Raw genomic sequence first — 144,179 nt, forward strand, 5'->3', positions numbered from 1 at the left:
AGTTGGCAAAGACTCAGGTGTTCTTAATTGATAAAAATAAAAATTGCTCGAGCAGTGACTACCAAAATTCAAAATGTGTAAACCCATTCACCAGGGTCAGTGTCAATATGTAGACATGATCATGTGTGTGCACAAAAAGTTATAAGTTCAAGGATGTTCACTGCAGCATTGTTTTTAAAAAATAAACTATTGTAAACAGCATAACACTGTGATTCCATGCATCATGCAAATCCAAACCCAATAGCCAATTTGAAAAGATAAGATGCTCTTTTATTTGCTAAAAAAGAAAAACATATCTAATGTATTAAGCAGATCACACACACACATACACACACACACAAATAAATAATATAATTGTACTTACTGGTTTTAGGGGGAAAATCCATAAATGTATAACTTCTCAGTTATATTTCAAGTAAAGAAAAACAATGTCATTCTTTATTGATAATGATCACACAAAAAGCCAGAAGATGGTACAAAACATTAATTTTCCCACCACATGGCCCTTTGGTGCCCACAGAGTCGGCCTTGGATGGGCGGCCAGGGCTTTCCCTTCAGTTCTCTCCTTCCCCAGGTCGACTGCTCTGCTCTCACCTGCTGCTCCCCTCGCAGTGGCCCGGCCGTCTTGGATGCAGAGAGGTCATGGGGCACCAGAGCTCCCAATGGGCAGATATGGTTCCAGCTGTTCTCCGAAGGAGGAATTGTAGGTTGTTGCTCGGAGCAGTGAATCTCAAACACTAACAGGCATCCCTGGTGCTCAAGTGGACAGCCTTGCATAGCGGGTCTGAAGGAGTGCACCACCAAGGTCTCTGTCGAAAATCTTTCCCAACACAGATGAGGAAAAAAAGAACTGTGAGGGTGAGAGAATATTTCATTCAGCTATATATCTATGTTTGTGTGTGTGCTTATTTGTACACATAACACATGTATGTGTGTACATATATACACATGTGTATATATACATAAGCACATATGCATGTATAGACACACATGTGTAGGTGTATAAACATATGTGTGTCTATATGCATACACATGCATACACATACACGTATACCTTTGTCTATTATAGGAATGTTTAGAAAAAGATCTGAAAAGATACACTCAAAACTGCTACAGAAGTCGGGGTAGGGAACAGTGATGAACAAGAACTTTTTTATAACTATGCATTGTTTTATATTTCCTTTAAGTAAAAATGCATTCTTAAACTGTATCTAATTGATACTAGAATGATTATTTCGAAAGACAAAGTTTTTTTCAACGTCTTTTTTTTTATTCCACTGGAACTGCCTCCTTGGAACCTCCACCAATAGGTTCTCTTCCTCCCTTCAGGCCTGCTTCACCTGTGGGCCAGCCCCTCAAACATCTGAGACCATGAACAGGCTCGCCCCCATAATGCCTCCACTTCTCCTACACAGTCACACACATCACACATAGTTTCTTCCCTCAGCCATCCTGGTTGCTCACGTGAAGGTGAGCATCCACTCAGCAAACTGAGCATTCGGTGGGAGGCCTGGGCTAGGTGCCGGTACACAGAAGTGAATTCATGCTGAGGGGAACTCAAACCTGTGAACAGTCATATTCAAGTGTAAGGCGTGTATGGGATAGAGGCCACACAAGGGCATCACTGAGCCTGCCCGGACAGTGAGAGGAGGCCTTCTTTAATGGGGTGACCCTTGGACTCAGCCCGGTAAGATGAGCAGGCATTTGGGCAACCTGGGAAAAACAAATAGCACTTGCAGAGACTCAAAGGTATGAAAAACCATAGCACATTCGGCGTGTGGCAAATAGTTCAAAGTAGCCAGAGAGCAGGGTGTACGTGAGAGATTAGTAGAAGCACTATCTTGGGGACAATGCAAGAGACAATGTAGGAAGGTTTTCACCAAGTGGGACTTAATCTGTAGGCCACGGAGGGCCAAGGAAATGTTTAGCTGGGGACAGATGCAATCAGATTGGTGTAGGGCAGTGGTTCTCAACCAGGAGTAATTTTGCCCCACTCACAGGGAACATTTGGCAATGTCTGGAGACATTTTTGGTTATCGGAACTTGGAAAATGCAAGCAGCATCTTGTGAGTACAGGCCAGAAATGCTGCTGAACATCCTCAGCACACAGGACAGCCCCTCACAAAAAAGAATCATCGCAGCTGAGATGTCAATAGTACCGAGGTTGAGAAACACTGGTATAGAGGACGGATATTTGTGACAGCATTACAGAGGATGGGTTGGGGAGGGGGGAGGGGCAAGGAAGTGATGGGCACAGGAAAACCTGATAAAAAAGTTTTAGCAGTAGCTCAGATGGAAGATGATAAAAGCCTGAGGTAAGGCAGGGCAGTGAGAATGTAGAGAAGGGACTAAATTAGGAGGTGATGTAAGTAGCGAAACAGTGGATAATACAGTGGGGCTGTTACAATATGGGAAAGGCCGTCACGAGGAGTGAGCCAGAAACAGCAAGAGCTTAATCAAGGTGGATGTTTATTTCCCATCTGGGGCTGGAATGGTGGCTTGACTCTATCAGGGACCGACGCCTCATCTATTTAATCGCTCTGCCACCTTCAATTCGTGGTTGCCATCTCGTGCCCACAATGGCTGCTCCAGCTTTTGCCTTCACATTCATCTTCCGGCCACAGGAAAAGCAGGAAAGAGGAAATGAAGGGCTCAATTCTTTCTCTTAAAGGCATGACATCACCTCTGCTCACATTCCTTTGCCCAAAATTTAGAAAAACCTACCTGCAAGAGAAATGTAGTCTTGAGCTGAGCTCCATGTACAAAATTAAAACACTTATAACTATGGAAGTAGGGGCGAGCGGCCATTGGGAGATATTAGCAATCCATGCCATCAGTGACGAAAGAGAATAATTCATGAAGGGAAATGGAAGTTTTCAGCATGGGTGACTGAGTGGATGGTGTACGCCATTAAGAGAACTAAAGAACGAGGGAGGAGGGCGGGGAAGGTGGCAGGCTCATTTTGATCAGGCTGTGTTTGAACCCTGTGGGACCACAGTGTAGATTTCCAGCTGAGTCTGAAATCAGGTCAGAGCTCAAGGAGAGGTTCTGGCTGGGGATAGAGGTCTAACAATCCAGAGACGCGGGGCAATTGCAGAAACGGTGCTTAATCTCGAGTCCACAAACTCCAGCCATTAAAGCAGGCTCTCTACACCTAAAGGACTAACAGGTAGATGCAGCCGCTGAATTTCCCGAGACTGTATGTATGTCAAGGTATGTAGAAATGTGCTGTGTATGTGCCCTTTTTTGGGGAGACAGCTCATGACTTTTATCAGATTCTCAAGGGGTGTGGGTGTAGTAGAGCGAGATAAGAAGAGGGTTCAGAAGGGCAGCCTGGAGCCCCCTGATATTACTGAGGCAGACAGAGGATGAGGAGCCAACCAAAAGCACCAAGAAAGAGCAGTGGTGCGGGGGGGGGGGGGGGGCGGGGGTATAGGAGCAGCAGACAGGGTGTTTGTAGAATTGGGAGGCAGAGATTTAAGAAGAATGTGGTGGCTCACGAATGAGGTCCATAGGGCATCAGGAAGCCTGTGGCAAGGGCACAGTCGGTGGTGTGTATGTGGGGGTTGGGGGTGGGGGGTAGAAGGAGCAGGTGCAGGAGGAATCCCGGAGCAGACACAGAGCTTTTTAGGATGACAGAGGATTAAGCATGTCTGGAAATTGAGTGAAAATGTCTAGCAGAGGGCGAGGAACTGAGAAGAGCAGAGACAGAGCAAATGATATTTTCTTCTTGAAACAGGCGCTTGACATCCACCTCAGTGCTCAGTGCCCAGCTGTCAAAGAAAGGACACAGGCTTCTGTGGTGGTTTCCCAGGCCCAGCTCTGCCTGTCACTGGCTGGGACCTCAGATAATTAGTTCACCTCTCTGAGCCTCCTTGTCCCTGAGTATGAACTCAGATAACAACCTGCCTCACATGAATGATAAAAGGCTTAGGAGAAAAAGCATGTGTGACAAGTCCAGCTCAGGTCCAGATCACAGGAGATGCTCAGTAAGTGGGTGTGCCCTTCTCTCCTCCCCGCCCTCCCCTTCTTACAGGATGGTTTCTCTTCAGTTTCTCCCAGGAAAAGGGCAGTCTTTGAGGAAATGACTTTATAATCTTCTTATTTGTCCCAAAGGAGCAGAATTTGGTCTATTTTAAGCAGTGCACATCATCCTCACGTGGGAAGAATGAAATCAGAAACACTAAAAATATATAGAATAATAAGAAGACAAACAAGCAGACAGTCACCTTCTTAAAATCCCCAGTGGCAGCTCCCAGACTCATCTCCATTTATACCTGGTTATTAGTGGTGTTTCTCCTGAGACGAGTGTCATGAGCTTGCTCTTTGTCCCCAGCGTTCAGTCCCTGATGATGATGTGTTTAGAGTCATGAGTGTTCCAAGGAGGCTGTTTGGTGGGAGGTTGTCAAGCCTGGGAGCAGTGGGTGGAGGAAAGAGAATTTCACACTTGAAAAAGCAATCTTCAAACAAACAACCCAATTAAAACACAGACAAAATACTTGAGTAGACATTTCTCTAAGGAAGATATACTAATGGTCAATAAGCACACGAAAAGATGCCTAACGTCACTAGTCAGCAGAGAAATGCAAATCAAACTACAATAAGATACCACTTCATACCCATTAAGATGGCTACTATCAAAAAAATAGAAAACGATACGTATTAGAAAGAATGGGGAGACATTAGAACCCCTCGTGCATTGCTGGTGGGAATGTAAAATGGCACAGTTGCTGTGAAAAACAATAGGATGGTTCCTCAAAAAGGAAACATAGAATCACAACATATTCACACAATTCTATTGTGGGTATACACCCAAAAGAATTGAAATCAGGGTCTTGCAGAGATATTTGTACATCCGTACAGAGCAGCATTATTCCCAAAGCCAAAAGCAACCCAAGTTTCTATAGACAGATGAATGGATAAACAAAATATGGTACATACATACAATGGAATATTAGTCAGCCTTTAAAAAAGGAGGAAATTATGACACATGCTACGACATGGATGAACCTTGAGGACAATATGCCAAGTGTAATAATCCAGTCACAAAGGGACAAATATGGTATGGCTCCACTTATCTGAGGAACCTGAAGTATCCAAATTCATAGAGTCAGAGGGTAGAATGGTGGTCGTCAGGGGTTGGGGAAAGGGGGAATGGGGAGTTAATGTTTAATGGGTACAGAGTTTCAGTTTGGGATGATGTAAAAGTTCTGGAGGTGGATCGGGATGGCGATTGCAAAGTAATATAAATATCCTTGGTGCCACTGTACTGTACGCGTAAAAACAGTTCAAAAGATAAATTTTATATTGTGTATATTTTACCACAAAAAAATAAAAGCTATCCTCATAACAAATTATGCTGGAGAAAGTTGAGGGCCATTATTTAACTGGTGAAATGTTTTTCTATGAAATTAGAAATTAGGCCTTTCTGAAAATATTATCAAAATTCTAGAACGCAGACCCACTCCAAGTGAGCCGGTTATCGAACCCCCTTTGCTGCTCTGAACTGAATTCAGCTTTCCTCGCCTGACAGCTGTGTCTGAGCTTTTGAGGAAAGCCGTTCTCTCTGGGCGATGAAAACATAAGCCATTTTTCCCTCTACAATTTTATCTTTTATACAGTTTCCACAGTTTCTGTAATTAACTTGATGATTTTTATAATGAAGAAAACATCCCTTAAATCCTCTATATTTTAAAGACTCTGTCCTCCATGCCAACCCCTGTGAGCAAGGGCTCAGTGTTTCTCAAGAGGGACTTCCACAGCCCAGGGTTAGCCCCTGAGTGAAATCTCTTTTCTCAGGTGAGTCATGCCGGTAGGATCATAGGGACGGGCTAGGTTGGCAGCCTCGGTGAACAAATTGTCCCAGCGAACCCAGCCATTGGCTGGGCTCCAGGTGGGCATTGTGCTAGAGGTTTACAGAGACAAATTGGGGTGAGCTTCAACCCTCACCATCAGGGTTCAGATTCAGGCAGCTGAGATGCACGAACAACAAACTTAAAGTGCCCCATACCAAAACTAGTCCTGACCTCAGGCAAGCAGTGTGTCCTAAAAGGACAGAAGAGGGAAAGGTTTGTCAGGATAGATGGCAGAAAGCTTGGTGGGGTGGATTAAGGGCTTTGAAGGGCGAATGCGATTCTGAAAGCATGTAAAGGGGTGGCCAAGTGTTCCAGGCAAGGGACTCTAGGGTGGGCAAAGTTCAAAGGCAAGAAAGAATGCTTCATTTGAGGGGCGTGAGCTTTTATGGGGAACAGGATTATGAAATCCTTGTATGTGAGGTTTAGCAACTTGGACTTTTTCCATAGGTGACTGGGAATCAGGGAGGGTGGTAGTCATTATTTTTTTTTTTCATTTATTTTATCAAGAGACCCATCTGCCTGGATCTAGAGGCCTCGGAGTCTGCCTTCTTGTCCCATCAGCTTCGAGAACAGTCTGAGACTACCTCAGGTAAGCTTGCCAAATGTCTTTTTAAATAATGTTTTTCAAAGAGCCCATCCATCTCTTTTTCTCAAAGGGATTCAGTGAGTTTGGAAATAGACAGTTAACAGATTGGGGTGGGGAAGGGGACAGAGCTAGTTTCAGGAAGAGGAAGGGAAAAGTTCTCTTTGCCCTACAGCAATTTATTCGAGTTACATTTAATTGTACATTTTAATATGAGACTTCCAAATTTTATGTCACAATAAAACAGAGCAACCTTTGAAATGATTGAACTAGCAACTTAGTAGTCCTCATGGCTGGAGCAGCTTCCAGCGCGTCACCGCACCTAATTAAAGGTCAGAGATGGGTTCTGTAAGAGCTGCTGTGTTTTGCTTAATTATTACATGAATGAACAGGTCTGTTTTGAATGCCCTACATGACTGATACTTACACAGAAACACAAGGGCACGTGGGCTCCATCCAGGAAGCCCATCCTTCCCCTGCTCCCCACTTTGAGAAACCTGTCCGGCTCATCACTCCCTCTACAAATTCCTGTCAGTGCACAACCAAAAAAGGAACAGGAAAATTCTGTTAGCTAGGTGAACAGGTTCAAGAACACGTGAAAGACTCGGAGCCAGAAAATGGAACTTAGGAAGTCATTTCTCCTTGGGCATCAGTTTTTCATCCATAAAGTGGGGACATTACATGAGATATTCATTTATGACAGCTTATTATTCTTTGAAAAAATCATAACTTTGCGTGTTATCTCATCTGATGAAGGAAAAGAAAGGGAAGGAATGAAGGGAGGGAGGGAAGAAAGGAGACAAAATTTGTTCGGGGTTCATATTTGCATACACCTTGACTAATTTCAGCCCCTCTTGACTCCTTGCACTGCCCACCACATGCACGTCAGTGCTCAGACTAAAAAACTCTTTAACGAACGCTAAATGACACCCTCTTTCCAGCCTTCGTCCACTGCGCAGGTTCATAGAGTAAACCAAGATGGCAGCTCCTGTGGATCTGGAGTTAAAGAAAGTAAAAGAGGGTTTGAGCATTTGGAAGCTTCTCTTAAGAAGCAGAAGGGTCTGTGAACAAGAATCTCGAATGAGGCCCAAGTGTTGCAGAAAGAAAGAAACTCCGGGGGCCTGGGAAATGGTTTCGCAGAATCCTAAGAAGTCCTGGTCTTCTCAGGCTGGTATAGGGGTTAGCGGCTGGCTCTTCGGGAAGGAGATGGTTGGGATAGGTTGCATTAAATATGCGGCAACTGATGGCCTGTCCCTTTGTTCTGATCTCTAGAGATGTTTTCATTGAGCTTGGAGGTTTCAGGGACTCAGTTCCACAGTAAGACCTAAAGAGAACGTTTCGAAATGGAGCTGCCTCACGTGGCTTGCCTGAGCCGAGGCATCTGTAATTCTGCCTCCTCATTTTCTTCGGAAACCTCCAAGTCCAACCTGTATTTTTAGGCCATTTATTTTATCTCATACCTTGAAAGGTCATAGTATCTACAGTTCAGAAAGTCAGACATTCTCATAGCAATGTTCATCTCTGGTCTTTGGCCTCGCCCTCTTTTTTGAAGGACTTGTCAATAAATAAATAAATAAATGAACAAATAAATAAATAAATAAATAAATAAATAAAAATTCTAGTAAAGTTTTCTAAATAAAATCAGTATCAGAAGGAATTGGGGTTTTCTCTTTGTTCAAACAAATGTTCGTAAATGTGTCACTACCCCAAAATATTTTTGACACCTAAGGGTGGTTAGGATTCTTACACTACTTCCAACCCCAAACCATATGCTTTTTTGGAAGGGACGGGAAAAGGACAGGAATTGGAAAGGACCCTAGACCTCGTCTAGTATGAAAGGAGACTGAATTTCAGAAAAATCTTAGTCAGCAGTTGGGACTACTTGTCAGTATCTTACCCCACACTTTTTAACTAGTTATGTTCTTTAGAAGAGCAACATATTACTTCTCAAGACTGCCTTATTGTCAAGCTTTGGATGAGAAATAAGACAATTAAAATAGCTGTCGCTCCTAATTAATGAAGCTGTATATTATTGCTCTGAGCGGAAAACGAAACAAAACAAAAAGCTAAATGATAGTAACGTGCCCAGATTCCACTGTCAGAGCCATCACCTAAATCCCTGGAGTGATGGACTGCCCTCTCTGGCACTGGCCATTTTCCTACTGGCAAATTATGGGAAATGACTGAGCCTAGCTTTTGATACCAGAGGACTTCGAAGACAGGAATGCTGTAATGGCGCTTGTCACAACTGGGAATGCAGACTGAAGGCGGGAATGAACAAGTGGTTAACAGTACAGATGCCGACCCAGAGGACAAGTGAGGAAGAGGAGAAAGCAGGTGGCCGAGCCAGATAGGGATGACCGCTGGGCTCTCCCCCTGCTCTGATCCTCCCACCGCGTCCCTTCTGTGAGGTGTTTCCTCATGTCTAGGACAGAGTCGTGTAGTCAGGACTGGTGACTCTGGGTAGGCCAGTTTCCTGGTCATGTCAGAGAACTTTGTATCTATCCATACACCACCAATTGACCTATTTGTGTATTTATTATTACTCCTTGTTCCAGAAGGGATTCAAAGTAGCTCAAAAAAAAAAAAAAGAAAAAGAAAAAAAGTAACAAAATAACATAAGTTAAAAGCAGGAAGGAAAGAAAAAAGAAAAGCCAAAGCGAAGGACTAAAAGGGATCCAGGAGTGAATCCCTCGCAATTCACTTTGTGATGATTCATCCAGCTAGACACATGATTTATGTAGTTTTCTGTTTGGATCTATGAATGGCAATTTAAAAATCCATTTACTTTTAAAGAAGGGGTAGCCTATGCTGGCATTCGGTTTTGTCCTACTCTTCTCCCTTCTTGCCACCTAAAATGCTCACATGAGGCTGCAGCCCTGGGGCCAAACGCCACAGGCCACAGATGGTGGAGTAGAACAAGGGACAGAACCAGAGACACAGATGACGCCGGAGCTGCCGCGCTCCCCCTGTACGGTCCGCCTCTGCCCTCATGGGCACGCAAGGACAGCCAGCTCCAGCGTGGCCAGACCAGAGTCATCAGTGATTCTGTCATATGCATAAACTACAATTCTGATACGGAAGGCAGCTGAAGCCCAGGCCTTCATGACGCTGTCTAGGGAGCAAGTAGAGACCAAGAAGCGAGGAGGGAGAGGGCAGATGCTTCATGGGACTCTCAGCATTTAATGGCTGAGGGAAGGAGGCTGAGCCTGCAGGGGAAACCAAGGGGAGACAACCAGACACGTCGGAAGGGGGACAGGAATCTTTCCAGAGCAGGCCGTACCTTTGCCTCTAAGCTTTCTGGCAGGACATGAGAAAAAGGAAATAGAGTCTATTTATACCACAAGATGCAAAGACCAGTGGCTAAGGAGGAGGTTAGTAACCATGGGACTTAGACCAAATGAGCATTTCCCCCAAGGGTCTTCGCACAGTGGACACTTGGTCACCTAGTCCAAACATCCTCAACATCAAGCGTCCTAACAACAGATGGAGCCATGAGCTCTGAAGGCTTGTTTCTTACCACAGCCCATGTGAGCCAGTGGAATCACCATAAAATTAGGAGCAGATTCTACTGAGTGTTCAGTATGTGTGTTCCAGACCCCAGCTCTCTGTACCTCTGGCTAGTTTGAGGGACATATTTTAGGCTATCGGGAGGAGCGCATGAGCCACATGCCTCTTTTGAGCAACTCTCCCTAAACATTGTTCATCTCACTTGAGCTTTTAAACAACGTTGGTGGCCATGAGGCCAATTCTGCTCTCTTGGCCAAGACTCTCCAGAAAATATAGTCCCAGCCACACTGGAATTGACCTCATATGAAATCAAGTTGCCTAAAACAGGAGAGTCTTTCAATGCCTAACAAAGGAACCACCTGGTAATCTAATCAAAAGCAGGAATTCCTCAAGGAGAAAGGAAGATGCAGGAATTGGTTTTTGACTGGGCATTTAAATAATATCCTATAACTCAATCTATAAACCAAGCCCAAAGGGCTGGGCTCTGTTTAAGAGGCTGACTGCAGGCCTGTCAGGAGGATTACATGCTTGGAAAGCTGTGTCACACACGATGGGGATGGGTCCTTGTGAATCAGTCCCACTTCTACCACACGCACCTTTCTGGGTAAGGGAGGTCCTGGGAGAAAGCAGCCCAAGCCAGGACCTCCACTGCCCCGCTGGCTCCCTTATCTGATCACTGAGCTGCCCAGACCACTCTGATCTCCCCGCTGCCTCACCCTAAGCCACAACTCAATGGCTGTGTGGTCCAGGAATTCCAGGAAGGTGGAGAAAATTTTTGAGTTCACAGAGCCTCGCCCAGACTAGGAGGGTGGGGTGTGAATGTCTGTGACACCGAAAGGAACCTTTTCACTTTACAGTCGAGGGAACTGAATCCACAGAAAAAGAGAACCTGCCCAGGGTCATGCGGTTAGGAGCGCAGCCAAGTTGGGAGTACTGTCTCCCAGCCCCCTCTCCCTCCCTCTCCTGAAGCACCTGACCTTAGCACCTGCTGACCTTATGTGCCTCCCAGATGCTCCAAAGGAGAGACCAGGTCCTTAGAGGACCTGCTGCGCTGAACTATGGGTGCCACGTGGACCTTCTAGATGTAGTAATTCCTTACATAGAGTCTGCAAATCATAGAGCACTTTCTTGCCCATGTCTCACCATGATTGTACCAAGAATGCCCATCTGCAGGGGGTAGAGCAGGGCCACAGTAGCCCAGGAACCTCTTGCCATTGCACCAGGAAAGGTGAGATTCCGTGCTTGGTGCCAGCAGATGAGTCTTCTCCTTGAGGGCAGGGACCGGGCAGTGGGAAGCCACTGCGAAAACACAGGCAGGGTTCCAAGTCATCAAGGAGCCTTGGACCCAGTCACAGCATGGACCGAACCCAGGACTCCGAGGGGACCGCACCATGATTCCTTCCAACCAGGAGCCATGAGAACAACCAGCCAAAATTGTTTCTGCAAAACATGGTGCAAGTAGGAACACTTGTGGAACAGGGACACCAGGGCAGGCGCTTCTCCATCCATTCTGGGAAAGGGCCATTTCTGAGGCTGTGTATCAGGAGGGAGATGAGCAGGGTGAGGAATTCGAGTGCAGCCCAGGAGTAGGGGGAAGGACAAGTGATAGGGATGTGTCTTTGAAAGGACATAGGTCAATGGACAAGGGAGGCAAAGTGATTTGATACTGGACCTAGACTCTGGGCTCCAGTAGCATCAGAGTGGGAAGGACCCCTACTTCACAAATGGGGACACCAAAGCCCAAGGAGGAGAAAGAATTCACTTGAAGTCACCGAGCTAGTCAGTAGCAGAACAAGGATTTGATCCCTGAGTGGGGATCCTGAGTATTTAGAGCAGCGGTCCCCAACCTTTTCAGCACCAGGGACCAGAGTGCTCCTATGAGAATCTAATGTCTGAAGGTCTGAGGTGGAGCTCAGGCGGTGATGCTAGTGCTGGGGAGCAGCTGTAAATACAGACGAACCTTCTTTCGCTTGCCTGCCACTCACCTGCTGCGCATCCTGGTTCCCAGCAAGCCACAGACTGGTCCATGGCCTGGGGGTTGGGGACCTCTGATTTAGAGGAAGGCGCACAAGGAGGTAGGAGAAAATCAGACACACACTCTAGCCAGGAGCCAGCCCTGGAAAGGACTGGGTATGAACCTCAGACTGAGCTTTTCTGAAGCAATCTGGAAATATAAATCTCAAGGAGGTCTCTCCGGGCCAATAGGAGGCCCCCTCCCCGGAAACAGCAAGCTGCAAAATGCCTGCTATTGGGACGGCTGGTTTTACATATGCTTGTTTGAGGATGTATACTGACCCCGGGCAGTAAGTACCCACGCCAACACAACATCTGCAAATTGCTCTTCCACTCAACTCAGGTCAGCTCAACAAGGTCATGGCCAGTGTCTGTAGGGGCCAGTGCTGGGCAGCTAGTTACACCCATATCCACCAGTTGAACCCAGGGCAGGGTCAATTAATCACAGACCGTGTGAGAGAAGGGATCTTTAAAAAGCATTTAAAAGCCTCACACCTGACGCCATCAGAAACTGAAATTATTCCCATTTGGTGGCTACCTGGTCACAGCCTGAGCTCAGGAGACAGCTCACAGCCCCGCATGGCTGGCCACTCCAACCCTGAGTGGCACTGACCCAGTTCTTCCTTGGACTGAGCCAAAATCTTCCCTGCTCACCCTGCGTTTCCTACCAACTGGTCCTCCTTCTATCCCTTGAAACCACATGGAATAAATCCCTTCCTCTTCCCCATCCCAGCCATGGTTAAATACAGTGACTGGCATCCTCAAATCCTCTCTTTTCCAGGCTGAGCACCCTTGATTTTCAACCAGTTTCCATATGATTGGGTTCCAGTCCTTCATCTTTCTCTCCACTTGATTAATTATGGCTCTCCAGGATGGAACGTAACGTTCAAGCTGAAGATCAACATTTCAAATCATCCTCCTTCCAAAGACCTATGAAGGTCTCTAGACCTTCTCATGCCCTTTCTCTTCTCTGTCATCTTGTGTTTGGACTCTCCGATCTAAGCTTCACAGACTTGGAAGGGAAGGCCACACCTGCTCAGAGAGAGCAACGTTAATGGGCACTGTGCTTGTAATTAAATATATGTGGTAAATCCTGATTTTCCAAAACCTTAATAAGGAAGAACAATTAATGCTCTAAAGGGTGGTGGGGTCAAGGGTGAAATTCCCCAACAGCACAGTGTGTGTTGAAGCTAACCTCTGTCAGGTCTGATTCTGGGGGCCAGCTCATGGATAACATACTCATTCAGGTGAGCACTAACTCTGAGCGCCTACTGTGCCCTGCAGCACCATGCTAGGAAGACTGCTTAACATATAGCTTTTACCCCGAGGAGTCCAGTTAAGGAGACCAACACATGTAGAATGACAGTACAATGTGCCAGATGCTGTAACTGAGACATGAAGATGGAAAGTTTTCTGTTGCTGCTATAATGAATTAACCACAAACTCAGAACGGGTCTTGCTGGGCTAAAATCAAGGTGTCAGCAGGGCTGGGTTCCTTCTGGGGGCTCTGGGAGATAATCCGTTTCTTTGCCTTTTCTGGCTTTTAGAGGTTGCCCACGTTCCTTGGCTCATGGTCCCCTTTCTCCATCTTCAAAGCCCATGTTGTCACATCTTCAAATCCTAACTTCTTGCCTCCTTCTCTTAGTTAAGAGGACTCTTGTGATTATATCGGGTTTGCCTGGATAATCTTCCCATCTCAAGGTTCTTAATCACTTCTGCAAGGTCTCTTTTGCGGAGGAAGATGAAATATTTACATATTCATAGGTTCTGGGGATTAGGACTTGGACGTTTTTGTCAGCTATTATTCTGCTTACCACAGGGAACCACTCAGTGTGCTTGTGAAGAGAGGCATTACATTCGAATGGATCCTTTAAGGCTTTGCGGGAGTTTTATGCAGGGGCACCCTGGCATGAAAGGGAAAAGAGATTTATAAGAATGTGCTTGTGCAAGGCAATGAGACAAGAAAGCATGGCTAGTTCTTGTTCTTTATTATTATTATTATTATTTCCTTCCTTTTTTTCTTTTCCAGGAAAAACCAGGCTCTAGGGTTGTGAGGCTCACTACGTTTCAAGGCAGCTCCTTTCTTCCTATTGACAGATCCAAACAGAGAAGAACTTTCCTCAGATTGAACCCTGATGTTTTCGTCATCACTGGAAATGTTACAGATCTTACAGTGCTCAGGAGCTTCCTTCGTTGGCCTAGAAAGGGGTACTGGGAGGGTCGTGCACGCAGAGGCCTGATATACCCAGGAGGTTCTCTGAGGTTCAACATCAGATAGACTGCTTTCCATCTGAATGTCTCTGGGCAGGTCTCCAGGCCAAAACTTAATGGAGGAATACTATTCCCAAAGCTGGATCACAGAATTTCACTGATGCCATTTCCTCTACTGCTGTCTTACAAACAAACTGAAAGGAATTTGAAGAGGCTGAATTTGAACTTGCTCTTCAAGGGGCAAAACTCAGAAACACTGACATTTTTTTTTGTTTTTCTTTTGGTGTCACCAAAAGAGGTTTGGAGCCAGGGAGGGGTTTGGAGTTAGGAGGCCCAACTCTCTGCCTTCTGCACGAGGCAAGCTGGGGTCTGGCGGGGCTCAGTTGGATGGTCCCTGCCATGGCAGTCAAGAGCTGGGGATGGGGGCTTTGGGCTGTGGGGCTGGTGCAGGGAGGATAGTGCCACAGCGGAGCCTTGCTGAGAAGACACCTCCTGCATCCCTGTTATCTGTCTGCACCCTCTGTTGACCTCCTTCATTCCTGGGTCTCCTTCCTCTGTGCCAGGCGGCACTGTACTCAGTTACGCTCCGGAGTGTGGCGGCTGTGGAGCGGACACCGCCTTGACCTCGTGGTGTGCCAGCAACACGGGGACGCTTATTGCTGAACAGAGCTTCAGTTTATAGCACACTTTTACATGCGTTACTATCTTGGGCTCTTAAAAACACCCCAGTGAGGATGGGGAAACTGAGACAGTAGCAGAGCTGAGATTGGCATCTGAGGCCAACTCAATCCTTACCACATTAGGACACCTGTGGGTTCTGAGTCACTCCTTTTGGGTCAGGGCCAGGCCTGCACCCAGAGTTCTAGCTCCTTTCTCTCATTCCTGTCCCTCTCAATTACTTCTCCCTCCATTCTTTTTTTCTTCCGTATTCCGCTCTCTCAGTCTCCTCCGTTGTTGTTCTCACCAGCAAAGATGCCCACAAGCAGCACTCAGCTCTCTGGGAGCCTCCACTAGGCTTGGAGGACAGAACCCCTTGGTCAGGATGTCCACAGACATGCGCGTCCTCCTGGGGCTTGCATCGACCCGATCCGCAGGTCCCGGTTTGGGCACTGACCCCATCCCTATCAGGGGAAGCAGTGGGGGAAGGAGCTTGGAACAGCTCTAGGCCAGAAGGTAGGAGACAGTTCCCAGACGGCTTCACCAATCCTAAGTTAGGTGTGTTACTGCCCCACTCTGGACCTCAGTTTTCTCATCGATAAAGTGGGATAATGATAAATACTTCACAGGGCAGTTATGAAGGTTAAGAAAATTGATTTCATGGTGCCAGCTACAACCAGATGTTTAATAAAAGTTGGTTGAATGTGGTAGCAGCTGGAACACAGAACCCTCTCAAGGGTTGGACGTGGAAATATTAGTGTCTGTGCTGGGATAATAAAAGCCAGGAAGCACCTGAAGCATGGACAGAGAGGCAGAAGGGGATGGAGGAAGGGCGTCGCTGCGCAGAGGCTATTTGCTGTTTTTGCCCCTGGGCATCACAGGCTCCGGTACTGTGGATCTGGCCACTAAGCTCAAGTAATGATTGTCTCTTTATGATGTTGATGAAATCATCTTGTAACATTCCAGATGCCTAATGAGGGTGTGTGCAGAAAATAAGCAATGAATCTCCCTGCCCTTGGCACGCCCTGGGAGTAATGGTGATTTTTAAAAGCTAGGAAGCCCAGAGTGACTTCTCCCCAAAACAGTCTTGGTCAGTCCCAGCGTCAGCAGAGAGTCGGAGCCCAACCTGCCGTGGTTCCAGAAAAAAAAAGTGATGGGTGGTTGGTGGGGAGCCCCAAAGTGCAAGAGGAACCAGATGGATCCAATTTTGCCCAGAGGAAGTCAGAGAAACTCCTAGAGCTGGAAACTTGGAGGTTAGAAATGAATGGACTTTTGGTTTAACATGCATACAGTTTGTGCCCAGTTGTCACCGCTCTATTCCTGAACCCCGCTTCAATGATAGTAAAGAAATTGAAATGGCGTAAACCTGCAACATCACACGAAATGGGAGAGGATTATGGATGGACTGGAGATTCCCACAATTTTATGGAACAGAACAGTAGAAGGTGGGTGAGGAGGAGGAAGCCTTACAGGCAGCGTGAGGAGAGAGGTCCTGTTTTCTTAACAGAGCCCCAAAGAAGCTTGAAAATTGTTTATACCAGGTACAATGCAGAACAAGTCTGAGATCTAGGAATAAAACCAGGAAGTTATATAAAAGCTAGAGTATGGAACAGTTGCCTTTGCTTTGTTTCCCTAGGAAAAGAAACAAACAAACAAGTTATTTTAAGAAATTACAAGGTCCTAGAAAAAACAACCCTCTACAAACATTCTGGCGTGTAGAGGTTCCCAGTAAACACTCAGCTTGCTACTCCAGAACCCTAAAATGAAGCTTGCCAGTCAACAGCTCTTGTCTATGTGCACAAAGCTAATTAGTTTTATTGCCTCACTTTTAAAAGATGAACCAACAACCAAGGATTTAAGGAAAGCAAGCAAGCGATAAAAACAACAACAAAAATCCCAGAGAAAATAGATATAGTTCAGAAAGTAAAAAGGAACTTTAAAAAGCACAAAATTTTAAATGCTAGCATCCTAAAAAAAAAAAAAAAAAGAAAGAAATCCAAAAGAGACTGCATCTATAAACAAAAATAAGTCTATAGAAAAAGAACAATTAAGGAACAGGGATCACAGAATTTTAAAATACAACTGCAGAAATTAAATTTTTAAATAACTTGTTGGAAGGTAGAGTTGAGAAGACTTCAGAAAGGAGAAAAGAGATTAAAAAGACAAGAGAAGATAAAAAAGATTAAAGGAAAGGATAAAAAAATTATCAAGGAAATTGTACAAGGAAATTTCACACAACTTAAGGATACAAGTTTCCACAGGGCCCTAGATGTCTCTAGCAGTGTTAATAAAATAAAAGAGCAATACATGGCACACCATGTTGAAACCAGAATGCAAAGGACATAGAAAAACCCAAAAGGTTTCCAAAAAAAAAAAAAAAAAAAAAGGCAACTAGAAGTAATAACAAATTAACAAATTCTCACCAGTAATCTTGGTGCAAAAAGATAATTTGGAATTTATTCCCACTAAACTAGCAATCAAGTATGAGAAGAGAATAAAAAATAAAGAAAATTTCAGGCAAAGACTCAAGAAAAGAGGGTAGCCTCTGTATCCCTTCTAAGAAATTATAAAATGAGAGTGTAAACTAGGAATTTAGGAAACAGTGGAAGAAACAAGGAAAAACCATGAAGAGATCAGCTCCAGGAAACAGCTAGGTAGCTGCTGGCCCAGAATAATTTCTAAAAATTTTAGAAAAGTGAAAAAAGTGCTTGAAAGGAAGTGTAATTACAATGTACTACTTGACACTATAGTAAATTATATTTACAAAAGAACAATAACATCAACTACTTTTTATTCAGTTTCAAAACTTTCAACAGATACCAAAATTTTAATTATGATAAAAGAATATAAAAGTCATCAATCTTGACAGATTTTTGGAGGTGGAAGGGAAATGGAGAGCCTGGGACTATTAGGAGTAATGATGTCAATTTACAGAGCAAGACATTAATAGAGACCATCTGTAGTTGATGGAATAAGACATAAATATGAAATTTAAAGTTATAAATATTACTATTAATAGAACTACATATAGTGCTAGATCTTTAAAGGTGAATCACATGAAACTCGGTTTTTTTAGGCCAAAAATCATTGAATATCAGAAACTTCATATGATTCAACCTAATATACATGAGCAGAAATATACAATATATCAGTAAGTGAAATTTAATTATTAAAAAATTTAAAAATCTAATTTAAAAAGTCAAACCAAAAGTTAGACAAGTACTGAGGATGGCTGGTTGTTTGTGTTTACTGGGCAGTTAAGACAGTAAAATCCATGCCATGTTTAGAAATAGAAAAGAAAGATTAAATACTTTAAAAGTGGTAAGGAAAAAATTATAATTAAGTATGCATGTTTTAAAAAGATAACCACTGAAAGAATAACAAGTAAAACATATATATATATATATATATATAAGAGAGAGTAATGTAAACTTATCAGTCCCCCAGACGTCATGAAAAAAGAAGGGGGGGGAGCAAAGTAAAAACATAGGAAATATAAAACAAAAAATCACGTTGTAGTAACAACACACCAGTAACCAGCTAAAATAAATATAAGCACATTAGTTTCAGTTATTAACAGAAAGATGTTATCTAAATAAAATTTAGTAAATCTCAACTATATGCTGCCTACAAAAGAAACACCTAAAGTAAAACTAAAGAAAGACAAAAATAAAGATTGGAAAAATATATCCTGCAGAGACAATAACCAAAAGAAAGCTGTTGTGTTTACAAAACAAAACAACAACAACAATACAAAAAAACCCACGTAAAATAGACTTTAAAAGAGACTTTAAAAACAAAACATTATAGGGATAAAGACTGACACTAGGTAATACAACTTTAAAAACCTACATAACCTTAAAACCTTCAAAAAAAACTTAAATAACCTTATAAAAATTAAATTAATCAGGAATTTTAAATTTCTATGTGACTAATTTGATATACACATATTATATATAATACATAAATATATAAATAAATATAAAATATATATAAATTGAGAGTATAATAGGAACTTAAATTTGTAATTGAATTTTTTTCCTGTGATTAATTAATCAACAAACCAAAACTTAGTAAGTTTATAGATGCCTTGAATAACACAATTAACCAGTTCTATCTAATGGACATATAATATCCTGAACCTAATTTAAAAGGGAATTTTTTTCTCAAGCTCATAGAGAACATTTGCAAAAATTGACTATGTACTAGGCTATGAAACAAGACTCAAAAATGTCCAAAGGATTGGGACCATACAGACCACAAGTGAGTTAGAAATCAATACTAAAAAGGTTTAAAATATGGAATGAAAAGCATATTTCTAAGTAACACAGCTCAAAGAAAAAATTCATAATGAAATGAGAAAACACAGAACTAAACAATAACTCAGAATTAACATTAACAATAATACACAGCTTACAACAGGAACTGCTGCTAAGCAGTATTTAGGGAAAATGTATACTCTGAAAAAGAAGAATGAAAATTAATGGGCTAAGTATCCAACCTAAGAGGTCATGAGGAGAAAACAACTATATAGACTCAAAGAAAATAGAAGGAAATAATAAAGATAAAAGCTGACAATGAATGAAATAGAAAACAATGATACAATAGAGAGGTGTAACGAAGCCCAAAGTTTGTTCTTAGTAAAAGCTAATAAAATAGAAAACAATATCGCAAGATTGATCAAGAAAAAGGAGAGATGAATATAAACAGTACTAGGGATGAAAATGGGGAAAACTACAGATACAGCAGAGATTTTTAAAGCAAAATATAAATAAAATTATTGTGAAAAATTTGAAAACTTAAAATAAAATAACAACTTCCTAAAATGAACAACTTCCTAAAATATATGTAATGTAACAAAAGTGAGGAAATATAAAATTGAAGAGATCTATAACCACTAGAAAAAATTAAATCAGTAGTTAAAAATAAACTGCACAACTTATACACAGTGTGGTAGCCAGGCTCCAAAATGGTCCCCAGTTTTCGAGGCCTCCTGGTATTAACACTCTGGTGTAGGGCCCTCTCACAGTGAACAGGGCCGACCTAAGGAACCAGGAGGATACTGTGGAAATAATGAAATGGTGATAACGAGCACCCTTAAAAGCATCTGATTGTACATAAATGCCTCTAATGTTTCATCAATAAATGAGATATTTTTACCTCTGGTTTGCTAAGTATCATCTCTCTCTGAATCCTACCTCTGGGGGAACTGGGGGATGCTAGATACCATGTCATGAGGACCCTTAAGCACCCCTATGAAGAGGTCCATGGGGCAAGGATCTGAGGCCTCCTGTCATTAGCCAGAAAAGAACTGCCAATACCTGTGTAAGATATTTTGGAAGCAGATCCTCCAGCCCCTGTAAAGATGACTATGGTCCTAGCCAATGCTTTGATGAGAACCTCATGAGAGACCCTGACCCAGAACCACCAATTAAGCTGCTCCCAAATTCCTGACCCTCAGAAACTGTGAGATAATAAATGTTATTGTTTTAAGCCACTAAGATTTGGGGTATTTACTACGCAGCAACAAATAATTAGCATACACAATAGAACCAGGCCAAGATAGGTTTAGAAAGGAGTTCTATGATACATTCAAGGAAAGGATAACCCCATTTTTTACAAATTGTTTCAGAGAGACTGTCCCCGCCCACTTTATGAGGCTGTAATATTTGTCTGACATAGTCAAAATCAGTCAAAGATATTATTTTTAAAATCTTATAAGAGAATCTCACTAATGAACACATTATAAAAGTTCTAAACAAAACATTAGCAAACTATATTCAATATGTATTTTTTAAATGCATGACCAGGCTCAGTTTATTTAGGAATGTAAGATGAATTTATCTTTTCAAAATCTATAAATTTTATTTACTTTAACACAATAAAGGAGAAAAACTATATGAGCATATTAATAGATGAAAATATTGATAAAATATAACATCTACTCATAGTTTCAAAAAATACTTAGCAAACTAGAGCTAGAAATGTCACATTTGTTGATGAAACTTTAGAGCCATTCCATTTGCAATCAGATGCTTTTAAGGATGCTCATTCTTACCATTTTTATTCGACATTGTTTTGGAAGTTTTAGCCAGCGCAAATAAGATTGTTCAAAATAAAAAGGTAAATCAATAAAAGGTAGAAGTTTTTAATAGGAAGAAGCAAATTAGAAGTATCTTCAGATATCAGATAATTATTTAAAAATAAATACCATTTATATATAACAGTAATAAACAATTAGAAAATTTAACTTTCAGAAAAAAAGATAACATCTACAATAGCTCAAAAATTTTAAAAAGGGGAGCACATACCGGGGAATAAATCTAACAAAATTGTCCAAGATTTTTATGAAAAGAATTCTGAAACCTCATTGAACAATTAGAAAGGACCTAAATAAATGGAAAGATGAACCATGTTTAAAGACAAGTGCACTAAGTATTGTGAAAGGTGTAAATCCACACTCCCAATCAGTTTCCACATTCACTGCAACTCCATCAGCATCCCAGCATGGAGCTTAACATGCTGGCCTTAAAGGAGGCATAAAGTTGCAAAGGACTCAGAATAGATGAGACTTCTGAAGCAGAACAAGGTGGAGTGGTGACCCCAGGCCAAAAATTATTTAAGCTACAAAAAGAAGACAGTGAGTATAAGACTAGTTAAACAGGTCAATGGTTCAGGCTACAGAACCCAGAAGCCAACCCGTGCATATATAGAAACTTGGTACATGACAGAGGTAGCTTTGCAAATCAGTGAGGGAAGGATGGGCTATGGGATAAATGGTCTGAGACAATCGGATATAATGTACATATGGAAAAAATACAGTTGGTTCCCTACATCACATCATATACAAAAAAATAAATTCCATGTGGATAAAAGACCTAAATGTGAAAAACAAAACTGTAAACTTTCAGAAGAAAAAATAGGAGACTATTTTTATGACTTGAGAGTAGGAAGAATTTCTTAAACAAGATTATTTTAAAAGACCAAACCATAAAGGTATATTGCTTAATTTGACTAAACAAAAATTAAAGTTTCTGTTTCACAAAAGACAATATAAACAAAGTGAAACAAGAAGCCACAAACTGAAAAAGGATAGTTGCAAAGAACATAATTTATAGAGGATTTGTGTTCAGCATATGTAAAGAATTCCTGCAAATTGATAGGACAAAAACAAAATGCCTCAATATAAATTGGTCAACGCATATGCACAGATAATTCTCAGAAGAAGAAATCTAAATGTTCAATAAACATATAAAAATAAGTTTAACTTCACTAGTTATCAGGGAAATAAAAGATAAAACAAAAAATGAGTTAGCACTTCATACCTATCAGATTGACAGAAATTAAAAATTCTGACATTATTAAGAGTTGGGGAATATGTATAGTAATGGAGAATAAAAAAAGATAAAACATTGGAAATAAATGTCCATCAACAAGAGAACAGATATTGTGGTATATTCATTCAACAGACAATTATTCAGCTATTAAAATGAATGAATTAGAGCCAAATGTTTCATACGGATAAACCGCAAAAATATGTAATCCTGGGGGGTAGGGGGGAAGCTAAAGAATGCTATAGCATTATTTACATAAAATTTGAAAACAGGCAAAACATTACTTCAGCTTGTTCAGAGTCATAGACACATGTAGTAAGAACATAAAAGCACCTAGGGATGTGAAATATCAAATTTACTAAGCAGGTTACATCTAACGAGAGAAGAAGAACATGGTGAATAAGGAAGAGATATACACAGGAGCCTTCAACTTTATCTATCATATTTTATTTTGTTAAAAATATATATGTCTGAAGCAAATATAGCAAAGTATAAAGATTTTATAAAGTGGGCTGAAGTGTCCAAACTTGTTCTTACTTTTCTGAATGTTTAAAGATAATGGCCAGGAGTTCAGGAAAAATGTTTTCATTGGAGAGAACACCAAAATGTAAACCCAGTGGAGCATGTACTTTGTTTTATCCACTGCTCTATCCCTTCAGAGGAGGTGCAGAGGAGGTACTCAACAAATATTTGCTGAATAAATGAACATCTACAGAGGCATGGAGCTATGTTAGAACGAGGTGTGTTCAGAAAGAGCTAATTCATAATAATAGCCAACTTCTAGCGAGCCCCAAATGCCCCAGCCACCGGTTTAACTACTTGGCCTGGATTATTCTGCCTCATCCTTACTATGGACCCTTATTATCTTCACTCCAGTGGTGAGGAAAAGGATGATTAGAGTTAGGTAGCTTGCCTGAGAGCACAGTAGTTAGGACCGGAGTCCATATTCCATCAAAAAAAAGTCTGGGTTTTATGCTGTAGGCAGCTGCCAGATTTGGAGCAGTGGAAATAAGTAATACAAGGAGGCACATGAAAATACACACACCCCAGAGTGAACGGTAAGCAGAAGCAGACAGAGTGGGCAGGGTGCTTAGTGCCCAGGTAGCCTGACAGACGAGCCACACAGCAAGGGACACTACAGTCTGCCTGGCAGTCAGGGAAGGCTTTACCAAGAGGAGACATTTAAACTTGGTCTTGAAGGAAAAGTGTACCTAGAAATTCCAGGAACCCAGCAATTCCTGCTCCACATCCAGTTGGTGTTATTCAGAGGTGCTCCATCACTCTGGACTGTGAGCACAAAGCCTGACCTCACGGGTCAGAGCCCACACACACTCGAAGACAAACTGGTTTGAACATAACCTCCAGTGTAAGTTTGCTCTCACCTTTACAGACACAGGGGAAAAAAACAACAACCACCAACCCAGAGCTCTTCTTTAGAAATCATGACAGCAGTAATACAGGTAATTGCTTGCCCTTTAATAAGAGCTAACACTTGAGCATTTAGTGTACTTGCAGGGTGCTGGGCTGTCATCACATGCTTTATTGCCCCTAATTCTCACAACTCTTTATCCCTTTCCAGGGATGAAGAAATCCAGGCTTAGAGAATTTAGCTGTCTTGCCCAAAGTCCTATGCAGTTAGTATGTGGTGAGGCTGGGATCTGAACCATGCCGGGGGGGGGGGGGGTGTGAAGGTGGATGTCAACTTTTCAGCCTATATTTTAACTACTGTTGCTCAGGAGAACATCCAATGAAAGCAACAAAGGTTTTACTGCTTTCAATGGGAAGAATGAGAATGTGATCTGAGCATAATAAACTAGAAACCAATCTTACCAATACATTCATGAACACCTGTCACATGGTAGGTGCTCCATAAATACTTGTGAAATGTGGTAGCATTTAGTTCCAAATGAAGCTGGAAATGAAAACCAACCCAGTGTCAAAATGACATACTTCACTCTCCTAGCAGTTTTAAGCCTTTGCTGGCACACATACTTCAACCTCCTGGTGAGCGTCCACTCCTCTCAAATCTGTTCCACCCACTCTCTCCCCATGGCCCTCCTCCTGCTCCTTGGAACTCAACCCTGACTGTGGCTGTCCTTGCATCTGTCACTGGGTACTGAGCTCCTGGAAGGAAAGTCTTGTGTATTTTTCTTTTATCTTTCAGCTTATCACAGATCAGGCCTACTCTGAAATCATGGCTGAATGGAGTCAAGTATTCTCCCAAATAGTCCACAGGTCTGAGATTCAGAAAGTGAGGGAGGAAAAAAGATGAGAGGAAGAACTGGAATAGTTTTGCTTTTCAAATAAAGTAGATAAAGAGAACAACCAATCCTTTTGCTCAGGAAAAGTCATGATCATTTGGACCACGTGTATTCATTTTATTCATCGATTTCACACTTACCAGACACCTACCCTATGCAGAAGCTCAGGAGTTGGCTGGCTCATTTGCACCCTTCCTCAGGAACCTTTGAAGAGATCCCTCTCTCCACCTGGCACAGTGGGGACAAGGATGGGGCAAACGCGACTCACGCCCCCAGGAGCGCACAGTGGAGGGTGGAGGAACAAAGCAAAGCAGGCAGTCACTACTTACAAACGTAAAGGCTATTCTGCGGAAGAGGGCGGAAGAGGGAGACAGACGGAGAGGTGGGATTCAGGGCAGAGGAGGCGGAGGCTGAAGAGAAAGAAAACACCGTCAGCCTGTCTGGATTTTTCCCAGAACCACTTCTAACAATGCTCTGGTCATGTTTTAATTAATTTCAAGGTTCTCTCGTTGACTCAAACAAAAGCTCTCTTTCTCTGATTAATTTTCGAAAGAGCCGGCCGAGTTTAATCATAGCAATCACAATGACCCCAGTTACTATGGCCTGAGTGGCTAAAAGCAGAAAGTAAAGACCCCAGGACAGGCTATAATCTTGACTCTTGCCCGTGGCCGCCGGCTGGGCCCACCCCCAGGGTTCTGAGCTGTTAGACACCAAGGCATGGGGGCTGCTGGCAGCAGGCAGGGCCGCCTGGGTAAGGGCAGGAGAGTGGGGAGGCGGGCCCTGGGTGCCCGGGCAACCCAGCTCACTGTCCTGCAGGACCGAGAGCAGCCCGCCAGCGTGCTGCCCCGCGCCGCTGCACCGCGGGGGCTCGGCTTCGCCCACGAGGCCTGGGTGCTGCCGCAGCCACGCCAAGAACGGCCGCAGGCTACAGTCGCAGCGCCAGGGATTGTGCCCCAGCAGGACCTCCGCCAGCCGGGGAAGAGCCCCGAATACTTCGCCGGACATGGTCTCCAGCTGGTTGTGGTCGAGTTGGACCTCCTCGAGGCTGCGAAGATCGCGGAAGAGCGCGCGGGGCAGAGTCTGCAGGCCGTTGTGGCGCAGCGACACTCGGCGCAGCCTGTCGAGGCCGCGCAGCAGGCCGTCGGGCAGGGAGGCCAGGCTGTTGGAGTGCAGGGCGAGCACCTGCAGCTCGCCGAGGCCCCGGAAGGCGCCCTCTGGGAGCGCCCTCAGACGCGGGCTATGGGTCACCCCTAATGTCCGCAGGCGGCTCAGGTTGCGGAAGGCGGCCTCGGGCAGGGTGCGCAGCTGGGTACGGTTCAGCCACAGCTCCTGCAGGCCTGCCATCTCCCCAAAGAGCACCTCCGGGAGTTCTTCCAGTGGATTCTCGAACAGAGTCAAGAAATTCAAATTGTGCGTATGAAGAAAGAGTGCAGAGGGCAGGGACTCGAGCTCATTTCTAGAAAGAGTCAAATAGCTCAGGTTGTGGAGCTCGTCGAAGGCCCCAGGGGCGATGGAACGGATGTGGTTTCTGTCCAGATGCAGCTCCACCAGGGCGCGCAGGCTACTCAACAGCCCCGAGTCCAGAGAGACGAGCTGGTTCGAGTGGAGCAGAAGTTTCTTAAGCTTAGCCTGTGCCCTGAGCAGTCCCGTGGGCAGGTGGGTCAAGTTGTTTCCCGATAAATCCAACAATCTCAGGTTCTCCAGATGTGCGAAGAGGTTAGTAGGAAGGAAACGGAGTTGATTGTGGTTCAAAAAGAGCTCCTGCAGGCTAACCAGTTTCTGAAACATGTTTTGGTCAATGCCCTGTAGTTCATTGTGGTCCAGAAACAATTGTTCCAGGAGCACCATGTTATCCAAGAGCGCTCCTGGAAGGTGAGTGATCTTGTTGCGCGACAACCTCAGGGTTTTTAGTTTTATCAGGTCATTAAAGGTGCCGGGGGCGATAGCGGAAATGTGGCTGTCTGACAGCATCAGGCGCTGCAGGACGGTCATGCCACTGAAGCTGTGATTCTGCAAGATGAAGCGGCCCATTCGGAAGAGCAGGATGTGCGTCAGGTTGGTGGGTAGTCCCAGCCCCGGGATGCTTGCCACGTAGCCTCCTGAGCACTGCGCCGCGTCCCGAAAGGCACACTTGCAGGCGGGTGGGCAGGGGAAGGGCTGGGCGCGCAGGAGCCCCAGCACCACGCACAGCAGGGTGCTCCTCAGCATGTCTGAAACCTGTGGGCAACACCCAAGGGCAAACGCTCATATTCGATCTTGTAATCCTGTAAATTTAATTTTGCGGAGGCATGATCCCTTCGCCAGGATTATCACTCACATTGTTATCCAGATACAACTAAGTCTTACTCTTTTCGTAGGAGTGTAGATTTTCCTGGGTGGTGAAAAGACATTCACTTTACACTACGAAGTCTCATTCTTTCGTTTTACTAATTTTCCATTCTCAGTTTAAAACATTGAAATTAAATCATTTTCAAGCTACAGAAAAGCCAATACTTCAAAATCTTTACATAGAGAACTCATTAAATGATCATCCTCATATTCAAGCTCTAGACATTATGAAATTATGAAAATAGTTTGCCAAATTCTTCTGCAGTTAATAAGTGCATTTCAAATCTCCATTATGAAAATAGCTCTGCTCTTGACTTTATAACTTACCCAGGGGTGGCCATAACCAACAGTCATGAAGAGAACAGCAAAGTCTGTTAAAACAACAGCAACTACCACCCGATTTCTTTTATCACAACTATACTGTATTAGCAATACTAACTACCCTACTAAAACAATGCACACCCCAAAACAGTGAACACTCTCAGTCACACTGAGAAGGGCAGGTAATAATACTCATCACTTTATGCCATGCATTGTTCTCAGCATTTTATTTTGATCAATTCATTCATTTAATCCTTACCTAATCCTATGAGGTAGGTACTACTCTATCTCCAGAGGATGAAGGAACTAAGGCACAGAAAGGTTAAGTAACCAGGTCACAGAGTTAGAATTTGAGTAGTATATCTCAATGAGCCATACATAAGGAGATATCATTTATAAGATGCTTAATTAAAAATGCTTCATAGCGCTGAATTATGCGAAATACACACAATAATATTAATCTGCCAAAATGTTTCCCAAGTTTAATTTTACACAAACCATTTTTTGTACTACGTTTTCTTTCTTATGCATACACAGACTAACCAAGCCCTCCAGTTGTCCATACTAATTTTTAAAACATCTGGCCTTACCTGAAGTGGTGCTGCACCCAAAAGTGACTGCAAGGCTTAGTTGGAGCTTTGCTTGTGATTCGGCACTTTCCAAAGGAAGAGGGAGGTATCTTTGCATCCTGGGGATAAAGACTTCACCAGAATAAAAGTCACGAGAAGGACCCTATCTCAGAGAGCATATTCTGGTTTTTAATGACAAATATTTTCAAACCGAGAGAGACCGTATACAACCTAAATCCTACTGTCAAAGCTGAATGATAAGAGCAGGAGGGAGAGAAGTTTCTCCATAAATGGCTCATTGATGCTAGAAGAGCTAGTGACGCATTTAGATCATGGCAGCAGCCACACCCCTAGACGGGCCACACTTCCTTTGGGTCTTCCTCTTCATGCCACATTGCCCCAATTCTCTATTTCAGTCGCCCCGCTTCGATGAATAAGTCTAAGAATATTCTCAAATGCCCCACTCATTTTTTTTTTCTTGCTAGGAAGAATATGACTAAAAATATTCTGCAATATGTCCAATTACGGCTTTACTGAGTTGAAGGGTGTTTGCATGCTAAATTTAACTTAGGAAAGTCAAACGTAGTACAAACATATGATGCCACCTATAGTGTATGACAGTTCCCGTGCTTCATAGCTCAGTCTACACTTGGAATTGATTTTGTAAATTTAATATTTGATGTTCATATGAAATAATTGTCAGCGTGGTTTTTTCATTTCCCTAATGATTGAACTTAAGCATCTTTTCATATTTGAAGGGCCACTTGTGCTTCACATTCTAAGAAATGAGTTATTTTCTTTTACCCATTTGTCTATATGCAAAATATGTATGCTTATGACTTAAAAAAAAAAACAGATTATAGGCACTCTACATATCCTGGATACTAATTCTTTGTTGGTTATAGGTGTTACAAATGTCTTCGACGAGTTTGTAGTTTGCCTTTTCACCTTATGAGGTCTTTTGACAGAAGTCAATATAGGCAAAATTATCAATCTTTTCTTTTACAATTTTTTTTGTCTATTAAATCCTTTCCTCCCGTCAGAAAAATATTCCCCAATTATGCCTTATTTTTTTCCTTCACTTTTAGGTTTTAATCCATTCAGAGTTAATTTTTGTGTATGATGTGAGTCCAGTTTTATTTTTTCCATTAGGATAACCAATGGTCCTAGCCTGATTTAAATATATAAATAAATCCCTTCTTCCCTCAGAGCTACAATGTCAGCACTGTCATGAACCAACATCTCAAACATGGATCTGTTTTGCTATTTGATAATCCATGCTCCAGTATTAGACTGAAATAACCTTTTCATATTTAAAGTCTGAAAAATATTGTTTTATGAAGTATGAAGAAATAGACATTCTCATACTACATCGATGGGAATATAAATTGGGGCAAACTTTTTGAAGGAAAAAACACTACAGGATTGATAGGAAAATAAACAAAAACCTAAATGACAACCATCAGGGAACAAGTCATTTAAATTATGGCACATCCATGCAATGGGGTACCTTGCATACTTTGAAGAGAATGAAGTTGAGCTGCAAGTGTTGACATAACTTTCTAAGTTATATGGAATGACATAAACAAGGGCAGCATAGCATAAACAGTGGGATTCTACTTGAGTAGGATTTCAAAAAACATATACCTATATGAGGATAGACAAATAAGTATTTTCGTGGAATGAAACACCCAGGACACTTTAGGATTCACCTTTTGAGGGAGAAACCAGGGATAAGTGGACTTCCTTATACATATACTTTTCTGTGAGGTGTGAATTTTTATTAAATGTGTTTGTGTTATCATTAAAGAAATTTTAAAACAAAAATAATTTGGATGGGAAAATAGCATCGTTGAAGAAAAAAGGTAAAAATAAAGGTATTAAAACATACTAGAGGAAGTCAATGCTTGAATTGTAAAAGAGTAAACATTAACCCCTGAAACTACTGAGTGGAGTGGTACAGCAGATGTGGTGATGTGGTTCTTAAATTATTTTATCCTGGAGGGGAAGTCCCCAAATCCATGACATTTACAGGTGTTGTAGAAAAAGCACTGAAATGCAATCAGCCTTTGATGTAGCAAATAGGGTCAAAGCCCAGTAAATGCTGAAGTGACTGAAATTATCTTCTAAGTCATGAAGTCCTAAACCAGAAGGAAAGCCACAGCCTCTGCCAGGCATCATAGGATATCTTTCTGATCTAATCAAGAGAAACAACTACAGAGCCCAGGAATAACTACCCTGGTGACCCAGGCAGTCAGTCATACATAGGCTCCCCCAAGTGGAAATACCCTTACCCATGAAAATGGCAGGGAGCAAATGCACTGTGGAATAAGCAAAGTAAGAATTTGAGTCAAATTCTGGTGAAGTTTCTTTAGCCTGTTTCCCCAGGAATTCCTCCAAGTTTTTGTTCTTTAAACAGAGGACAATTTGATTGCCTAGGAAGGGTAAACTGATACATAAGTTGCAGACAATGTAGAAACACTGTGAGTCCATCCTACTGAACAAATAGACAAGGTACTGAGAAGTATTCTGAGCAATGAAGTTGGTGACTCCAATGTTTCAAGTCCTTGGATTTCAGATCCACGAAACAGTTCAGAAATCTGTCTAAAAGGTGAGTTTCTGTATCCAAGTTACAGAACCCTGGCCATTCAAAAGGTGTCTACCTGGATGAGATATGCTTTCCTTCTCCATGGGGTAGGCTCAGAAGCCAGGGCACTGCACGGACCTCTTTGCTCTTACAGAGAAACCACAACCTCAACTTTGAACAGAGACAGTATCATTCAAACTCCTAGAACTCCTTCTGTCCTTCCCTGCAATATACACTCAGAAAAAAGCACCTCATAGTGATGCAGGGGCAAGAGGAAGGAGACAGGAGGAACTGCCCACACCAATAGGCTGTGGGGACATGATCGTCTGCTATAGAACCATAGTGAATGCTAAGAATTTGGGCGCGAGCTAGGCCTTCACACCACAGCCAGCCATACAGCCTACAGCAGAGGATTCAAGGCTCCTGCAGAATCTGTGATTACCAGGAAACACCTATCCAAGCTCCGAGGCCCAATACAAATCTGCCTTCTCTGGGAATTCTATGACTAATAGTGAGCTCTACAGCTTCTCTTTCCTTGGAGGGCTCTTTTTGGTGGCACCCATGGATGCCACTTCACTTCAAATTTACCATGTCTTACATGGTTATTAGCTTTTGGTTTGATCTTCCCAACTATCAAAAACCTATAAATTCCTGGTCTTATAATTTGCCATTTCTTTCAGATCTGCTGACCCTTACCATTTGGCTCTACATTGTAACTGTATAGAATTCCAAGGGATGGGTAACTGGCATAATGTCTTATGTGAAATGCTGTATTTACTTTTATTTCCTTCAAAAATCCAAAGTAAAAAAAAAGGAAATAGGAAAGTATTAAGTAGGAAAATAAATCCAGAGAGGGCAGTATTCATATAACTAAAAAAAACAAAAAACAAAAAACAAAAAAAACAAAAAAAAAAACGAACAAATGTATAAAGACACAGGAAAAAAGTAAAGCTATTTCATTCATTTACATTTTTATTTTGAATAACTTCGATCAAAAAAGAATTCATAAGGTTATTTACAATGCTGAATGTACAATTGTGAATGTATGCCTTTTTGACATCAGGGTACCATTCTTGAGCAGCAATACAATTTAAAAAATATAAAGATGCAGTATCATTTCTGATATAAAGTTTCTTAAAGAAAAAAAATCCGAAGTCTTAGGGAATTCACAAATCATAACAGAAAGTAACTTTTATTAATTTAATGTGCACATAATTACCAAATTTCAATACATTAAAAATGTGTAAATGCCCACAGACTGTACAAAAATTAACATCCAATATTTTGTTAAAAGTTCCCAACCACCTCCCACCATAAATACAAAAACCTATTTTCAGGTATGTCAAAATTACATGCATGAAATCTGAGAATGTTTTCTGAAGCTCGTTATTTTGCTCTTCTCTGGATATTGTATGTATAGCCGTTTTGGGAAAAGAATATATAAACATTGATATTTTACCATGCTTTTGAAATTGTGCAGTATTTTCATAAACACGGGAAACAAAATAAATAGAGCAAAAACCAACAGTTTTTTAAAATGCAAGTGCAATTTGGAAAGCTTTTGAATGTAAGGATTATAAAACTAATATAAAAAGTATTTATCTTGTTGTTGGCTTAGCCACTTTTATTCAAGCATTATTTGCAGCATTGCTTTACAGCAGTTGGTGCTAGAAGATACAAAACATATAGTTACCACTATTTATATCTGAGGGAGAAAAAAACTTTAAACAACCCTGAGGGAGACACACATTAAAAATCTTGTTATTTATTTAAAAAGTTAAAAAGTTACATATCATTATTTAACAATTACTTTCCCGGACATTTCTGTCCTTAAGTATGTGCATAAATAAAATTTTAAATCAGCAATATTAATTTTAATACATCAAAATAACATATGTACAGATTTTAAAATTTAGGTGTGTATATATTCAAATAATTTAATGTGAAATTCAGAACCAAAATTACTACGTAATGGTGACCTACAGAAAGAGAGGCCTCTATCTATGGCACTGAGTAGGACCCGCACCTAGATTCACAGACATTCTTCAAATAATATTCTGGAAGTCATCAATTACAATCTGAACAACCCACTTTGTCTATGTTCAAATCTAATTTCCTACAAATGCTTTCCCATTTACCTAAAAACCTTATTCCTTTGAAAACAATATGGACAGATGAGATATAAAACCCTTATAAAATCTAAATGTTAAAAAAGGGGAGTGTTAAAAATATAGCTCTTTATGATCATGCTCTTAAAGATGTTAAATACAATCTGATAATTGGGGTTTTAAGCTGTTACTTAGCAATTACTTTAATTACATGCTTCAGTATTTAAATCAAAGAATAAGATTTGTAATTGTAGGATATCACTGAAGAATAACACTTGTATATGTTGAAAATGAATGTGGAAATTATAAAACAATCGAGAGAATAAGTAACTATAGAAAACAGTGCTAATTCACAGCTCAAGAGGTCTAAGATGCATAGCTTCATAGAATCATTCATGGAACTGTTCTTATCATCTAACGTGTATTAATATTGTATTATACTTTTTTGATGGAAAACTTCGATTATGTTTTTGTAAGAATCATCAGTGGCAATAGCAATAACAGTGATCCTGAGTGTAACTTACATTTTTCTATAGTTACCAAACATCATTCATGTCTCTGCAGCATAAAAGATGAGAACTATTTGGTTATACAGTTCTGGGTACATCTGATAGAATGGTTAAGTATATATCAGGAAAATAATGATCAGCTAGAAGTGAAAAAGTACACACATGCTATTGGTTAAGGAAGAACACAGGATAATGTCACATAGTATTAGTAGTTTAGTGTCCGTATTATAGCAATATTGTTTCCTTGTTTTATCATAACCATGGGCTTTGCCAAACTGTTGGATCTTACCTATAAAGGCATTTTCAAGGATAAATTTTGTTTAGAATTTAAACATCAACCAGGCAAAACAGAAAGGTGAAAAATATCCACATTTCTTTTGGCTCAATGAATGTCTATTCTTTATTTCCATTTTTATTTTCTCCCAGAAATTTCCACAACCAAAATCTGCTTATTTGTAAACATCCAAACCAAAATAGGTAAGCTCTGACCTCTGGCGCCACCTAATGGCACAAAACAAATTCTCACCTAGGTTCATACTGCTTTGAAAAAATAAGTCATTCAAAACCACTCATTATTTTTAAGCCTTATTATTAATACGATAGACATACATCAAACCTTAAAAATTTTAGAAGGCAAAAGTCTAACTTAAAGTACTAAAAAAAGAAAACACACACGAAAAAACCCTGAATTATTATCCTATGTCTTTAAGTAATTAAAAAAGTAGAAAATAAAGACATTTAAAATAATATAAAACCAGAGGGGAAAAGGGTATGAAAAGATACTAGAAAGTTAGATCCACATCTATTGCCAAAAGAAATAATCTTTTTTTCCCCAGTGAAAAAGGTTTTGCAACATTTAACTGAAGTAAATTGTATTCCTGACACCAGACATAGCACAAGCCCCATTTAATAGCTTTGAGGGACACCTCAAGAAGGCAGTGAAGCACCTTGCTGATTAGAAAAATAAAACTCAGGTAGTGTGTACGGAAAATATAAAACCACCAATGGAAATCACCTGAGTTGTTCTATAAGCAACACCAAAAACTTACTCCTAACTCTAGGCTATCAAAGGGAACTGGTGTATGTATATGCAGAACTCTTTGGAAGAAATGTTGGAATCAAATGAAAACAGGCTTTCTACCTATTATCAATGGAGGCTAACACCCATTTTATTTATCAGTTATAAATTTAGGGCCTGTATATAAATGAGAGGCTGTGAAAAAATAAAAGTGTAAACTAAGTCTCAAAATCTAATGTCTAAAACCCTACCAAATACCAACTTTCTTCTGTGCCCTATGTAAAGAGTATCACTGAGGGTAACAACCAAGAAAATTCTGGAAATACATATAAGATTCAGAGTTACTGATTGAAGTAAGAGGGGCTTCACAGATTGATTATTAATCTAATTGGCAGGCCAATCTTTTGTTTTTTGTTTTTTTTAAAGTTTAAATCAGCTACTGTATCAGAAGGGACATAAATTAAAATGGTGCCATTCAGACACACAGGATCAGATAGTCCTTAAATTACATTCTGTCCAATACTGCTACCAGCATACCACTGAGAAGGATGCACTGCTACGTTATGGTGATGATTTGACATGATCCATTTTCCTTAACTAAAGCTTTAGCTTCTGTTGTTGTTTGAGGTTTTGGCGGCCATTCTGGATCAACCAAGAGCTCCTGAGCCAGATGCATATACTTTGCCTTTGGTATCTTCTTTCTACAGTCCAGGACGCAGGACAAGCAGCATTTCCCCCAGTGATCCACTGACTCCTAAGAGAATAAGGAAAAAAACACCCTAATAGATTAAGGACCGCTTGTGTTTAACAAATCTGTTAAAGCAGAGTACACAGAAAAATAAGAGCAAATGCCTTCTGAGCAAAACAAAAAATGAAAAAAATCCATGTAAAAAAAGTCAGCTTTCAATTATTTAGGAACACATTGTTTTTTAGTTAGATTTTTCAGTTATTGATACAATTTATTTAGTTTTATGAACCTATCTTATGTATGGATGCATTATTAAAATAACTTGCAGATCTGGATTCTACAACTCTATAACTCAAAATATCTGATGCATTAAGAATAACTTTAAGCTAGTCAGAAAGAAAAAGCATTTTTAGTATTTAATTTGGAAATCCTCATAAGCTATCCCAAACTATCTTTTGATATTATTCCTAACAACTTAGCTATCTGATTATTTTTGGAAGAAAGCAGTATAAAAATGTCATGGTTACTGTTACTATCACCTTTCAAAACATGAAGCATTATGAAGATATTTTTAGGTCAAAATTAGAACTTAGGTCATAATTAATGTCAATCAATCCTTTCAAACCACATTTTCATTCATATAAAAACATTTATTTTATAGTGCTGATTTCCCTTGGTGCTCCACTACTGAAAGAGGTACATAGAAAGTATAAAAGCAAGTACTAATTCTTAGTATTACTTCACTATCAAAAGCTCTGCTGTCACTGAAATCCTTTCTGTTAATCCTGATTTTTTTAATGAATGTTATCTTAGATAAACAATACTTAGAGAATAAGAAAGCAGATTCCCTGGTTGTTACACAGAAATGTAAATTCAATATGGGCCCTCAGAATTTCCCTTAATTGAAATTTGAGATAAAGAAATTAAATAAAACTAAATGACTCTACAGAGACCTGTAGTCAATTTTTAATTATTTTGGCTATTGCTTCTCCAAAGTGAAGTTTAAATCCTAGGTTGTTTTGTTTTGCCATCAGCATATAACCCAGGCTACTAGTTTTAATCTCAGTTAAAGTAATCTCAAAATCTGAAGGCATAACATACCTGAGATGGGCATTCTAATGTTAACACCAAAATATCTTCATGATCAAGAAAGGCAGATTTGCCAAAACACATTTTTAAACTCGTTTCTAAATTTGCCAATGGAGAACAGCAAAGTACTTTAATATGAAAACTCATTTACGTTTTTCATATTTTGACTTGGTAGGTATTCTCGTCTTACTGAGAAAACCACCAGAAACCTACTACTCTTTCCATCTCCGAAACTGTGGGGTGGGTGTGTGGCAGCACTGAGACCACAATCAACAATAACTAAGTGCTTCTAAAGGTATGTTTACTTCATCAACAAAACACTGTAAGCAGCAATGCTACCAAGAATTTATAGGCAAAAACTGTGGTCACAAGTGAGCTATACTTTTAATTCCTAGAGGTGGGCAGGGATACGGATTAAAAGGTTATTCATCAAGTAAGCATCTTTATTGTCATAGCTAAAAAGTTATTAACATCACCTTAAAAGAAACCCACAAAAAAATATTTGGCATTAAGACACAGAAGAGACTAGCTATAGGATTCTTCAGGTGATCAAATACAATTCCTTTCCAGTGTAGGCACATACACAATGAACTTTAATATTTAATCTGAGTTGGATCTATCTTAATGTTTAAAGTCTTAATTTAATTGTGGAAAAGACCATTGTTCCTAAATCAATCTGAAAGCTGTCACTTTTTATTTTATGGCATGTAGCACTGTTAAAGGATCACAGGAAAAAGCTAATGGTGAATGCTGACTTAAAAAAAAAAAAAAAAGCAGAAACATATAGGCCTTGTCTGTCCAGATGAGCCAGCATGGTTGAAGGGCAATGCACAGCAGGCTGAGTTAAAAGGAAAGTCACAGCCAAATGTATTCAAAGGCACACACATACACATACGCACACATACATCTAAATCTACTGTTCACTACCTGTGAAAAATGAGGCAAGCAATAAAATTAAAACTAATTTAATTGCAATCAGAATAAAAATTGAACAGTATTATTTTTACATTATTTTTACATTGTTTTAAAAAATTTTCATGTCCCTATTAAAAGCAAAGAACACTAGGAATACCCCCTCTACTGTAGTTAGAGACCTATTTTGTTCCTGTGCCCTCACTTCCAAATATCATACACAAAAAAAATGCACCATAGGCAAACATAGGTTTATTAGTTTATAAACACAATATAATTGTGTCTACATCCTTGAACACAATATACTTTACTAGAAGAGAGAAAAAAGATGCTACAGGCATGCTGGAATGAAAAATAAATCAAGGGAGAGATGATGGTGCCAAGAGGAGACCGGCAGGCACTGTGCAACGAGAAGGCGAAGAAGGGGGAGCACTATAGGGCTTAGAATGAGCACTTGGATCTCCCCAAACACCTAGGCAGAAGTCCCTGAACAGGAGAACACAGGAGCCACAGCAACTGGAGCTTTTGGTTTGCTCCTGAGAGGACTGGTTACATAACCAAGTGTATCCCTCAGAGAAGGGAAAAAGGCTACCACACACCAGCAGAGAATCCACAACTTTCAAGATCTACAGCTAAAATTCTCCTGCTTCTTAGACCATTACAAGCTGTTCTTTCTAGAACCCCAATGCCAGTTTACTCTCTGTCATGTCTTTTAGGAAATTTTTCATGGGTAACATATAAAACATAAGGCCATGCTTATAGGAAATGTTGCAATGGTTCTATGGTTTTCATAAGTCTTCTTCCATACCAATCCTGAATATTAAACAAATAAAGACAATCACAATTAACATTCTATCTAACTAAGCTTGAATAATAAGTGGCATAAAGACTACAGCTAACACCCGGATTTTTTCCCCCAAAAGAAAAACAATCAGGCACAAATCCTCAGGCAAGATCAAAGTATATGATGATACTGATTCTAGTTCCACATCTACCACTAAGCAGCCTGGGTTTACTGGACAGAAGACAGGCACAAATGTTTCTTAGTAAAAATATGCAGCACAGATCTTCCTGAACAGGTGTAAAGCATTATAGAAAACCACAAATGATGGGACCCTCCACTGAAGATTTTTCATTCAGTAGGTCACGAGTGAAGTTCAAAGCAGTTTTGAAGACTATCTTTGCTTGAAAATCTGATACATTAATATTATAGGAAAAAAATATTTAGCTACATAAAAGTTTTAACTTTGATTCATTGCAAATGGTTTACTTAACCTCTTTTAAACTTGATTCAGTCAATATTTACTGAGGCCACTGGGCAGCAATAAGAAAACCAATCACGATGGGAAATAAATTACTATATGTAAAAAAAAAAAACAAAAAACAAAAAAAAAACCCTTCCTGTATCTAAATTAGATTAGCTCCATGAATGTTCAGTAGACCAAAAAGAACATAGTATCTAAAATGTCTACTATTAAATGATACTTAAAAGTTTATTTCATCTTTAAAGAACAGATGGAAGCTTTCTGGTATAGAAATATTATGGCTCTGGGTCCAGAAAGGCCTGAATTTGAATTCCAGTTCCTCATTTGTGAAAACTGAGAGAGACTAAAGCTATTTCTATCTCTTAAAGTTGTAACAATTAGAGAGAATTTATACAAAATGCCTCATACAGTATCTACCATAAAAAGTAGGTATTGAAAACAGAAGCTATCTATACTTGTCTCCATTCTCTCATTTGATTGTTATATTACTTTATAATCTGTTTGGTCCCATATATGTAAGGCAATGTGGCATAGTGAAAATGCTCCTCTTGAAATCCGAAACCCTGGCTTTGGCTTCAACTCCAAATGATGCCATTAATTAGATGCAAAACCTTGGCAGGTGGACTGAATCCTGTTTTTTCATGTACAAAATAAAGGTAGAAATATTTTAAGATTGAAGGATCCTGAAAGTGTATATAAAATACCTTGCAGAGCAAATATTTTGGACATGGTTGCTAAAGATTTCTAAGTGAGATTCTCCACCTCCCAATTCATCTGTCTAAGACCTAGAGCCTGGTCCAGGGTCTCTCTAGCTTTGAAACTTTCAACCCTGCTCAATGGTCCCTGGCTATATATGGTAAGGAAGGAAAAGAAGAAACAGGATTTTTCTTCTTCCAACATCAATCAAGAAGGTTGGGAGTCGCAGTCTGAGAAGACCTCATAAGATTCCTAGTAGAAAGAGCACAGAATCGCCACATGTGGAACAGGAGTTCATGGTGAGGAAGAATTATGGCAGCCACAGAAGTCCTAAGGATAGCAGGCCACTCTCATCATTACTTTCTTTTTCACCTCATGGCAAGGTTTTTCAGCCTTGGCACTACTAACATCTTGAATTAGATATTCTCTGTTGTGAGGGGTTGTCCTGTGTTCTACTGTAGGATGTTTATTTAGTAGCATCCCTGGTCATTACCAACTACATGCCAGTAGCAACACTGTCTAGCCCAAACTGCAACAACCAAAAATGTCTCCAGGTTATGCCAAATGTAACTAACTCATTAGCTTTTGAAGGGTCACAAATATGAACAATGACACCATGTTATACACAGCAATGTCAGAAGATGAAAGTATATCATCCTGTGCTAAGAGGTTATAACAACTGTCTTTTCTAAAGCCAATAATTTTAAAAATTCTGTCTTAATCATGACCATAGAAACTGAAGACTAAGATTCTTATTTGGTCAATGATTCTCAGAGCTGGTAAGCACACGGGGCATGATGCAGCAACCTAAGCTAGTGCGCTCTCTACCACCTCTCAAACCCTAAACACTTCAGAGGTAGGCTGTCACATGACAGACACGAACTCTTAAAAATAAGAGGACAGATACTTATTAATAAAATTTTTAGATAATAGAGATGAAGCAAATGATAGAATTTTCTGCTATTTAATTTTGGTTGAAAGTAAAGAGGGAGTTCTAATTCAAATATTTTAAAGATTTATGATATCCACTTTTGACTAAATCAGGGTATAACTCCTCTTCAGAACCTACAAATCCTGTTTAGATCAACAGTTGGAGATCTCCCTACAAAAGCTGAAAACTCAATGTAAATGTTTTCCTTGGCCTGGGCCTTGCCAATACAAGTATTTTGTATAGGACTGATGGTATGAGCCAAACTTAACACTTGAAGTAATGTAGTGGGTAACCAAAAAGGAAAAATAAAGACACAGAGGAGATTTAGCTATAGGACTTGAGCCCGCTTGAGCCCTTAATACAGCTTTGGTTACATACACTCTAGGGACAGCTATGTATTATACTGCTTTGAGAAAAAGAAACTGACTGATTCCAGACTCGCCCCATCCTTACAAAACTATCACTATTCATAATAAAGCACTAGAAAAGGAAATGGCATTCTCCAAGACCTCTTATAAAGGGATTCTGTGATATTATGGCATGTATCAAGGTTGCTACATTACCAAAATAAAGCTCAAGAATCTGCTACTTAGGTTAAAAAAAAAGGGGGGGGGGCTAAAAATAAGTGAGTGTCCCTACTCAGTAATGCCAGGGAATACTCTTGAACTCTACAAGCTTCCCTATGGCTCAGGATGAGTAACAGGTTTAGATTTACAAATATTTAGTAAAAGATTTAGAACATTATCACCCACCTACAAACAAATGGGTAAGATAACGAGGAGGTGAGTCTTTGTATTGTCAAGTTCTCTATACTCAAAAAACTATAGTTGTATGTAATCAATGGCATTGATTTAAAAAATAAGAATAACCTATATTTTCTATTAAAACTGTATTTCAATATCCTAATACCAGGAAATAGGACTTTTCCATCTGATCCTCTTTTTATCACAAAGCTTGCATATCTGTCAAATAATAGGCTACTTCAAAGTCCAAAGTCACGGTTTGTATAAAAATGAACACTGTCACTCTGAAGATTTTTCTGAATGATGAGACACATATGTTGAGAAAAGCCAAAAAGCCACCCCAAATTAAGGCTCAATAAGAGGAAATAAGGAATAATTCCTCAAAATTTTGACCTTTGGACTATGGTCCATGAAGAAGTAATTCCCATTTTATAACTTTGTTTAAATAAATCTCATTTAGCTTCTAATGAGACTCATGAAAACTAAAAACAAAAAATTTAAGCCAGACAGAAATGGAAATATTAACTCTCACCACTGAGCACAAGATCTTTACACACACACAAGATAAGGATTGGAATGGAAAAGAGACTTATGAAATTTCTGAAGTCCTGAAAAGCCTGTAACAAAGGTTTGCCATGAATTTTCTAGGACTCCTTACAAGAAATGAAATGCGAGGCATAAGGAGAAAGGTTGAAGCAACACGCAACAGATCACGCCCCCCTACGGAATGCAGACTACACAACTGAATGAGCCTAGGTATATGTGAAGAATCAAGAGTGCTGATTTCCAACCTGCAGTGGCTGTGTGGTGGTGAAGCGATATTCTCCTTGTCTGTCTCGACTGAACACAACTTTCCAAAGGACCATGTCAAGGCAGAAGTTCTGAGAGACAGTCCGGTGAGTTAAGAATTAAAAATGACTAAGTCATTCTTTATTAATGTGCACATTTAAAAAGAACACACAATGCTGAATCATTAGTGAAAAACATGATTTGATTTTCACATAGAGAATTTCAGTTAATATTGCAAAAAGACAAAGAATAACAACAGGACTTTTGTGACAAATATAAATCATCATAAAATTCTTGCTAAAATAGGACCTCTAAATTTTCCACAAAATATGACTTTTATATGAATTCTCAGGGCTTTCCCATATTAAAATAATATTTATAATCTGAAATCTTAACAATGTGTTATTGCCACTGAATATATAAAATTCTATATGTATTTATAGCTATATCTATAAATCAGTATGATTTCATCAGTCCAACACAAATAATTCTTTTGACAGTGAGCAAGAATAATAAATTATGAGGGATTAAGGGTTCTCTATAGTCTGATTTTTAAAAAACTTTTATCTTAAACATTTGAGTGAAAAGACAAACTTATACTATAGAAAAAGGAAAGCTTTTAAAATACAGTACTTTGGATGTACTTTTTATTGGCCATAAGATAGCACAAATATATTCCACTGGGCGACTTAAAAACATCAGTACGAGTACCATAATATCCATGCTGCCCATTATGGCCCAAATTTCAATACTAAGTCATCTTTTAGAAAGATAATATATTAAGCATAATTTCCAAGTCTAGAACTATTATCACTAAAGTATGTATTTCACAGATTACCTAATTTTAATGTAAAATCCTGCCCTATGAAACCCTTAACTTAAAAATCACAACTGCATCTCCTTCCATTTCATATATTGCTACTACAGGAGTGAATTACAGCAGTTCTGAGAAAAGACAAGATTATACTAACTAGCAGCACATGAGAACTTAGTAGCTACTTTTATAGAAGCTGACCTAAAGGCACTCCTAAACAGAGAGTAATTATACAATGTGCATGGATTAAAAAGCACTGAAGACTTCTAGAGAGAACTTAGAAGCAAATATCAAGGAGGAAGTTCCAGTAATCAATGCTAACACTGGATAAGTTCATAATTGTCATTATCTTCTACTCTCAAATATTCTATTATTAATATTTACTACATTCCATAGAGGAAGCCCCCCTCCCTTCCCTTTCTTAAATGAGAGATTTTACTATGTATCACAGGACTTGGGTGGTACCCTCCCACTGTGATTTCATGATTACTGGTTTACTAGTTTATGGGCTGCCTGAGCACCAATCTTCTCTCTTTTCTATCAATCACTAATTTTTTCTATCTCACTGTTTATTTCTCCTAGGTATATGAGTGCAGTTCAATCATATTCCTTATTATGACTACTATCAATTAATGAAAAATGTCAGAAGAAAAGGATAAATTAATTTAACTAAAATGAAACTGAAACTTTGTGGGCTTCCATAATGTTAACTGTCCTCTTCCTCCATTATCATTAAATCACTAAAAATCCCAAAGCAACAAGGCAGCCATTTACTTATCTGAAGTGCTTACCTCCACCATGATAGATACAAGGGCATTGACAAGAACAATGATGAGCATAGTTATGCGCCACTGATATGGTACACACACTATCTGTAAGACAAAAATTTTCGAGTTAAAATTGTATTATCTAATTGATATTTATAGCATTATAACTTCCAAATTTGCTGCATTCTTCTTGTATATCAAGCACCTTCACATAGATTACCTATTCAATCTTCAGTAGTACCACAAGGCAGGTATTAAATCTACTTTTTCGAAAATAAAACTCAAAGTATAAGTAGCTTAAAGTTAAAAAAATATTAAAGTGGTTTAACTTAGAGCCAAATCCTGTTCACTCAGATTCAATAGCCCATGCTCTACTAGATCATACATTTCTAACAAGTCCTTATTTTATAAATAAAATCCTGTCTTTAAACAATGAGGCAAATATTGATGTTACTCAAAACACTATATTGTTACAAAGACAAATTCATAAAAGAACTATACAAATCAACTTAAGAAATACAATCTAAGTTTCTGCTTTAAAATCTGTGACTAATTTCTAAAACCTAAAGAAAAAAATCCCATTCACGTATTCATCCTTTTAGTCAGCAAATGTTTACTAAGTACCTAAAGATACTGTGCTAAGTGCCAAGGAGTAATATGAGCTAATATTTTAGAAAAACACCTGTGACTCCAGCAAGGAGAATCTGAGAGGCGAAGACTGCTATAGTGATCCAAGCAAAGGACAATGATAGACTAAACTATAGTGGTGAGTGGCACAGTACATATTTGGTCTCTGTCCCTGGTTCCTGACACAAAGCTCCTAAAATTCTTATAATCTCCTGGGTGATGGAGGTGACAGGAGTATCTTACACATAGCTTTTAAATCCTTTGAAATTTCTGGTATCAGGAATGGTTTTTGTTCCAATGAGGCTACTCTTGGTGGATTCTTGGGTAACTTCAGGATGGGGACTGCTCACCAGAAAGACTAGGTCATGATTAGAAGCTAGGAACTTTTAGCTCCACTCCCCCATCCTCCAGGGAGGGGAGAAAGGCTGGAGATTGAGTTAGTAATTGAGCATGCCTATGTGTTAAAGCCACCATTAAAAACTTCTAAACTATAGGGTTTGGAGGGCTTCCCTGTTGGTCTACGCATTTATGAGCTGGGAGTTGGTGCAACCCAACTACACAGGGACAGAAGCTCCTATGCTCAGGACCCTTCCAGATCTCAGCCTATGTACCTCATTGTCTGCACCTTTATCACATTCTTTATAATAAAACAATAAACATAAGTGTTTCCTTGAGTTCTCTGAGCCATTAAAGCAATTATCAAACCTAAGAAAGGGGTTGTGGAAACCAATTTATAGCTGGTCACAAGTACAGGTGATGACTTGGGGCTTGCAATCGGTGTCTGAAGTTGTGGGACAGTCTTGTGGAACTGAGTCCTTAACCTACAGAGTCAACACTAACTCCAGGTAGTTAATGTCAGAACTGAATTTCAAGATATCGAGTTGGTGTCAGAGAGTTGGAAAATTGTTTGATGTGGGAGCCACTCCCACACACTTGGTGTCAGAAGTGTTCTAAATAGAAGAAACAATAGTTTCCTTTTAGGTGACAAATAAGATTGGAGTAAAAAGAGATATTCAGAATAATAAAACAGAGACTCTAGCCAAAGACCGGCTATAAAAAGAGAAGAAATAGAAAAAGACATACATATACACTTCTGACTTGGATATCATACCAAGAAACAGACAACGCAGGGTTGAAAGAGAACTGGTGAGCTTAGTTTTAAAAATGTTGAAGGAGGAAACTGATGGGTGAACCATGCAGATAATATGTATTATGGCAGTGGATATTCAGATCTAAAGCTCAATTGTGAGAGCTAGGCTAAGAGTGTAAAGTTGGGCATCTTCTACATGTCGATAGCAACTATGAGTGAAGTCATGGCTTAAGATGAGATCACCAGATTGTATACAGTAAGATGAAGGATAATTACAGAAAGGTATGGGACACTAACATTTAAGGAACAGGTAGAGGGTTTGGAACCACAATGGAGAATGAGAATGAGAAGTCACAGAAGGAAGAAATAAATCACAAGAGAGCAAAGCATCACCAAATCCCAGGGGAAATAGCTCAAGAATGATGGCATGGCTAATTTGTCAAACATTGCTAAGGAGCCAAGAAAGATTGAAAAAAAAAATTTAAAGGAGACAAGTTCATTGGATTTTATAAGAAGGTTGTTAATTTCTTGGCAGGGGGCCGTTTCATTACACTGGCAGGTGTAGAATTCAGACTAGCTGATAAGTGTGTGGGAGGTGAACTGAATACAGTATTCTTTCAAAAATAATTTGGCTGTGAAGACATGCATGTATGTCAAGAGAGAAATATATGTTTTGGTTTCTTCTGTGTAAAGTGTTTATTTAAATCCCTCAATGAAGCATGTGGGGAAACAGACACACTCATACTCCTCTTGTAAGATTATAAACCGTCAAGCTCTTCAAAGTTCGATGACACAGTATTTACAAAAATTAAAATTCTAGATACCCTTTGACTAAGCAATTCTACATCTGCACATTTAAACTTCTAAATATATATTTATCCTTCTTCAAGTGTGCAAAGATTTGCAATACAGCATTTTTTAGAATAGCAAAATACTGGAAACAACCTAAATACCCATTCAAACAGGATTAAAAAACAGGTAAGTCCCTGAAGTTGAGTATGCATTCTATAAAGCTCATGTAACTTTGCTATGAAAACTTCTCAGTTACATAGATAAAAGGAAAATGAAGTCTGATCTCGCTCATGGAACCAGAAGCAAAAATCCTAAAAATAAACCCATAGCAAACCAAATCTAGAGGATATAAAAAAGAATGCATCATTGCAAGTTAAATTTATTCTATGAAAGCAGTATTAGTTCAATATTTGAATACCAGTCAACTCTAATTTACCACATTCTCCAGGGAGAAAAACTGTGTAACCATTTCAACAGCTGTACAAAAAGCATTAGATCAAATTAAAGATCTGTTTATGTTAACAACACTATAGAAGAAAAGATTCCTCAACCTGATAGACAGTATGTACCAGAAACCTACAGCCCACCATATATCCAACAGTGAAATAGTAGGGACACACCTTTCAGAGTCAGGAACAAGACAAGAATATCACAGCCATGACAACCAACATTAATATGGTTAACAGACATGAAAAATACATACAAGGCATAAGTACGGAAATGTCAGAAACTTTTGTTATTCATTGATAACTGTCCAAAACAGAAAACCCTAGAGAATCTAAAAATTTTAAGAATAAACTTTGACAAGGCTGCTGTATACGAGATGAATATCCAAGATAACTATAAAGTTTACACCAGCATAAGCAACTTAGAAAATGTAATTTTAAACAGATACTTATCATCACAGGAACAAAAAATATAATACTCAAGGAACATATCTAACAAAAATTTATATAAAGACTTTCAGAAAGAAAACTGCCAGACTTTATTATAGTCAAGAAGACCTAAAAAATGGAAAGAGTATAATTCACAGAAAGAGACTAAATCATCTCTCTCTCAGATGTATTCATAAACCCAGTGTAATCCTAATAAAAATTCCAAGAGGGCTTTTCCTGGAACTTGACAAGCTAAACTTAAAATACTATATATGAAGAAAGAAAAGTTCAAGAACATCCAAAAACAATCATGGTGAACTACTATGTGAGGTGAGGAGAGGGGTCCTGTCCAACCACATACCAAGATTTCAGTAACCTGGACAATGTGGCACTGGCATAGAGAAAGACAAAGAAGACTAAAGAAGAAAACATAGTGCCCCTAGTAGATGGATGGTCGTATATGTGTAAAACTGAGAGCACAGAGATATTACTGAAGGATCAGAGGGAAAAGATGAGACGTCAGTAAATAATGCTGAACTGAATGCGTATTCATGAGGAAAACAAAGAAATCCGACATCCATCTCAAAAGCTATATACAATATTAATTCCAGATGGATTTAAGACTATGAGTCTCTTTATAACCTGAGACAGACAAGTCTGCCAAACTAAGACATAGAAAGCACAGAACATATAAAAAAAATGTTAAGCTTGACTACCGTGAAATTATAAATTTATTTTAAAGAAAGATATTATAAACAAAGCAAAGAACAAGCCAGAAACTGAAAGAATATGTTTCACATACATAGTCAAATACATTAGGACCTCCTACAAATGAGAAAAAGACAAAACCCTAACAGACAAAAGGGGCAAAAACATGAATAGGAAATACACAGAGGAAATAAAAATGGCTAATAAACATGAAAAATGCTCAACCCCATTAGCAATTTAAAATTAATATAATTTGCAACTTAAAACTCATCATGTAATATCTTATACCCACTAGACAAGTGTTAGCAATGATGTGTAACAATGGATCTCATACACTAATGAAAGTATAAACTTACAATCACTTTGGAAAATAACCTGGCACATCTGAGAAAGTTGAAGTGTACGTTCTCAAATTTATACTAGAACATGCTGGAGAATCCCTTTGCTGCTAGCGGTATACCAAGGTAAACCGGGTGGTAGTAGTAGTAGTATTTTATCACTGACATTATTTAGAATTCCCAGCACCTGGAGATATTTCAGAGCAGACATACTTTTAGCGGGCTTTACTGCTGTTATTTAAATTCTCTACAGCAATGTACCACTCCCTTGTTGCTTAAAGCTGGGATGCACCACCCCCATCCCCACTCTCTGGTTCACCATTACTCATTCCCATATACTAAGAGACATGTACAAGAATGTTCATAACAGCACTGTTAATACAGGAAAAGATGATAAATAATCCAATTATGTATCAATGAAGAATAGAGAAGTAAATTATAGCATGATTCTATAATGGAATACTATGTAACAGTGAAAATGAAATGCATGTTACTATCAACATGGATGAATCTTAGAAAGAACGCTGATGGGGAAAATGCAAGTCAGAAAAATACGGATAGCAAGATACTATTTTCATAAAGTTCAAAAGCAAGCAAAACTATTTTTTATCACTTCATACATATATAAATACATAATGAAAGGTAAGACAATGAGGTAAAAAATTAGAATAGTGGTCCCCTCAAGGTGCTTGAAGAAAGGCACATGATGTTATTGTATTACTATTATGCTTAACTTAAATATGTGTGCATACTCTTTGCTATAAAACAAGTATGTCATCATCCATAAAGCTTTTAAAAAAATATGGAGAACTCAATGGAGAGTGAGGATGAAGCAGCATAAGCAGACTACTAAAAGACAGATCAAATAATAAGATCAAATTTTTTATTTTTAAAGACCAAGGGACATTTTTTTTTTATAAACAAAGGGAAATGGAACCAGAAGCAAAGACTGAAGAAATAGGAAAAAATAAAATAAAATAGCAGGTAGCGTAAATCAAGCTGCTGTTTTATGTTCTTTATGTTTTTGAGGGGCATCTTTGGGTTAATGTAACTGCATCTTAGAAAATTCAGAAAGAAGAGCATAGAAAAAAGAAACAGAGAGAGCTGAGTCTCTCTACCCAGAAACATGAGAGCAGAGGGATAGATCTTGAGCCCTGGCAAACATCCAGAAATCTCACCTGGCTGTGTAAGTTTCATATAATACTAACATGTCATTTTCAGTTTCTGTCCCAGATATCACCACTCCTCGGACAACCAATAATAATTGATGTGCTTAAGCCTTACCTGAAGAACCTGGTCAACAGAGGCAACTGGATACAACATGATGAACAATATGAAAACATACAAAATAATCACAGACATAACAAAAAGATCTGAAAAAGAAAGTAAAACAATTAAATTAGGAAGTTCCTTCAAATTAAAAGGCATATAACAATTAGTATACTGTCAATCCTAAATTTGGTTTTGAATATTGAAAGCTTCTATTTAGGTTAATGAAGTATATAAAGTATGCGTTCCATGTTATTTCCTAGAGTATGATACATCATTCAGGCCCAAAGAATTCATTTATGTGATGTGAAAATAAACAGCATCCATAAAAATAAGAGAGGGACCTTTACAAACATTTGTTTATATTTCTTCCAGAGAGATAGCTACTTTGCAAGACAATCAAGCCAATATATAATTCATAAATAGGAGACTAAAGTATGTATGGCAAAATGAGATTATCATTTAAACATACATGCAATGACAATATTGATTGTAAAAATGCTGAATAACATCTATTATCACTATTAGGTATGTTGTAATCCTAAATAGAGGTATTCTAAGTTGAATGTACATATATTTCTCAGTGAATCCCACTTTTTTCACTGATTTCCTCTGTTTAAATATTTCCATTTTAGAAAATGTTAGCTAAAACCTAGAAACTGAGCTGATTTTTTATTTTAAATGTGAGCTACCCCTATGGGTTGCTATGGCAGCTAGAAATGGTAAGTTCCATCCAGCAGTACTGTGTATCACTTTCTCAACTCCAAAAATAAAACTCCCGGCTCATGGCCACTTTGTTAACTATGTGCATAAATGTATGCACATGCACATATACAAGCGTTCCCTTATACGATGAGTCATAAGAAAGTCTCAGCAATGTCCCAATTTTACTGATAGCCCTCAACTTTTTTTCCTTTTTTTCTTTGGTCTGAATATCTACTTACAAGTTCCTACTTGAGGTCGGCTTCAAACTTAAACTTTGCTAAGAACACACATAACCAAAACTTTATCATAAAGCCTTCGGACTGGATAAAGGAGTTAATATCCTGTTTTATGGACCATAAATGAGGGGTCTTGATACTATTATTAAATGTGGGGGTCATCTGTAAATATAAACTTTGTCAATATGTCAGTTCAAAACTATGTTATTCTATAAAAACATTGTTTTATATATAAATATACACACATACATATTGTTTTATAATATCTAAGTTACATAGTCAAGTAGTTATTATGTCAATTAAAGAAAAAGTGTTTGGAAAGTGCTAGTTAGAAGTATACAAACACACAAACAAAAAAAATCAAAGTTAGAAAAAGAACAACAACAACAAAATGGTCTGAATACAAATATCAAAGAAAGATATGGAAACAGAAAGGTTTTGTTTTAATAAAGTAACAGCCCGTATTGAATGTTTTTCAAATCCTATTGCATTTTCACAACTGAAGGTAAAAAAAAGATTTGCAATCTATTTCCTGACATATTGCCAGAAGAAAAAAATTTACTAGAGCTCAGAAACTTCTGACATCTACCTCAACAGTGTTTCTCAAATCTTCATCAGTCTTTTTCCCAGAGCCGCCCCTTTTGATCACATCTCTAAACTCTGCCAATATCTCCACGTGAAGGAAAAAAATAATTGAATCTTTCCTTTGTTTAGCTATTGGAGAAAAAGAGGCACTATTCAATGGAATTTGACAGGGGAGGTGTATGGCTGGCAGATTTATATAACCACCCAAATGAAAAGACCAATAAAATTTCAACCAAAAATGTATTCAGGTATTCATTAAGAGACGTAAAGTTTCTTGTGGACTATGCTCTCTGCTCTAGGTTTTTCCTGGCATTGTCAGTGATTTCTTAGCAATCCTATCGAAGTACAAGTAATAATCCTCACAGAAGATAGCTATCAAAACAAATTTTGTGTTGGTGGTGATTAGGGGCCAGAGGAGAATGCTCCTTAAAGATTTAGATTCTGTTTTAGATTCTGCCACAAAGCTATGTGAACACAAGCAAGTCATTCAAAGTAAAATTATTTTAACTATATAAAATGAGGCTATGATAAGGATCCCACAGGAAAGAGTAGATTTAAAAACTTAAAATGTAAACTAATATGTAAATTCAAGTTATTATTAAATATGTCCCAGCTTATGGCATCACATATTTGTTAACGATCCTAGATCTTTTTGATGGAATATGGAACTAAAATCAGGCATACTAAAGGATTTCTTTCATATTCCCCTACTATAGTAAGCGACTCAAAAATAAAACCTTAAGAGTCAAAAGCCCAAAATGCTCAATCTATGGCTCTGATATACATCTCTCTTGTTCCTTCCTCAAAAACACTAACTGGGACATTCTGACCTATAACCACAAATTTCAAGTCTTTTTATTCCTATCCCCACTTCCTTACTCAGTACTTGTCCTTAGAAGGCCACCTTATCCTTCAAGGCCTCTAGGTATCTGCTCCAATCAACTCAGGCAAGGCAGATAAACAGAAAGATGCACAAGCCAAGAATATGAAAGATACTGGTAGTTCAGTAATAATGCCTTCATAGAATGAGAAAGGACATGGATTTCACAAGCAGTAAATTGTAGGAATCAAGTAAGAAACTAGCAAAAATTGAAGCCAAAATCACATTTAGTTAAATGAGAGTGTAAGAGTTTAGTCCACATCATCATGTCCCTTAAAATGATAGCATAGTCAAACAAGAAAATATAACTGAGCTAAGCTCAAGTTGAAAATGGGTAAACCACAGACTGAAACTATGTTTTATTTTAGAATCAAACTGAACCAGTAAGAAAGCAAAATACTCTGGAGAGAATGTCTTAAATGCTTAAGATTAAGATTAATTTTTAAAAGTGATTTCAAAACAGAGTTAATATATTACACACTATTTAGATACAGAGAATGGCAAGTACAAAGATCCTGGTAAAGAACTGTGAACTGTTTATAAGAGAAAATTAAAAGCTGTCAGCTCTAGTAAAGCCTTCATCTTTCTCCCTTTCATTTCCCTCTATATTTATACTTTAATTGTATATTACTTTATATAGTTACACTTTATCTGTCATTTCTTATTTTCTTTTTTACTTTTTTTTCTTTACTTATCAGTAACAACTATATTCAAAGATTAGGGGGCTCCAGTGACAGACAAGATGTGAAAATTAGTAAAATACGTATCTGTTGCCTTTATTGTTCCCACTGTATTTTTCGAGAGGTATATTCTGTAACAACATGCACTTCTGTTTATCCACTGACAGAAATGCACAAGATGCTTCAAAAATAAGGACAAACGTTATGTGGCTATATTCCTGCTAAAATATATTTTTTAATACACATTTAAAAAAAATAATTCAGTGGTCAACAATTAAGTTTATTATTTGACGTCAATTTGAAATTAAATGGCAATACAAACTAAGCCTTTCATTTTTTTTAAGTTTTCCAAATAATATAAAAGATGTATTTTAAAAATAGGCAACAAATAATCTCTCTCCTTCTCTCTCCCTCTCTTTTTTTAATTAATTGGAGGAGTATGGATAGGCTGGATTTATCTACATTTCAAAAATTAACTTTCCTGATGGGGGTATCTTGCTCACCAACTAGTCTGAACACCAGTTGTCTTTATAGAAAGAAGCATTGTTCTTTGATGGATGTTTTAGTTATTCTTGGGCATGCCCAATATTTCCTTGAAATTTAAAAATATCGAACTAAAAAGAAAACATGTATTATTGTTATTAACATTAACTATTAAGTTCACCTTATAATAAAGTAACTTTACTTATTAAAGGAAATGCTCTTAGAAGTATAGTGATAAACTTTTTGTCCCACAGCATGGTTCTAATATGATTCTCAGTAAAATAGTTTCTATTTGTTAGAGAAGTAATATCAGTTCTTAAAGGAAAAAAAAGGAATGATTTAGATATTACTGAGACTTATATTTGAACAGTCTTACATGTCCAAAATATGAAGCAATAAAGCCTGTCCTCCAAACCACATTGAGTAGAAAAATAAGATAATGTATGTGAAAATGCTTTGTAAACTCTAACTGGAAACAGAGATTCTAGCAGTTGTTATTCCTTTGACATGCCAAAATCTGTAACCTGACATTTTGTCTACCAGAACACTGACATATCTTTATAACTACAGCAAATGAATAACTATTATTCACTTCGAGATACTGCAAGTCTAAAGTTCCACATGAAAAAAATCAAGTTATTAATTAGTATATTCTCAACTATTTAAAAACATTGCAATTTATGTATAGTAACTAGCTTTTATCCATAAACCCTAACTCTGATCAGTCTACACAGGCATAAGTCTCTATTCTCCTGGCCCCTGCTGCAAGACACAAAGGTGACAGAAGTGAAGGATTCCAGGTAAAGGATTCCACTGCTACTGGCTGTAGCAGTGTCAAAAATGAAGGACAGCTAGTGCTGTGCAGACCACCCAGAAAGGAAGTCTAATACCCACTATTCCAATTGAGGAACCTCTGTTCCTGCTTCTATTTCCAGCTTTCTCTGCAATGGGTTGCCAAAATGAAAGCTGGAGCCAGAAGTAACAGGAGGTGAGAACCAAGAATGTTTAGAACTGGTGGCTTTAATTTTAAACTCAGGGTGGCAGCTACCATGAGAATAAAACAAGACAGTAAACATATAAATCACTAAGTTTATTCTAGTTGTGAAGATTTACTTTACTTTGAAAAGACAGTTTTAACTCTATTCTTCTTACACCATTTTTTAAAGAAGAAAAGGAATAGATGGAAATCGCAATAAATGTCAAACTTACAATTCTTGTAGCAAGGTTGCCTGAAGGGTTTTCCTTTTGAAAAGGCAATTGCCACTATGAGGTACTGAAAACTGGAGATAAAAAATACTGTGGTATTTTCATAATTTTGTATATTATGTGGATCACGTTCAGTTTGATTGTACAAGTGTGAAGAATTCCAGTATAGGTTTCCTGTTGTATTACAAGCACTAAAACACATAGAAAAATTTACATTACTAAACACAATACCCATTACCCAAAAGAAATCAATTTTACCTCAATTGCCTTGAATCACTATCATAACATTAATAGAAATAAAGCATATAGCAAAAGATCCAAAAATATTAAGGTAAGATATATAGAACAGGTTGAAGGGCATTAAGAATTTTTTTCTCTTTAGTCACATTCCAATTAGTTAAAAAATTAGAAGAAACTCAATAAGCCCCTATCACTTTTTAATAAACTTCCCTCAGTTTTTAAATTGAGAATTTTAGCAGAGTAAACAGACCTTGAGTTTGACCTTAACTCTACCACTTTCTAGCTATAACTGAGGAAATATTTAATTTCTGAGCCCCTCTCTTGACCTGTAAGTATGGATAACACTTGCTCCATCACAGGGTTCCTGTGAGGAATAAGTAAGATGACTTACATTAATACTAGCAAAGAAAGCACTTGGTACTGAGATGGCCCGTAATATTTTCTAGCTATGGCTCTCTCATCTCTTACTTCCAGGTGGGCAGGACTGTCAAGTTCATATAGGACTAAGGATGAGAAGTACCCAATACCCATTACTAAAACATCAACTATAATGTTAAGCGGTAACAAAATGTTCATCTGCTATAAATAAATTCTGGAAAGAGTATTGAAAACAATTCCATCTACCCCTTTTCATGCACAGTGTACACATAAGCAGTAATGTTAAATTTCTAAAACATTGAAAGACAAGTAATTTTCCTCAATCAGGCAAACTAAATCTGAAAATTTAATTCTATAAAATTACCTTAGTGAATAGCTTGTATGTTTAATTAAATAATGTTCTCATAATTTGTGAACACTCTATCCATAAACAAATAAGAAGCATTTAATACATAAATTTTATTTTTTTTTTAGATTTTAAATGTCATTTCCTAAACTGGGGTTAGAAAACTTAGAACTACCAACATTATTGGTTTAGAAGAGACCAAAGAGATTAATTTCAACTTTCTTGTTTTACATATGAGGAAAGAAAGGCTCAGTAGCAAATTAAGAAACTAGTCCAACATCCCCATTTTGGTAGTGATTATTAACACCTTGCCTGACCACCTTCCTACAATGTGGGAGTTATCATGATATAAAGTGAAATACAGGCCAAAATTGTTTAATCAAGCTGCATGCAAAACTTCTGTATAAATTTTTAGACTTATTTTTATACGCATGTTAGATACACTTTATAGAAATTTTTTAACAGATTGACCAACTTACTCTGAATGTGGATGCCATACTTCATACCAAGGTTGCTGCTTGACCCAAAAAAACCCCAAAGATTGAAATCCAATGGAAATAATGATCTGAGACAAAACGGAGAAGAGAAGGGCCCCGGATAAAAGACCTGAAGGTGGCCTTTGTGCCACAAGTTCCTTCCAGGCAGGATTTAAACTCACTATATTAAAAAGAAAAAGATGAAAGTTCTGTTATCTAAATTAATATCACTATAAAAGACACAACCAGATTCATTTAGGAATTGAAAATTTTTGTTTTTCTCTAACAAATCTTTAATATGAAAAATGTCCAAAAGCTAAGGCAGGTGTCTATAAATAATCTGTGAAAGTAAACAATATAGGTTTTTCTAAAAATGACCCAGGAGTACTTTTTACATTAGCCTCTTGAAATTCAGAGAAAATATCACTACAAGTAAAAGAAAATACTAAATATGAGCATATAAACTTAAGATTAATCACCAAAAATAGTTTAACTAAGTATTTCTGAATCTTTAGTTATAAAGCTACAGTTAAAATCATATGTATTACCCTCTAAAGATAGTAACAAAGATTTGAAGCAATATAAATATAACGGTAACATAAAAAAGGGTTCTGATCTCTGATCGTTTATTAAGATGGTATCCATCAAGTTTCTCCACTGGAAAGTTTTCATTTTCTTTGTAATGAATAAATAATTTGTATACTGACTGTGTACAAATCCTGTTTTTCATCAGATTTTCATTACTAATTTTAGCATCCACTGAAGATTGTCTAGATAAGGCACTCTTAATGAATGTGATTTTGTCCTCCAGGGGACAGTTGGCAATGTCTACAGATACTTTTAGTTATCCCAACTGGGGGGGGGGGGTATTCCTGGTATCTAGTTGGGCAGAGGCCAGAGATGCTAGTAAGCATATTGTAACGCACAGAATAGTGCCCCCACAACAATGAATTATCTAGCCTAAAATGTCAGTAACATCATGGTCTATCCATGGTCTAAGTTCACCATTCCTTCTACAATTATTAGTTAGCATTTTACTGTAAGGAAGAGCTTTCCCTTCTCCCTGCCTCAATCATTCATGCATTTATTGTATGGACTTATATATTTTTATTTGGTTAAGTGGCTCATATCTCATTACTATTATTATTTATTTTGATGTTAACATCACCAATATTGGAACAAACCAACATCTTCTGTCTCCTTATATGATGTATCTAGAAGGACACAGCATCACTTCTTTGATATTCCTGCCAAAAATTCATAGTCTGAGTCTAATGAGAATGTCAGACGAACCCATAAAACTGGTATTTCTCCTTTCATAAATGTCAACTTTAAGAAGCCCCCCTAAAAGCTGATACACTAGTCCAGATTAAAGAACACTAAAGAGACATGATAAATTTGTGAGCCTGGATTAGATCCTAGGTTAGAGGACTAGGGGAAAAGATACAGTATAAAAGACATTATTGGGACACATGACAAAACTTGAATATGAGCTATAGATTAGATAATGTTATACCAATGTTAAATTCCCCAATCTTTATATCTGTGTTTAATTATATAAGGTAACGACTTTGTTTTTAAGCAGCATATATTAAAACATTCAGAGGTAAAGGGGCATGATAAGGCAAACTTACTCTGGAATATTTCAGTAAAAGGTAGAGACAATAAAGAGTAAGGTAAAACATAAGCAATTGGTAATAAAAGGGAATATTTATAAGGAATCCGGAGAGGTATGCAGAGTGTTACAATTGTTAATGTAAATTTACTAAAGTTTAATAAGTCACATAAGAATTTTATGCTTTGAAATCAGTAACAAAACAAAATACTCACTTGTAAATACTACTACCAAAATGATTGCCAGATCAATGAAAAGAAACTGGAAGTCTCCTAGGTTACTTAAGACCTACAGAAGTAATTTTGAAAACATAATTAGTTTTCAGGAACTATTTTTATAGCACTATTTTCATACCATTTTCCCTGGTTTTAGTTTTTTTCCCCCAATAATACAAAATGACACTTGGACCTGCTTAAAAAGTGAAATGCATTTGCCTTTCAAATCAGTGAAATACAATATATACTTGCAAACATTCAATTTAATATATTAGTATAAAAGGCATCTCCTAAAAATTTATTCAATAAAAACCTTTTAAAAGTGTTTTAGCAAAAGGAAAACACAAACTTTTACTCACAATATTCAACATTCTTGGAAATTAGTATCTTGAAGCTTCCTTAATATCTAACACCATCCCGCCTGATACTTTCTACAAATGGTAAAAAGGTATAGTTTCACAAAGACTCCTTGGGATGTCACCAATGTTCATTTAGAGATATATCTAAAGTGAGATCACTTCAAGTACAAAATCGGAGGGAGTATCTATGAATACTGCTATTTAAATTTTCTCTCCAAATGTATGACATCATACAAACAACACTGCTGAAACACCTTTTCTCATTTTGGCATTTTCCTGTAAATGTATAGCAAAGTTAACTATGATTTTGAAATAAGTCACAGCTGGACAGTTGGTAAAGTTTTAAGAAAGATGTCCAATCTGCACTAAAGACAAAAAAAAGAATATGAGCATCTTTTATTCACAAGGCTTCAGCCATAGTTGTTAGCCTTAAGGAAACGCTACTACAGATTAATGAGATTTTCAATCTGCTACAAAAAATAAACTAAAGGAAAACTTACAGATGCTATTTATGTAAGTTCCATAATTAAAGGAGGCATTCAAAATCAAACCTATATGCTCAAATCTTAATTTCAATGTCTTAACATTAAGTGCCATCTCTGTAAGCAATGTCAATACTCACAGAATACAGTAGAGTAACACTGGAGTACTGTATAATGCTGTACAAAGCCATAAACTTAAAGACACAGAAGGAAGTCATTAAAGCAGCACGGCCTTCCCTGTGAAAACACATGTTGGCATGTGAATAAAAGTATTTTAAACTCCTTCTCCAAACCACCATTATACCTTGACAGATGAACACCAACATTCAACAGCTACAACTAAGCATGTTTCTACCAAAAGAACTAAGGCAAAGCAGAATTGGAAGAGATGAGGAGTAGCAATTAATCTGTTGCTAATAAGTTATAGATAAAATACATCAATATACCATGGAAACAAATTCATATTACTTCCTGTGATAATTTTTTCTATACTATTAGAGCAAACTATGAAGAAATAATGGGAAATTTTTCAATTTGTACTACCTGATAAGGTTTGGCACACAGGAAATACTAGGAGTTTTAGAGGTAAAGGGAGATGCCACTGATGCCTCGAGCTCTGATAAGGAAATGCCTCCATGTGCCCTCTTCAAAGCCTAAAGTTTGAAAACAAAAACCAGTTAAGTTTTGTAAATGTGACTTAGGCTAGAGAAAGCTAAAAATCACAAAAACTATACTTACACCACAATCGTTTGCGCCATCACCACACATTCCAACAAAGTAACTAAGAAACAAAAATTATGTTAAGATTTTGATTAATTTCTTAAAATATACATGTAAGATTTCACCAATACAAAATTATGAAATATTAACAGAACAAGTTTCCCCTAGTGAAACTAATGACCAGCAGGCATGTTGCTTTGCAAATAGCACCAGCCTGTAAGTCAAATAATCTGAGTATCATCCTATTTCTGTCACAAGGTGGGCAAATTACTTCAATACTTTGGCATCACAATCTCCTAAATCTTTAGAACAAAGTACTTGGGCCTATATAGTCTTTGGTACACTTGCTTTTAAGGCTATCAGCAAAGATTTCTCCTTTAAAAACTTGAAACTTAATTATTTACTAAAACTATAAAGTTACTGCCATCAAACTGAGTTGAATGAACTCTACCTCACAGATATTACCAGGAAAAGAAATTGTGGATTTTATACTTTAGCTAAATAAATGCGCACATGAACCTCTTATAAATATTTAAAATTATCACTTATCTCACATGTGACAATTTTATATACATGAAATATTAGTTACTTTTCTGGGTTTGAAAATGAAACTACAATTCATAATACACACAAAAACCAATACTTACTCTACATTTTGCAATGCTTCTACTAACTGTGTCTTCTGATCCGGTGCCATACGAGCAAACACGGTACCATGCAACATCAACTGGAAAAAATATAAATTTCTTTAAAATATTGTTTACAAATGTATTCCAGTAAACACATATGTAAACCCAAATCACTAACCTTAGGAACGAGGTCTTGGAAATGCTCCAGAATCACTGAAAATGACTTCCCATTCATTGCAAAATGATAACGAGTCACCTGAAGATCTTCTAAGCTATCCTGGGCCAATTTAATTGGAATAGCCTGTGTATACAACATTCAGAACAATATTTAGGCAGCCAAATCAAATAACACGATCCTATTTTAAACATATCTGATCAAAAACTAAAGCTTTTCAACCAATATTTTATACAAGATACTGGAAGTTTAACATTTATTGAAAGTAAAGTTCAATTTTAAGATAATCTATGTTTATGTGGAAAAAGAAAAACTTAGGGAAGGCTAATATCAGCTTTAATTTGAAATGATCATGGGCCACCTGCATCTTTTATCATTACTTTTAAAATAGGATAGATCTTTGTTACTGTTATACTTCAAAACTGTTCTTCTCAACTTTGGCTATCGAATTTTAAATACAGATTCCTGAGTCTAATGAATCAGAATTTCTGAGCAGATGGCCCAGGCTTCTGTTTTTGCTTACTTTTTGTTTTGTTATATTTTAATGCACTATTTATTTTTTCAGACTAAATTAAAAGAACCTTCAAAAGGCAAAACTCATCTTGACATTACCTCTGATTCAATTGCTGATGAATTACTACACTGTGTTATGGTATCTGCATAATGCCAATTTATCTTGGCAACTTTCCCATCCTTTGGAGGTAATGCTTCAGCAATAATAACTTTATCTTGAGGTAGTATCATTCCACAGTCTCTGGCCACAGAGACAGCAGTTAACATGTTGTCACCTAATTTTCAAAATATTGAAAATACATTAAAATTGAAATGGAAACATAAATATATTAAACAAGTACTTATTGAGAATCCACTATAGTCCCCATGACTGGGTTGGGCAACCATGACTGGGTTGGGCAACATTAATATTATATTTGGTCTTTATTCTTGGAATTTAAAAATAACAAAATTAGGATATACTCATCAAAGGAAGCTTCAAATAATTCAAGCACATATATACTAAACAGTTAGAATAATCTCAATTTCTAAAGCCAAATATATTCTCCATCTTTTTGAGTCATGCATTATTAGTACCCACTCAACACCTGGCACAGTGCTACATACAGAGCAGGTGCTCAATTAAATGTGCTGAAATAACCTAGGAATGTCTGTGTAAGAATACCCTAGAGTAATATCACAGAAAAGAAAAATGAATTATAAAAGCAAAATTACACAAAACAAAAAGATAAGCAAGGAAACAGAATATAATCTTTACAAGATGGAAAGAGAAGCAAAACACAACTTCTCAGTCATGAGAAGGAAAGTACTGAAGAGCAGTGCTGCAAAGACATGGTCAAGAGAAGAAAATGTAAGCTTACAAGAGGAGCAGGCAAAGGTCCTGGGAACCCACTGCTATTGGAACTGAAGGACAATATTATTTCCCCCTCCCAATTCCCACACACTATTTCCACAGGTGTCATCCTGTGACAACAGACTCCCTTGGGACAACAAAGGCATAGTCTGTTATAGCAGAGAAAGATTGGGGCAAGTTAGAGATGGAAAGTGCTTTGAAGAAGTCATTGGAACCATGAATTGCTGGGATGCTAATAAATTTAATTACTTGAGCTATAGGCTAGTAAGTATGCTATTAGGTGAATCTCAGATTCTAAAACATAAAAATGTACACAGGCCTTTTCCATATAAGTCTTAATGAACACATAAATGCCATAAAATAAATACCCTAATTCTGATTACTTGCTGGGGAAAAAAAAAAAAAAAACACTTAAAGCCACCACTATTTCGCACAGCTAGGGAATTACAATTAGACAACATTATCGACAGTACAAAACACCGAATCATTTAGATATAGTAATCAAAAAACGGGCTATTTTCACTACTATAGATTCAAGTGATAATAATAAATGTACTATCTTATACATGAAAATGTAATTCTAACAAATATCTATTAATCGTTTTCCATGCATCTGGAACAGTTCTAAAAATTGGAGAAGACCCCAAAATATGTAAAAGATACTCTTAACCCTCATGAACCTTATATTCTACTAGAGAAAACAAATCTATAAATAACTAGCACAAGGTAAAGTACAATAAGTACTGTAAGAAATATATGATTTAAAAAGACACAACAAAAAGGAGTAGAGTTTAAATTTTCAGTGCGCCCTTCACTATTTTACTATACTTGCTGTAAATAGAATTTGTTAGACCTTCGAAAAGTATTGCAAAGTTATCTTATACCTTGAAACATATTCAGAGCTGAAATAGGGCAATGTAGGATGAAGCTACTATAGAATATACTTTTAAAACCACCTGATCATTCCTCAATATTATATATCTTGAACTCTAAGAGTCACACTCATTCTTCTGTGTCCTTTTATAAAGTCTAACCTGTGACCATGACAGTGCGAATGTTGGCTTTATGCAAATCTTCAAGTACTGCAGGGGTTTCTTGCTTTAATTTGTTCTGCATTATAATTAATCCCATAAAATCCATGTTGTTTTCAATGGCATCTCTGCGGAAAAATAAATGTTAACACATAATGGTTTAGTCAAGAGAACAAATACTTTCTATTGATAAAGTAATTAAAATATCCATAAATTATAAATTAAAACATTTTATACATGGAATAAATCATAAATGTGTGTATTTTGTTTAATATCTCAAAAAGCTTTAATCTGGAAAAAATAAGAAATACATTTTGAAATTAAATTTTACCCTTTGAAATGTGAGAATATAAAGACCATTGGAAATGTACAGTTGGTCCTTCATATCCCCAGGGGGTTTCTACGACCAATCCCCCCATGACTATCGAGGGACAACTATGTATCTTTCTAAGACACTAAATATCTGTAATACTAAGGAATGTTCATCTTGATCCTACTCACAAATAAACATAAATAAATCTATTTTTTATGTCCCCCATACGATATACCCTAACTTAAATGTTAAAAGGAAAAAACTGTACATAAGCACATTTGATATAATTATACTGATTCATTATCATCGTTGATGAATTTTATAAAACTCTTGATCCTGAAAGTGTGACCTAAAAATTGTTAGCAATTCAAAAATGAAATCTATTCAGGACCAAGAGGTGGGCCTTTTAGCATATTTATTCATTTTCAATAGTTACCAAGATGCTACTCCTTCAAATAGCTGAGTATCTACAGTACACCAAGCACTATGCTAGTAGCTGGGATGTCAAAGATGAAAAGGCATGTTCTCTACTCAATATGTCTTTGTGGAGAAATAGACATATAAGCAAAGAGATGCATTCAAAAATAATATGTGTTTCAGCACTATAATGGTGATGAAGTCTGTTCAGTGATAGCTGCGTTATTAAGAAATCACAAGCTACAAAAAAAAATATCACAAAAATATTTTTTTCCAAGGAGACAGGGGGCTTGAAGTTAGGGACAAAAATTTCAGATTTGCAACATCAAGTGGTTTTTCTACACAAAATTCAACAATAAAGGCCTTTTAAGTATACAGCTATTAACCTAAGCATCTCTGAAATATAATTTAGAACAATGGGTGTTAATGATATTAAATAATAGTAAGAAAAGTTAGTACAAATGATCCTGCTAAAGTCTAAAAATGCATTTCAAAGCACAAAGCTATACAAATGTGAAACTTCTGGGTCAAAAGCACTGCAACCATTTTCCTGAGGTACTAGTAGTTTCTGGCTGCAGCTGGTTTCCTAACTCTCCTATGAATGATACAGATCATAGGAATTTTGCCCTCTAATAAATACTACAATATTTAATCAGAGATATAAAGGTTCAAGCTGTAAGAGAAAGGCCAAAACTTGTTCCCAGAAGGTAGAATGTAAACACAGAAAAGGTCTCAGTTGAAAAATGAGAATGAAGGGAAGTAGAGAGAGAGAAAAGGTGACAGGGAGGGAGGGATAGGGTATCCTGCACAGAAAAATAAGCCTATCCAAGGGCATGAAAGGATGTCTGAATATGATAGGCTTGAGAACTATAGGCAATTCAATAGTCCTTAAGGAGGAAAATGACAAAAGATAAATTTGTAGAGAAAAAAGAGCCTAATGTATCCTTCACAGGAATCAGGATATAACATTGTGGCTCCCAATAATCAGAATAATCAGATCATTTAGTTATCACTTTTTTGTTTGAAATGTTCATGCTTAGACCACATCTCCCAAACATCCTGTTTCATAGTTACAATTCCTAATGTAGTTTTCTCTTTTAGTTATTTGACTAGCCACTCCATTCCTTTAGTACTTAGGAAAACAGAATTGTACTATAACACTGTCCTACCTTTTTGACTTAATGTGCCTGGAATAATTAACAGAAGTTCTAAATAGTCCACAATTTAACCACTGCCCTATTGGTGAGTGTTATATCATTTACACTATTTAAACATGATCTTATGCACATGTAGAAATATTTCTTCAGGATGGATTCCTAGAACTGCACTTGCTAGGTCAAATTACATAAGCAAATTTAACTGCTAACAGGTACTATGTTATAGTTTTTAGAATTTACAGTAGCATAGTAGCGATACGTTGTAATAATTTTCTTACCTTCACTAACACTTGCTATTATCAATCTTTCCAATTTGCCAATCTTAGGAGAGAAGTGATGTCACACTGTGGTTTTATTTTGTAGTTCTCCAAGAAATAGTGTCCTATCATTTTCATGTGTTCATTGGCCATTTGTATGCTTTTTCTGATATTCACCTGTTTAAACCATTTGCCCATTTTAAAAATCACATGTGTGTTTGTTTTCTTTTCTGATCCATAGCTCTGATTATGAACTCCTCCAGTAGGTGATGGTGAGCCATTTATAAAAATGCCATATAGGAGACCGACATTAGATCTGAATATTAAAAAGCTCTCTCTGGAAGCAGTATGGAATAGACAGTAAAGACCAGAAAAAAGAGCTGAGACCCTGAATTAGAGACAATGGCAGTGAGGATGGTGGAAGAAGCTATTAGATAGGAAAAATTAGCAGGGCAGCCAATAAATGTTACTTTCTGCAAATAAATTGCAAGGTACACTCTAGGTAAATGAAAATGTTATCCTCAAACAGGAAGTCTGTCTCAGTTATAGTAAAAGAGACAATCCTGGACATAAAACCCATATATTCTCTATATGTGGAAGTAAATGTGATGCTGTTAATGCTATTGGACCTTTGTGGTGGAGGGTAATTGGTTATTGTAACTCATGATACTCTGACTGAATTAGTAGTTGGTTCCAACCACTTGGCAAAAGCAAGTTGATCACTTGGGAAAAATAAATTTCTGTAGAATTAGGTTTATTGAAACATAATTATGCTCCTATAACATGCCTGACACATACTAGGCACTTGATAAATATTTAACAAATGAATTGAAAATAGTTCCGAAGAGCCATACTTTTATCTCAATCACCTAAAAAAAACATTGCATTATGTGTATGTCCATACATCCAATAAATATTTAATATCCAACTATTTACAAATTATTATATGTGACTTATATAAACACAAATGATATATTGGAAAAATGGTCGAAAAATTGTTCATCAACCTCACCTGCTAATATTCTGTACTTTATGCCACGTCAGTTTTGACTCCAATTTTCTGTGTGCAAGAGCAATCACACGGAAGCCCTGTTTAGTGTAATCCTCTAAAACTTTTTCAAAATCAACGGGAACTTTTTAAGAAAAAAAAAAAAGTTATTGTTCAAACGAACACAAGCTTATATAAATACCAGAATTTTAATCAACGTCCTGTTGTTTCTTTACCTGTTTCAGGTTTACAAAGACTGGCAATGACTTCAGGTGCTCCTTTCATGTAGGCATCCATTTTCTTATCCCCTAGCACCCTGGCAACCACACTCATACGTTGCAAAGCAGAAGAAAATGGAAACTGGCGAACAATTCCTATCTCATAAATAGCCTGTATAATTTCAAAAGATGCACAAAGCGTTTTTTATCCTTTAAGAATTAAAACAAATATATTTAGGTAACAAGTAAACAATCTTTACTTACCGGAAGTTCAAACAGCTCCTAAGAACAAAACAAAAAATAAAAAATAAAGAAATAGTACAGATTAAGTCTATTAACATACTCAAAGTCAAAAACAAAAAAACTTCACACCCAGAAACATTATTTGGAAAACAGTAAGGAACTTCGATTATTTCAAAATTAAGTTTCAAGATTTGCTTCCCTACCGCCTCCCATTTCAAAAAGTATATATTTTAGTATTTTAAATTTTCTGCTATCCTAAAAATATTAGCATATTAAGAACTAAAATAAACTCTGAGGAACACTTTTAAAATTCACCTAAAAATTAAGTCTCTCACATATTCTTTTTACTAAATTCTAGGAATATACAGGTGCAATTTAAAAGGATTAATCACCATGTCACCATATATCTAAATTACAAGGCGCTAAGCTGCTCAGTTAATAGGAAGGAAAAGTAATGGTACTGAGAAAATGCCTATAACATTCCAGGTATAGTTGCTAATAAACACAATTAAAATATTCATATCTGCATGAGAATTGAGGACATGTGATTTCATCTTCTAGTTACATGCAAACTGAATGTTATAATCTAGCCTAAAGTGATTTCGCACCATTTCCTGGTCTCCTGCAGGTGTAGATTCAGGAAGCAACTGTTTTGGAGGACGAACCACGGTGGGCATAATTCGATTATGAAGTGCTGTTTCCTCTTCGGTTGCTTCTTCCAGAATCTAAAAGGAAAATATTCAACACATTACCTCATAAAATTTAATTCATTGGTTCCATTTTTAAAGAAACATTATGGGTGTTTTCAGTGAAGTTAAAAAAAAAATTAGTGCCCAAGAAATAAATGAGCACTACGAGATCATTAACATAAATAAAATATAAATGAAGCTAGTTAAAGTCCTAGCAACTCATGGAAGAGAGGAAGCAGAGGTTAGAAATGAGTAAAGAAATAGAGAAAAAAAGTCTCTAATTTTTCTCCTACAACTTGTTGGGCTGAGACTGGCTCTACAAAAAACAGAAAGTTCTTACAGTTCCAAAATTTTCAGTTTATCATCCAGGAATTCCTTTCTGCTAACAGGAAAGGATTCAGAAGTATACAGAGCTCAAATATGGTTAATAGAACCACTGCGTCAACATACTGCAATCCAAAGATGTGAGTTTACTGTTTCAACTTGAACACATCTAGTTAGGATACCACAAATCCAACCCCTTGAAATTTATTTTTAAAAATTTTGAGTGAAAAAATTCAAACAAGAACTTGTATTAAAATACATGTACATGAGAAACAAACCAATTTGACACTATAACTGAAAAATCAATCAATGGGAAAATGATAGGGAAAGAAAGTGTGTCCGATTAGCCAATTTTATACAATTCTAATATACACTTTAACATCTCTGAAATTGGGATGTATCTTATATTGCATCAATCACACCAAATATCAGTAGTGCCCAGTTGTGGGAAAACATTCCACTGATCCTTTTTGGTAAAACCAAGTATTAAAAATTTAAGTCAATAAAACATGCTATTACACAAACTTACTTATTTAACCCATTTTTTAAAAATTCCACAAACAGAATACTAAAATCTACTGAAAATCTATTTGGCTGGAGAAAAGTTTTAGAGAACATCAAGATGAATCAGTTCTATTTTGCTTTATACTCTACAAATGAAGTGGGCCTCCTTTAGGAAATTAAATTTGATAAGTATTTGTTGTGGGCTTTCAGAAGATGGCAGAGCACTTACTCACTCACTCGGCTCCCTCCCTTTCAAAATGTCAACAAAACACACAAAAAGGAATAAACTTGTAAAAGTAAACAGAAAGGAAAACAGGAAGAGGAGACTTCCAATATGAAGACAAAAGGCAAATTGAAAAATATTGATAAATACAGCAATGAAGGAAATGGGAGTCCAGAATAAACACAAGAAGACATACAAGAGAGGTGGGAATATTTCTTTCCAGCTGAAATAGCTGAGCTAAGGAAAAAAAAAAGATTCAGGGAGTCATTCTCTACACATTTGGACCAACCTGAGAAGAGGAAGGGCTTTACTATGAGGGTTAACATTCCAGAGTAAAGCCCCACTTGTGCAAGGATTGTGGGAGTGGGTAAGGCATTCAACCTTAAGACTAATTCTGCTCCTCTGAAACTGAAGAATGCCTGTGGATGAGAACCCAACCTCGACACACAAGCTCCCTCCCCCTTGTCAGCCTTCCCATTCAGGGGAGGTGCTTCTCAAGGAAACAGTCTAACATATATATGGGCAAGGAAAAAAACCTTACTGCAGCTACCCAGAGTTATCAAACCAGAAGAACTTCATTCTTAAATATGAAAGTATTATCAAGATGTATAATGAAAACCACAAGCACAAAGGAGAAGGATTAAGTAAGGGTAGAGAAGAAAAAACAAAACAATACTGACCCAGAGAAAATAAATCATCCAGATGCAAGAATGGAACTTTAAAAACAAACTATTATTGCATCTATAAAAGAACTGAATGCTGTAAAATGGTCACAACCAGAGAACATAAGCAAGCGCTCAGAAATTAAAACTACTAATGGCAAAACACATAGAAGGAAACAAACAAACACAAACAGTGTGTGTGTGTCAAGACACAGAAAGTAGAAGATGGGAACAAAGAACACTGAAGACACATCACTACTCTATACTTTTCACTTGACCAACAAATTGTGCCCCTGATGATCATCTTACTGACTATGCCGACTGCCCCAAGTAGCTGATAGCTGATTTCTCATATAAACAAACATAAAGCAGGGGTCCTGAGCAGGTCATCTTTATTAAAGGTGTTTAAGTGAGTCATTTTAACTAAAACAGACATTTTTTTTCTTTTTACAAAGTATAACTAACAATCTCTCTAGTGATACATCTTTAAAAATTAAATAGTTGCTTTTATGGTACAAGATAGACTGTTGTCAAAACAACTAAAAGAAGCAGACCTTCTGCGAGGTAATTTTTACTCTATTTTCCTAAAGTTACTTATCCCTTAAAATATTGAACTTACCCATCCAATGGCTTCAAACATTTTCAAATCAAGTGGATCACCAGAAAGCACTCCTTCAATTTTTGTGAGTGAATGACAAGTAGCCATACAAGCAACAAACTGAGACTTTACCAACATCTCATTGCAAACGTTTTCATCTGGCAAAAGAAAACTAAATAGAAAATGCATTGAATTAATTAGATTTATACATCCCAAGATTCAAGACAGTATTCTAACAATATTCAGGTTTTACAATTTTTCAAAATGGAAATAAAATGTTTGCATTTCTGCATATTTTTAACTATAATTTTAAGCATTCAAAAACATTTTCTTCCATGAAAATTACACAACTAAAATATAGTATTATCTTAGATTCTGAATAAGTAGGCCACACATAACACTATAGGAAATACTAGCTACTAAATCATAAAAATGCTGCCTATGTACATTCGAAAGACTAGAATACATTAAAAACTATCTTACAAAACATAAAATGAATGTGTAACACATAAACTTCTAAATGCAAAACTGAGCTCATAAGAAATAAAGGGAAATTTTCAAGTGCCAGAAATAGAGGGAAAGGAAAACCAGAGAGGTGTGGACTATGAACTTAAGCAGATGCTGTGACTACACAGGGGAGAAGGAAGAAGGCAGGGGAGTCATCTCAGTACCCTTGTGTTTTAATAACCACATAGGAACAGTAGACACAGTCCTGGCCACATACAAAGTGGGGACTCGAAACTAAAAGAATCCCTCTCACCCAGGATGGCAAGTGCTCTTCGAGAGCTACATCCTTGGAAAAACGGCATACTATAAAAATTTACCCATAGGCCCAAAGGAATAGCTAAGAATAAGCTTATCTCTTTCCACTGCCCCTACCCCCGCCAAAGTTCAAGAAAATACTTAATATTTGTATAATATTTATTGTGCACTAGGCCCTGTTCTAAGAACCTTAAATATACTTGACTCATCTCATCTTTACACCATCTGAAGGTATTTTATTATCTCAATTTCGAAGATGAGAAAAGTGAAGCAGAATGGTTAAGTAACTTGCCAAAGTTACAGAGCACATAGGTGGCAGAGCAAGGATTCAAAAATGGGTGATTTCAGGGCCTAAACTCTGAACCCTACACTACTCAGGAGAGGATATGGGTTTCAGTATATGCTACTGCCTGGTCCAGAAATCCCCAAGTTACAAAAGTAACATTAAAGCTTTTCTGGCAACACTGATACCACTCTTGGCCAAGCAAAGTCAAAGGAGCGCCCACCACACAGCCACAGAGGAGGGAGTCTCACAGGAAAATCTTGCTAAGAATGTGTTCATAATCTAAAAATGCACCAAGAAACAATTCCCACCAGTCAACAGACACAACAAGGATAGAATTAGAATCCTATAAATTTGAGACAATAAAGTGGCAATCTGAATGAATGTAAAAAAAAGGCATTTTTAAATTAAAGGCTTAGAAAAGAATAAGACACCATGGGGGAGACGGGGAGAGGCAGATTTGGAAAGAACCAAATGAAATTCCTTATCCAACATATGGTTAGGATTCCCAGACAGAGAGAAAAGAATGAGGGGAAGGCCATAATGGAACACAAAGAGGCTGAAAATTTTCCAGAACTTATGAAAAAGTTCTTGGAACTCTTGGAATCAAGAAACAAAATAGTCCTGCACAAACAAATAAAAAGATCATGGTGAAAATGCAGATATCAAAGATAAAGAAATATTTTTAAAACAACAAAAGTGAAAACAGATTACTAAAGAGATTAAGATTTCTTAACAGCAATACCAAAAGGAGTCAGGAGAAATGGAATAGCATTTTCAAAGTGCTGAAGGTACACAACTGTCAACATAGAAATCTATACAGTTACACCATCATTCAAGAGTGACAGTGAAACGAAGAATTACTAAAGAATCTAGTTACAGAAGATGACAATTTAATTCAGAGGAACGGGATACAAAAAGCAATGGTTAACAAAGATATTTGTAAAATCTAAGTAAATCTTAGCATGCAGATTTTAGAAAACCAAAATTATAATCGAGTTTTATGCAACAAATACAAATAAGGAGAGCAATAATCAAAGTAAAAGTATTCTGCAGTCCATGGGTTCTTCCGTGGGGTTTAAAATACAACAATAAAACCCATGAACTTTAGACTCTTAACTATGAATATGAATAATTTAAAGACAAGTAGTAAAAGATTAGGATGTATAAATTCTGAGAAAATGTGAAATATAAAAAAAATGTGTGAGTATATCTGAAATCACAATAAATATGAACGCAATGGCACAGAAAGATTGAAAAGAGATGGAAAAAATATACACAAGGTAAACATCAGGCAAAAAAAAAAAGCTGACATGTAACTACATAAAAACATTAGATGAAATAGAATTTAAGGCAAGATACATTAGGGATAAATAAGGTCGCAATGTGACAACCTATTACCAAGAAGATGTAACAACGCTGAAATTACATGAACCAAACAATGGTCTCTTAAAGGATACAAGCCACAGTCCCACAGACTTTTGAGAGAAAAAAATGACACAGACACAATCACAGTAATGAAGCTTCTAAACATCAAAAGACAACAAAAACATAGTAAAAAGAAGAGAAAGAAAACCAGTGGAATATTTTGTAATGCAGATTATGATCTAGAAACTACAAAGGACTTCTAACAAATGAATAAGATAAAGACTAACAACACGATGGAAAAATTGGGCTATAAAATGATACTGCACAGAAGAATGTTAAATGACCCTCCTTCCAAAAACGTGAAAATGTTCATTCAGCTCTATAAGTAATGAGAAAACTACATATAAAGCCACAATGAAGTATCATTTCATATCTATCCATTTGGCAAAAATGAGAAGTCTTACAAGGACATTGGCAAGGATGTGGTACAACAGGATCTCTCATCCACCAAGGGAGAGAGTGAACACTATCACTTAGAGAGCAATTAGGCAATACCTACTAAAGCTGTAGCTATGCCTGTGCCACATAATCCAGCACTGACATTTCTGGTAGTGAGTTTAATGAAACTCAACCACATGCTCACAAGAAACAGTATGTAAGAATTTTAACTGCAGCACTTTTTGCAAAAGTGGAAGGGAAAAGAAAGAAAAAACGAAACTGTCTTTTAGTAGAACATATATATGGTTTAATCCTATAATGGAATATTAAACAACAGCTATGATTAATAAAATTAGAGCTATACATATCAGGATTGATAAATCTTGAAAACAAAGTGAAGAGACAAAAAAAGAAAAAGAAAATAAAACCCAGCAAACAAATACAGAATAACAATTATGTATATTTGTTTATAGATACATATATAGTGAAAATATAAAATGTGCAAAGATAATAATAGAACACAATTTCAGAATGATAGTAGGGATAGGGGTAGATTTAGACTTTAGCAATATCTGTAATATTTTAAATCTTTTAAAAGATCTGAAGTAAATACAATAAATTGTCAACTGTTTAATCTCAGTTGTGGTCTATGGCCATGCTACCCTGAACGAGCCTGATCCCCTTTGATCTCGGAAGCTAAGCAGGGTCGGGCCTGGTTAGTACTTGGGTGGGAGGCCACCTAGGAAGACCAGGTACTATAGGCATAAAAAATTTTTAAAAATAAAAAAATAAGGGATTGTAAAATGACAAGATCCTTGCAATCTATGAGATCAACCAAGGGTTGCTTCACCTAAAAATAAATAAACAAATAAATATCATCATCATCTCAGTTGTATGTACATTACTGATATATTACTTTCTATATACTTGAATGTTTGAATATTTATTAAAAATTAATAAATGATCAGTCTAGCTAATACTTACCATGTATTTTCCACTCGTTGAATGCCCCAAAGATCTAAACCATCCTCAGTAAGAGTTCCAGTCTTTAAAAAAAAAAAGCACATACAAAATAGAGATTATACCTCCAAAAACAAAAATTATGAAAAGCTACACCACATATATATAATGGAGTACTATAAAGCTGTTAAAAAGGGAAATGAGTAGGACCTCTGTACATGGATAGAGACTAAATCCCAGAACAAAGAGTTAAAATAGGGAAAAGGGTGCAGAACACTGCTTACTATATATGGTTCCTCTACATAAAGGGCGGGGGCATATATGTAGATTTGTATATTTATGTACTTATATTATTTGAAAAACAGTGGAACAATGCACCAATTAACCTATCAACCAATAAAGGATGCCTACAAAGGAGAGAGCGATTAGAGCAGAGAACAAAAAAGGAAAGAGGAGTAAGTTAAATGACATCCGGAGGAAGCAATCAGCCAAATGTAGGATTGTAAATGATTTGGTTTATTGGGGATGACAGGTAAGAAAAGCAACTATTACAGATTAATTGTAACCAATGCAATCATTTGGATTCTGACTGTAACAAAATAAAATTCTGAGACATTTTTGAGAGAAAGACAGAGAAATCTGAGTATGAACTGGGTATTAGATAATACTAAGGAATTATTAATTTTTTTGTCGTAAACAGTGCTAACAGCATTGTGGTAATTTCTTTTAAAACACCTTTAGAAATATGTACTAAGGTATATGGGAAAATAATGTCTGATTCAGTTGCCCCTTCAAAATGAGGGAATAGATAAAGGTTGATAAAGTGCCGATTACCATTAAAGCTGAGTAATGGGTAAATGAGGGTTTATTCTACTTTTTCTGTACTTTTGTGTGTGCTTAAAAATCTTAATAGTAATGTTTCCAAAAAGAAAAGCATAAGGGAAATTTCTGAACAAATATGAAACTTAGTCATGGGATGTGATAGCTCTCTTTTAAATTTTGTCTCACATTTTTTTCCTTTAATAATGAAGATACACAGATTTTTATCATATCAATTACCTAGATTTAATTTTCAAAATAAAACTTTCAAAAAAACTAATTTCAGTTGAGAAAAGGAGAACTCTTTGTACAAGGCAGGGTATATTTAACACAGGTACAAAATTTGTCATTTTCACATAAAATCATAAAATCAGTGACCTTCATAATTTTGAAACATATTCAGTGACCTTCATAATTTTGAAGCATATTTGAAATCACAGAACAAATACTAAATATAAAAATTTAATAGCAATAAAATTTCAGTAAATATATCTGTATGGAGCCTATTCTATTCAAAACACAAGAGACCAGATAGCCTTTACTACTACCATTACGAGGCATAATTCTAGAGATGAATGATTAGGCAAGTGCAGATTTAAGCAAATAAGCAATATCTAAAGTATTAAAAAATGAAAAAAAAAAGAATATACAAAAATGATGCATGTGCCAAGTAAGCTGAAAAAGAAGAAAATTACAGCAACATTAAAGAATGTGTGCAAACTGGCTGATAAAGAATATAGAAAACATTAATCTAAATATTTAAAAGCTACAAAGTAACCTTTGAGAATGGTTATGAAACTGAACCAACCTTGTCAAAGCAAACAAGATTCAGCTGTCCACAGATATTAATCCTTTGGGGACTGATGCAGAAAATACCAATTTTCTTCAGTCTTCTTTGAGCATACACAATACCAGCAGTCATTGCAGCAGGAAGTGCAGGTGGCACAGTAATTGTAATGATATCAAGAGATTCGATAATTATTACCCCAACTTCTACCTATAATTCACACAAAAATAAATGTCAGTCCCAAATATTTACTAATCTGAGCATTTAGTGAAAAATCTAAAAACCATTTTCAATTTTCTAAGTGTGTATGTATATATGTACATTAGCCCTGGATAATTTTTTCCCTTTAGAGCTTCTTCAAAATAGAAAGCTCAATAAATTGTCAATGGAATGACAGCTATTTTTAAAGGAAATTCACTTTAATGGCTCTACACACTTCTCATACTACACACTTCAAAGTCCAATAAACATTTGTCAGATATTGACTCTTACTAGAATCACTGTCTCTACAGAGGATAATATTTGACAAGGTCCCTTACAAGTATCCTCAATTAAGTAATCGCAAATAATTTTAACACCATGTATCCTAGAGGTTAAAAAAAGAAATAATAAAGCTTTTGGTGAATATATGGTCACTCCTCTCTTTTTTAAGTCACAAGAGAGTAAGTAAAACACTATCTAAACCAGAGCCATCCAACAGGACTTTCTGCTATGATGGCAATGTTCTAATCTAATCAGCTCCTAGTTTCATATGGCTTTTTAAAGTTATATTAATTTAAATTAAAATGTTAGTTCTTCAGCCTCACTAGCCACATTTCAAATCCTCAAAAGTCACATGTGATGATTAACAATCAAACCCTACTAAGAGTCCCATGTGCGTACCTCATTTAAAATGCTATTGACAATAGTGTAGATAAACCCAAAGCCAGCCACTGCCACAAGACACAGGAGAAACAAGTAGGCATCTCTGTATAGCTTAAAATCAGTTGGTTTGGGATATAATATGGAACGGACAAGCTGTCCTTTAGAAGTACTAAATCCTTAAAAAAAAATGAAATAAGAAAAATTACTATATTTTTATGAGAAAATGAGAATTATCTCCCAAAACAGAATCTCTGATTTTTAAACACTCAGTAGGTATCAACTATGCTACACCATGAAAGAAGAGATCAGTTGTTCTCTACCTGTTCTAACTACTATGGCTTTGACAAGTTCTCCAGTGTAGAAACGAGTTTGAATAACAGCAGTCCCACAAAACAAAGTGTGCCGCTTATGTATTTCTGGACTATATAATTCATCCCCCATTCCTTTGATGTCCACTGAAGGATTTGGCAAATTAGTCTTTGTCACTGGAACACTTTCTCCTAAAAAAAAAAAAAAAAAAAAAATCATAAAGCAAATCAGTGTGAAACACGTAAAATTTGAATTAATATCCTAAATGTTATCATACGATTTAAAATAGCTATTAAAATAGAGTTCTCATTTGTAAATAACATAGCTTATTCAATTAGCTTTTTGTCTACTAATTTCCTTGACCCAAAATATCAAATCTTATCTCCTACAATAACTCCTGAAAGTGATTCGTGATTCAAGAGATAATCATTTTGAAATGATTGTGTTATTTCAAATAAGGAGACCAGGTAAGCTGCCACAGCCCCAGTACCTGTTCTCTCACCCCTAAGAACTAAACTGGAAAGAACTCTGCAATCCCAAGCACACAAGAAATGTGAAGACCCTCATCTCTCCCTCTATCTCCCTCTCTCCCTCTCTCTCTCCCTCTCTCCCTCTCTCCCTTTCTCCCTCTCTCCCTCTCTCTCTCTCTCTCTATATATATATATATATCTCTCTCTGTCTCTCTCTCTCTCTCTCTCACACACACACACACACACGCGCACGCGCACGCACACACGTACACACACACAAGTAAGGAAGAGAAAAGGCATCTGGGGAAGGGAGTAAAGAATAAGTAGAATGGTAGTTCTCTCGAACAACAGCAAACAGCCAAATTCTTTTTAACAGTGAAATTCAATTCTCTGTAGCACTCATACTTCTTCCTTCAAAGCTGACAAGTGTGGGGGGATATTTATGTGTGTGAGTGTGTTTAAGACAAGAGTCTTAACAGTTTAAAAACATATTATATAGGAATCACTTTCTTGCGAAACTGACTCTGACGATAAAAAAATTCATGTGATAAAAAAGGTATAAAGTTCTATCTTCAGACTGTGAATTTTCAAACAGAAGTCATTTTAAAGTCTACTTCTCCCCAATTTAAGAAAAAATATTAAGTCTTTATTCCCGCTTTTTAAATATCAAATAGGGAAGTAAAAACTCTACAGGCTAAGAACTTCTTTCCTCTTCCTTTAATATGAAGTATTTCTTCATGTCAAAAAGAGTGGCCAGAGCATGCTAAGAAATGTATTAACACCAGCATAGTGATTTAGTATCACAGCAGAGTATAATGCAGAATTCAGTGCCCTCAAAACAAAAACAAACAAACAAAAACAAAACAAAAAACCACTTCAATACCATCACATTCATAGGCATACAAATGGCATAGCTAATTTTGAAATACCTTAATCAATAACTATTTAATCTTAATATCAATATAAACAACTCATCTGACTTTTACTCATTTAATTTAGTTTACCTGTTAACATGCTTTCATTTACAATGCAAGTACCATTAATAAGTACTGCGTCACAAGGCATGACTGTCCCATTTAATGGAATGACCATGATATCTCCTGGTACAAGGTCTGTAGAAAAGATCTCTTGTATTTCTGGGTTTAAAAAAAAGAAAAAGAAAGAAAAGTCTGAAAAGAAAATTCTTTAAATTGGAATAAAAACAAGCAAACAAAAGATCTATACAAAGGTCACCTGAACGCAAAAAGATGTTAACATAATGGAGTTAAATAGAAAAATCCCAATAATCAAAGAGTTTCAACAAATATAATCATTATTCTGTAGGCTAATAAAGCATGGTATTGAAGTATGCCAGCTAGTTTGATCCTGATAAAATGCCAACTGTACACAGGTGGTGGCAAGTCCTCTGTGATCAAAAAGGTGAGTAAGCTCCAACATTCATTACAACACTCAATGATCAAATGTAGCTAACAGTCCTTTTAGAAAATAGACAATGAATCCTCATGAGATTCCCTACAACAAGTAAAATGAGATTCGGGAACAGAAGCAAGCATTGAAATTTTTAAAATATCTTCTTTTTTTAAAAGCATTTTGTACAGCATTCTTTTTCTTATTGCCACTGTATATAACCTATAAAGTTTCATTGCCTTCTCAATAGTCTTAATAGTTTTAATAATATTTTAGATATTATTTTAAATTTATAAAATAAACATTGTACTATTTTATCTAGTTCATTATTTCTTTAGAAATGCATTATATTCAAGTTAGTTAAATACCTTCTTAAAAGATCTTCCCAAGTAAAAAGTTTTTTCTAGGATTGCCTTATATTTGGACTCTTTCTCTCTCCCCCGCCCCTCTAATTCTTTTTCCCACCTGTGTTTAATATTATGCTCAAAAGAGAGTTACACTAGTTTGTAAACAAAGACAGGTGAGGAGAAAATTACCGTTTGTGATATTAATCTGTAGGCCACTCTCTTTTCTAAAAAACAAATAACTAGTTTACTAAGCTACGAGGAAAAAAATGTTTAAAGAACTTTGATATTTAGCTCATAGTAGGTATAATAATCTTCATTTTAAAAGAAGATCTGTATTTTTAAACCAATACTATTTTAAAGCTTTTACTGTCACTTGAAATTCTACTCCCCTTAGGTATAACAGGAAACAAAATATCAATGATCTGTTAGACTACATGAAAGAGATAAGAAAGATACAAGTTGAATGGTACATATGTCCTAGCATCCACAGTATCCTCATCAGTAGCAGAGAAGAAAGGAGCATTTAATAAGCTATACATCTAAAACTGCAGATAGCTACTCCCAGCTAAAGTAGCAAGTGACCAGGAAACAAAGGGAAAGAAGTAATGGGTTAGACCAAACTGTGTTTACACTTGGATGTGGTAGACTGATCCAAAAGAATGGAGACTAACTTGGTATCCTCGATGAATCAAAGTGGCTACTGCCCCTAAGGCCCATGATGCTGTTGTGCTGCCTCCACTCTATCTCCTCTACCTCTTTAATATCGCACCAAAGAAGTATGTCCAAAACATTATCCTCTCCTACAATCCTGCCTTTCCTTCTATTTAAATGGCACCAATGCCCACCCGCCTCCCACAGCCCAACACGGCTCTATTACCTTGCATCCAATAAACCATCAAATCCTGTTCAATGCCCAAATTTAAGTATCTTTCAAACCCATCTCGTTTCTCTCCACTTTCGTAACCTTCACCTTGATCCATTTCATGCCTTCAATATTACTCCCCTCTAAACCAGTCTGAATATGGCAGCCAGTACGGTTTTTTCAAAAAATATGATCGGATCACTCATCTGCTTAAAACCCTTCAATGGCTTTCCATAGCCTTTCGGAGTGAGTCAAAATTATACCTAAACGTGCCTTGGAAGGCTGTGCATCATCTATCTACCTGCCACATCTGCCACACTGAATTTCTTTCAGTCATTACGATGACCAAACTCTAATTTCCAGGCCTTTGGGCACTTAGCACCCTCTTCCTCCCTCTCTCATTCTCATCCTCAAACTACCTGCTCAACTACCTCTTATCTAACTAATTCAACCACGTATTTTTTAAGCCACCCTGACACCTACAGCAAATGAGTTCTTTCTAATATCTAAGTTTCTTGGAGTCTCCCTATCATAGCATTTGTCACACTTTATTGTTACTGTCTTTCTAACTAGACTGAAGTTCAGTGATAGCAAGGACTATGTCCATCTTGGTAACTACTGCATCCTCAGAACCTAGGCTAGTACCTATCAAATTGTAGAAAAAGAAAAATACAATTTTACTTAATTGGATTTGATGCACAGATGAATACAAATCCAAACACAAATTTTTTTCTTAAGAAACGAATGTATATATAATACATTGGGCTTGCTTCATATATTAATGCTTAATGGATATCTTTTTTCGATTTATTTTTCCAAGAGTCACCTGAAATACTTACCTTCATTTACTCTGCAAACTGAAACTCTCACAGTACTGTGAGCTGCCACCATGTCATGCAACATAATGTATTGCTGAAATAAGAAAAAAAATTCAAAACTAGCTAATATAAAACCACTCTTCAAAATATTAAAAAGCAAGGGTGCTATAAAATAAGGTAAGTTAACACAACAAATGCATATTACCTCTGCCTTTAAAAATGTTGAGACTAAAACATTTTAAAGATTATTCAATATCTTATATCAAGATAAAATAAGAAGCACATTAGCCCTAAAAACAGTAGAACCATATTCCAGCCTGTGATAAACGACTATAGTTCCCTATGGCCTCTAAGCAGGCAGGTGTTTAGTCTGACTCTAAACACCATCTGCCTTCTCCTACCTCAAAAGAAAAAAGTACACATTCATATAACTAAAAGAATAACTATATTAAGTATTACTTTGTAAAAAGTACTTTAATAACACCTTAGATGTTATTACAAAATATAATTGTGAACCCCATAATAAATTGGACTTACCTTTCTAATGGAATATAGGGAGCTTAAAATTGATACTATAGACATAATCACAATGGCTAGAGCATAGTAATAGTATTCATCGGTGCACCAAAGTATAACACTGAATAGCTGGAAAATGTAAAATGGATTGAGAACCTGAAAAAACAAGATTTAAAGTCAAGTTGAATGAGATATTTTTAACCATACAGATTTCCCACTTATTCACTTAAGAAGTAATCAATAGGATACTTACAGGATAAGCTCTATAGTACCCTAGGACAACACGTACTACCCAAAGAGGAGGGCAAGATGTTAGCATAGTACTTTTTTACCATTAAATTACTAACACAGTACTCTTTTTTTTTTATCATTAAACTACCATAAATTTGAATTATTTGCATCCATTACATTCATACCAAAGTCAAATATAGATTGAGCTAAAAACAGCTAAAATGTGATTTTAGCTGTTCTTCATTCTGCCTTAGCAAGTAAGTACGCTTAATTCTAATAATTATTAGGCTATTAAAGAATAAGACTTAATAAATTGGAACAAATGTTTACTTTTTACAAGCTCCAAACACTAATTTACTTCTAAGTCAAAGGTTCACTGCAGTCCAAAGGAAGACAAAATATAAGTTACACTGTTTTGCTTTCTCTAAGGAAATAATTAATTAAAACCTGAATGAAAAAGAAATAAAAGAGTCCTGGCAATAGACCTTATTTAGCCAAATTTCACAGTATTTTATTGATTTCATAATAACCCCTCAATGTCTTAAAATTGATGCTTCCACGCTTTTCAAAGCACTTAGCATACATAGTTCTACTTTACTTCCAAATTAAATGAGATAATTAGAAAGGACTTACTCCACTTTTATAGATAAAGGAGCAGCAGGGAGAAAAGGTTTTCTGATGATCAAGGCTAGTTACTGATGGAGCCATTATTATAAACCAGGCTTTCTAACTCCTAGTCACTAGTACACTTTGCTATACATGTTCTAAAGCAACTATATTGCTACTGTTAGGAACTGATGAAGAAGAATCTGTTATTTCTACTAAAAATATTCACTGAATACGACTCACCAAAATACAGCTAATTTTTTATTTTTAGCAAAAAAAAAAAAAAAAAGAAGAAGAAAGACTGGAGAGCCTAACTCTGCTATGTAAAATCACTCTCTTCCTTAACATGCACAACCTTTATTTATACCTCTCCTATGGCACTTACAACTGAACAGCCACTACGACAACTACTGACACATTTTTCTCCCAGGCTAAAGTACCAATTCCTCAATCCCTATCATGAGATCATGTTTTGCATTCCAACTCCTGGTACAATGTTTAGTTTCCAATAATGTACCAAAAAATAACCCATGAAGAACAAAACATGATAAATTGTTTAAAAATCAGGTGTATACAGGTGTATATGCCTGTATGATAGGGAAAGATTTAGATGTGCAACTTCCTGAGAGGGAAGAAAAAAGCTACAGATAAGGAAAGCAAAAAAAAAAATTAGACAAAGTAAAAAGGTAATTCATACACCAAATTATTTCCCTATGAGAGTTACTATCTTTATCTCCCAAGTTGGGGAGAAAAAAGAGAGAGAGAGAGGTTAGAAAACAGAACACTAACAATGTCTTCTTATTACTTAAATCATGGCTCTCTTCGAATCAGCAAATCTATTGATCGCAAATGTTGAGACATGTACAAGAGCCTTACCTCCTTAATTAGAAGCTTAAAAACAGAAGGCACTTTCACAGAAATTTCATTTACTCCATAAAGCAATTTTCTATAAGAAAATATAATAATGGTATTAAGTTATATTACATAATAAAAGCATAACCTAGGGAAAGTGTTTCATTGCATAAGGTTCAAACTACAAATTCAAATCTAGAACTTAAAACACTTATGTTTCTAAATACTTGTCTCTTACAATTCAAATTCTCTACCTACACTATTTAAATCAAAGCAGTCAATACTGGATAACTATACTGGTTATCATTTTGTTTCATTCTGTTTCATATCTTTCTGTATGATAAGTATCTTTCCCATGAGCCTAAAATAACTATGTCAGCAAAGGCTTTCTTTCCCATTCTCGAACACAATAGGTCTCAACAATTTTGAGTTGCAATTAATTTTTGCAAGAGACTAAAAAAATAAATTTGAGGGGTTCTGTACTATTTTTCTAGTAAAAATACTAAGAATGTTTATTTCAAAACAGCATACATTTTACTTTAAAAAATACTTATGAAAAGTTGCTTAAATTTTTCGACTTAAATTCCTATGTTACAATAGTACTTTCTATATTAGAATAATTCTTGCCATTTAAGAAGAAAAGTTTAAATAAATGAATTCTTTTATATTCTAACACTTTGATAAAACATGCTAAAGGAGTACAAGAAATTTTCTAATTTAATCTGAAAATGCCCTTTATCTGTAAAATATGCAAAACACTGATATATTTTTATATTTTAGCAAAGAATAACATGAAAAAGAATTACGTTTCCCAATTTACAAATTTTTATTGTGGTAACTTTGACTTCATGCTTACAATTCTCAATATATTTCAGAAAAATCTACGATGCTATCAATTATAAGACGTACCATTATTTTATGTACCATCGAGAAAGAAAAAATGCTGTCAAGTAAAGGATGACACTCCAGCCACTGTATTGACACATCCCCCCTTTTAGAGATGTTAAAATATGGGAAATGTGCACTTTAAAATTGATGAAATATATTTTCAGGGAAATCAACTTTAAAATATCAGCTTCGACATTTTTGTAATTCTTAAAACTGAGAGAGTCTTATCCAAATAAAATATCAGTAAGTTGTCAACTACTATGTCTATAATAGTTATCTTTTAATATGTACAACTATATGGGGTAAAGGGTGGAATATATATACTTCTTTATTTGGAATTTTGATAACAGATCTAACTTTAGTTGGATAAAAATTACCTGTAGGCATGCATCCCCTTTGTCAGTCCTGCACTATGCTTTTCATAAATTGACGTACAAGAAACACCTTCATCCAGTCCCCTAAATAAATCCAAAGTTTTTACTTTAAACAAAGTTTAAAATATCCAAATGTCTTCATGCCTCATTTTTCTATATACCTAATTTAAAGTGTGACTTCCTTACAAATAGAAACCCTTAACAAAAATTGAGATGAGAAGTTTTAAATCTCAAATTCCTAAAATAAACAAAAATGAAAGGTCTAAGTCTCAAACGTGGCAATTTCTAAGTTATACAATGTATCTATCAATAATAAAATGGTTCTAAATACTCAAGTTTATATATATATAATATTATTATCCTTAAAGGCTGTGCACCAAAGCTGTAAGAGCTAATAATAAAACTAATAAAATTAAACGTAAAGTATGACTAGTTCCAGAATTCCAAACTAAAGATGAAAAAGTTTTACTTTTTATTTATATGGTTCCCCCTCTTCAATTTTTTAAGCTTCACCTGAGAAATTCTATTCATTTATTTCTCTTTCTACAAAAGCATCAATCCAAATCCTCCCCTGATCTAAAACATACTTGGAAGAGTAGTGTAGAATTTATATGAATCAAAGGCAATGTGTAAAATCTGTAATAATTCTAACTGGGATTCAAGAAACCTCTCTACTTTCCTCCAAAACTGTCTTAATTATGTTTATTTTAACTGAGATACTAGTCATAGAGCTCTAAAGAGAATCTTATGCACCATCTAACTCCAATCCTTTTCCATTTTTTTCAGATAGGAAAACTAAGCTCCATAATTAAGTTCTATCATTTGGATAAGCTTAAATTCTCCAAGTTTCTATGGCTGGCAAAGGCTGCATAGCAATATGTTTGATATTTTTTTCTCACTGAAGTTGATGACTTCTCCAAAGGCAGCAGTCCAAATGAAATTTTTAAAAAACAAAATGGTAGCTCACTGGCAATATTCTATAAAGCAATGGTTCTTAACCAGAAATAGTCTGCAGAACTAGGTATATGGGAATGCAATTCAGAATATTCCAATTCTTTAGTGTCAGGGAGAAAAATCCAACCATGTATTTTTAAATGTTCATAAGATGATTCTCTTTGTATTGCTAATATTAAGAATTCCTTTAGCGCTCCGCACAATGATACTAAATAAGTGTTTATAATCATCACTTTAACAAAGGCAGAAAAATAGAATCCTCATTAATTTAGTATTTACAAAACTTGAAGCCTCAACAAAAATAAATTTTAAGAGATTACTCCAATTTGTCCTACCCAAGGCTTGACACATTTGACAATATCTCATATCTTTATCCACATTAGTAAAGTTAAATTTCTGTTTGTCTACCACTCCACCACTCAAATACTAATGGATCAAATTGTCAGCAAATTGAGAGGTAATAATTCAGACAGGCTATGAGATATACTCAAAATTAATTTTGAGATGAACTCTCAAAAAGAAAAGAACACATGCTAAGAATGGATTTTAGGATCATACTGCTTCTAACTTTTATGCAAATTTTGTCAAGGTACAAGTTGCAGGGGGGATTTATTCTAAAATAGCTCATTGGTAGTCAAATAGCACCAGGAGTTGTTAATGAATAACTGAATAAAAGTTATACGATAAAAATCTTTTCAATTCTATGTAGCCCTAGAATGAATTCTTTTCTATCTAGAATATTTTCAATATACTCATAATATAATCCAAACAAAAGAAAATTAATTACCTTAAGAAATCAAAATTGTGAAGAGTATCATTCCAGAAGTATTTTACACTATGGTGAGTGAAATAACGAATCTATAAAACATACATACATGTTATATCAAAAAGCATCATCATCATTTGTTATCAATTACGTTTACTAACACAAACCTATCATATAAGATTAAAATTAAAGTGACCACATGTGACATGTTATGTTTCTTCTAGTAATACCCAAATTCTTATATATAGTGATTAATGGGTATTTCAGAAACATATAAAGTTATCCTTTTTTCTCCTCTCTTTAATTCCCCCAGCTTCCACCCTTGACCTATGGATGTGGCTGTTTCCCCTTAAGTACTAGATCTCTGAAGGCCAGGCATCTCCTCCCACGCACTCGCGGCGTGTACCCAGGGCCTGGCGCTCCCAGAGTATGGTCCATGGCTCCACTTGAGGCATGAACCTAGGACCTTTTGCATGTAAAGCAGACGTGCTAACCACTACACTATGGAGCCACCCCCTAAATTTATCTTAAACAAAAATAAAGCACAAAATTACCGACTACCTGTTGATAGCATAAAATGCAACAATTCTGATTTTTAAAGAAACTTTGAGACTAAGATCACAATACCTGTTCTGATTGCGTCTGTGAACATTTACTTATCTCATGCCTATTCTCTTCAGTCAGATTTTCATTTAAAAGAACAGCATGGCCATTTGAAACCTTATTAGCCATAGATTTTGAAGTTGAAAATGGATGAGTTTCCAGAGAAAGCAAGCGAATTTTTGCACAAAACCACATTCTGAATTCATCCTTAGAAGAAAGAAAGGTAAAGAGTCAATTTGTGTATTATATGTATATTATATGTATATTATAAATTGCCTACTTTATTTGATTTCCATTCTTTATATATTATTTGTTCACCTCTAATTGAGAAAGCATCCCTTCCCACTCATTAAATATTGAACCATTTCATGAAGATGCATGAATTTAAATGTGAAGTGTTTTCTACTACTCATCATTTAAATGACATACAATATCCCATAAAAGATCATGAGTAATTTCTATTTTTCCATCAACACACTGCGACTAAATATTAAAAGCCCCTTATAAGATATTTCCAATTAGGATTTAAAAAAAAACAAAAACAAAACAAAACCCTGGATGCAGCATTATACAGTAGAGGCAGCTGGTCTAGCAAATGAAAGACCTAACTGTCCAGTGACCTTGACAGACAAACATCTAATCTCTCAGTGCATCAAGATCTATAAAAGGAAGGGGAAGATCTGATCATCTTTGAGATTCCTTATACTCTAATTGCTGTAATAATATTCACTTAAAACACAGATGCTTTAGAAATACTAGAATTAGTATTCCTCATTATAGGTTAGCAATGATGTTCTCTTCATATAGTCTTTGAACAAAGTACACAAAAAGACATTATTTTACTCCTTAAATAATCAGCTCAAGTAAATCCATGGACTTACAGTAGTCCTCAGCAACACCACTTCACAGTCTTTAATTGCAGCTCTAACACAGGTCGCCTTCACCCGCCACTCGGGCATCCAATAGAGGAGGAGGAGGAGAAAGCCGCCAGTACAAACCACTCCTAGAGAAACTATGGCAAGCTTCCAGCGACACAAATTATAGCCATAAATCTCCTGTGTGGACAGTTATCATATGATTAAATATTATATAATAGGAGATAAATTGCAAAGTTCTCTGTTTTCCAGATGGGTGGTGTTGTCATATAGACTGCAAATATTTTCCCAACCCATAATTTATCTTTAAATTTTGTTTCTGAAGCTCATTACCAAAGTTACACTTTTAGGTAGTTAAATCTATTAATATTTACACGTTACAGTTTTACATTTGATATTATGCTTAGTAACATAATACTTTCCCACTGACAAAGTAGATTCAATTTAGTATATTTTCCTATAACTTTTATAATTTCATTTTTACATTTACCTTTTTAATTCTTCCAGAATTTATGATAGGGGTTTTTTTTAAATAAATTTTTAATTTTGGAATAGTTTCAGCTTTGCAGATCACTTCTTGGCTTTTTGGCTAAGATCTAGTCTATATTTGCAGAAGAGTTACAAAAATATTAAGAATTCCTATATGCCCTTCATCCAGTTTCCCTTAATGTTAACACCTTGGTACACTTGTCAAAATCTAAGTAATTAACACTGTACATTATTATTAAGTAAAGCTAGTCTTTATTAGGATTTCACTAGTTTTTTCAATGTCTTACTTCTTCAGAACATAATCTAGAATATCACAATGCATTTAGAGATAGGTTTTAACTTTAGTTTTTATCCAAATCATTAGCAAATTGTCCCAATACCATTGTGACTATCAGTCTGACCTCCTGAGCCAAATTATTTCCATTATTTCAGTTACCCCCATAACCCAAGGGTTACCAAATTTAGCAAATAAAAATGCAGAGGTCCTAGTAAAATTTAAATTTCAGATTTAAAAAAAAAACTAATTTTTTTGTTGCCCTATGCAATATTTGGGACATGCTTATACTACACAGTTATTCTTTGATTATCTGAAATTCACATTTAACATTTAACAGGATGTCTTATGTTTTACCTGACAAATCTACCTACCCAGACACACAAAAAAAGCTGAGAAGTTGTTTTTTATTAAGTTGACTTTAAACTTTTTAAAATCAAAATTAGAAACTTTGCATTTGAAATTATACTTAAGCATTAGCTAACATAAGTTCTTAAATTACCAAATAAAAAAAAACATACCTCTTTCCTCTAAATTCTAACAGTTCACAAGTGAAATAGGAATTAACGAACAAACAGATGTTAACATAATCCCAATTCGAAACACAGGATGAGGAAACCACATTGATTTAGCTGGGTTTTTTAATGTACTTTTGTACTTTCCTAGAATAGTTAATTGCAGAGATAAATTCTTTGTACTTTATAAGTAAATTATAAAAACTGGTTACCATTTCATCTTCTTGACCCTGGTTGATAGTCTTCCTTTCTTCTTTGTCCATATCTACAGTAATTTGAAAGGTCTTGTGCTTCAGAACAGTTGAAGATGACTGAGGGAAGAGAGGAACAGATATCAGGGCATTATTTTGTATCTCAGTAGACTATATAACTTCGTACTATCACATTTCTTGTTGTGATACACGTGTCAAAGGTTAACTGATATTTAAGTAGTCACTAAAGTACTAGCTGGTTCCAATGACATTTTCAATGGTGTGCCGTTCTTGAACCTGCATTACTTACTATCACAAAACTTTATACTAGCAATAGCGTTGCTACAAAACAATTTAAATTCTGGGAGAAACTACCACAGAATCTTCCTTTTTCGTTCCCCAGACTCAGAGAAGTAACCTAGTTGTGCCTTCTTGAATGACAAGTGTTTCACAGAACTCAATTTATCTCTTGAAGAATAGTGAAGAGGTAAAGAAAGTGCCAGCAATAAAACCAACCCAAAACTTTCTGGGGATTAAAATAATCATCAAACAAATATTTACTGAGCATTTATTACACAAAGGATATTTCATGGCCAAGACTCAATCCCAAGACTCAAAAGCATGTGAATCCCTACTGGAGATCATTCATTCTCCATTCTGATTCCAAATTGACTAAGCAATCCTCTGAATGTTTCTGACTACCCATGAAACTTGTCCAGGAGAAAAATCTATAATTTATTTCAAATATTTGACACTCAGCCACACATTAAAGAGATTTGCAAATTGAAAATCAATGCCAGTTTTCTCATGAATTTTTGTGTTTGTTTGTTTGTTTTGGCAACTACTTTTCTGAAAAAGTTTACTTAATATACAATAAGTTTATTACTGTTATGTTTTATTAAACTAATAGTCTCAAAGGTACACGAGTTTTAACTAATATGGTATCAACAGATATAACCTATATAATCAAAAGCTCTTTAGAGTTTACAATAAATTTTCAAGAGCATGTGTCTGAACCCAAAGAGTTTGAGAGACACTGCTTGAAACTAGACTGATCTCTGCAGAGCAGTGGTAACATCACTGCCCTCATGCAAGATGTCACACCTCTAACTCATCCACTGAGTGTACAGCACAGGCATGACACATGGTAGGCACCCAAAAGACGAAGAATTTATGCTAAGATAACAATATTTTATTTAATGTTTACATGATATGAATTAATAGCCAAGTGAAAACCAACTGCAACATTTTAAACTAATCCCATATAGGAGACTACTGAAATTTCTTGATTTATATCACCAACAAAATGACCAATTAAAAATACTGATGCCTCATTTACCAGCACCCAGAACTTCTCTATCATCTGGTAGCCCTGGAGATGGGGTCAGTGCTACGCAGAGCCAGAGCTTTCTACAGAAATAAAATGCAGGAGTTTAATAGCACACGCGTGCGCGCACACACACATACCCACATGACTTAGTGTCATCTTGAAAAAGAAGTCTTAAATGTATCTGGTCTAACTTCTTCAAAACAAACCACTAAACCCTTTGGGCAATTTAGTAATAACTTCTTTTCAGTCTAGGGCAATATTACAGGCCTAAAGCATACTACTATTCATTCCACCATGGTAAGACTTATCCATCAAATCAATATGACTTGAGGTGGCAGGTATGTTCAAGGGCCATAACCTGCTGCTATGGACTATGGGGAGAATGAGCAAGCCAAACCTCTTTCCCTGTAAAAAAAAAAAAAAAAGGGGGGGGGGGTCAGCGCTTGTTGCCTGAACATGTAAGGTACAGCCCAATCCTGCAAGGTTTAAATGTGCACATGCCTACCTTCAAAAGGCATCACAAAGGCACTCTGTCCTGGCACTGTCCCCACTAAAGAATACCAGTCTGAGGTTCTTAATCTTTAGTCTACAGTTCTTCCTGAAGTTCTGGAGTAAATCTCAGGGTTATCATTCAGGTTCATCAAACTCATTTTTGAAAATTAACTACATATAATTCTGATCCCCATTTCCCATCACCACCACCTAAAACGTATTACTTGAGGGGAAGAACTACTTTAAATTTTTATACGGAGAGACTTCTGCTTCTGACCAAGATGGAAAAACAGGGACCACATTTGTTGTCCTGCCTAAATAAATAAAACAATAGTTTTCAAGAAACTGGACATCAGGCAATGAAAGAAACTGATACAGAGATGGGAGGCAAACTAGGTGAGCTTTACAACTGTCCCAGTTTACAAAGTAAAGAGTTTACAGGGCACAAAAAAGGGAGGACAAAAGCAGTCTCCCTATGTTGGGGTGATGAACTGGGAGTCTAGGGAGGTACCAAAGTGACCAGGCTTGTAAGGTAGATTACCACAGGAGAGATCTGTACAGAGAAAGAACACTGAAAACCTGCAAAATGATCCCCCTCATGTATTCAAGCTGAGTACTGATCAGCAGTTGTGTATGAGGAAACTATCTGTGGCCCAGGAAAGAACCACCCAAAAGAATTTGAGGGGAGGGGCGGGGGGGGGGGGTGTCAGGGCTCACACATGGCTGGGAAGAGTACCTGTTCCCACCAACCACAGTAAAAAAAACCTCATTAGTCACAAGAAATCAAGAAGAGTATTCAAAAGGGTTTTGTTTCAGTAGTGGGATCCAATTAGCACTAAACTAAAAGCTACTCTGATTCTACCTAACAAAGCTTTTAAGACTTGAAAAACTAAAATGGTTTCTAAGTAACTTAACTGCTTCATGGAATAAAGTTCAGAGAGATTTAGAAGAATACAAAATATCTAGTCCCAATAAGTCACAATGTCTGACATCCAATTAAAACTTAACGGACATGCAAAGAAAATACAACCCATGAAAAAAAAATTAACAGAAAAGGTCCCAGAACTGACACCGATAATAGAACTGGTAGACAAGGACATTAAAATAGCTGCTGTTAACTGCAGCCCATGTGTTCAAAAAGCAAGATAAAACAAGAGGAAAGATTTAACATGTTAGCAGAGACATGAGAGATATAAAAATAGAACCAAATTAAATGTAAGATAAAAAGTACAATGTCTGAGATGAAAAATATACTAGATGGAATTAACAGATTTGACATTACAGAAGAAAAATCAATTAACTCTAATACATAATGATAGAATATCTAAAACGAAAAATGGAGAGAAAAGACTAGGGAATGAACACACACACACACACACACACACACACACACACACACACACACACATGAATAACATCAGTAAGCTGTGAGACGACTTCAAGCACCCCAATATACAAGCAAGGTGGGAAGGGCCAAAAAATTTTTAATGGTATAATGGCCAAGATTTTTCCAAATTAGCTGAAAAAATGATAAGTCCACACATCCAAGAAATCCAACTAATACTAAGTAAGGAAACATTAAAAATTTACACAAAGGCATGTCATCATCAACTGCTCAAAATGAGTGATGGAAATATCTTAAAAGGAGAGAGCAAAAAAAGTCATGTTATATACAAAGATAGATAAGAATGACATCAGATTTCTTGCTAAAAGCAGTGCAGATGAGGAGACAACAAAGCAACATCTTTGATGTGCTGAGGAAAAAAAGCAAGAGGATTCTATACCCAGCAAAAATATCTTCCAAAATCAAAGGTGAAATGAAGACTTTTTTAAATACAAAAGCTAAAAAAAAAAAAAAAAAGCCATTATCAGTAAATCTACACCACTAAAAAAAGAGTTAAAGGCAGCAAAAAAAAAAAAAAAAAAAAAAAAGATAGATATATGGATCTCTCCACAAAGGAGTAAAGAACACCACAAATGATAAATATATATGTGGTTACATATATATATATATAACAACAGCACAAATAACAGGAAGAAACAGAAGTATACTCTTATAAAGTTCTCACACTATTAATGAAGTAGTAATACCACTTAAAGGTAAACTGAAATAAACTAGAGATGGACACTATAAAATCCAAAGGAACCACTAAATAAAACAAAGAGGCATAGCTAAAAAAATCAAAGATGATTAAATGGAACCATAAAAAATACTCAATTGCTGTAACATGCAAAAAAAAAAAAAAGGAAAAAGGAAACAGAAGAAATAGGAAGAAAAATAACAAGATGACTGATTTAAGTCCAAACATATCAATAATCACATTAAATATGAATGGTCTAAACAGCAATTAAAAGACAGAGACCTTGGATGTAATTTTGAAATACAAGACTACAGGCAACTACATCCAACTTAAATATGAAGGCATAGTAGGTTAAAAATACAAGGAAGATATACCACTCGAACCCTATTCTAAATAAAGCTGGAGTGAATGTATTAATATTAGACAAAGTAGATTTCAAAGCAAAGAGTATTACCAGGGATAAAGCCATTTTATAATGACAAAGGGATCAATTCATGAAGACAAATAATAATCTTAAACATGTATACATTTTACAGACCTTCAAAAAGGAGAAACTGATAAAACTGAAATGAGATAGAGACATTCACAATTATTGTTGTAGATTTTAATACCACTCTCTCAGTAAGTGACAGAACAAGTACATTAAAAATACTAGTCAGGACATAGAAGATCTAAACAATATTACAGATCAAGTGGCTCCAACTGGTATTTGCAGAACACTCTATTACAGCAAACTATGCATGCTTTTAATGTTACACACAACATTTACCAAGAAAGACCACATTCTGGCACATAAAAAAGATTCAAGTCATACAAAGTATGTTCTGAAATCAATGGATTTAAATTAGAAATCAATAACAATGATAAGTAGAAAAGCCTTAATATTTGGAAACCAAATAGACTTCTTAAAATAATTCATAAGTCGAAGAAGAGGGAAAATACAAAGTATTATGAACTGAATAAAAATGAAGACATATCAAAATGTGTGACACTGTTAAAAAACAGTATTTTAAAAATTTTAGCACTAAGTTCCAGTATTTGAAAAGAAAGTCTTAAATCATGACTAAGCTTCCTTAAGTTTCTACTTTAAGAAAGTAGAAAACAACAAATTACGCCTAGGGTAAGCACTAAAGGGAAATAAAATTCAGAAAAGAAATCAAATAAACAGAAAAATAGAAAAAAATCAATGAAATCAAAAGCTAGTTCTTTGAGATAAAATCATTTCTAGTTAGACTCTGAACAACTTTACACCTATACACCAACTTTTCTGCAGTTTTGAACTTACTTCCAAATAAACCCTTAAAAATTTAAAAATCTATCTTTATTGGTCAGGTTATGGCCATGAGTTAATAACTGCTAAAGCTGAGTGATAGGTACCTGGGAGTTCATCTTTCTATTTTTCAGTATGTAGAAATTATCCCAATAAAAGTTTTAAAAATAAAATAAAAGTGCCCATCTGAAGCTTTTAGCTAGAAAAAAAATTTCAGAAGGTATACATTCCTGGTCCCAAAGGCCACAGACCTTGAGAATTCTGCCTCTATAAGTCCAAATTCCACTGACTCAACCTATTATGTACCAGACATTATCCATAAACTCATACGACTGAGGTCTAAATTTAACTCTTCACTTTTGTTTTTTATACATTGACTAGAAATACAGATGTACTTCCCTGCCTTTGTAAATCCTAATTTTTCAATGTAAGATATATTAGTAGATAAATAAGCATGAGTTGTATAATTTTAGAAAAAGAATTACCATTAAAATTAAATGTATTCATGAAATCCATGTATTTATAACTATTTAAAATCTTTTCCCCAAATCTCTTGACAAAGAGTTCACTTTAGTATAAAATAACTATATTCTCATCTTGTCTTTTATAGTTAAAAATTAACCACAGGGGGAAAGAAAAAAACTAATCACAGAAAAACATACTCCAATTAATTTTTAAATGAGCTATCATAGACACGGTGCACTGCCTACACCAATTTATTTTCATACTTTTCTCAGTACAATTCTTGACCAAATTATTTCATTATTCTTTTTACAAATGTTAGCTCTCTGAAATTTAGTTTCATTTTTAAGGCAAAATTCTTAAGTCTTACCAAATTTTACCAAAGTTAAAATATTAAAGGTAATTCAAAGAATTTAAATAAAAATCACCCTAAAACCAACCAATTATGATTTTCTTTAAACATATTATACCTCATAGGAAAATACCAAGAATTCACCTTTCATATAATCTTAGTAAAATCCAATAATACAATTACAAGTTTATATTTAAAACATGCAAATTGTAAAGGTATATTTAAATTTAAAACATTTACATAAACAGAAAGCCCTTAACATTTCTATAACTCCATAAAGATAAAAATCTACATAAATATATTTAAAATATATTGCTTATCAAGATGAAAATACATATTAAATACTATTCTACCATATACCTAATTAGACATTTAAAGCATTACTATCAAACCTCTAAAATCCATCTAACTTACAGAATTATAACTCCGGTAGTTTGCTGGAATGCATGTGTTTTTTAATCAAGTCAATTTCTAGATCATAGGAAACAAAGAATTTTTTCTTACCAATAGCACTATATCATCATTCCTCCCAACTGCTTATATTAACAGAGCTTTCAAAAGCTGGCTTTTAATATAAATAAAATAAAACTAAGCATAAAAATCCAATCAAATGAGACTTCTCTGCCAAATATTTGTTCTGGTTCTTTTTGAACTGCTTTCTATTAAGACATTAAAATTTAGGATTTTTTTAAATTCTCCAATTTTAAATGGGTTTTTGGAAGATAAACCCCTTTACCATCTGACTACTACTGTTAAGAGCTCCTGGTACCAGAATAAATCATACTGAGCTACCACACTAAAGTCCAAATTCCACAGTGCATGCCTGAGCCTTGATGTTATCTGAAAAGCAAGAAGCTTATAGGTTATTGTGCTTAACCAAACCCTTCCTTGCATTTACAATGAACTTGATTTTTTGTGAGTACAAAGAATAGCACAGGAAAAAGTGAAGCTGTCAGAAATAAACCTCACTAAATCTAATACTAATTTTTTCAAGTTATCTTTTTCCCATTACACAATTACTAGAACCATTTAAAATGTAGTCTTTAATCTTGGATGAGTTAATCATATTTCACCTCCTAAAATAAGATGAGTTGGTCTTCACAGGCATAAAAGTCCCCAAACCCTTAATCCATCTTTGCTTTCAAAACTTGAATTTCTCAGTAGTTGTACCTATCAATAGTATAAAAATAATAGCATATGTGTGCAGGGTTCTATGTATGTGCCTAGAATTTCGAAGTAAGTAATTCGCAAAGTGATTTAAAGAATGGCCTGTAACTCCAGTAAACCTTCAAGCAAAGCAATTTTGAATAATACACTTTTATTTACTTTGGTTAGTATTTGCCAACTTGAGCAGGGCTGAAGTAAAAAACTAAAATTAAAAAATCTATTAATTCAACATTCATAAAACTAAGTTATTATGAAATTCTCAAGTAACATTTTTATAAGCTTGTAACACAGACCTCTAAAGTTTTAAAAATTAAAACTGAACTAAGACTTTTGAGCCACCTAATATTGTTGAAAGAGAATGAATCCTCCCACTTTGTTTTGTACTTCTAAGATTTTTTTTTTTCTAAAAATTAAACATACCTACTCATGTCAAATAAAGATTTGAGGAAACCGTCTTTTAAGGACTACACAGCAAAAGGTGTTCTAAAGATCCAGGAGTATAAAACAACACAGCCAGCATTCTGTATATTATTTCATTGTCCAATGTGAAGCATTCCCAGCAACTAAGATGACCTTCTGCAATTCAAAAGCAGTTCCACCTTGACGATTGAAATAAAAAGTGCCCTAATGCATACAAAATCCTTACTCTGCTCATTGAAACACTTCAATTTTAATATCTATACAAATAGTTGTATAAAAAGAGTGAAAAAATCTCAATCTCCCAACTACAGTAATCAAATGTGGCAACTATGAGGGCAAAACCTAACACTTAAAAGTCAGCTCCTAACAATAAGAATGACATAATATAATTTAATGAATACATGGAAATTTTACAAGGATACCAGCTAAATTTTAACAAAGCTTTCTACTCAATACCCATTTTATCACTTCCCATCTTGAACTTTCCCTTAGAATACATGCTTTTGTTTCTGTGTTTAGGCTTAAGGAAGACCATTGTATCTAACATACACCAAAGCAAGACTGTATTTACATTTGTAAAGTGTAATCTGTATAATTATACTTTTTTGTATGTTATAAAACAATGCGATCATTTTTAACAAAATAAGTTATAACTAGGAAAGGTAATGCAATTATCCGTCTTAAGACTGATATTAAGAACATTAAGAGTTATAACTTAGCTAAGAGTGATGACTGTGTTGGGGTGGAAGTAAAGGAGAGACTTTAGTGTTTTTTGAATGCTTTTACCACCTACACGTAATATTTTTAAATGGTTAAAGAAAGTAGGAAGGCTAGTAAGCCTTATATAAACTTCTAATTCTACAGTGCAGGTCAACCTTGGGTCTGAACTTGCAGGAACCTCCAAAAACTTCATGGTGCTCTATCAGACCATTCTCAAGATTTTCAGGATCTCACTCTTAATTAAGTTACTTTAGCCCAGGCAAGGAGTCATTTTTTGACTTTTAAAAAAATCTTCAATTACAGTTGACATACAATCCTATATTAGTTTCAGGTGTATATTATAGTGATTAGACATTTATATAACTTACAAGGTGATGACCTCAGGCAAGTAGTAATTTTGAAGGATCCCTTAACAAGCACATTTCTAGTGAGCTACAGCTGTTTATATTTCTTTTTATATCCCTTCCACATTTTGGCTCCACTGAAAAAGAAAAATACTAGCCAATGACACAACATAAGTATAGTATCAGCAAATTTGAAATTATTTGATTAAACTAATTCATCTATAAGCATTAAGTGAACATATATGCCATGTTCATTATCATATTAGGAACAGTAGGAGATATTCAACTTTACCCCAAAATACACAAAACAAAACAAAAAATGACAAGAGCACAGACTCGACTTAGCTTTAATTCATCCTTAATGACAATTAATTCAACATGAACTATTTGTAAGGTCTTTCAACTGTCTTGGTTCCAACTTCTTCTCCACTAAAATGAGGCAATTGTAATAATTCCTAAGATGCAGTTCAACCATAGAAGTTCTTGACCTACGAAAGTGAAGTACATATACCCTGCTGTTGCACTCTTTCCCCAGTAGATGACGTTCCAACACTGGGAAGAAAGGAGGCTTAGTTTTCACAAGTCTTCACAGAGCAGATGCTGATCAAGAGTGATTAAAGATAAGAAATAATATACAAGATTTTGGTGGTACCACTGGAGGTATTAATATGGGAAAGCAGGAGTTAGTTGCCTAAATAATAGTGCCTCTGCTTCATGTATCTCTATAGAAAAATAAGAATTGCAATAAACAAAAACAAATGATAGTGGAGAGGAGGAGGAAGACAGGTACACACCATTACTCTCTTAATACTACAGATTATTACCAAATTCACAACTGTCTGGAACTAGAATTTAGGGATCTTACAATGCTGTGGAGCAGAAGAGAACAGTAACAATTAAATAGCACATGAACCCATCAGAAAACGAGATGAGGTAAAGTATAAAATCATGTGGTAAAAATTTACTTGCGCGTGCACACGTGCACGTGCACACACACACACACACACACACACGACATGAAGCATCATTATACATTGCTTTTAAGAGTGAATCCTACTATCTTTTTGGAAAACCAACTGATAATAAATTAAAGATCCCCACATACTTTGATCCAAAAACCTCGATTAGAAATTCATGTGACACGTACCTATACATGTTACCATTAACTGTTTCTTCAAATTCCTCTGCACTATTAGACTTACGAAATGAGTAAAAGTTTTGTGCTTTTTATCTCTGGGGATGAAAGTGGGTACTTACAAGCAAAATAACCCAGTTTAAACAAATAAGAGTATTTTCAGACAAAAACAAAAAAAAAGCGTGGCATGGGTCTCTAATACGATAGGAATTAATAAATCAAGAGTTCTAATAACAGCTTGTATAAACAAACCAAGTTGATAGTGAGCCTAACTCCCCAAACTAAAAGTTACATTTTTAAGTTCAGAGGTAAGAGGTTTTGTTAAGTACTACATAAATCAATGTTTCTTCCATTCTAATGGAAATTAGTGACTATTTCTTCTAAACCATAATGCTATTAATCCAAATCCCTAGTACTTGTTTGATATTTCAATCAGCTAAAAATTTAAAAGATAATCTTTGAAATTTGAACATTCATAATACTAAGACTCTCATTTTTCACATTTTAGCATAGCTAAAATCCAGATGTAGCTTAGATGAAACTTTATTATTGCTAATGGCAGGTAACTATCCTGATGCAGTTCGCTATATGCGCATGCTCGAGGTTGGCTTCAGCAGTTCATAGTATTGTCATTTCAGCTGAGTAAAGTAAAGTGCATTGTTGTTAATACAGTGCTGAGTTTAAACTGTTGATTAAACTATTCAAAAAAAAATTACATTGTGGTACAATGAAACAAAAAGTAATAGTGTAAACAAACAGGTACCAGAATAGAGCAGCAGAGAAGGGCCAGGATGAGAAGGCCAGGGGAAGGGGAAAAGGAGAAAAAGTAAAAAAGAAAAAAGAGGGAATAACAGAAGAAAAACACCTTCCAGAGAATTATTCTTCTAAGTACCAGTATGTTAAGAAGTTACACATAGATCCCAGAGGTGTTCATTTTTATTATTAACAGCAAACTCCCAAACATTTTTTTTCATTGCTCAGCATGGTTCACTTCAGGATTACTATTATGATTGTAGACCAGTTTTACTCATGGTCTACAACACAATATGGTTCACATTTCACTCTTCCAGACATTATGAAGACCCAACCACAAAGCAGCACGAAATCACTAGGAAACTATTCTGTATAAAAAGTATAATTCTACAAATTTACAAATTATAGGCATTTGAATCAACTTTTTAAAATTATATGAATTATTCTTCTTCCACTTTATTTTTACCCAATTCAAAACCCACCCATGCTGATTCAGCAAAGAAAGGAAGTGCGAAGCCCTTAACATCTACATTCTAATATTTCAAAAATACAGAATTTTAAATTGTTGAAGAGGATAATGGCCTTACTCATGGTACAACCATTACAGAAATCTGAACTTTCTCGTTTCCTATGGTCACTCTGTAAACCATTATTAAAGATTTTCTTTTAATCTATGCATTTCGGTATTATACCAACCATAATAATAGTAACTAACATTTGCACAAGGATTTTTGTTTTACAAAACACTTCTACAGGCAATACCTACTTACTAGTTTTCGACCAATACTGTCTTTTAAAAACAGGAAAAAAAATGATCTTTGCTTAACCAAGACTAACGTTTTTCACTTTCCCTAAGAAGTCAAGTATGGAGTGACTTTATATCAGTCTTACCAACAAATTAAGGAATGACATGAAGACAGCACCATTTTTCAAGGATCTCTTTTCCAAAACTTCATTTGAAAGCCAAATGTACTTGAAATACATTCTTTCACAAAGAAAACAGTGACTAGGCTCCCACGATGGCCCACAAATTACCTTTTTACTGTTACAATTAAGCTGAATTATACTTCATACTATGCAAGCCTAGGTCATGGGGCAGGTAGCCATGTTACCAAGCTTCTACTTCCTCTGCCCGCTTCTTAATTATTAGTATTCCCCAAGCCTCCACTTCCTCTGCTCACTTCTTAATTATTAGTTTTCTCCGGACTTTTCTCTTTGTAACATCACTAGGGGCCGAGGATGGCACTACTGCCCCATCTACAATGGCACCACCAATCAGTACTTTCAGCATTCATCTCATGAGATCCAGACCCACGGATCCAAATATCTACCATACATGTTTGCATATAGCTAAAATTCAATAGGTTCAATATATCTTTCTTCCCAAAACCTGCCACTCCACCACCACCACCACCACCAATTCCCTCTGCTCTAATCAATACAATTTACCTAAAAACTCATGCCAGGAATTTAGAAATCATCCTCCACTCCTTCCTATCGCACACCTTTACATTCAACTGGGTACTAAGCCTTATCATTTCTACCTCTTTCAAATCCCTGTCACCGTGCCCTATTTCCAATGGCATTGCCTCAGCTTAGGTCCTGATCCCCTCGCTAATATACCTCATTCGAATCAATAAAAGCAGATATGATCATTTCTCTCTCTGCTTAAAATGTCAATAGCTTCCTATTGTCTGCAGCAGCATTTCCCAAACTGGCACGAGCCCTTCCAAAAAAAAAAAAAAATTAAAAAGGCATCCCTACTCATATAAATGAAAGAAAAACATTAAACAAAGTTATGTAATCCTCTCACTAGCAAGATCTTCAGAAGTCTTACTTTGACAATACATGTTCCCCTACCAAGGGAAACTGGGGCAGAAGTGAGGCCCAACTGGACACTAAGGTCAAAGTCATGACTAATTAGAAGACATGTAAAATTCTTCAGAATCTGGCCCTGCCTAGGTTAGCAACACCATCTGCCATTCACCAATGGTTATCATTCACCTCCTATAAACCTCACGTCCCATTTATATAAAACATAATTTGTAATTCCTCAAAGAGCCTTCTGTTTACTGATTCCTTTCCTTTATAAATGTCATTCCTTCTGCCAAGAAGCCCTTCCCTGACTTGGTTGAAGAGCCTTTTCTAGTCCTTCCAGACCCTGGCCAAGTATCTTCTCTACTAAACTTTGATTGTCCCTTTTACCTCCCAGCAAAGGGCTCTTCCCACATTTGTCCCTCTTCCATATGTGGCAGAGCACTTGTCCTATAATATTGGAAAAAGAGACTACAAGCTTTAAAGGCTGGGAACCAGGCCAGCACCCAACAATGTAGCTGAATGAAACAATGTAGCTGAATGAATGAGACAGGGCAAGAAAGTGGGTAAAATCTTTCCTCTTTCTCTGGGCAAAATTTCACGACTAAGTAAATTTTGTCTTTGGCATGCCCCTACATCTCATCCCTAATGCCCCTTTCCTGACTTTGCCAGTATCCTCTTCCAGGTCCCTTAGTGACCTCATATAACCCTATATGACCACCAATGTAGCATTATGTTCATTACTATCAGCTACTTCTTCTTCCTCTCAATCAAGAGTCACTCTGTTCAGAAGTTAATATATGAGTTATAGCTTCTTAAAGCTGACAAACCTAAGATAACTCTCTAAGTAACAAAAATTTTTAAAGTATGGAAGAGATGTAGGAAGTGGACATTGCAGTTCTACCACTCAGATGCTGGCCTGTATAAGAGTCTGAAAGTCTTCTTGACTGGGCTTCCCTGAAGTGTTCCCCCTTCTTCACTTTATCCACTCCTACACAGTAGCAGCAGTGGGTGCTACTGGCAGAAACAGAGATGGAACTGGTGCTACAGCAATCCCATGGATCACCTATTCTTCTTGGATTGAAAATTTTGTTTACTTGCCTTAGAGACCATTTATGGTCAATTTTTCACTATTATGAACAGAGTCTCACCGACATGTTCACCAATTAACTTAAAATAGCTCCTCCTAGCCAAGTAGTATCTTGAAATCTAACTCCAAACCATTGCTTGATTTAGGAAAAGGCATATTAATTGAGTAAACTAAGATATTGACCAAGTATCCTAATATTTCAGAATAAGACTATAAATAAGCATTCTAGCAAGAATCACCACTTCTGATTTCATAGAAAGTAATCTGTTAGAATGTCATTATCTACATGTGCCAAGTACTGTACTAAATGCTGGAGATTACACAAATTAACCTCAAGGAGCCAATTCTAGTTGACAAGTCAGGCAAGTAAGCAAATATATCAAATAAAATGGTTAAGTGCTGCAATAAAGTCCACATTATGGGAGCAGGGAGAGGAACAGGGGAGGGAGAGGAGAGCATAGGACAGAAAAGAATTCAGAGAAGAACTGTCCCTTGACCTAAGACCTGAAGGGTATGAATCTCACCAAGCAAACAAGCATTCAGAAGAGGGGAAATAACTGGGGGATGGAATCCAAGCAGAGGGATTCCCACATGCAGGTCATAAGGTGAGAAATCTCAAGAAAATGTCAGGAATACAAGTTACTTAAACTGGTTGGAGCACAGACAGGGTAGCCTCTGGGGAATGGACAGAAATGGAGCTTTAAAAAAAAGGGACAGAATCAAATAATGATGAGGGCCTTGTCCGACATGATAAAGATATAGATTAACTTGTACCTGCTGGAGATTCTGAACTTTTGGGGTCAACTGAAAGAGACACAAGGTCATGACAAGGGGCCACGTTCTAAAGAACACAATGTGGATGAGGAACTCTGGACTTGTGCAGTGCAGCAGCATGGTATTCACCTATTAGACTGTTTATCTCGAAGATGGCAAACTCATTCATCAATGTATACTCAGTATCTAGCCTTGTGCTTGGTTTGTAGAGTATCTAAAAAAGTACTGAATAGTCAGATGTGCCAACACAATCCTAAGGGTATAACCAACAGGCCTTAACCAAGCCTCTTTCCTTACTGCCTATAAGATCATAACTCTTACGCACTATAATAATTGGTAACTGCCACAACCTTTAATGGAATATGACAGTTGTTCACAACAGGCTGCACTGAAGACAAAAACGAGGATTCAGAGAAAAAAAAATACATTAAGATGCTTTTGAATCTGACTAAATAAAGCAGTTTATTCTATTCCTCTCACCAAAAACTGAATAGAAAACTACCGTGGGTTAGCTCAAAATTATTCAACTGACCCTAAGGCAGTGGTGATAACTATTTTTCTATCAAAAAAAAATCTTATGAAATAAAAACTTATTTTAACTAAGAATTTGCTAGGTTAGTTTAGTCTCTCAAATAATTAAGCACATTAGACAAAAGTAGGCTGCTTACCTGTAGTACTTTACATTTTACTTAGTAAACTAAATTATATTATTATAATTGGCATGTAAATAAGGATTTCATCTCTTATGCTTGGGAAAAATAAGGAAAAAGAATTTTTAAAAAGAAACTTTAGGAAATCATAGAAAAAATTAATTATAAATGAGCTTTAAAAACTGGTGGCTTAAGAAGCTTAGGCATAAGCTAGAGATGAGTGAAAACTATTTGGTCTATGAAGAACCGGTAACCATATTTAAAAAAATCAATCTGAAGGCCACAGCAGTAGAATAAAATTTCAAGTCTTCTTTTTAAAGAAAAGATGTAGAACACTGCACAATAAAATCCTATTTTCCAAGTAAAAAACAAAAAATAAAAGATGTAGACACACTTCACTAATCAGTATTTTTAAATAAAAATAAAGCACACAAACTACTATTAAATACATAAAATTAAACATGTTTTTTTTAATTTTATAATGTGGCCAGGGAGCAAGACAAAGGATAACAGTAACACAGACAAGGGGAGAGGAGAGAGGACTACTGCACACACACTCAGAGACACAAATGGAAAGACAAAAATACACACAAAATGTACATTAGAGATACATGAGATTAACATCTTGAGTTGTTTAGAATGTTGTTACCAAAGATGCAAAATCATGGTATTTTTGCTATGAAAAGCCTGAATGTAACACCATGTCATTATTGCCTGCTGCTCCAGTTAAAAAACAAAACAAAAAACCAGCAATCCTCAATCATATCCCCTCTACGCTCTCATGATACAGATATGCACTCATCTCTCTCTCACACACAGATACACAAACTTATTTTGAATATGTTAAATATTACTAACAAATAGTAGTAAATTACCATTTACTTGAGTCTCTTATGCTCACAACACTCAGATAAGTTTTATTACCTACATTTGGCAAATGAAAAAAACTAAAAAAGGTTAAGTGACTTGACCAAGCCTGCAGAACTAATAAATGAGGAGGCTGTAATTCAAAATGACATATGGCTCTGAAGCTCACATTTTAACCAATACATAATGCCCTCTCCCAGGGCATCTTCAGCCATCATAGTATTTTTTTAAAGACTGGTGTTTTCTTACTGTGCTATCCCTAAGAATGATGTTTATGTTCAGACACTTTAAATTTCATGGAAAACATTAACAACTTATACAGTTCTTTTAAAATGCAGATCTTGCTAGCAATAAGGAAGACATTAACTCTTTTTTTTCTTTTTATGGTGACATTGGTTAACAAAATCCAGAAAGTTTCAGGTGTACAATTCAACCGTGAGGACATTAACTCTTAAAAACACTAACAGTACCTGAATATTAATTAACTCAAAATTATACAAAATACCAACAGTCCCCTAATATTCCCAACTTTATTACTTAGCTTTTTAATTATGGTAGGCTCTTTGCATGGTGTGTCGTATTTAATTCCGGGGAGATAACAGATTTTCATAAATACCAAAATCTCTGTTATTCACATTGTGAAGTCACATCCTATATGTATTTAATTATACCCATTCAACTATCTGCGCTGCAGAAAAAAAGAAAAGCTAGAGAGAAAAATACTTTAACCAGAGTAAGTATGCAATGGAGACTATGAATCTGCTGTTTCTGTCAATCTGAAGTCCCAATCACCTGTCAAATATCCTATTATGATCTAGCCAATTATGATCTAGCTCACCAAAAAAAGTTACCTATTCTAAAAGTTGGAGGAAAATCAAGCTGTTGCAACTGAAAAACAGTATAGTCAGTTAACCAGTTTTTAAACTGTCTTTCTAAAGGACTTCTTGCAAAGGACTTTTTCAAGGGTAATTGTGACAAGATTTTTACCTTAAGCAAGAATTTAGTTCCAAAGCCTGCACATAAAAGGTGATTTCACTTTACTCAGCTCTTTAGATCAGAAAAAATTAGGAACCAAATGACTTGTCTTTTACATCAAAATAAGTTAATAATTAATGTATTTTTCATCTTACCTCACAAATGAGAAAAAATAGAAGAGAGATGCTGTAAAGAAGCCATGTTAAACACATACGTGGGAGCTATTCCATGACTTACATTAAAATAAACTAAAAATGTAATAGAAGTCTCTCAAGTAATCAAAAGCAACCATTAAAAGTTGGTTCTCAGAAGGAAAAATATACACACACAGAGTTTTGAGATGTGCTATTACTAGAATACAAGGGTGAAAAGAATACCCAACAAAGAGAAAATTTCTAACCCCAGATACTTTGGTTGTATCACTTACCTCTCCAGATACCAGTTTCCTTTTACATAAAAACAAAACAAAACAAAATTAAACTAGTCCATGACCTATAACCATTCAGCATTATTATTTTCCAGTCTCCAACCTCTTTATTTCAATGTCCGACTTATGAACGCCTTTGTGAAAATTAGAAAAACTAACAAAGAGGAGTCAATTAATCTAGCTTGTTATTACTGAGGTAGAACTGTCTTTCATATGACCCAACAAGTTATAAATATTTTTATTTAGAATTTATGAGAAAGATTCTACAAGTTCCACACCATGTAATCAGGAAATTCTACCTTACATAGTCAACTCATTTTTCCTGGAAATTTAATATCTTACCCTAACTAGTATCTGTGTGTCAATAGATCATTTAATTTAAAAGCAGAATCCACAAGGAATAAGTGAAAGAATCCATAGAAAAGAGAAATTTTGATTGAGAGTTTAATTACAACTCAATTCATCCCATCTCACATACACAAATAGACTCATAAGGTACTTCTTGCATTCTCAGTTCATCCTAGTATTAGTGGCCTTTCATGACAAGTAAAAGACACATTTTCATTATCTGTACCTTCAAAGGAACATGCCTCAGAGAAGCCCTACACCTGATGGTGTATGTAAGTCCTTTTTTTAAATTTGGTAGTCTTAAAGTTTGCCCCAATATGAACCCTTGAGTCAAAGATGTTACTGGAGTTGGTGTTGGGATAGTTCTCTCTGGAGAAATGTTCTATGGAAACTTCACCAATTCCCATCCTCAATTGTAGTGATTCTCGGATGTTTGATTATTTGAACATTTCTTTTTCCTTCATTCCATTTTTCTCCCTTTTTACTGATTATTATAAAATCTTTTTAACTATTATAACAGTGATCCTTTCCCATTACCATTTTTCGCATTTCACTTTACCTCTATTTTTAATCTTAATACAAATGTTTTTAATGCATAAATTTTATAATCACTAATGACCATTAACTTCAGGACATTCTACTTTATAAAATACCAAGTGTTTTTCTTCAGCTTAAACAAGCCCAGAATCTTTTTCTTTTTTACCTAAGCTTAAAATATGTGCTCCAATTCTGATCCTCTTTTATTTCTTTACTCTCAAAATATGAAGATCAACAAAACTCAAGTAAGACTCTAATGATTATTTCCTTGCTTGCTACATGTTTTCTGGACTACTTAGATAAGTTATTTAGAACGTGGTTTTGATGACTACAGATTTACTCTCTCGTAGGCCAGTTAGCTTCATTTCACACAAACTATGTTCTAAAACCAAAGACTAAATCCTGTCAGCTATCTTATGGATCCAAATGTAACCAGATAAGCTATATGGCACATTCAGAATACATTCCATCGTTGGAACAAACATTCTAGTGACATATCAGGTAGATATCAGACACTACATATCTTCTTTGAGTGTACCACTGTGAACTGTGGTACACTCAAACTGTTTTAAGAATTTTAAGAGTGTTGTCTTTAATAAGTGATAAGTTGCTAACTCCTCTTTAACTTACAGTCCATTCACCACAAGGTCTCCCACTTAGTCCTTATAAAGTTAGTTTAGATCACCAAGTATACCAATGAACAGAATCTAGCTTTAAATAAACCAAGTAATCAAGATCATTTTCTGTCTTCCAAGATTTCAGAAATTACAATCATCTTGCTGTCATTGACAAGCATGGAGTTCTTACTTCCACCATCACTTAGGCCATTGGGAAAAAATACAAAATAAAGAGTTTCGCAGAATGCTCCCATATCACTGATCACAGCCTATCTCCTAGGACTACTATTAATATTAGGAGTAAATACATTCGCACTTTAAAACCTTATATTTACAGTGGTTGCAAAACCACCATGCTATACAAACACAGCTTGATTCGGTAAATGAAATGGAAAAGTGAAAGGAACTATGTATTATGTGCCAAGAAGAATGCTACTTTCTTTACACATGTTCTCAAGTAATCCTCAAAACTCTCTGAGGTATTAGTATTTTTTGTTAACTAAAAAAAAAGGAAGAACAGAGAAGTTAAGCAACTTATAGTATAAGGGACTCTGAAGACAGCCAGATTCCTAGCTCTCTGTTACTGTATGTGACCAGAGGTTTCTATTTCTAGGTTCATCAGGTTAGCTGTATGTGACTCTAGGTAAATGAACATCTCTGAACCTCAGTTTCTTCATCTGTAAAATGAGATTTAAATGAAATATTTCATGACAAGTGTTTAATTAAAAGCCTAGTATACGGTAAGCTTACGCGATAACTATTAGCATTGGTCAAAGTCAAACAACTAGTTAAGAAAGTCAGAAATCAAACTCGGGTATGCCTGCCAAGTCCATTCTTTTTCTACTTCAATATGCTATAGCTGCCAACACACACTTACTATCCACATAAGAATTCATTATTGACGGGAGAGGAAAAAAATGGTGTAGATGATAGAGGCTCTGTTCTTCCCTCTGGCAACCAAATCAAAGTTGTGACAAAAACAAGGAGCAGCAGCAAGGATCTAGAGGAACAAGCCATACAACTAGGGAAAAATCCAAGAAAGCACCCTGCAACGGCAGAAGGTAGGACAGGGCAAAGACACGGAGCTGCCTGATCTCGAATGGACCCAGGCAGCAGCAGTAGCAGTGACAGAAGCCTCTTAAAGGGGCCGCGTCCGAAAGCAGATTTTCGCGATAACAGACCTGCTCGATCTGAGCCTCAGTGCCAATTCAGCTGCACGCAGGGGATACCAGGGTCTTACAGAGAGACACTGTGGGAGTGAGGGCCAAGGCAAGACATACTCTAAACAGAAGTATTGGTGGTATCCATTGTTCCCTGTTGAGCCCTCCCCTCTCCCAGTGTGCAGACACAGCAGCGCCAGAGCCACGACATCATCAAATTGGATAAAAGAGGTTGCTCCACCCAGAGGACTCTCTGAAACTCCGCCTCCCGCAACTTGCGGCCCCACCCAAGCCACATCCAGATGTACCCTCAGCGAGTCAGGTGCTCCTTGCTGAGACTCACACTGGAGGCAGCCTCGGTTTCTGGTGTGGCCTTGTGAGACAACTATAAGGACAGCATCTGTGGATTGCTTGCTGAATCTTAACAGGTGGCCCTGGAGGGGTAGAGGCTTGGGCTAAGTTTGGTCTGCAGCTAACCCCTCTCAGGACTGTGCCACTGGACACCTACTTCACAAATCCGCACTAAGACCGGGAGACTGAGGAGCTTTGCTTAGTACATAGAAACAGACACACAAAGGCGGCCAAAATGGGAAGACGAAGAAGCAGAAACCACATGAGAGAACAGAACAGAGATCCAGATATAATGGAGTCAAGTAATCTAACAGATGCAGAGTTCAAATCACTGGTTATAAAGATGCTCAATGAACTTTTGGGAAGTGTAGATAAATTCAGTGAGAACTTCAACAAAGAGATAAAAATATAAAAATAGAAATGGAAATTATAAAAGGGAACCAGTCTGAAAAGAACACATAATTCGAGACGAGAAGTATATTAAATGGAATAAACAAAGTAAGTAAAGAAAAGGATCAAATGCCCTATCTAGAGGACGGAAAAGCCAAGGACACTCAATCACAATGGCAAGAAAAAAGATGCCAAGATTACCAAAATAATTTAAGGAGCATATGGGACATTACTAAGGGTCCAAATATCCACCTGATCGCGTACCTGAAGAAAATCAAGATGTTGGACAACTGTTTGAAGAAATAATGATGGAAAACTTCCCTAAGCTGGTGAAGGAAATGGGCATAAAACCCTAGGAAGTTCAGAAAATTCCAAAAACCAGAGATTCAAAGAGGCTCACACCAAGACACATCGTTAATTAAAATGCCAAAGTTTAAATACAAAGAAAGAATATTAAAAGCCACAAGAGAAAAACAAATAATTACCTACAAGGGTATGTCCATAAGACTGGCAGCTGATTTCTCAAAAGAAACGATGCAGGACAGAAGGGCTTGGCAAAAAATATTCTATAAGATGAAGACTCAGGATATACAACCAAGAATACTTTATCCAGCAAAGCTATAATTTAAAGTTGAAGGGCAGATAAAGGGCTTCCCAGACAAAAATAAGCTTAAGGAATTTATCACCAAGCCAGTATTACAGGAAATGTTGGAGGAACTTCTTTAAGAAGAAAAAGCATGTATCCAAAACAGGAATAAAGAATGGTAACTACATTCTGATCGATAAGTACCTTAAATGAAAAAAATTAAATGCTCCAACCAAAAAAACACAGAGTAACTGAAAGGATAAGAAAACAAGACCCATACATGTAGAAAGGAAGAAGATGGAAAAAGATATTGCTTTGATGGACCTAGAAGATGTTTAGGTCAGAGAAAGATAAACACTATATGATTTCACTTATATGCAGAATCTAAGGAATAAAAAGAACAAACACTAATCAAAAACAGACTCACAAATATAATGGACAATTTGGTGATGGATAGAGGGGAGGGAGGTTTGGGGGGACTGGGAGAATGGGGTGAAGGATTAAAGAAGTACAAATTAGTAGCTGATGGATGGTCACGGGGATGGGAAGCACGGCATAGGGAATGCAATTAGCATTAATACTCCAGCCTAGTGGAGGGTGCGGGGAGGGAAGGTGCAATTGGGGAGATCATTTTATGAACTACAGATGTCTAACCAATGTACTATATACTTGAGACTAAATTTTAAAAATTAAAAAAAAAAAAAAAAAGAATCCATTCTTGAAACATGACTGAGATGGGACACTGATGTTACCTAAATGAGATCACTATTAAGGGCTAACTCAACCAACAAGTATTTTAGTTCTAATATCTATTAAACAGAAGCAAGTAGAAAACTCTTCAGAAGATACTATTCAGACATTCAGGCTAATAGAGCTTTGTTCAGATTACTATAAAACTACTTTCCTATGTAGAAATGTACCCTATTTATCTCAATTCAATTATAAATTAAAATATCAATTACCAGAGGTACTCCAAATAAAGCTTCCTGGTTGGCCTGCACAAAGAAATCGGCCCTCTTACTACATAACCTGAACTGCTTCAAATTGAAGACTGTGAATATTATTTTCAAAATAAATTGCTAATTAATATTTTTTATTTATAACTGTACTACTTATAAATTGAAGCAACCAAATAGTGTCACATTTTTCCTACCCAATCTCCCAGCCAAAACCAAGATTTGTTGTTCTAACAATGTTCAAAACTCTCACTTAACCATCTTGCTCGCACTCACCTGATCTGTTCACCTGATTTAACGGTGGATATAGCAAATGAGGGCAGTAGCAAAATTAAATTTTCCATAACAATTAATAAAAGGCTTACTATTTCAAACTTCCATGTACTGATTCACCTTTTCTTTTAAAAAAAACAACAAAAAAGGCTGCTAAACCAGAATGGGATGCCCACATACATGTATTTTGGCAACTGTAGCCTATTTAGCAATGCAACAATCCTGAGAAAAGGCCACTTATGTTCCAGTGAAACAAAATTAATGCATGCACCTTTCCGAAGAGGATGAGTTCTAACTAAAGGTAGAGCATTTTAACTATGTAATCACCCTTCAAAAGACAATCAAATCAGAACACCTTCACTTTAGCAACAAAGCCTTTAGAAGTTAGTGTTCACTTTGCAATACTCTTAATGTTCCTGCATTTTATATTTTTAAAAAATGCTAACTTCTGACTCATAGATCTAAAATAGTCATTACATACACAAATGTTCTACTCACTTAGTTCAGATTCATGTGTATGAAACACTGGTCTCTGTTTCTAGGTTTACCACAACATACCCATTCATTTTGCACTAATATAACCACTAAATATAGCTCTAAGCTACTGATAATTAAAAGTAGTTAATTATGTTAGTGATTCATACCTCCTATGTCCAGATACCAAGATCCAAAGATGTTCTGTCAGATCTATGGGAAAAGGAAACAATAAACACCTGTCACTAAAGCTTTCCAAACTGGGAAGCCACTGTCAATCCCCAATCCAATTCACTTGCTCCCATATCTGTCCCAAAAGAGGTCATAACAGTGATCAGGCCCTAAATTTGTTATGGGAATGGGAAGAAAGTAACCCCATAAAAAGAGTGGCCACCTAAGAAGTGGAAGAAATAGTCTTCACTTACTATGAGAGTCAAAGTGACAGGCCTTAGGGAAGTCAGAAGTCACTTTTCCCCTCTGAGCCTCACTTAGTCTATCTGTAAATGCAGTGATTGGCAAGGAGGTCTATCTACTACTACTCCGTGGCTATGAGCGAACTCAAGATTCCTTCAGTCAGCACCCCCAGAAAACCATCAAGCGCCCTGCCAACACCCCTACCTTCAACCACACCAGCTCTTGGACTTTATAAAAGAGCTGAAGCACCATTCATGTCCCAAGCCCCAATACACACTCGCCCTCTCCCCAGGCAGCGTGTCCAAAGCAGGCCTTCGCGCCCACAACGTGGATCTCTCCTTCTCGCCTCACCTGTCCCAGGCATTCCGTGGTCTTGGAGCTCCCTTCCACACCCCACATACACCTTCCCCGAGAAGTGATGCCCAATTCTGGCCCAGGGAGGCCGACCATAAGCTCACCGGTACCCGCCACCCCCTACAATACCATTCTCCTCCTCCAACCTCCCCCATTGCCGCCACCCACCCACTCCACGCCCCGCTCACTCTACCCTCCGGCGCTCTGAGAATGCCGGGGCCACTCACCCGCCGCCGCCGCGCCGTCTCCTCGGCGGCCTCCCGGCCGGAGCACCCCAGGAACCACAGGGGGCCGGGGCCGCGGCCCGCCGCTGTCGCCGCCGCCTTGCCTCAGCCCAGCCCCATCGCCCTCGACCGGCGCCGGCGGCCGCGGGTCGCTCGGGCTCGAGGAGCCGCCGCCGCCGCCGCGCGCTGCGGATCGGGGTGAGGGGAGGGAGGCGCTGCGGCGAGGCCCGGGTCGAGCCCGGCGCAGAGACGTCCGCGCTCTCCTCCGCGTCCGCGGCGTGCAGCTGGGCAGAGCAAGAACAAGGGAGGGCGGCAGGGGGAGGCGGGCAGCAGAGAGGGGCGGTCTGCACTCCGAAACGGCCACCCCGCGTCAGCGACGTAGCGAATCCCCCACCCCTCCGCGGTGGCACCCAGACCAAGCTGCGGGGAGAGTGGGCGGGCGGGCGGGGGAGCGCGCGCCGCGAGCTCGGGACTCCCGCGCCGGATATGAGGTCACGTGATCGCTTCATTCCAGCTCCGAGGGCGGAGGGGCGCAGAGGGGACGACGGGAGGGGGAACCGGCGGAGGTGGGCGGAGCGATGGGGCAGGCCCCGCCCACCCCTCGACTTTTTAGCCCCCTGAGCCGGAGAAGAAAAGAAAGCGTAGGCGAAGACACTCATAAAGAGCTTGGTTTTGGGGAGAGGGTTACTAGTAGAGGACGGCTTTTTTATTTTTGGCGGGAAGAGGTGGAATTTGTCACCCTATCAGTGCAAAGACAAGATCATAGTCCAAATCCCCGTTTTATGAACAGGGAAACTGAGGTCCAGTGAGGAGCCTACACTAGAACTGCTCGTAGTCAAGGCCATGGAGGAACCTTGTGCTAGAACCATGGAAAGGAAACAAGATCCTAGTTCCTAATCCAGGTTGCTTGCATTACTTAACAGTAACCTCCCCGCCCCCCGCCCCCGTCCCCCGCCGCTGCCCTCCAAAAACAAACAAAAAAGTACTATAATTCGCATCTGACAACGGGCTCAGTGCGCCCTGCCTGGGGCGGAGGACTAGGAGGCGTACCAAGTAAAGCTCACTCGCGCCCACGCCAACGCCCCCAGCGGGAAGGAGTTTCCTCCAACAGTGCTGCATGCAAATTAAATACTTCCCTCCGCAGATTTATCTTCCGGCCCGGCCCCGGCCGGATATACAAATAGACAGTTTGGTTTTCGCGGCGTCCCCTCTGCAACGCGAGCGGGCGCTCAGCCACCTGCTGCCTATAGCTCCGGCCATCTGTCCGCACTGAATCTACCTCGCTCGCGTCCTAGAGGCCCCGCTATCAGTGTTACTGTTATTCCACTTTGCCGCTAACAGAACTCTTAGCTGCTTGAGCATAAAAAAGAAAGAGGACACTTGGGTTGGCCCTTTTTCCACTGCACCTGGAGACGCCTCCCTGCAGGCAGAGAGCATTCAGACTCTGGTTCTTAGCACACGAAGACTTGGGGGGGCTACCACCTCTGGTCGGCAACACATGACACCTCATCTGCGGCAACGTACGGCTCCCGAGTGTGCGACCCGATGGGAGACAGAAAAACGCTACTCCTGGGCCCGCCAGGTTGTGTAGAGCTAGACAATTTCCCTGCACACCGCATGGCAGCGTAGACAGCACACTAGATAGGGATGAATCCACATCTCTCTTCCCAACACCTGGACTCAGTCTCACCACTTGTTTGTTTCAAACTTCACTGATGTTCAATTGATTAAATGAGGTAAGATGTGTAAAAGTGTTGGGCAAAATGTATGAATTTGTCTTGGTTGGGTTGAATCCATAAAAGCTCCTCCTCCACCACTCCCAGATTCTTGGCTCCTGGCTGTTACCCCTCAGGCTTTAAACAAGCTCCAGTCTCTCAACTCCTAAAAACAAAACTATCAAGCCAACCCTCCACTCGAAGTGCTCTCTCCAGTTAGTTTCCAAGTGTTGCTCTCCCTCGTGGAAACCTCTTAAACAGTAGTCTTCCCTGTTGTCTCTAGGTCCTCATTTCTCAACACATGGCAGTCTGGCCTCTTCTCCACACACATGCACCGTTCTTTCATGGGGCTCAGACAAGAGTAACCCATGACCTTCAGACCTTATCTCTCTGCTTCATTTGACACCTCAGATGACTCTCACCGTCTGGTATCTCAACACTACCTCGGTTTCCAAAAGAGTACACTCTCTCAATTCTCACGGCTCAGTAAATAAGTCCTCCGCCTCCTTCGATGCCATCCTTAAGTAACACCAATTATGAATTCTGCACCTTAAATTTAAGACTCCACTCTAAGCCCACAGCTCTTCTCACTCTGCTCTTGGGAGACCAACTCCATCCTCACGGTTTCAACTACCAAATCAGTGATCTACGGTTCAGACCTCTTTCATAAAAGTTAGATCCAAATATCCAACTGCCTGCCAGGCAGTTGGACCTAGATATCACAGGGGCACCGCAAACTCAGCATGTCCAAAACTGAACTCATCCTCTACCTCCATAGTATCCCCTTCCTCAGCTGTTGGCACTACCTTCCACAGTCATCAGAATTAGAAAGTTAAGAATGAGTGTGATACTGGATTCAACTTTTTGCCTTAAGTCCTATCTATTCCACCTCCTTAATAAGCCTCAAATCCCTACCTCCATTCCCACTAGAATGCGTTCTAGCCTTCATTGTCAGCCTGAACTGTTGCAGCAACCTCCTAACAGTCTGTTTCAAACAAATTCATTCTTCACTCAGCCTCTGGAATGAACTGTCTAAAATGCACTCCTATTTAAAATCGTGCAGAGGTTCCTCTGGCTTCTGGCTGCATGTGTACCACCAAGGCATCCAGCATCAGCCTGTCAATGCACTCAGGCTCCTAAAGGACCATGAAGAGCCCCAGACTTCAAGAAGCAGCCAAAATCCCTAGAGTAAGCCAACACACACTCAGGCAAGGGAAAACTATAGGAAGAAAAAGAGCAATTGGATATTTCCAAAAATTGCCTACTACAGATGTTTTGGGTATGGAAAGAAGAGAATTTGGACACTGATGAGAGGAGATGCTGAGTCACTGGGAAAAGCCTGAGCATGTTTATAGGTTGTGGGAAAAGATGGAGCCAGAAAAGATAGATGCCAGGAGCCAGAAAAGGGTAGAAAGTGGAGCAAGTCCTGAGAAGTTCTGGAAGGCTTTCTGATTCTCCGCCCATGATGATTCTAGGCCAGGTTGCTGTTCATGCTGGGCCCAGCCCTTCACTCCTCTGATCCTATTCACTCTTTAAGACCCAACCCATGATTACAGCCCTCCCAGTTAATAGATAACAAGTAAATAACAACTCTCCTTTAGCTCTAACTTTACGTTCCACAAAGACTATTTCACACTTCCTCCATCCTCAAAACCCCCATCCTTGCAGGACTTCCCCTCTCACCATTACCTTGCCTCCAATTTCACTGAGAAAATGCAGTCGATCAAGAGGAAACACCCATAAATCTACACATTAACCTGCATCCAATGTCTCTCCCTTACTCCAGCTTTTGCAGAGGAGCAATGACTCCTGAGAGCTAACCCTTTAGAAGTACCGTCCTGGGCCTCCTAAAGGTCACAGCTTTTGCCAACACCAGTGGACACTTCTCAGGCTTTATCTTTCTAGTTATCTCAGCAACACTTTGCTCCCATTCTTGAAACCCTTTTCTCTTAGTTTTGATAACTCTCTTTTGAAATTCTTCCTTTTTTGTTTTTTGTTTTTTTTTTTTTTTACTTCTCAACCCATTGTAGGTGCTTCCTTTGTCCTCTAAATGGCACTGTTCCCCGGGGTTCAATCCAGCGCCCATTTTTCTCTCTATACCAGTTTTATTGTTTTGTTTTTTAAATTTGTCATCTATCAATTTTATGAGTTCTGGATGAGCTTCAGGGGGTCTGTAAATTCCTTAAACTTATATGCAAATACTTTTAAAGGAAGAGGCATAGTTTTCATCAGCTTCTCAAAGGTGTCTGAGACCCAAAAAAAGGATAAGAGCACTGATTCACATTTGTTCCCCCAGCTGACCTCATCTCCTATGACTGAAGCTAACATCTACATGGACATTAATAACTCTCTACCATAACCCAGGGCCCAGGTCTCTCTTCAATCCGTGGGTCATACCTCCCTGTCGCCTTCACATGATGCCTCTCTGCTACTTCATAAATTCACTGACCCAAAACTTAATTCTTGCCCTACTTCTCCAAAGCAGCTTCTTTCTCAGGCTTCTCAACTTTTGCAAAAGACACTGTCACTCATCTACCAACTCAAGCCAAAAACCTGGGAATCATTCTTTCCAATCTAACAACTAAATCGATTTCAAATTCTTCTACATCTCCCCATCTCTACTGCTACTAGAATAATCCAAGCCGCCTCCATTTCTTACCTGAGACTACTGCCTTAGCCCCCACCTTTCACCCTTTCCTCTTTCTAGTCCATTCTCACACAGCAGCCAGAGTGCATTACTGAGCGTGACTTGGAACACAGCTCTTAATGAAGGGTTTCAAGTGCTTCCCATTTCACTGAGAATAAAATGTGAACTTCTTTGACCTACAAGGTCCAGCGTTGGATGTGGCCTGCCCACCCTCCCCCTTTACTGGCACTCCTCTATTCTCACCCTCCTCCCACACAGATCTTCTTCCTTGCCTCACCTCATTCCAACCACAGTAGACCTTCTTTCAGTTCCTCAAATACACCAAGCTCTTTCCTGCCTAGGTGCCTTTGCGAAACCCTTTTTTCTCTTCCCTTTTTTTCTTGCCTGGCTAACTCTTACAAATTTCAGCTCTTGGCTTAAATGCTTGTACACCAGTTCTTTAAGAAGGCCTTCCCCAGACACTCATCCTTTATTTACTGATGACTTCCATTTATTTTCTTTATAACGATTATTACAATTTTAAATACCTGTGAGTTTATGTATGTATTTAACACCTGCCACTCCTATCAAAATTCAAGTTCTGTAAAGATGGTAACCAGCTGCAGCCCCAGAGTTTTTCTAGAAGGGGCTTTAAAGCAGAAATCTTTGGGGAGGGGGAAATGAATGTTTGTCTTGAGGCCGTGTTTGCATGGCACTTTATTAAGATTAAAAATTATCACTTGTCCATTTGTAAATGGGGGATAGGGCTTTTGGAATTATGGGGAAGGGCACATAAAGCATTCCCCACCTCTCCTCCACAGGCCATCTGACAGAGTCTGAGTTAATATGCTTTATCACTATAGACCCAGGACTAGATGAAACCTGGCATGCTTTAGACCAGGGGTCCCTCAACCCCTGGGCCGTGAACTGGTAAAAGTCCGTGGCCTGTTAGGAACTGGGCCACACAATAGGAGGTGAGCAGCACGCAGTGAGTGAAGCTTCATCTGTATTTGCAGCCGCTCCCCAGCGTTAGCGTCACTGTCTCAGCTCCACTTCAGATCATCAGGCTCATAGGAGCATGGGTCCCTGGTGTCAAAAATGTTGGGGACCACTGCTTTAGACCCTCAAATCTTTATAGTCTGATGAATGAATAAATGAATGAATGAATTTACACTCTCAAACATCATCTCCTTCAAATGCTTTCCTTGACTTCCAGGCTGAGAATCTTTCTTCTGCGCATCTTTTACACTACATTTACGACCTTGAATAGTGTCTTTTTATTGACACCATTTAGTGTTTGTGTCCTCCCTTAGTCTACGTCATATTTATTGTTTTTTCCTACAATTCTGAATATTTTCATGTGTTATTTGATCACCACAATAATGCCAATACTAAAAGTAGCAGTTATTATAATCTATATTTTTTATAGATAAAGAAACTGAGGAAACTTTACATGTATTAAATCATTAAATCTTTAGAATAATCTTAGGAAGGAGGTACTATTATTATCTCTATGTTTCCAGATAAAACTAAGGAAAGCTTAAAATTTTATATTATGGAATAGAAAAAGATGTTAAATGATTCACTCAAAGTCACAGAGCTAGTAAACAATAGCACAGCCAGGATTTAGCCCAGGCGACTTGGCTTTTGAGCCAAACTCTTCACCAGTATGACCAAATGAAGGCATAAGGATCCATCTTCTTTGGATTATCTGTTTAATCACCCAGAGGCTGAGTTCCTCATGAGTAAGGACCTAACTAACACATCTCTGGATCCTCAGCTCCTAGCAGAGGACCTGATACGTGATGGTGCTCGGTAATAAATATACCAAGTAAGTGAATAACAAATGATAATTGATTTTCGCAACCACTATGTCAGACTAGCAATGGAATGGTTATGATTCCTATCTTAAGAGACAAAAAACGAGATTCACAACTACACAAGAGGAAGTGACTTGTCTAACTGTCTTTTTGATTGACTCCAGCCCTCTTTTGTATTTCTTCTACTGCTTCCATAAAAGGTTAGAGAACATGTGTTTAGATTAGAAAAATTTCACCTTAAAAAAGGGTTAAAAAATATCACAGCACTCAGTGCCTTTGCTAGAAAAAGTGGCCATTAAAAGTACTTTGATTATGTTTGTCTTTCATGTAGCTCCTCCTAAGCCATTCTGTCCTTATTTAGCTTGAACCACGAAGGTTCCCCCAACCCAGTGTATTGGAACAGGGGCAGCCAGCAGAGCTGTGAGTCAGGTGTCTAGAAATCAGAATCCAGTGGCCAACGCTGAGTAGTTAATGTTGCTAAGCAGTGTAATTTTTTTTTTTTTTTTTAAGTCTCGGCCACAAAACAATACCCAGTGACCCGGCATTCCCTCAGGCTGTGGTACCCTAGGATATGCCACTGAATATTGTTTACTAACTCACTATTTAGGACATAGGGTTCCTGCTGGAGGAGTGCTCACCATTCGCATATAACCAGTCATGTGCTAGAAAACATGTCCTCCAAGAGGAAGGTAGCACCTGCCAATTTTGGGGTGCAAATACTCTCGCCATGGCCAAATTCAAGCTACCAACAGTTTAAGCTGCGCATAGAATTCCTGAAAATTTAGTAATCTATTCTAATGAGCCAGGCTTCAGCACACTGCTACTTTGTAGTAACTCCTTATGTGGATGGGGAGAGGAGAAATACAAGCAGCCCCTTAACTGATGGTTTTATGGGCAAGGCCTGACTCCAGGCTGTTACAGGGAATTTCCCTGTGCTTACATGTAATAATTTCACCTCTGATGAGTAAAGAAAAGTTGTACTGGATATGGGAAAATGAGGTCTAAGGCTCAGCCTTCTTAAAAGTAAAGTATTTGTTTCTTTTAACTTCAGTTTCAATGGGAATAAACTTACCCACCTCACAAAATGATAATCTAACAAACACTTATACAACACTTAGCTATCTGATAGGAACTGTTTAATACTTTACAAATTTACTTATTTAATATTTATAACAACACTGTGGGGGTACATACTATTATCATTCTAGAGATGAAAAGAGCAAAGCACAGAGAAGTTAACTAACTTCTCTAAGGTCATACAGCTAGATAGTAACAGAGCCAGAGTCTATGCTTTTACCCTGTAAGAACCCAAGTCAAAGCTAGCTGCCTACTTTTATAGCTTTATTGGAACACAGCCAGCTCATTCATTTACACATTACCATGGCTCCTTTTGTGTTACAACAGCAAAATTGAGTAGTTGTGACAGAGACTGTGTATGACCTACAAAGTCCAAAATGTTTACTATCTGGTCCTTCACAGAAAAAGTTGGCTGACCCCTGTTCTATGGCATCACGCCTGTTTGTATAGGGTGAGAAAATATTTCTTATTAGGAGCCTGGAAATCCTCAGATTCAGGCTGGCTCTGAAGTTGTATTCTGGGCCAATAATACAAGTGAAAAATAATGTCACAGTTTGTATCTGTACCCTAACATTTGTACTATAACAATTGTGTGAGTGAACTAGCATTAAGGTATAAATTTCAGTAACAAATGATCCATAAAAATGTGTATTAACAGAAACATACATGTGACTTCATGGGGTCCCAACATCTCAGGGTTGGAATTAATCTGATTGTTCATCCTAACCCTGACTCTCCACTTGGGGATACCACATTGAGCTTCTGAATTTAATGCTGTAAATCCCTTATGATCATCCTTTGAATCCTGCAAGATGATTTCCCTATGTAGACATGGGCTTTTTGCACAGCAAAGCAAAGACATCTCTTTTACGGGGCTCAAGAATCAGGTTCACATCTCCACACCTGTCATCTGTCTCCTAAGTAGCTCTACCACGTGGCTATTTTGATGCCAAGCAAAGACGCTCCTCATAGTCTACCATTCACTAGTCTCCCGTATAATCTTTAAATTTTTCCCTTACCTTTACAGCTACTTCCTGTGAGCTTCTCAGGGACTGCTAGTCACTTGTGACCTATTTTCAGATCTGGCAGTTCTGGCTTCTAGAGTGAACAATGAACAAGCCCAGCTGCAGGTGGTCCAATGTTTCCTTTGCACTTCTGGCAACAAAAAAGAATGGTTCGGTGAAAGGATTGTAGGTCTGATCAGCATCTGATTGCCTCATTCATTGCACTGTAAGCCACTTGTTAATATCTCAAATCACCAGAAGGCTGTTATCTTTTTGTTTGCCAAAGATAGTTGCTTCCTTATAGTAATAAATTAAAAAAAAAAAAAACCATTTGCTTTTTTTCCCCTCAAAGCAAAGATGCCTCACCAGATTAGTAAATGAAGGCAGTACTGGTTGAGCTCCCACATGGAAGTCCTATTGCCAAAGAATTTCTTTTATAAACATTTCAACAGTGAGTTGATCCAAAGTATGCCTCCACCATGCGGTTACCTATAATCCAATCTAGTCTAGGAATCATAGTCCAAACAGCTGGCAGTTTCACAAATTCCACAACAGCAGCTGGCACAAAAGGAAAGAGAACAAGGTTTCAAGGTGGAGACCACTAGAAACATCTTGCTATTTCCATATTGTTCTTTGTCACTCACTCCTTAAATCCACTTAAATAGCTCATATCACCAGCAAAGACAACCAAAGGGAACTCTCTTAAAAGTTCTCTTTGTAATTTGTTAAGCTTATGTGATTTCTTTAGTACATCTTTAAATAAATTTATAAACTTAGTTTTATGTTTTAAATAGACATGAATTTAAAGAAGACTCAGGACCCTAAAGATCTCAAGTGTTTCTTCAAGAGACACCTAATAGCTTTTTTGCATTCCTGAAATACTTGATTTTATATTTCCATTAGAAATTATGTGTTCCTACAAATAAAAATCATGCCCAGATCCACAATCCTCCTTAACAATTCAAATACTCACAGATAAATTATAACTTCAAGAGAGAAAGAGTTATATTCACCTTTTTTATCCTGTACGTGTGTCCTTAGCAGTTGATGGTCAATAATGGTTATTGATGATATGTAACCTTCATGAAGTCAGAAACTTTCTGGATGTTGTTCATTTCTATAACCTCAGCAACTAGAACAATAACCACCAGATAGTAGCCTCTCAGTAAATGTTGAAAAATTAGCCTATCGCTATAGTAAATGTAGGAGAAAGAAGTTTAGAATTCTTAACATTTTTCTCAGTAAATTTGGCCTGCTTTCTAAGAGCCAGGGATCAATCAGAGTAGAATTAAAGTAGCATCAGTAGGAGATATACACATTTATTGTAAGGAACCTGCCTATACGATTACAGGGACTGGCTAGGCAAGGCTGAAATCTGCAAGGTAAAACCTCGTGAAGGGCAGAAATCTTAGATGGAATTTCTCCTTTAGAGAAGCCTCAGCTCTACTCTTAAGGCCTTTCAAATGATTGATTTAGGCCTAGCTACATATCTAGGATAATCTCTCTTACTTAAAAGTCAAGTGATTATGGAATTTAAAGTTTCTACAAAATACCTTCATAGCAACAACCATATTAATGTTTGATTGAAGAACTGGAGCTATAGCCTAGCCAAGCTGACAAATAAAAAAAAAAAAATTAAAAAAAAAAAAAAGACCATCACATCCTTCACATACCTATTTTGAAACTTTGGAGTTGACTCCTTCCATATATTTATATTTATTTTCTTTTCTTATTTCTTATAAGAAGAGCTAATTTTAAAATATTCCTTTACGTTTCAAATTTCTTTAGAAATATTCACATTCTCTGCCCTAGATATTTTAATTATAGAACCCTAATAACATAACCTAGGCACCTTGGAAAGAATTAAAATCTATACATTGCAAATGGAGAAACCCAAACATGAGTGATTTGTCCAAGGTCACATAGCCGGTAAGTTGTACCAGGGTATCTCTCCAAAGTCACTTCTCTTCTAACTATTCCCCTATTCAAAAATTTGAAGCAGAGAAAATGCTTATACAGAGATATCTTTTATTATGGGGAAAAATGGGAAAGGGAAAAACCTAAAGCTCCAAAGACAGCAAAATTGGAATGTAAATTATAACATATTCACCAGATGATATATTGTGTAAAATTTTAATGTATATTCACAAAGGACCGAAATAATAAAGATTAGTGTAGAAATAAATTGAATAGAGAATATAAAAGCATTAGAGAAAATCGGTGTAACCAAAACTTGATTTTTGGAAAGTTTTGACAGCATTGACAAACCTTTAGCAAGTGACCAAGAGTGAAAGACAGAGGACTCAAAATACTAAAATCGAGAATGAAAGAGAGGACTACTAAGATCACTACTGACCTTATAGAAATAAAAAAAAAAATGTAAAGGAATACTATGAATAATTGTTTGCCAATGAATTAGACAAAATAGATATATTCTTAGAAAGATACAAACTATCAAACTATCAAAACTGACACAAGCAGAAATAAAAATCTAAATAGACCTATAACAAGTCAAGATTGAATTAGCAATGAGAAAACATTTCCCACAAAGAAAAGCCCAGGATCATATGGCTTTACTGATTACTTCTACAAACATGTAAAGAAGAAAATCAATTCTACACAAACTCTTCTACAAAATAAAATAAAAGGGAACAATTTCCAAATCATTCTGTGAAACCAGTATTAACCTGACAATCAAAACAAAGCATTGCAAGAAATGAAAACTACAGACCAATATCCCTTATGAATCTAGACACAAATATTCTTTACTAACTAATAGCAAATCAAGTTCTATTACATAGGATTTTGCACCATGACCAAGTAGGATTTATCTCAAGAACGTAAAGGTTGATTTTGCATCTGAAAATCAATAAATGTAATATATCATGTTACTAGAATAAAAGACAAAAACTACACGATCATTTGACAAAATTCAATACATTTTCATGACAAAAACATTCATGGCAAAGTTCATGGCAGCATTATTCATAATAACCAAAAATTGGAAATCATTCAAATATCTGTCATCTGATAAATGAATAAACAACATATAGTATATCCACACAGTGGAATATCATTTGGCAATTCAAAAATGAAATATTGATACACGTTATGAGATAGATAAACCTTGAAATCATTATATAAAAGAAGTCAGTTACAAAGGCCACATCTTGTATGATTCCATTTACATTAAATGTCCAGAATAGCAAATCTGTAGACAGAAAGAAGTCTAGTGTTTGTCAGGGATAGGGCATGAGGGGAGGGGATGAAGAGTAAGTAAATGACTGGTACTAAATATGGGGTTTCTTTTTGGGGGTTATGAAAATATTCTGAAATTAGCGATGATGGTTGTACAACTCCATGAATATGCTATAAACCAATGACTTGTATACTTTAAAAAGGTGATTTTTATGATATGTGGCTAATATCTCAATAAAGTTGTTATCTTTAAAAATAATATGTTTGCGAAAGGTTTTAAGTAACATAAAGCATCTAAGCTCTGGTTCAGTTGTGCCTTAACTAAAACCTTATATTCCTCCAGGTACCATAATTCAATTCTTCATCAGATTAGACCACCAGAAGTGTCCAAATGGAATCATATTAATCTAGTACCTCACAGAATTGCCCTAACAGTGTTTCATCTCAATATTTTCCCTATGGTTCTTATGTAAGTTGCTTTAACAAATAGCCATCTGAAGCTTACTTCTGCACTTTTTGCACAAATACTGAGAATATTGCTTATCCCATCATCCCATCATTCATTATTCCCTGTATTATAAAATACTTTATGAAAATTTTATGTTGTAATTTATTTTAGGAAAAGCAATTTCCCTTAGTAATTGTCCTTTCTGACAATCAAAACTATAGAACCGACTGTAATTTCTTTTTGGCCTTGGAGAAAGCTCCGTTGAACCAAAGCAATTATATTGATTGAAATGATTTTAACATATTCATAGGATGATTTTTTTCTTTCTGGTTTTCTTCTTTTATTCTCAATTTGCTATTTAATGGCATGAATTTTGGGGGTAAGTCATCTCAAATTCTAATATTTATCTGAAGGATTGGTTCAGAATTTTGGACTGAAGTTCAATATTTAATTGTACCTCACATTAAATTAAATCAAGTTTTCTCTACACTGGCAGTATTGACATTTTGAGCTAATTCTTTGGGTGGAGATGGGGGAGACCTTTTTGTGCATTGTAAGATATTTAGCAGCATCTTGGCCTCTACTCGCTAGATACCAGTAGCAGCTTCCCAGTTTAACAACCTAAAATGTATTCAGACATTGCCAAATGTCCCCTGGAGGACAAAATTGCCCCTGATTGAGAACTACTGCATTAAACCATCTCTGAGAAACTGACCTTCACCATTCTTTCCAGTAACTCTGAAGAACTGTCAGAAATTTATCATGCTAGACAGGTGGATGGATAGATGAATGGACAAATAAATGGATAAATAGATTCATATTTTACTTACTTGAGATGAATCAAGGACATCTCTACATTTGGTGTCAGCCCCTGAAGCAGAGATGTTTCCATGTAGATTTTCTCATTTTATAAGAAAAGAATACTCTGATCTATTATTTCATTTGAGCCTAACAATTCAGTAAAAACAAAATTATTATTATTCCAATTTTTAGATGAGGAAACTAAGGGCCATGGAGTAAAAATGATCAACTTCAGGGCTAAACCCCAAATCCAGTGCTGCTCCTCCCCCTCCCTTCCCCTCATATATAACCATGTACCCTCCCTAGGTCGATAAATGTTAGAGATGGACTCCAGTAATGCTAAAGGTGGTCTTCTAAAGTGCTAGTACCTAAAACGACATTTAATTTAGTCAATACCTAAAAAATAGATTACCCCTTCCCAGATTGCAACATGCTGTAATCTAATTAAAGCTCACAATTTTCTGTTAGAGCTAGTTTCTTTTTTACAGGGAATGCAAGGAATAAAGGAGTGAGTTAGACACTAGTAGGGAACAATCAATCAAATCCAAAAGTGGGGACATTCGACAAGACAACTGGTCTGAACTCATCCAGAAAGTCAGTATCCTGAAAATAGAAGACCAGAAAACAAAACAAAGGGACTATTTTAGAAGAAAATAGACCAATAAAACAGAACTATCCAATTCAACGTGAGAACCTTGATGGGAATCCTGGTAATGTGTAAAAGGAATTCTCAGAACAAAGGGCATTTTGAATTTAGACTGGATATGAGATTGCAGAATCAATTTTAGTTTTCTTAGATGTGATAATGGTGTTGTGGTATCATAGGAGAGTGTTCTTATTCTTAATACCTACAGAAAGTATTTGGAATAAAGTGCCACAATATCTGCAACTTTCAAATGGGTCAACAGTAAAACACCAAAAATAGGTAGATAGATACACAGACAGTTGCATAGATACATAGATATCATAATAAATAGTAAAATATTTAATAAGTAGTAAAATATTAACTTTAAAAAAGTTTAAATGGAAGATGTACAGAAGTTTTTGTACTATTCTTTCAATTTCTCTGAATGTATGAAGTATTTTCATAGTGGAAAGTTGAGGGAACATTAACGAGGCTTCTAATTGCACCAATTCTTAAAGAATAACCCACAGATCATTTTTGGTGGAGAGGTCCATGGTTATGCTTCAAGGATCCCATGAACTCCCTATAGCTGTGAGCAACATCTTGTGTGTAGATGTAGCTTTGTCTTTCTACGGAGAGAGGTTCTGTAGCTCTCATCCAATTTTTTCAAAGGAGTCCCATGACTCTAGAAAAGCCTGAAGGCTTGAGGCTTGTCTGGAGATTTTAGATCTGGTAGCTGCAGATGCAGGAGATTTTTGGACTTTGAGATATTTCCTTGCTGCTCAAATCACATGTTGGAGATGTCTGCATAAAGTCATAGGATTTTAGAACTGTAAGGAGCCTCGAGAATAATTTAATTCAGCCCTGGAGACAAAAACTCTGAAATAGGTCTTGTCCAAGGTCAGGCAATAACTTAGTGGTAGAGGGAGAGGCAAAATCCAGGTCTGATTCCCAGGTTTCCACTCTGCTTATTCAAACAACCAGCCTTGTTTGTCAATCACTTGACCTCTTCCAATTTCCAAGTAGACACGAAAAGTCAACAAATATCCTCATGCAAGCTACGCAGTGCCTAACCTGCTTCTCTTCACCTTTCCCTCTCTGATATCCCCTCCTACTCTCCTACTCAGTTCACTCCTCATTTGTCACATGGTCTCCTTGGGATTCTTCTGACACATCCAGCACACACACAACCTTAGGCCCTTTGCTCTGCTGGTTCTTCCTGCAGTGCTCTTCCTCCAAGTATTTGCTTGGCTGACTGCCCCCACCTTCCTCATGTCTGCTCCAGTCTTTCCATGTGACTGACCACAGGTTTAATTATTACTGCGACTCCCTCCACCGCCACCCCAATGATACTTGGTCCCACTGCTTATTTTTTCCATAATACTTGTCACTTCCCAATACCCTATATAATTTTCTTGCTTATTTTGCTCTCATTTATTGTTAATTTTCCCCATTGGAATATAAACTCCACAAGGGCAGAAATCTTTGTTTTATTTGCTGATATATCCCAAATACCCAGAGATGTAAGAGAAAGTACTCAGTCCTGGAGATTTTTGCTGTGTGTGAATCAGGACTTCAACTTGTCTTGATAAAGAAGACCATGAAGAGGCCAAAAAAAAAAGGAAAAAAAAATAGGTAGCAAAGATGGGGTGAGGGATCATGCTGGGTGCTTTCATTATTTAAAAGGTTAGATTTGAGCTTTTGGTTTGATGGAAATATATGATGGGCATACGACCAAGTAACTCAGCCGATGTGCACACTGTCAGTCAGCTAGCACTGCTCTGTACACGAAACAGATTAGTAGCATCTCTTCCCGCCAGAGAGCTTACATGTTGCAATTCTCTTGTAATAATTTCCTAAATATTTAAAACATGAATGACTTCCTAATAGGGTGTTGATTTACTACATCACAAGTATAATTAAGAGGCATCAATTCAGGCCTGTGTGGATTAAGTTTAAAGCCCAAAAGCTTAGCTTTCAGAGCCAAACAAATCAGAAAGCAGCATGTGCACAAGGCAGAGGAACATTTACACACAAGCCAAAACTTGCAGCTGTGTTTTTCTAAGATTCCCACATTTGTTTTGGGCCCACTGGGTTTCACCTTGTTCTGAGTGTGTGAGTGAAGCTAAGATTAACCCAGAGTACTGAGCCCTCTGTGGGACTCTGGTGGGTCGCATAAACAGTCACTCTGTAGTTTTTAAGCTTTGGAAGGAGGCCCTGCACTAGTGTTTATAGAGATGGGCATAAGTATTCATTGCTAAATTTCACCAGAAATGGAGGCTAAACTCCAGAGAGGAAAAAGTGTTAGCTTATGGCCCTTAAAATACTCTGTGTGTTTGACTAGCAAGTTTTCGTTGCAAACATGAGTATATTATCTTATCTTGACTTCAAGTTTTAGATGAACAAATGGACTGACCTGTAAGGGATTTTGAAACATTTTGACAAAATGTGGCAAGGCTTTCTTTCTCCACCTTCAGCATGTTTCATACCTAGGCCTTTCAGAAAGTTTTCTCAAATCACAAAATTCTTCCTATCCCCACTGCCTTTTTTTTCTCTTTCTCTTTTTCTTTTCTTTTCTTCCTTTTTTTCTTTTTTTTTTTTCTTTTTTTGATGCAAAGTTACCTGAATCATTACTGGCCTCCATTCACAATGACAAACTATCACCTCTGCTCACATATTTCTGTATTGCCAGTCCTAAGTAAAAAAGATTTAGTGAGAATTTCTTTTTTTGTGGTTGTTGACATCATTCATTGAAGAATTATTTAGTAAATGATTACTGTGTGTTTTAGAATATGCCAAGTACGAGAGAAACAATAGTTGAAAAACAATGCTCCCATTCCAAGAAGTTTATAGTCTTGTCTAGCAAAACAGAGAAATAAGAAACTAGGAAATTGAAATACAGAACGAGAGATGCAACAAAGGAGGTAAGTACAGATTATTGTGGAGACTTCCTGGGGATGTAAGGAAGATTTTTAATAGGAAGAACCACAGGTACAAATTTCCGAAATAAGAAGCAAGAATAAAAACAAACTCATAATGGCACTACCCAGATGAGGCACTGTGAACATTTTGCATATTTTTTTCAGTCACTTTTGATTCATTTTTACATAGTTGTGCTCATCCCGAAGGTAGAATCTGTTATTCCATTTATTCCCACTTAATATAGGAACATAAGTATTTTCCTCACATTATTAAAAATTAGTTATAAACATTATTTTAGTCCTATGAATATGCTATAATTTGCTCATCCTTTACATTGCAAATTGCTTTCATTCATTAATTAATTATTTCTGCACTTATTAAACTCTTGCCTTTCAAGAGTCAGGTACTGGGCTGGGTTTGAGGAACAAACATGAGTAATTCTAGACCTCCAGGAACTCAAAAGGGAGGAGGAAAGTACCTAGGAAGCAGACTTCTACAATTAATATAAGGTGACAAAAGGAGGCACAAAGGATTTTAGTAACCCAAATAGAAAAGGACTTACTCAAACAATAGAAATGTATTTTCTCAGAGTTCTGGAGGCTAGAAGTCCAAGATAAAGGTGTCAGCCTCTTTGACTTGCGGATGAATCCCCTCTCATTGTATCCTCAGATGGTCTTTCCTCTATGTGCTTACATACCTGTCTGTACATCCAAATTTTTTTTTTAGGACATCACTCTGATTAAATCAAGGCCCACCCTAATGGCCTCATCTTAACATAATTGCTGTTTTAAAGGCCCTGTCTCCAAACATAGTCACATTCTAAGGCATTGGGGGCCAGGCCTCAGCACATTTATACAATTCAGTCCTGAACATTTAGCGACAGATAACGCTTCTCAAAGGGGATGACACTTGGCTGATTCTAGAAGGATGGTAAAGAATGAAAAGTGAAAGGAAACACAAAGATGCAGCATATGTATAAAGGCCTGTATTATCCAAAGACATATATCTAAAGTCCATGAGAGAGGATGCAACCTATTTTAAAGATGGAGAGAAAAATGGGAGAGCAGAGGTGATTATAAATAATTCTGGAGTGTGGGCCTTTGTCCACATTTCTGATTATTTCACTGAGGGTGACTTCGGTGGAATAACTTAAGTAAAGGATGTTCTCCCCGTATACCCCTCCCTATTTTCCCATGTTTTCTGTCTTGAGACTTGGCCAGTTATTGTAGTCTCCTGTAGGTGCAGGTTAAAAACAGATTTCCAGGCCTTTCTCCTAGAGATTCGGCCCTTGTTTCAGCATTCGGTCACTGTCAGTCTTCAGCAGCCCGCTATTTCTCCAGGGAGCCGTGGATATATATACTTCTATATCCAGTCACTTCTGTGACCTCTTCTCATTTAGGTTTCTCTACTATGTCTCTAACCTCGCTTGGAAGACTTGGGCTTTTAGGTCATAAGTTCACCCTCAGAGGCACAGGACAGGCTATTTAAATGAAGCACAAACAAGAAATTAAACACTCTGAGTTTAATTTCTCAGTGTCCTCTCTCTTGAGCTAGATTATAATTACTTGCAAGTCTCATCTCTTTGAATCATCAGAGTCTGGTGCTATCATTTAAAACAGGGAAAGATTGATAAGTCTTTTTGCTTCCCAGGGCCTGTTTCTCCATCTGAAAAATGTGGGGCATGATATTTTTAAAGTCTACGAATCCACCAAACACAATAGCATCTTTGTAGAGTTCTTTAAAGTGTATAAAATATCTTTGACTAATAAGATCTTATTTAATATAAAAATGTCCAATAATGGATCTTGAGAGTATCACGTTAAGTGAAATAAGTCAGATGGAAAAGGATAAGAACCATGTGATTTCACTCATATGTGGGATATAAAACAGAAAGCACAAATAAACACACTCATAGTCACAGACAACAGAATGGTGGTTACCAGAGGGGAAGAGAGATAGAGGACAAAGAGGCTAAAGGGGGTCAAATATATGGTGACAAAAGAAGACTGGACTTTGGGTGGTGAGCACACAATGAAGTATACAGATATTGTATTATAAAATTGTATACCCGAAACTTCCATAATGTGATTAACCAATGTTACCCTGAGAAATTTAATTAAAAAATAAAAATAAATATTTGCTGACATGAATGACAGCAATGGTTCTGTGTGAACTGAAAGAAGCTGACAAATGTCAAAATTCCTTTTAATCATTAAGTCTGAAAATCAGTTAAAGTTTTTTAAAAATTGCTATCAATCACTATATGCTAGAATTAATTTTTAATTCATAATTTTAATTCTAAATATTGTCACGACCCGAGAAAAAATATTTAGGCACAGACGTCAGCTTTAAAAAAGGAGGAGGGGCACCCTCCCTGTGTAGAACTATTCTGCTATGTTGAGTAAGTGGTATCGTATTTAAAAAAATGTTTCCCCAAGTGTTTGTTTCTATCTAGATTGATGTCATGCATTTAACATGTCATTATTCAGCCTTGGTTTTGTCACTCTATTTTATGTTATTTTAAACTCTATTTCAAAACGTAGGTCTTCCGAGAAGAGTGCCTGCCCATTCTCCTAGAGCTGTCCTGAGGCCAGTTCCAGGCACACACCTGGGCAGGCAATGCTCCAAGCGGTCGGTGCACCCTCTGGGTAAACACAAGCTCTTCTGGGCTGCCCCCACCACTAAGGATTCCGGTTACTCCGTGGCTGTGTCTTTGACGCCAGTGCTAACAGCAGTGAACTTTAAAAAACAACTTTCCCTTTCTTCTCTAATCTGGTAGAAAAACAAAGCTCAGTCAGGAACCAATCAAGTGGAATAGAGTGCATCGAAATCAAATAAGTATTGAATTAGACTTTCACAGACATGGGTCCCCTGAATCTCTTGAGAGATGCTAAAATCTATGGGACAAGCTGTTTTGGTGAGTCTGGCTGAGGGGGCTATTGCAGGGATCAGAGGTACTACATCTAGGCGAGAAGAAAAATAGGGGATAGAGTCGTCTTCTTATTACTGCCTTTCTCTTATCATCTACCCCTGAACCTCAAAAAGCCCGAAAGCCAGGCCATCAGCATCATTCCCCCTTTAAGGCACTCTCAGGCAAAATTGGAAAATATTTAAATTGGAAATTTTGAAATCTCAAGTATAAAAGCTTCATTTTCCTGATGTAAAAGCAGGCCCAGAGGAGGAAGGAGCCTTTTGCTAAGGTGATATGCCAGCTGGTAACAGAGCTGACAATAGAACCCAGTGTCCTCTTACTACCCACCCCCTACATCATGCCTTACCAAAATGTGGTCTTGACCCCCAAAACTAGCTCCTCTCCTAGTTTACCTGTTGCTATTAGGAGCCCTTTTCCTCCCAGTTAATGAGACTGGAAATCTGAGATTTATTAACTATTACTCTTTATCTCACACTTCAGTTAATGAACCTATTGAATCTTACCTTAAAATATTTTACTCTCTATTCCAATTGCCATCACCCTAGGCAGCGCTGCTTCAATCTGGGCCTCCTGTGACCTCCCTTCCTCTGACCCCCCTCCAGTCCATCTAGTAGATAGCTAACACATCGATCATAACTAGCACTTATCATGCGCACAAGTGCCATCAGTGTTCTAAGTGCTTACATTTATTTTCTCATTTACTCCTCATAAAACCCAAATATGGGTGCTTTATTACTCCCATTTTATAGATGAAGAAACTGAACAGAGCAGTTAAATAACATATCAAAGATTGTACAGCTAGCAAGTGGCAAAACTGGGATTTTTAAACACCAGGTAGTTTGATGCCAAAGTCCAAACTCCTAACTACAATACCATATTGCTTTTCTCCGAAGCACCAATATTACTATGTCACTCCTCTGCTCAGAAATCTTCAGTGGCTCCCCGCTGCCTGTGGGAGTTCAAATGTCCTAGTCTGACATTCAAAGCACTGAATGATTTGGCTCTCACTAGCATTCAAGCTAGTTATTTAACCTCTCTGTGCCTCAATTTCTCGCTCTGTTAGTTGAAGATGATGACCTGTTAGTGGAAGTTTAATAGTATCCACCTCATGTTGTTGTCATGAGCTTTAAATGAGGTCACCCAGGTAAAGCACTTAGCTCAGTGCCCAACACAAAGCGATGCTTAACCAATGTCAGCTACCTTTGGACTCTATTTCTCACATCTTCCTTACGGAACTCTTCTGACTGGGATGTTGCCGCAAATAAGCAGTGCTTGTTGTTGAGCTGCTGGTGCGGTTTTTCCCTTCCTAGAAAATTTTCCCACTCTCATTCCCATATGCCGGCAGAACCAAATCCTCCCATCCGCCAGTTTCCCTCTTTAGTGGCTCCTCCCCACACAAATCTATATTCCCTGAATGCATTCCCTCCATGCTTTTTTTCCATACCACTGCTTGTTTAATCATTTGTTAATCACTTATCAAGTGTCTACTCTAATAATAACAAAGATTGTATTTGACACCATACTTTATAGAGGACTTCGTGTCTCAACGAAGCCTCTGTAAATCTTTATGAAAGCTGCGGATGGTCCCATTTTAGAGTTGCTTTCATTTCTCCAGCTGTTCAGTCCCAGGGACCGTGGGGCGCAAGGTGATGTTGCAGATGGGACCCCCAGCCTCAGGAAGCTTACGGCTTTATATGTAAAGCAAGGTCTCTCCACACATGATGACAATCTAGGGCAGATAGTGGCAAAGTTTGGCAAAGCGAATGAGAGACAGTGCCATCACTCTTCAGGCACAAGCATGTCTTCTGGCTGGGCAGAGCTATACTTCACCAGAAAGTGCCTGCAGATGCAAACATGCTTGCTGAAGAAAGACTTTCAGAAACAAAAGCTGCTTGCTCTCCAGAGGTCCTTGATGTCATCAGAAGCTGAAAGAGCACCTCTGAGAGCAACATGGACGGCTATCTTTCCAGGTGACCAGTTCTGCCCTGAGTTGACCTCTTCAAACGCAGAGTTACAGGCCATGTGGCATCATCTCCTGATCTCAGTTTAGTTTCACGAGGGAGATAGCTGACTGAACTTTGATAATAATGAATTATCTAGAACTTTTTACTTATGAGGCTGACTGTGCTTTAACACGTCCACTGACTTCCTTTCATCAAGCCAGTGAGGCAGGTTGTGGCAGCAGAAGCAATGGGCCCAGGAAGGTAACGAGGCACCCTGTCTCTGGCAAGGATTTGTAAGGGGCCCCTCATACAAGGAGATATCAGAAGTGCCCTAATTATCTCAGCAGAACTGAACAAAACACCTGTCAAGGTGGGTCCCTCCTACAAAGAGGCCGATGACAGCCTTTCAGCCCCATGTCCTAATCCTGGGGTTGTATTGTTACAACTGTAATTTGTTACACAATAGAAATTAGTTTCCTGGGTAATGTGGCACCATCCAGCAATTTTACCAGACAGTATACCCTTTGACTCAGAAATTTCACTTTTAAGAATCCATCCTAAAAACACATGTTCAAAATTCAAAAATGAAGTAAGATACACAAGACTATTCATTACAGCAGTATTGGTAGTGACAGAAGACCAGAAATCACAAATGGCTATAATAGGGGACTGGGTAAATAAGCCAAGGTGCATACACACAGTGGAGTACTGTTTATTCAGCTGGGAAAGGAAGAGTATTTCTATATTGTATGTAGTGATCACCAGGATATACCATTATGTGTAAAATTCCAGATGAAGAAAATTATTATAGTAAGCTTTCATTGGGTAGAGAAATATGAATATACTACATACACTTATTTAGTTACAGAAAAAAAAAATAGAAGGATAGACCACATAGGAGAAGGTAAATAGTGCTAGGATCTGGATGGAAGCTTGACTTTTCTAAATATATCTTATTTAACAGATTTATTTTGGAAGTTTTTTGATATATTAGGAAATCATAGAACAAATTTAGATTTGACAAAACAAAACAGACAAACTTGTTGATATCAAGTTGGTGGCATTCCTACACAGTGAGGAGCTATTTCAACGACCTTAAAACTCAGGAATTTAACTGTATAGATAACCCTGATGGGCTAACCTCTGAAAAACCAAACCAAACCAAAAACCTTAAGTTATTTTTTGTGACGAAACATGAAATATGATAGTGTTGGTATTGTTATTCCAAGACTGTTTTGGAATAAAGACAGTGGGATAAAGCAATGAACAATTACACTGATTGTCTTGAAAACTGGGATTCTTGACATGAGAGAAAGGAAGTATGGATGTAAGATCGATGAAGTTAAGTAGAAAGTCATTAGTCCTGAATTTGAAATATCAGCATGAACTCATGAAGTATTTTCTTATAAAAAATTATTCCTAGAAATCATCACCAGTTCAGGAGCAAGCATTCCTGAACTGTGATTCCGGAGCATTCCGGAGTGTGATTTCACTAAAAGGAACCAGGGCTGTTTGGAAAAATGGCTGATTCCAGATCTGGGGTCCTGGGAAGGCAATGTTCAAGATGAGCCTGGAACATCACATTACGCAGCAGATAGTAAAAAACTTATTGAGGATAATAAGGTAACATCAAAAGGGAAGTAGCCAGCTCTGCTCTGGGTTGTCCTCAGATATGCAGCTGTGGGACACATCAGGAGTTTACTTGAAGAGCCTCCCACTAACAAACTCAGGATGCAATAATTCAGTGGATTGAAATGCACCAGGTATGTTTTAAACCATGAATTCAAAATAATATGTTTAAAAATTTAAATCTTATTGATCACCTTTGGTGGCTGCTAGAGATCCATTTGCTGTAGTATATTGCAAATTGACAAACAGAGAGAAAGAAGTAATTATTTTTAACCTCCCAATTGTAAATATATCTTCAGTTAACTGCATAGGCGATCAGGAAAAGCTTCTTTTTCTGATGTATTTCAGCTATCAAATGAAAAAGGAATACAAGGATTAAAATACCACCACTTTGCAATCTCTAATGAATTAATGGATTTGGACTTGGATCATTAATGACTATCAAAAGACTAATAGTAAGATATTATCATATATTAGGTCTCTCCTGATGAAATACCAGTCATGAAGTAGTTTTATCAAAATGGCAAACCTATACCTGACCAACTAGTTTAGGTTCAACTACTAGTTTAGAAGAAATGCTGCAAAGGATGGGGAATCTTTTAAATGATGTGTTAAATGAGTACAATCACCAAAATTCAGATTGTGGGAAGTTCCATGTGATAAATGACCCAGCTTCTTCAACAAATAAATTACAAGGAATAGAAGGGATTTAAGAAGCATACAGTAGTCCCCCTCTTATCCTCAGGGTGGGGGGGTATATGTTCCAAGACCTCCAACGAAAGTCTGAAATCTAATTGCAGATAGTACTGAACCCTATATATACCATGGTTTTTCCTATACATACATATGTTTTCACTTTGAGGAGGCATTTTATGACTTCTCTTTGGCCTAACCAAATTGCCAGCATCACTACTTTTGTTCTTTGGGGCCATCATTAAGCAAAATAAGGGTTAGTTGAACACAAACACTGCGATACTACAACAGTTGATCTGATAACTGAAGTGGCTACTAAGTGACTAATGGATGAGTAGCCTATACAGCATGGAGATGCTGGACAAAGGGATGATTCACATCCTGGGTGGGAGGAAGACTGACGGCAGGAGATTCCCTCACACTACTCAGAACATTGTGCAATTCAAAACTTATATTTATTTTCATTTTCAGACCGTGGTTGACCATGGGTAACAAAAACTGCAGAAATCAAAACCAAGGATAAGGGGAGACTGTACCAAAATCCTTATGAATAACAATGGTATGATGATATGATCTGCTTCAGAATAAGCCAGAGAGGGATTTTATTGTTTCAGGTCTTATATTCAGGTCCTTAATTCATTTTGAGTTAATTTTGGTGTGCTGCTTCCATTTATTATTGGAGGGAAGGTTGTACGCATTTTGGCCTTCCCACTTCTTGGAAGAGCTGCTACAGATCCCAGATAATAAGAATAGTGGAACCCAGGAATTCTCTCTTCCTGAGATTAAAAAAGGGAAAAACAAAACAATAACAACACAAAACTTGGCCTACACATTCTTCTTATTCTTCAGGACTCCCTTTGAGTTCCAACTCTAGGCAAAATTAGTATCACCTCCTTTCTCTACAGTCTTTGCATAAGTCTATTTTAACACATCATTAATTCTTTTTATTAGTGTGATTTTAAAATATTACGTCAGCTTCTCTCTCATCTCCCTCTCCCCAAGGCTGTAAACCCTCCAGGGCAAGAGTCCTCATTATCTTTCTTCTTCCTCCCAGGTGCCAGCACAGTGTCTGGCACATCGTAGGACATTGAACAATGCTTACTGCCTTGAAAACTTGTCCGACAAGGGCCAACTAATGAAGAGGAGCAACGATTCTCCTCCACTTACAGCTCTATATTGCATTATATACACAAATAAAGATCAAATCCCTTACATTTACATAGCATTTTATGATGTATACATGCAGAGCTTTTTTGTTATTATTAATCTTACCATTAAAACTTTTCAAAAATCGATTAAAGTTCTTCCCTGGACCTAATTCATACCTTCTTTTCTTTTTCCTTAGTAGTGTAGAGTTGATAGTATTTTGTCTCAATTCTCTGTGGCCTGCAGCCAGCACTTATCTGCTGGACACACAGGAATAAGGATTCTTAACCTAAAGACTACAAATTTCAGCTGCCTGTGAAACTTTCAAATTACATGCAAAATTGTACACATGTATGTGTGTACAGATGTGCATTTTTGGATGAGGCGATAGTTCGTAGTATTTAAGTAGGCTCTGATAGGAGATAGCAAAGGAGTACAAAATAATGAGGAATGCTAAATATTCCCTGGGTACCCTCTTCTTTTTTTAAAAATGGCAGAAGTAGCACTCATTTCTTATTTTCGGCAAGTAAAGAAATGTGTAATATCGTGATATAATAATATATATATTTGGTTTTCATCCCTAGATCTGATATAAGAACTTCCAAAACGCTTGTAATTTCTTGAATGACAGGGGCTAGAATTTATGCTAACTGGGTGGCTAGTGAGTGAGGTAACTTCTGTTTGGGAGCTGGTTGCCACAGGAACCAACTCTGTGATAAGAGGTTTGGAACTTTCAGGATACCCACCCCTCAACCTCTGGGGCGGGGAGAGGAACTGGAAATTGCATTAATCAGCAAAAGCCAATGATTTAATCAATTATGCTTATGTAATGAAGCCTCTATAAAGACCTAGGACTCGGAGAACTTCCAGCTTGGCAAACACGTCCACATGCTGGAAGGGTGGCACATACCAGCTCCATAGGGACAGAAGCTCCTGTGCTCAGGACCTTTCTGGACTTCACACTACGTCCCTCTTCATCTGGCTGTTCATTTGCATTCTTTATAATAAACTAGCGATAGTAAGTGAAGTTTCCTGAATTCTGTGAGCCATTCTAACAAATCATTAAACCTGAATTGGGGAGAATGCGGGAACCTTGACTTGGTAGCCAAGTCATACAGAAGTGTGGGTACCCTGGGGATCCAATACTTTCAGTTATCATCTGAAGTGGAGTGGACTTGTGTGACTGAGTCCTTAAACCTGTGGAGTCTGTTGCTAACTTCGGATAGTTAGTTTTGGAATAGAATTGAATTGTAGGACACCCAGTGGATGTCCAGACTGTTGGAGAAATGGCTGTTGGTGTGGGGAAACACACATTTAGTGTCAAAAGTGTTATGAGTAAAAACACCCCAAGAGAAGGAAAGAGCCTTTTAAATAATTTTAATGTATTTTATTATTGCACCAAGAATGCTTTGGAAATGAACATCTTGCGGGAAAAGGAAATCCAATAAGGCGAAAATGGGCATGAAATACAGTGATAGACTCCAATGAAGAAACTTGAGTGCGTATTACTAAAAGACATCATACTATGCCATTGATTTGGTTTTTAGAACTTAAAGTAAATCAATCTTCAAGACTCTTAACGCAGACTACAAGAAGAAAAGAGGGTTATGTCATAGTAAGAAAAAAGTAACTTTCCTGCCCAAAGGCATGTGTAAGAAAACACATTTATTCTTCTCTCCGATCTTTTGTTTCTTTGTTATTTCAGATAACCTTGTTCAGAGCTTTCACAGAAGTACTAACCTCCTAAATTGTCTCCCTGACTTGGTTATCTTTTTTGTTCCAGGTTAATCATCAAACAAGATCCCCTGAATCAAGTTGTTTCATGCTGAAAAAAGGCAAAATGGACTTTCTTTGCCAACTGAAGTTAAAATTCCTTAGCCTTGCATGTAAGACCCTTTACAATTTGATTTTATGCACCTTTTCTCAGGTTCTCTCATATTCCCTGCATATACCCACCCTTTGGTCAGGCTGGCTTACTCTGTCTCTTTTAAACATGTCTGATAGATCCCATTTGCTTATGCTTGGAATGTCCTACCAAGAAGGCAGTCTCCTTTTCTCTTTCCCAAATCATATCTATCCTTGAAGGCCAGCATTTTATATTAATTCCTTGTTATACGTGTCCCTTTATCATTGATCAGTTCCCTGTGTTTGCTCTTTTTACTTTCTCAGTTAGTCTGTGAGTTTCTTAAAGGTTGAAATCATGTTTGCATCTCATTGTATCTCCCTTGGCTCCTAGCACAGGGCCTGACTAGAGTAAATATTTGATCATTTCTTTTTCATTGATTTTGTATTCTCCATGAGGTGTGACCTACGGACCTCATGTGAGTTGGCCCTTGCTGCACTCTAGAGACTCATTTATAGCTTCTCTCTCTTTATACTTAATCATCCCTAGTACCAGTCAATTCCTTAAGAACTCCAGCCATGACATCTCATACTGCTTCCTCTGCCTGAACACTCAGTTCCTCTTCTTTGTTTGGTTGACTCTTATTCTGCCTTTGGGTCCGAATCTAGGCATCACTTCCTAATGAGAAGACTTCACTAGACTCCATTAGAAACTACAGGTTAGTAAGGTGGGAATAACCAAATGCAGCGCGTGTGTGTGTGTGTGTGTGTGTGTGTTTAGTAAGAAGAAGTGAGAAACATCCACAACCACCCATTCATGAGCTCTCTTTCCCTGTTTCCTAGTCCTTTCTGGATGACAGCCATCTGAAATTATTCAGAGATCCCTGAATGGACTTTTCTTTCTTATGCCCTGGTGCCTTTGTATACACTTTTCATTCTGCCTGGGATGCCATTTAATACATGACCTTTTCTCACCTGGTTAACTTCTACTCATCCTTCAATGTCCAGTCAAGAAATCTATAAAATAGGAACAGTAATAACAGTTTCTACCTATTAAAGCTGCTATGAAGACTAAATGAACACATATGCACACATTTCTTAGACTACTTTCTATTACATAGTAAGTGCTTAATGATTTGATTTTGAGCCACAATTATCATCAGCACTAACATCACCTCTCTTATCATTATTATCAATGTGTATGATACTTATATACAAATATCACACTATATAGGGTTGCTTTTCATGTCTATCTCCCCACTCTCATAAGAGTTCCTTGTTGATTGAAAGGCCATCAAATAACTAGGTCATTCTACAAGCCCTAGCAAAGCATCAACAATCAAATCTTGGAGCTACAGAAATTCCACAGGGGTTGTGAAAAGGAAAACATGGATATAAAGGCTTTGAAAAGGTAACAAGTAAATAAGCTTTAAAAGAATGGTTTCATTCACTATTGGTGAGAGTGCAAGTTGACATAACTTTATTTTGTAGGGAAATTTGGTACTTAATATAAAATTTTAAGTGTGTATTTCCTTTGACCAAGCAACATCACTTTTAGGAATCCATTCAATAAAAATACTTACTCAAGTATGCAAAAATGTATGATAAGTTTGACAATTACCTTATCTATAATGTAAAAAATTATAAAAAATGCGAATGTTCAAAAAGGGACTAATTAAATTGTGGAATTATAGTGCATCCATACAGTGAAATACTTTGCAACTATTAAAAAGAGCATAAATATATATCCTGAAGCTAGAAGTCTATAACATATAGTTAAGTGAAAACAGCAAATTGCCAATTAGTCTAAGTGTATTAGCCTCATTTTTGGTCAACTTTATTAAGATGTAATTCAAATACAATAAAATTCACCAATATTAAATGCACAATTAGATGAGTTTTAACAACTGTATACCAGTATATCACCATCACGTCAATCATGATATTAATAGAACATTTCCATCATCCTGAAAAAGTTACCTTGAAATCTTTTGCAGTCATTCCATACCTTTGCTCTCTGGGCATTGGCAACCACTAATCTACTTTTTATCACTATGGTTTTTTACTTTTTTTTAGAATTTCATATAGATGGAATCATCTATGTAGTCTTAAGTCTGGCTCCTTCTACTTAGCAATGCTTTTGAGATTTATTCATGTTGCTGATTCCTTGGAGATTCATCTAATTCATTGCATGTATCAATAATTTCTTTTTATTGCATTCCATGGTATGAATGTACCACAATTTGTTTAGACATTCACCCATGGAAAGACATCTGGTTTGTTTTTGGTTTGGGGCTACACATTTGTGTAAAGGTTTTTTGGGTGAATGTGAGTTTGCTTTTCTCTGGGAAAAATGCCCAGGAGAAAAATTTCTGGGATGTATGGTAGTTGCATGTTTAATTTTATAAGAAATTGTCAAACTGTTTATATAGTGGCTGTATCATTTTACATTCTTTCCAGCAACTCATGTGAGATCCAGTTTCTCTGCACTTTCACCAGCATTTGGTGTTGTTATTATTTTTTTATTTGAGGCACTCTGCTAGTAGTATAGTGGTATTACGCTGTGGTTTAATTTGTATTTCCTTAAAGGCCACTGGTGGCGAACATCTCTTCATGTGCTTATTTGCCATCTTCAGCATGTCCATCACATCTTTTGCCCATTTTGTAATTGGATTTTTTTTTAACAGTTGAGTTTTAAGTTTTTTTATCTGTTCTAGAAACTAGTTTTTTTTTTTGTCAGATATGTGATTTGCAAATATTTTCTTCCATTCAGCAAATTATTTTTCTTATCTTCTTAACAGGGTCTTTTGCGTAACAAATGTTTTTATGCATCTTCTCTTTTGTAGATTGTATACAGATTTTCTATGTGGACATATGTTTTCATTTATCTGGATAAAAACTTAGGGGTGAGATTACTTGGTCATAGTGTAAATGTATATTTTAAATTATTTTAAAAACTCATGAACTGCTTTCCAGAGCAACTGCACCATTTTGCATTCCTACTAGCAATGTATGAAAGATACAATTATTCCATGTCCTTGCCGACATTTGTCATGGCTAGTCCTTTATAACTCAGCCATTCACATGGATGCATAGTGGTATTCCTTTGTGTTTTTAATTTGTATTTCCCTAAAGTCTAATTATGCTGAGCATCTTTTCATGTGTTTATTTGCCATTGGTACAGAACTTAAGTAACTCCATTTTGAAGGCAATCTACCATTTTTACATCTGGGTGAACCCAGAGCCTTAACTTTCTCTCCTTCCCTCAGGTGAGCTCCGGAATATGTACACAGAGCTCTGGACTGATCACAAGACTCCCATGAATTCTCTCTCTGGGGCGAGGTACCCTCAGTATTTCTCTTACCTCACCCTGACACCAGAGCGCCCCAGCACCTGGTCCTTTTGATCATTCACACATTCTCATTGCTTTTAGTTATAAAACAGAGTCTAGGAGGTGGAAGGCATGAGGATCCACTCATCTCCCTACCACCCAAGACTGCTTTCTGTAAGTAAGTTCCCAATTAAACACTCTAAACTGACAAACTAGACTTATCTGCCTTATTCTTTGGCTTTTCGGTTCCTTCAGCACTTGGAAGCCACTTTGCATACATGGCACTTGCATGAAGCACCATTCATATGTTTTCTCTGGTGAGCTATCTATTCAAATCTTCAGTCCATTTTTTTAATTGACTTGTTTTAATTGGTTGCTGTAAGGATTCTTTATATACTCTTCATACAAACCCTTTGACATACGTTTTGCCAATATTTTATCCCAGCCTGTGGCTGGCCTTTTCATATTCTTAACAGTGTCTTTTGAAAAGCAAAAGCTTTTAATTTCTATGTTTTCAGTTCATCATTTTTTCCTGGGTTTTGTGGTCTATAACATATTAATGTATATCCAACCCAAGATCACAAAGATTTTTTTTTAATTCTAGAAATCTTATACTTCTAGCTCTTAAATTTAGGTCTATGATCCATTTCAAGTTAAATTTTGTATATAGTATGAGGCAAGCATTGAGGATCATTTGTTTACATATGGATGTCAGTATTTATACCAACACTTGTAGAAAAATAAAAATATCATTTTCTCAATGAATTACCTTGGCCTCTCAAAGGAGTTTTCCAAACTGCAATCAGAAGGAAAGTACCCATAAGACTTCCCTCACTTGAGACACCAAGTTTGGGGGTTTCCCAAAACCACTCTCAGGTTCAATACTGCACTAGAATGATGCGGAGAACTCAGAAAATCTCTATACTTAATTATAGTTTTATTATAAAGAAAGCATACAGATTAGGAAAGAGAGACAAACAGATAGACAGATAGACAGACAGATATGGGCAAAGGCTAGGAGAGTTCCCAACACAAAACTTTTATCACCCTCAGAGATGTGTTACCCTACTGGCTTCAATGTGTGGTAATGTGTATAGAATATTGCCAACTAGGAGACTCACAGGAACATCTATGTCCAGAAATTCTATTGAGGTTTATTATTATAAGTATGATTGATTGAATCATTGCCCACATGGTTGAACTCAATTCTTCCTGGAAGTTGGGCTGATATCATGTGACTCAAAGCCCAGAACTTCTAATCGCACGGTTGGTCTTTCTTGCTGGACAGTCCTCACCCTGAGTCATCTCATTAGCATAAAATATTAGGTGTAGTTCCAAGGGCCCACCATGAATAACAAAGATACTTCTAGCACTCAGGAAACCCTAGGATTTAGAGTTTAGTTCCCAGGATCTGAGACAAAGGCCAGACTTCTCTGGAGGCTATATTTCTTACTACACAGCATCTTTTGTCAAAAATAAATATACCATATGGTTCATGTACAAAAGTTTAGGCTGTGTATGCATGGATCCATTTCTGGGCCCTACTCTGTTCTGTGATCTACTAGATGAAACTACAAGAACTTTTACTTTTCACATAAAGTATTTTTGTAATATTTAATTTTTAAATAATGTGCATATAATACTTTTGGAGTCAGAAAAAAATGATAAGGATATATGAAGGGAAAATCACCTACCTAAATAGAAATAAAAACTCAACAGAATGATTGGAATATAACATTGAGGAAATTGCCCAGCAAATAAAGCAAAAAGATGGAGATTTAAAAAAGGAGGAAAAATGGTAAGAAATTAGAATACTAGTTAAGGAGATCTTACATCTTATGGCAGTTTCCAGAAAGAGAGAAAGAGAAAAAGAGGGGGAGGTAATGATCAATGGTATAATTCAAGAATAATGGAGCATGGCCGGAGGAACCATGGACTGCAACCTCGTGTAGATGCTTGCGTAGAGATACCACTGTTTATTATAGCAAAGAAAGTGGAGGTTTGAAGAAACAATGGTGGAGTGAGAGACATCCCCAGGCCTCTCCCCTTGAAACAACAATAAGCTGAACATCTAAAACTCAACAAAAAACACCCAAACTGCACACCAGCATGTCTGAGTGTGAGAGTTGTGCATAAGAGCTACCACAGGTCAGAACCCTGGGTGTCGGACAGTGGACTGGGAGAAATAAAGAAGCTGCCTCTCGCAGCCACTAGAGGTACCTGGAGAAGGCGGGGAAGAGGAGAAGGTACAGCGAGTTCCCTGAACAGCCCTGCCTGGGAGAGTTGTGAGTTTCACACAGCCAGCGGCAGGGTAAGTCATCAGAGCAGAAAGCAGAGAAGCCAGACAGCAGAAAAAAAACAGTTGATTTTTACCAGCCATGGTTGCAAAACTGAGGCCAAGCTTCAGCCTCCAACCCCCAACTCAGAGGGCCCCAACCCCCATATCCTCCGAGACTGAACATTGCGGAGCCCCAGGGGAATCCAAGCACATACTACTGAAACTGTCACTAACATTAACAGGGACTGAAACTGAGGGTAGCAAGCATGATTAAATATCTATAAGAAAATAAAAAGACATTATTTAGGTTTTATATAAAGCAGGGATCCAAGAGGCTTAGACAGCACCTACTGGGAACCAAAAGAAAAGTGCCTTCTTTGCAGCGGGCTAAAGACAGACTTTTATATTATAAATCTTCTTTCTGGAAAAAAGGCAGAATACATTTCCATTAATGCCCAGGTGGAGAAATAGTCCATTAAACACCATGAACAATCAAGGTGACAAGACATCTCAGAAAGAAAGAGAAAAACCTCCAGAAAATAAGCTTACAGACATAGAAATATGCAATTTAAATGACAGAGAATTCAGGATTGTATTTCTGAAAAAACACAGTGAGTTTTTAAATGAGTCATATTAACAATATTGGGAATTGAAAAAAACACCTAGACGAGCAGAGGAAGGAGATTAAAACCCTCAAAAAGAACACAATAGATCTTCTGGAGATAAAAAACACACTGCAAATGTTGAAAAATGAAATAGCAAGCTTGAGAAATAGAGTCAACCAAATGGAGGAAAGGATCAGTGATATCAAAAACAGAAATCTAGAAATAAATCAGAAAGAAGAAGAGAGAAATCAAAGAATGAAAAATAATAAAAGACAAATTCAAGAACTAGCTGATACAATCAGGAGAGGAAACATAAGAATAATGGGCATTATTAAAGGCGAGGAAAAGGAATGGGGACTAGAAAGCATTTTCAGACAAATGGTTGATGAGAATTTCCCAAATCTAAGGAATGAGCTGGAGCTTGGAATTCAAGAAGTCAGCAGAACACCCAATTTTCTCAACCCAAAAAGGCCTTCACCAAGACACATTGTATTAAAATTATCAAAAATCAATGACAAAGAGAATTCTCAGGGCAGCCAGGGAGAAGAAAATGGTAACTTATAAAGGTAAACCCATTAGATTATCCTCGGACTTCTCAGCACAAGCCGTATAAGCCAGAAAGAAATGGAGTCAAATATTTAAACTATTAACTGAAAGGAACTACTAGCCTAGAATAATGTATCCAGCTAAGCTCTCCTTTAGATATGAAAGAGAAATTAAGACCTTTCCAGACACATAAAAATTGAGGGAATTCTCCACTACAAGACCTGCACTAGAAGACATACTGAAAGGGGTCAGCTCACCTAAAACAAAATGACTAATAATAATAATGATAATTAAGAGTAAGGTGACTATCAGGTAAATAGAAACAGAGGAGTGCAACCCTTACTAAGAAAGGGGCATTGTAAGCTTAAACAATAAGAGAATGGCTATAGCAAGATAGTAATGAATGATTAGCATACATAGGGACAAATCGAGATAACAATAACTGAAAAGGGGAGGATTCAAAGATCCAAATTCGCAAAAGGGAATGGAGATAAAGCATGCGCAGAAGAAAATGGACAACTATATATATATAGCTATCCTTTACATATTTATAATGGTAACCACACACAGAAGATTCAGAACTGAAGTATACAGCATAAAACAAGAAAAACAAGAGAGGAAACCCACAAAAACCAACCAAAATAAAGAAAACAGAAACACAAGAACAAGGAAGCAATGGAAACACTGAGCTACCAGAAAGCGAAAAATAAAATGGCTATAAGAAGACCTCATATTTCAATCATCACCCTAAATGTAAATGGACTTAACTCATCAATAAAAAGGCACAGAATTGCAGAATGGATAAAAAAAACCAAAACCCAACCATATGTTGCCTCCAGGAGACACATCTCAGTTCCGAACACATTTGTATGTCCAAAGACATAGACTCAAAGTGAAAGGGTAGA

General features: G+C 37.0%; 2 protein-coding genes and 1 pseudogene across 7 annotated transcripts; 1 reads left to right on the forward strand and 2 right to left on the reverse strand.

Annotated features, from left to right (window-relative positions):
* Positions 1–22,384: 22,384 nt before the first annotated feature.
* Positions 22,385–29,374, reverse strand: GP5 (glycoprotein V platelet). Of its 2 annotated transcripts, none has more exons than XM_016136357.2 (2): positions 27,664–29,374; positions 22,385–26,641 (listed from the first exon to the last, which is right to left on the reverse strand). In XM_016136357.2, exon 2 carries the CDS (start codon positions 26,630–26,632, stop codon positions 24,920–24,922), a length of 1,713 nt encoding a protein of 570 aa, XP_015991843.2. In that variant the 5' UTR covers positions 26,633–26,641; positions 27,664–29,374; the 3' UTR covers positions 22,385–24,919. The 2 variants fall into 2 exon arrangements, with proteins under 2 accessions (XP_015991843.2, XP_015991842.2); XM_016136356.2 differs by having other exon boundaries at positions 22,385–26,795.
* A 1,809-nt stretch (positions 29,375–31,183) lies between these two features.
* On the reverse strand, positions 31,184–110,559 carry ATP13A3 (ATPase 13A3). Of its 5 annotated transcripts, XM_016136358.2 has the most exons (34): positions 110,097–110,559; positions 109,272–109,314; positions 86,307–86,405; positions 84,823–84,996; positions 83,966–84,148; positions 83,360–83,430; positions 81,622–81,702; positions 80,381–80,450; positions 78,689–78,823; positions 78,173–78,245; positions 75,722–75,853; positions 74,259–74,438; positions 73,957–74,114; positions 73,096–73,284; positions 71,493–71,554; positions 67,679–67,829; positions 65,266–65,382; positions 64,679–64,696; positions 64,433–64,586; positions 64,221–64,341; positions 61,068–61,192; positions 59,280–59,455; positions 58,671–58,793; positions 58,511–58,590; positions 57,882–57,924; positions 57,687–57,796; positions 57,284–57,380; positions 56,303–56,375; positions 54,476–54,653; positions 53,036–53,223; positions 48,273–48,361; positions 42,583–42,663; positions 40,980–41,069; positions 31,184–34,618 (listed from the first exon to the last, which is right to left on the reverse strand). In XM_016136358.2, the coding sequence occupies exons 3-34, from the start codon at positions 86,355–86,357 to the stop codon at positions 34,421–34,423; spliced, it is 3,771 nt and encodes a 1,256-aa protein (XP_015991844.2). In that variant the 5' UTR covers positions 86,358–86,405; positions 109,272–109,314; positions 110,097–110,559; the 3' UTR covers positions 31,184–34,420. The 5 variants fall into 5 exon arrangements, with proteins under 5 accessions (XP_015991844.2, XP_015991846.2, XP_015991848.2 ...); XM_016136360.2 differs by lacking the exon at positions 109,272–109,314; XM_016136362.2 differs by lacking the exon at positions 81,622–81,702.
* LOC118602244 lies at positions 71,154–71,272 on the forward strand (annotated as a pseudogene).
* Positions 110,560–144,179: the final 33,620 nt, after the last annotated feature.

The sequence above is a fragment of the Rousettus aegyptiacus genome, unplaced genomic scaffold (genome assembly GCF_014176215.1).
Source record: "Rousettus aegyptiacus isolate mRouAeg1 unplaced genomic scaffold, mRouAeg1.p scaffold_m13_p_4, whole genome shotgun sequence".
Classification (NCBI taxonomy): domain Eukaryota; kingdom Metazoa; phylum Chordata; class Mammalia; order Chiroptera; family Pteropodidae; genus Rousettus; species Rousettus aegyptiacus.

Bases quoted from the DNA above. Each gene is read 5' to 3' on its own strand.
- ATP13A3 (XM_016136360.2), bottom strand. From the start codon at position 86,357: ATGGACAAAGAAGAAAGGAAGACTATCAACCAGGGTCAAGAAGATGAA. The intron at 74,439-75,721 runs GTAAACTAAATT...TTTTTTTTTTAG, and splicing joins AAATGAAAGCATGTTAACAG to GAGAAAGTGTTCCAGTGACA. The intron at 61,193-64,220 runs GTGAGGTTGATG...ATTTTTCCGCAG, and splicing joins AAAGTACAGAATATTAGCAG to AGATGCCATTGAAAACAACA.
- GP5 (XM_016136357.2), bottom strand. From the start codon at position 26,632: ATGCTGAGGAGCACCCTGCTGTGCGTGGTGCTGGGGCTCCTGCGCGCC.